Genomic DNA, 102,500 nt, shown 5'->3' on the forward strand with positions numbered 1-102,500 from the left:
AATTTATGGTCAAACTCAGCTTGGCGAACAAGGCATTTCCATCTGAACACAGAGAGATGTTGGGATTGGCTGGGGGGTGGGGGGGGGGAGGCTTTTGGCCCACGTCTTTCACGAACCGGCTATTCAGGCCTGACATTCGACTCAGTAGTTAGGGCAGGGATTTTTTAATTTGTCCACGTGTCAGCGATAACTCACCAACTCTTTGCGAAGAACATCGTGGGATCTTTAACGCCCATTTACTAAAGCCAGCAGACGGGACGCCAAATTTAACGTCCATCCGAGGGACGGCACATGCATTGAAGAACCACTCTACCTGTGAAACACTGGGATGAGAAGTAGAGGAGGAAATTCCTATTTGATTGACCGTTTGGTGCAGAGAAAATAAAGAGGGCATCGTTGGCACCCAGAGTTCCACAGAAAGTGACGTCACTTTCCCCAAGCAGAGTGACTGTGTTTATCTGGTCAAGTCAGGTGTCATCTCATATTTGTGTGCACAATTTGTGATGCAGCTCTTCCATGAGTCTTAGACAATGCAGAAAATACAAGATGACATCTTTTTTTATCTCAACAAAATATCCATCAGCTACGTGACAGGATAAAAACTCGAGCGAAGTCGATGGCGCGCTATTGCAAATCCCCACACTTCCCACCAAAAGCAAGGTTGAAAGATGAAAAAAGTTCCACCAGGAATAACCCAACATCAAATTTTGAGTTTTTTTTATTGTTATTTTCCAATTTTGATCCCTGTGACCCCAAGTGCCCACCCCATTGGGCATGAACAGGTCAACAAATCTAAATAAATAGTGAAGACTGTATTTCATGGGTCCCACAATGTTGATGACATCCATACAGTTTCATTAAAAACTAGAACTACGTTGTTGATGGCACACCATCGCTTATTCCCGTGCGCACTGCTTTGTCCCATTAATGCTAGGTGAAATTTTATCTTGCAAAATGGATTGACTATTTTTTTCTATTTGATGTGCTTTATGACCAAAGACTTACTATGTTTACTAAATCAGAAGTCATTGCAAGCATGTCAACATTTCATGAAACATTAATTTAACACTGTCCAGCAATATAGAACTGTGCATCCATTTAATCATAGGAATGAACAGTGTATAATATTAATTATAACTAGAACTACGTTGTCGATGGCACACCATCGCATATTCCCGCGCGCACTGCTTTGCCCCATTAACACTAGGTGAAATTTTATCTTGCAAAATGGATTGACTATTCTTTTCTATTTGATGTGCTTTATGACCAAAGACTTACTTTGTTTACTAAATCAGAAGTCATTGCAAGCATGTCAACATTTCATGAAACATTAATTTAACACTGTCCAGCAATATAGAACTGTGCATGAATTTAATCAAAGGAATGAACTGTCTATAATATTAATGACTAGCCGAAACCCCGTCACAGACGGATTCTGTTCATTCAACCACCCTCACCAGCTCACCCACACTCGAGGGACATGGACTAGACAGAAAAACGTGACGCGACCGCTAGGAGGAGCACAAAATTGGTCCTTCAGTATTAATACATAGATAATTATTCATAATCAATTAGATAAATAGAGTAAAACCTGTGACTGTTTGTCACTCATGGGGGCCACATAAGCAAGTTCTTTATTGAAGAATTTACCATGTACAATGGTAAATACACTTAAAAAAAAAAAATCAGCCACCATGACCCCTCTGGCCCGGCCGCTAGGGGTCATATCAAAAATCCGACAGTGTTGTGCACTTCCCCATACATATATCTACTATGTCCCAAAGTTTCAAGTTCCTATCTCAAACAGTATAGGAGGAGCTATTTTGACCCCCTATCTGCTCAGCACCCCCTACCCCCCAAGCACCCTCTGATCATCATGTGTTTAAAAAAATATGTTGTTAAATGTATAACGCATGAATATGTTTGATTTAAAAAGATATATGACAATTTTTTTTTTTTTTAAATCGACCCCCATGACCCCAACCCCTGTGGCCCGGCCCCGAGGGGTCATATCAAAAATCCGAAAGTGTTGTGCACTTCCCCATACATATATCTACTATGTCCCAAAGTTTCAAGTTCCTATTTCAAACGGTGTAGGAGGATGTACAGGGTAAGACAGACGGACGTATGGACGTACGAGACAATCACAATATTCCCACACTTTCGAAGAAAAGCTCAGGAATAATAAATAAACAAGCAATCATAGACTGGTACTTTCGAAATCGTCAACTTAACCTCTGACCTTGTCTAATAAAAGCAGTCTCGAGAGAAGGTAGCGACGCAAACCAGAAGTTTCTACGACGATTCTGTACCAAACCATCAAAAATCGTAACATCGACCGAAGCAAAAATCTCCATTTCTCCACGCAATTATTTAATATTATTTTATCAAAGTCACAAAACCCTAATATTCGGCCATCCACCAACAATCTTTACATAATTCGACGGCTTAGCGAGTCAGGCATGCGACGATAACCTTTATTGGGATAAAAAATGACTTTTAAACACCATCTTTATCGAAAACACCATCAGCACGCACACGGAAAACCTTTACGTGACTCAACGACGCCTCTGCTCGAGCGCGCTGCACCACGTGACGAGCCGTGACGCGGCGAGTGAAATATTTTTTATACAATCTTAAAACGTCTCCAAAACATCTGATTTTTACCAGAATTTCGACAACCGAGTGTTAAGCATCCTAAGCGATCGCAAAAACCGAAGACAAAATTAAAATCGAAGTTAAAACAAACTCGTAACGTCGACCGAAGCAAAAATACTCCATTTCTCCACATGAATTTACGGAATTATGTTTGACCTCACTGTGACCTTGACCTTTGACCGATTTTGACCAAAATCTTATCAGCACTAGCCATCACCCTCCTGAATCACGTGGTGTAATTTGACATTGGTAGCTAGTTCCGTTCGAGTTATTGTGCCTACAAACAAACACAGACACACAAACAAACAAACACACAAACAGAGGACGGAAGTCATCAATATACTTACGAAGTCTAAAGATTTTGTCAGTAATAAAAAGTTAAAATGTGCACATCATTGGAAATTTTGGTATTTGACCACACGTGGATGGGGTCCAAAAATTATGCTGCTCTTGCACAAATGCCATGTGATGATCATAACTACCAAGTGTGGTGAATTTCTGCATAACTGTTTAGCAGATAGCGTGACGGACAGACAGACGGATGGATGGAATCGAATAAAATATCGCCTCGTTTTTTTTCAAAAAGCGTGGAGATAATATACATTTCAAATTATTTTAAATCAATGTAAAGTCCAAATCACTGGGGACTTTACTGCTTAACTGGAACTGGAATATTGTGCGTTGACTTGCAAATAAATAAAATAAGCAGTCATGGACTGGTACTTTCTAAATCGTCAACTTGACCTCTGACCTTGTCTAATAAAAGCTGTCTCTAGAGAAGGTAGCGACGCAAACCAGAAGTTTCTACGATGATTCTGTACCAAACCATCAAAAATCGAATGTTTGACCTCACCGTGACCTTTGACCGATTTTGACCAAAATCTTATCAGCACTAGCCATCACCCTCCTGAATCACGTGGTGTAATTTGACATTGGTAGCTTCTTTCATTCTCGAGTTATCGTGCCTACAAACAAACAAACACAAACAAACAAACAAACACACAAACAGATGACGGAAGTCATCAATATACTTACGAAATCTAAAGATTTCGTAAGTAAAAATTATATACAAGTAAACAGTATACATATACTGTATATACTCTTCTAGCAGGGTATGCTTAAACATTGTAAGCCAATAACCATCCATGCTTCCCCATCGTCTTGGGTCGCTCACCTGCATTTGTTTTTTTTTTCATTTAAAAAATATTTTCACTTAAGGATGTTTTTCCACAGCTCTGTGATTTTTCCCGGTGTATCAGCTTCGATGTCTGTCAGCACGCAAATATTTCAGCTTGACAAGTCACCAGGAAGGTACTGAACTTTAATATCAGTCAGTGAGTCAATCAGTCAGTGCGAAGAATGAGCGTTATGTATTAGATATAATTCACATATACGCTGGGTCACCCGATGAAGATCGGGTTGTTGAAATTTCTGTAAACCAGAAAGAAGATTGATGTTTGAAGCTGAAGCATTCAAAAAAAAAAAAAATACCCCAAGAGTGCACCACAGAAACAGTGGGCCAAATGGCCTCGTTTGAGGTCAGTTTCTTGATTTTCAGATGTACGAGCACACAGAGAATTTCCTTGTGGGGGTGGCGGGGGGGGGTATGCCCATGACCTGACAATGCCGAGCAAGTATGGAAAATTTGGATGTGGAATTATAGAGAAATCAAAGAAAAGCAGAAAGACAGAGAGTATGTCCATCTGACAAACATCTATAGACAGAATATCAAACTAGATGGTGTTCAAAGAATACTTACCTTGTGCAGTGTTGAGAAGGACTTGGTGCAAGCCAACATTTCTGGGTTTTTAAATATTTTTTTCTTTGATCCAATACAGTGCCAGACCAGTGACCAATAATGGTAATATATTTCCCATGGGTAGTTGATCAATTCGTTGAAGTTTTGCATTGATCGATTAGCGGTTTCAGCAATTGCACAATATCGTTTTTTCTTACTGACCACATAAAGAGTTGCACTTGTCGAATTCCGTCATCACAATGAAGGCAATGATGACATCATCATTAGCATATCTTATTACATCATCACTGAAGGTGAAGGGGTTATGTTTTCACCCTGCTCTGTTTATTTTTCTGTCTGTGTGCAGGATATCTGAAAAAGTTGATCTGACTACGAGAATATTTGAAGTGATTCTTTACTATTGAAAGGCTCAAAACGATATATAGCACGATATCTCAAAAAAAGTTGTGGACGGATTCGGACGAAACTTGGTGGACAGGTTGGATGTGTGACTATGAAGAATCGATTCGATTTTGGTGAAGATACAAATCTGGACATGAGAATTATTTTATTTTTAATGCTATTCTTCACCATTTAGAGATAGGGCCAAAAACGACATGTAGCATGAGATTTCAAAAATGCATTCGGCCTGATATTATGTTCTCGTGGATGAGGCATTACGTGGCGGAGGTATGCGCTCTACCGAGTGCCCTTCTCGTTACCCATGGAGAGTATTTGACAATGAGCCATGTGTACATATTTTCCATGGAGCGGTTTCAGAGATATCGAGGTGCAAAGTTTTTCGTCCTTTCCAAGATGGCACCTGTACTCCGTGACCCACGACGTCATAATCATCATCATAAATTCCCACTTCCAGGAGGTGAACCTATGGTCAAAAGTTTGTGCCTATTGGATCAACAGTTGCAAAGAAAAAATATTTTCATTACTTATCGAATCAAGTTTTGTGCTTGTCGCATGACATCATAACGAAGAAAGCGATGACATCATCATTAACACATTTTATTCCCCTTGGGGAGTACTCGACAATGAGCAATGTGTACATTTTTTCCATGGAGCAGTTTCGGAGATATAGAGGTGCAAAGTTTTTCGTCTTTTTCAAGATGGCAACTGTACCAGATGACCTCTTAGGTCACGTGGCATAATTATGACGAACAATTCTCTGGAAAATTTGTCCATCAGACTAACGGTTGCTGAGAAAATGAATTTTTAAAATGCAGACACAGACGTACGGCACACGGACGTGACCAATCGCTTAACTCCACTTTTCGCTTCGCAAGCGCAGGGTAACAAACAGCAATACATCCATTACCTTTGTGCATACAACGATGATTGGCAGACCGAGGTTGTACGATAGAGTCGTTTCGCCCAATGGCAACATATCTCCGTCTTCATCTGCAGCCACATCGACAACGCCAGACACTGCACTTGCGGATCCTGAGGCCTTGCTCAAAACGCCGGATCTCGTCCCAGCTTCGCTTGGTTCCAAATAGCTTTGGAAGTCATGCACCACTGACCAAAACAAAAACACGACGTAGCCAATTACCATATCATCACAAACAAAGTACAGCATTTGGTAGAGCGCATACCTCTGCCAGGCTGAACAGTTTAGTTTACATTTAGTATCCCACTGATAGATCGGATCTGGATCCGGATCTCCATCAAAATCAAATCAATTCGTCCTCGTCACACACTCAAACTGTCCAAGTTTCGTCCGAATCCGTCCATAACTTTTTGAGGATACCCCGCTCACAAACAAACAGACAAACAGAGATGAAAACAACATAACCTCCGCCCACCTTCAGTGGCAGAGGTAACAAATGAAAAAGCTTACTGCTTATTTATGACAACACACCAGTGGCTAAACCAAATTCCGTCCACATTAAATTGGTCGTGATGGCGATAGCAAAAAAGAACGGACATCCGAAAAGCAACCTGTGAACCAAGAGAATACACATGTCCATTTGATTTCCATTTGTACAGGAAACCCTTACACACATTTCTGCTCCATGCCATGCAGCTGTTCCGGCGATAACCCAAGATTGTTGACGTGTTCGCGCAAGACACCACTCCAGCGATGCAGAGCCTCCATGGCCTGCCAGGGTCGTGATAGGTCGGCCACCAGCAAGGCAAGGGTATCGGCTGCGTTGTTTGCGGTCAACGCAAAGTTCAGCAGGCCACGGTGGTAGGGATCGCCATCAAGCACCCAAACGTTGCATCGTGCATGGTCTAAGTAACGAGAATTTAAGACTCTCACCGAGCTGCACACCACAAGAACACATCAACACTCTGCTGAACTCATGCAGGCATATGGACGGTCAGCTGGTTAGGCCTGGAGATAGGAGGACTACCGATAGCACGATGTGCTTCAGCGAGATAAAGCCATGAAAACGCATGCATTCTCACCGTCACGGTCTTCGTCGTGAACGTTCAGATAAAGGTACTCGAGTCCGCGGCCCTTCTTGGCATCATCTGCACCCTGCAGTTTGGCGATCAGGGACGTCTTCCCCGAACCATCCTCACCTGTAATCCAAATAAAATACAGTAAAAAAAAAAGGTTTTGCACAGCATCAACATTCCATACTTTCCTTTTTCCTCGTTTGATGCTTTTACGGAAGATGATCCAGAAAAGGCAACAGGCAAATGAACAGCATCCTTATGTCGGATTCGAACCTGGGACGATAAGCTTAGCTGCGTGGCGCTCAGAAAGGAACGCAATAATAAAGGTTGGCCGAGCAAATGTTGCCATGGAGATTCATTCATCGATTTCGTGTGCAGCCCGCGGCTGCTGGTTGCATCATTATTCTGAGCGCAGCTGTGCGCCGATGCAGTGCCCCCATGTCGGTTACGGTAGGAATTATTTGAAAATTTGAGGGACGCACACTCATTGATGAATCGCCATTCGTGTGCAACACTGTGGGGACGACAGTTTATAGCTCGGTGGGGATTCGAACCCAAGCTGGACAGCTTCGAGGCGAGCTCGAGAACCTCGAGGCCATCCTGCCAGGCGTTTCGATTTCGCACACTTTGCTCACACAATCCGGGAGTGACATCTTGACGGGAGCATTTATTACTGAGGGGGGCACGGAATCATCGGCTCGGGGCACGGCACACATCGGGTCAGGCGAAAGCACGGCTTACCAAGGACGAGCACCGTCTTGCCCGATGGAAGTTTCGAGCTGGAGCGAGTGGAAACCTCGCTGAGGATGGACAACCTGCCGACGAAACGGGTCTCGGCGTCAAAACATCAACAAACGGAACAAACAACAAGGGGCGGAAATGAGGGCGATGAGGATGAACAATGACGGCTCAATGAGTATCTGAGGTATCTGAGAGAACGGCGACGGCAGTGCTGTGTATGGACAAGGAATCTGAGGGGAAAAGCGCTCAGGAGATGCAGAGATGTAGAGGGGGGGGAAGAAAATAAAACAAAACGAAGTAATAACACTAAAGCTGAGGTAACGTGATGCGCCATTTGTATCGGAAAAGTAATTATCGGGCAAAAAGCATATCCCCGTCGTCATGAATAATCCATTTTCTTACCAAAGGTTTTGCCCGTCATCTTCGGCCCGAGACTGCTCGTCCACCTTCTCTCCGACCGGCGCCATCTTGCTGCCCCACCCGCTGTCGGCCTTGATGACGTCACTGTGAATGGATCTCCAAGTTACGTCAATCTCGTCTCGTCGTTATTTCTTAACACATAAAAAAATGTCGACTGTAATTACGAACAATGCATAAACCCATTAAAGGACAAACACGAAATAAACGATAAATAAATAAAATTTCCTCAACCGGTCAAACAAAGCCCTCTTCGCCGAAGGCACTGCCGCCGACTACACTCTTGGGATTATAATCACAGATCAATGCGGTGAACGCTTTGCGACATTAATGAAGCCACGATAAACGTAACGGAGACGGGTTTTTTAACTATCAGACGAAACGCACAAGAGCATTAAATTATCCGAGGCAACTGCGACGCAATTCATGTATTAAAGTCAATGAGATGATCGGTGCTGAATTCCCATGGATGCAGCGGCGGTTCGACGTGAGAACACCGTCCTCGTACTTGGTTGATACGGAACGAAGATGTAAATGTAAACACCGATTCGGTTCCGTGACATTTCTCTCCAGTTGTGTTATTTTTTCCCTTCTCGCTCGTCATTGTTGACTCTGACGTCATGATCAGTTATGGACGTTGTCCGTGTGGATCATTCGCGTCATGTTTGTAAAGATATCGGGTTCCGAACCTGTTTTTTTTTTAATCTTGCGCCGGTGATGATATTGTTCAGTCGACTGAACCAGGACAAACGGCATCTGCTGGCTGACCGTTCCACGTGTTGATGATGCTCATGATGCTCATGGAGCGAAGAATGAAGACGAAGGAAAACAGGAAGCTGTATTATTAATATCGGTTTAGTTTAAGATAACAGAAAGAATTTACATAAAAAAAACAAAACAGGAAACCAGCCTTGCTCAATTTTAACAGCACGGTACGTTCTCCACTTCACGTGCACGTACAAACTCTCCCGTGACACAAGAGGTGTGAAGGTTCAGTTTTACCGCCAGAGAAAAAAAATCCACTCGTTATATCAAGGACCACGAGGGTGTGTGTGTGTGTGTGTTTGTTTCTGTGTGTGTGTGTGTGTGTGTGTGTGTGTTTGTTTCTGTGTGTGTGTGTGTGGTTGTGTGTGGTTGTGTGTGTGTGTGTGTGTGTGTGTGTGTGTGTGTGTGTGTGTGTGTGTGTGTTTGTGTTACTTTGTGTGTGTGTGTGTGTGTGTGTGTGTGTGTGTGTGTGTGTGTGTGTTTGTGTTTCTTTGTGTGTGTGTGGTTGTGTGGTTGTGTGTGTGTGTGTGTGTGTGTGTGTGTGTGTGTGTGTGTGTGTGTGTGTGTGTGTGTGTGTGTGTGTGTGTGTGTGTGTGTGTGTTACTTGCAAAATGGAAGTTTTAGTCGATTTTGTTATTCTATCTATCATCTTTATTTGTCTGTCAATCACCTACAGGTCATCTATCTATAATTCTCGCAATCTCTGTGTCTGTCTGTCTGTATGCGACCGCCGTTTCTCAACGACCACCGGTCCGATCTGATTGAAACTTGCCAGGAATATTGCTGGGGACCCGTGGATGTGCCTTTTCGAGGTTTGACATTAAGGTTTGAGAGTGGGGGCGAGAGAGAGGGGCGAGAAAGGAGGGGGGAGAAGGGGGAGTAATAGAGGGGGTGAGAGAGAGGGGGCGTCACATTTCAAGAGAGGGGGAGAGAGGAGGGGGCGAGAGAGGAGGGTGAGAGTGGGGGCGAGAGAGGGGGGTGAGAGTGGGGGCGAGAGAGGAGGAGGAGGAGGAGAGAGGAGGGGCGAGACTAGGGGGGAGCGAGAGAGAGGGGCCGTCACAATTCTTCTTCTTCTTCGTTTGATATGACATCACAATTGACGCTGGGGACCTGAGTTTGTGCCTTTTCAAGGTTTGATATCGTTCTTCATCCGTTTCAGCTGTTTCCCAAGTGTTTCCCAAGGTTTGAAAGCTGTTTTTCCCCAAGGTTTAAATTAATTGTTCAAATTATTAATTAATCCCAAGGTTTGAATTTTCCCAAGGGAAACAGCTGTTTCCCAAAGGTTTGAAAGCTTTTTTTTCCCGAGGTTTGAATTAATTGTTGTGCTTGGTAGACATTTGTGAATACATTTACAGAGAGAGGGGCGAGAGAGGAGGGGAGAGAGGAGGGGGAGAGAGGAGGGGGAGAGAGGGGCGAGAGAGGGGGTGAGAGAGAGGGGTGTCACAATTCAAGAGAGGGGGAGAGCGGAGGGGCGAGAGAGGGGGACAGGAGAGGGGGTGAGAGAGGGGGTGAGAGAGAGGGGCGAGAGAGAGGAGAGAGGGGGGCGAGAGAGAGAGGGGCGTCACAATGCAAGAGAGGAGGGGCGAGACTAGGGGGAGAGAGGGGAGGCAAGAGAGGAGGGAGAGAGAGTCGGGTGAGAGAGGGGGCGAGAGAGAGAGGGGCGTCACAAATCTTCTTTTTCGTTTAATATGACGTCACAATTGATCCTGGGGACCTGAGTATGTTTCCCAGGTGTTTCCCAAGTTATGCCCATTTACGATACGGTTGGTCCGATCTAATTGCAACAATGCCTCAATCCAGTCGTCGTTTACGAGAGCGAAGGAACGAAGCTGCACATACTGGCACGCACCTACGGGCACGCACTAGTAATTTAAAACCGATCTTCACGAGACTTCACCAAGTTGTTGGGGTAGTCTCAACTGAGAAGCTGATTGATTTTGAGGTCAAAGGTGAAAGGTCTTTTTGAGGTCAAATTTATGAAATCATTTGTCATCCGATTGACTTGAAATTTGAACAAGATTAGCATATTGTGTCACTGAATTGGGAAACAAACTATTTTTGAGATCAAAAGGTCAACTCAAGGGCAAACATTTAAGTCTTTGGGTCTTTCACTCTCTCACGGCAGGCAGGTCAATGGTCTTTCTGTCTTCTCGAGTCTCCTCTCCGGCCTCACCCTCTCCTCCTCCGATCTCACAAAACTGAGATCCATCTCAAAGCCAGGCTCATGGTGCTGAGACAGAGATCCATCTCAAAGCCAGGCTCATGGTGCCGAGACTGAGATCTATCTCAATACAGGGCTCATGGTGCCAAGACCAAGATCCATCTCAATACAGGGCTCATGGTGCTGAGACTGTATCTTCAACATGTTATCTCATCCTGAGCACCTCCATGAGGCTTCATTTATCTGTTTTTTTGTTTTTGAATGTTTGGGGGGGGGGGTAAGTGGGGGAACGGTTCAGGCCACGGTGAGAATACACCTTTTCTGATAAGGGTAAGTCTACTTGGTTCATGAGGACGGTGTTCTTAACCGCACTGGAGAACCAAGAAGGGAGCGGACCATTCCCGAGCCTTCTTGCAAAAATGGGGGAAAAAGTTCAATCACCGAAGGGTGGGAGCACGTACACAGTTTTGACAAAAAGGTCGTGACTGTTCACAACTCGATTGAGCACCTGAACTGCTCGCTTTATATCCTGTAAATGCGGACGTCGTTGGAGACACCTCCCTGGGTGTCCCACCGTTTGTGTTTCTTTCTCTCTCTCGACTCTCGTCTTCCCTCCGTTCAGCGTCCCATCGAGCTCATGTGAGTTTCCCTCATCGCGGACTTCTTTGAGCAATCCTCCGAAAGTAAACATTCGAATAGCTTTCCTTTAATCACCTTCAAAAAGCCTCAAAAGATGTTAAAATCACAACTCTAATTAACAGTTTAATACCTCGAAGGTATTCTAACCTCGTTCCTTCCTCTCGATCAAACCACCTCTGGTTACAAATGTTATTCGGTCGTTTTAAATGACGACGCAACTCAAAGTTAAACATTCAAACGTTTATAAGTGACACTAGTTATCGATTTTGACTCATTGATAAACACAACTGAGCTAAGGGGCGTGGCTTAGCGGTTTCCTTGGCAACCCACGCGTCGTGGACCACAAACAGACCCGTGGGAGGGACACAGGGCGTTCCCGGGTTTTCAATCTGTAAGTTACTATCCAATAGTGCAGGCCCGTAGGTGAATGCCCGTAGGCGAGTGCCAGTATGTGCAGCCCTCTCTCGCCCCCCCCACTCTCATCGCCTCCCCTCTCACCCCCCTCTCTCTCCCCCTCTCTTGCCCCCTCTCTCCCCCCTATTCTTGCCGACCCTCTCTCTCACCCCCACTCTCATCCCCCCCCTCCCGCAGATATTGGTCGAGAGATAAATGGCCATAACTTGGGAACCGCTCGTCCGATTAATATCAAACCTCGAAAAGGCACATCCGCGGGTCCCCAGCAATATTCCTGGCAAGTTTCAATCAGATCGGATGGTCAATCGTGCAAAAAATAATAATAATAATAATAATAATAAATAAATAAACAAACAAACATTAATTGTGACGTCATTCGTGATGTCATAGCACCGTGTCTTGTCATTGCTGACAGATAAATGGCCGTAACTTGGGAACCGCTCGTCCGAGTGATATCAAACCTCAAAAGGCAAATCTGCGGGGCCTCAGCAATATTCCTGGCAAGTTTCAATCAGATCGGACCGGTGGTTGTTGAGAAACGGCAGTCGCAGACAAACAGATGGACAGACAGACAGACAGACAGATACACACAGAGATTGCTGGAATTATAGATAGATGACAGTTTTCATCATCGCATCTTTATTTAAACGTGGAAAATGAAATTGTGTTCATTGTAACTGTCACGTCGTCGAGCCCAGGAAACACAGAACGCAGTGTGATTACGGATCACCACTGTGGCTCATGGTGTTCATTTAATCAGCCATCTTGGAACCTCCCCTTCCGGTTATTGTTGTTTTTAGCACCGTGACTGTGCAGTGGAGTTCCATGTATTCAAAAGTATCCAAACACAATACTGTACAAACCATTATCATGACATCCCTCCCCCCATTTGAATAGGAAGACTGTACATGAGTTTACTGTTCCATCATTTAAGATACTCGACCTTCCAAATTTCCCCAAAAACAAATTCACAACATTCAATTCAACATTTCACCTTCTTGCATTCAATCTTAATCGGATTCATTCTTCATCAAATAATTACAATCTGACAAAATCTTTGTATTTCCTTGGCATTCTCTTCTCTCGATGTGGTCTGCCTGGAGCATGAGGTAACAACCATGCATCCTTCTGGTCTTACCTTGTATGTTGATCTGGCGATACCTCTGGATCTCAAAAATTTCTCTGCCACGTCCACCTGTGGAACTCTGATGGGTAGTTGACCTGCCTCATCAGTCGCTGCACCCCTCTGTGCCCCCATTTCCTCGTGTTGCCATCTGTTGCTCGATCGTCAGTTGATCTATCTCTGGAGCACCACTTGTCTCCAGAAGAGTGAGTCGAGCGAGAGGCGAGAGGCAGGAATGAACGCAGGACGCACGGTCTGGCTCGTGACGAGAAACTTGGGCTGTGAGAGCTCTTTGAGGATTTTAGTGCTCCCTCCGAGGGCTGCCTGGTGGAGGGACCATCTGTGTTGAAGAGACTGGCCTATCGGTGCACGTGGCATCATGTATACTGAACAAAAATATAAACGCACCAACCTAAATATCTAAGTCAAGATTGCCATTGTGGGAAAATGGTCAAACCGATGATATGTTTGAGCAATGGTTCCTTTGTTTTGCTCAAGACAGATGTTCCCATTGAAATTGACCACTCTGAGTGTGTGGACTCACACGTTGAGTAATCCTTCCCATGAGCACCATGGGGTTTGACAGAGTGATGGTCAGTGAGCGTGACCAGGACACAAACACTCCCTATAGCTTGCCCTATAAAAGGCCTCCCCAAAATGTGGACTGGTGCCAAATGTCAACATGCCACAGATGTCACAAATCTTGAGGGAGCGCGCCATTGGCATGCTGAATGCTGGGACGTCAGTACGGGCCGTTGCAGCACACTTCGATGTCCACCACTCCACCATTAGCCACCTGAGAACACGCCTCAGAGAGACTGGAAGCACCGTGAACCGCCCACATGCCCGGCGACCACGTGTGGCCACCGCCGGTCAGGATCGTCACATGAGGCTGCAACATCTCTGGGATCGACTCCGACCGGCCACGAGGACTGCCGATGAGACTGTCGGGCTGCATAACAGGCGCATTTCAGCCCAGACGGTGCGTAACCGCTTGAGGGAGGCCAACCTCCGAGCCCGCCGACCACACCGGGGACTCGACCTCACTGCAGTCCGGCATCAGACCCGACTGAACTGGGCCAATGTTCACTTGCGCTGGACCCTCGCACGATGGAGGAGAGTGCTGTTCACCGATGAGTCGCGGTTCCAGCTGTATCGGGCAGATGGCGGACTCCGCGTCTGGCGTCGGGCTGGGGAGCGCTACACTGACGCCAATGTCCTTCGTCGGGTGTCACACGGTGGTGCCAGTGTTATGGTGTGGGCAGGCATATGCCATGGAGAGCGCACTCGGCTTCATTTCATTGAAGGCAACTTGAACGGGCAGCGGTACAGGGACGAGATACTCAGACCCATCGTCGTGCCGTTTGTGCGCCTTCACCATGTGACGTTTCAGCATGACAATGCTCGCCCCCATGTTGCCAGGATCTGCATGGACTTCCTCGGTGAGGAGGACATTGATGTCCTCGACTGGCCTCCATATTCTCCCGACATGTCGCCCATCGAGCACCTTTGGGACGTTCTTGATCGACGCGTACGACAACGTTACGCAGTCCCAGAGAACGTCCGCCAGCTCCGTGTGGCTCTCCAGGAGGAATGGGAAAACATCCCTCAGGCCACCATCGATAATCTGGTGATGTCCATGCGCCGGAGATGCACCGCTCTGCGCGACACCAACGGTGGACACACCCGCTACTGACTGTGTGAACTCTGACAGTGACACCTCGGTTGTGTCGGGGTGCGAAAAGGCAGGGGAAAGGGTGGGGTGGGAGAAGGTGGGGAAGGGGTGGGGCAGGAAAAGTGAAGGGTGGGGTGGGAGTCTGGAGGGATGGGGTGTGGTGAGGTGGGAGGAGGGAGTGGAAGGGGTCGAGGTAGGAGGAGGCAGGGAAAAGGGTGCGGTGGGAGCTTGGAGGGAGGGGAAAGGGTGAGGTTGGAGCCTGGAGGGAAGGGAAAGGGTAAGGTGGTAGGTTGCAAGGGGAAGGGTATGGTGGGATGTTGCAGGGGAAAGGGGTGTGGCTGGAAGAGTGAAGGGTTGGGTGGGAGTCCGGAGGGAGTGGGTGTGGGAGGAGGCAGAGGAAGGAGGGAGGGAGGACCGGCAACGCCGGGTACCCCTGCGATAAGCTATATATTTTACTTGTAATGTGACTTCAGATTTATGTCGCCATTGTTATGTATAGCTTGGAAGTTGTAAAATTCAGAAATATCAACAACAACAAAAAAGCCAAATGATGTATGTCAATTTTATCCCCCGCACTGGAAATTTTACAAATCGCATTGTGCGTGCGTCCGTGCATGCGCGTTTGTGTGTTTAAACTTGGAAACCATTCTCATCTCCCAACTCCATACCCATGTATATAATACCTCTGTGGAAGCATCTTGAACGTTGGAATGTAATGGCCTTTATTACTCTGCTCACGTGACGCAAAAAGTGGGCTTAAGCAATTGCTTCACTTCTATTTGCCAATCTATCTGTCCGTCCATCCACAAACGTCAAGTTATGATTGAAGAATAACTTGATTTCAATTGAATGTTTTATTTTCAACACGAATCGGAAAACAAACCGAGAGTTTAACATACTTTGGCTCTGAATTTGTCCCAATCGCACATGCGCAGAGAGAAGTGAGATAACATTTGCTCGGTCCGCCTGTCTGACAATCAAACAAAATTGAAAATCATTCCAAAATGGAAATTCACTGTTTTTAAGGACGTTACAAATGACATAAACAACGAGCACAAATAACTAACGTAACGTGGTAGATCGGGTGGTGTACTAGCCACTGCGTCAATGGCGGTAAACTTCCGGAATCAATTTTTTTTTTTTAATACGACCTTTACAATGTTTATTTATTTCAATGTAACTATATACCGAACACTGTGGAACACAAATCGCCTTCTTATCGCTTCCAAAAACCTCCAGTTTTTCAGTATTTACATGTTAAATAAGGTGGTGTATAAGACTGCATCAATGGCGTAAACTCCGGGATTTTTTTACACGACCATTAAAATCATTATTTTACTTCAATTTAATTATGTACTTGAACACTGCATGGGATAAGTTCTTTGGGTTCTATGAACTCTCTAATTGCATCTGGAATATACATCTCCATGTCGTGAAGTACACAGAGACATACCGCTTGATGGTGAGAACCCCAACCCCTCCACCCTACCGGGGAGCACTTTAACTTATGTTATGACTTATGAGCTATTGCCAAGGTTCTTAAAACACATTTTCACAAAAATCATCTCAGAGTGCCCCTCCCAACCGCTGACAGGTAGACAGCAGCTGCATCATTCTGTTACCTCCTGAAGCACAGGTTAACATATCAGTTACGTTGTGCACAAATCAGGCAAAACAGGGACAGCTGGGAAATAAGGTTGTCTGTGTATGCAAAATACGGAACTATGTCCATTGGTAGGAAAAAAGATAGTCAGAAATAAGATTTTGTCATAGAGCTAAGATCGAGCTCATCAGAGAAATGAGGCAGAGGTATCAGTCAGCAATATACGTGCTTTGGTTATGGCATTTACCCCATTCAGACACAACCACCAAATTGCATGGATATATATATATATATATATATATATATATATATATATATATATATATATATATTGTTGCGGAAATGGCCCTTAGTGCGTTATTAAATATAGGATTAGCCCAGATCCCCCATTAAATGCATGTTTAGCCAGGTTGTTCGGTAAATGGACGCCACATGTGTGTTGGGAGGAGTAAGAGGAGGTTCATCGTTGGTACATTGGTGGTGGACCGAGAGGTTGTTCTTCTTCCTTCCTCTCTCTGGACAATGGTCCCCGCCCAGCGCTGAGAGGGGGAGTGGTCTAGAGAAGGAAGTGAAACTGAAGGGACGAGCCAGTCGGTTTTGAGGCGAGCGAGTGAAGGAAAAGACTGCAGGAGCGCCGGGGAAGGCGGTGGTGAAACTGAGCGCCGGTGTGGCATGATCGGCTGAATAGAACTGGCTGTGTGTGAGTCAGCAGTCGGCTTTGAGCCGAAGGAGCGCCGAAAAGGAGAAGTGAAACTGCAGTGGACTTTGAGGCGAGCAAGCAAAGGAAAGGCAGGGTGAATCTGCGGGGAGAAAAACTGAACCTGAGCACGCCGAGTCTGCGATCGGCAGTGGTGAAACTGAGCACCGAGGTGGGGTGCGATCGGCTTTCATGAGGAGCACATCGACAGGTTCATCCGGAGTCCAGTGACGGAGCCTCTGACTGTCCCTACTCACCTCACGGCTCGACGATGTCTTGGGATCCTATGGACCCAGCCTGCGGAGCCCAACACCTCGATTTGGCCTGGTCTGGTGAACAGGCCAGGCCTGGACTTGTATGATCGACCTTGTGTGAAACCAGCTGAAACCCACCACCGATCTGATGGCCTTGTGCCGTCGACCTTACGCGGGGTCAGAACGCGCTGAGGCCGCGTGCGTGGGTGGTGCGACAAAAGGAGGACGAGCGCCATCTTGCCACACGGCGTGTTTGAGCTTGGGCACTCGAATCCATGGACATCGGCTTGTCACGAGCCACATTCGTGCTTTGACACTTTCCTCTCGTCCATGAAACATCACCAAGTACTCTGTGTCTTGTCTGCATGCTGTCCATGTCTTGTTTGCATGTTGTTTAAGGTTTATCTCGCTAGAGTTCCCTTTGAAACCCGTAATCCATAGCTCCCGAGTTAAGAACGGGTTATAGATTAATTATAATATTGTCGTGAATGCTTTGCTTGTGTCGTGTTTCCCCGATGTGTCCCCCAATAAATCTGGCCGATTCGTATGAAGTTTCCGCTTTGAAATAATTCGTGCCATGCCGAGGAACGATCCGCTCGATTTGGATATAAAAACCAAAATGGTTACAGACTGGCAGAATTCACTCGGTATCTGACAAAACCAGTCTTTAATCGGGGTCTATTCCCCCAGCTGGCAAGGTACAGGTGTATTTTGGTATCGTGATTCGAGACGCGTAACCCGAGAATTGTGCCAAACCAGCCGGCGTTATAACCCCGGAGACGGCGGTGGTTAAGGTGGCGCCGAATCTGTAACATTTGGCTGTCGAGAGTAGGGTGCGAAAACCCAAACTGGTTACGGACAGCTTTATCTGCCGGGAGCAAAATAACTTGCTTGCTGATAACTACGACAACTCCATGACAGCCTCATAGGTAGCGATGGTGACCCTTGCAATGTTGGACAAAGGGTGGTCCTTCCAGCAATATACACCGATGGGCCGAGGTGGATGCATGAGAAACAGAGTGATGCCATGGCCTATGTGCGTCATGTGGGAAGGCCTGACTTCTTCATCACAATGACCACAAATCCCAAATGGACCCAGGTCCAGGAAAACCTCCTGCCATGACAAGAGCCTCACGATCGCCCAGACATCATTGCTCGTGTCTTTCATCAAAAGAACAAGAAGCTCATGGAGCTACTAAAGAAGGGAGCTATTGGGAAGATGAGAGCCTTCCTGTACACCATTGAGTACCAGAAGCATGGTCTTCCTTATGCCTCCATCCTCCTATGGGTCGCTCCAGAGAACAAGGTCAAGCCCGAAGACATCGACCTGGTCATCAGTGCTGAGATTCTCGACATGGAGCAAGATCCATTGCTGCACAAGATGGTCATGGTACACATGATCCATGGTCCATGCGGAAACCTCAACCAGAACAGCCCTTGCATGAAGGACCACAAGTGCTCAAAGGATTTCCCAAAGCCATTCCTGCAGAGCACTGAGCAAGGAAATGACAGCTACCCCAAGTATTGCCATCTCAAGCCAGAAGATGGTGGTCACACCGGTGAGATAAAGATGCGCCAGCAGGGAAAACGGGTGGTACAGGTAGTCACCAACCAGTGGGTTGTACCCTACAACCCGTTCCTCCTCCGCCAATTCAATTGCCACATCACCATTGAGATCTGCTCCAGCATCAAGTATATCACAAAGTACGTCACCAAGGGGACCGATCAGACGGTGTTTGAAACCAACATGCAACATCAAGCATGGAACAGCATTAGCCAAGGTCATCAAGGATGCTGCTGCCATCATTGTGGATGAAGCCCCAATGACTCACAAGTCAGCCTACAAAGCTGTAGACTGCACACTGCAGGACATCACAGGAGTCCAGCAACCCATGGGAGGCATCCCCACACTGCTCTGCGGAGACTTCCAGCAGATCCTTCCAGTGGTCAAGAGAGGCACCAGATCCAACATTGTCAATGTCAGCCTGAAGACGTCCCACCTGTGGCGCCATGTGACTGTCAAACACCTGACCACCAACATGCGAGCTCACCTGTTTGGCGATGAAGGGGCCACCAACTTCTCCAAGCTGCTCCTGGAAATTGGCAATGGACAGATCCCATTTGCGGCAGAACCAGACACAATCGCATTTCCTCCTGGACCGGGCAAGGTCGTCTCCACACTGGAGGAGCTCAAAGCTGAAGTCGACCCTTGCTTGACCACAAATGGAGTCAGGTCTGGGTGGCTGGCTGAGTGTACAATTCTCTCTCCGCTGAACACCAATGTCAACCAGCTGAACAACTGGCTCATGGGAGAGTTCCCCGGCAATGAGAGTATCTACAAGTCTGTGGACAGTGCCATCTGCGACGAGGAGGCAGTCACTTACGCTGTTGAGCTGCTCAATTCTCTCGAGCTGTCAGGAATGCCACCACACCTCTTCAAGCTGAAACTCGGTGTGCCTATCATGATCCTGTGAAACATGGAGCCACCCAAAACCACCAATGGCACTCGCTGCATCATAACCTGCCTGCATGCCAATGTCATTGTGGCCACCATCTCCTGTGGACCATACAAAGAAGAAGTCGTCCTTTAGCCGAGGATCTCGCTCATTCCATCCGACTCCGAGCTGCCCTTACAGTTTCTCCGACTCCAGTTTCCCTGCAAGCCATGCTTTGCGATGACGATCAACAAGTATATAGGTCAGACGTACAAGGCAATCGGTGTCGACCTCTCTGTCCCGTGCTTCTCCCATGACCAGCTGTATGTGGCTGCCTCTCAGACCGGCAGCGCAGTGAAGCTCAGCATCGTGGCACCCAACAGTCAGACACGCAATGTGGTCTACCCCGAGGCACTGGACCACTGATGACCAATGCTGACAACGACAAAGAAATGTGAAATGTGTCCAAATTAAATGTGACACATATATATATATATATATATATATATATATATATATATATATATATATATATATATATATATATATATATATATATATATATATATATTTAGTACCACAGTTTACCCCTTTCTTAATCTTATTCCTATTTTTGCCCCCAGGCAACGCCTGGTACTCCAGTAAATATATATATATATATATATATATATATATATATATATATATATATATATATATATATATATATATATATATATATATATGTATATATATATATATATATATATATATATATATATATAGACAGTATATTCTGGTTTGGTAACGATTGTCGAGGAGTGGGTGTCTGGGGTTTGTTTGTCCCATCAGCTGGATCCTCCCCAGCATATGGAGCAGCCTCGTATATTTTGTTCTCCTCGTCTCAGGAGCGAGGTGTGCACACGAACTCACCAAATCCCAAAGATTTTATTGACAATATGAAGTGACAAAAAAACCCAAAAATCCCCATCTCCTTCCCACAAATACATTTCTTACAACATCTTATGGAAGAAAAGCAAAATCACCAGCATAATTATTGTACTTTTGTCCAATTCACATTCGGTATGTCAATGAAGACCTGAAGTGAAGCGACTTTGCATTGGGATAGGTAAGTCTCGTGAGAATACTCAGCTTTATTACTGTGCGAATGCAAACGTTGCCATATATATATATATATATATATATATATATATATATATATATATATATATATATATATATATATATATATATATATATATATATATAGTATATGACAGCATATGCCTTACAAACATTGTTCTGGGAGGTGCTTCACAGCTTGAAAATGACAAAAGGCAATTCCTTTGTACATGAATAACCTAAACTGCTTCACAACATCAGCATGTCCTCAAAGCGAATATACCGAAGTCGGAACGAGATTGCACAACCCTCAACAAGGAGCAAGTTCAGAGCCTCAACTGAAGGTAGATTTTTGGGTAGGCCTCAAAAAGTTTTCGGTAGATCAATCAGATACTTTAAAAGGCTTGAAAAATCCAAGAATACTCAAAATATATGTTTCCGAATAAATATCCCTCATTCGTTAAGACGAGAATAGACTTTGTTGCAAAACAAAGCAAAAAGCAAAATATATTCATAGGCTCTGAAATTTCGGTTTGGCCTGACCAGAATTTTGGGTAGGCCTGGGTAGGCCTACCCAGAGTTATGGCCATGAGCTCATGTCCAGTGGATCTTTGTGAAATGAGATTTTTTTTGACGTGTCCATCGATGAGAGTTCATTCTGCCCGCTTGGACTTGTCTTTGATCTCCACTGAGGTCGGCGTGGGCGAACCTTCTGGGCAAACAACCATGAAGAGTTTCTGTCCAAGTTCAGTCATTCTTTCTGTGAAAGAAATTGAGTAATTAGGAGGAGGGTCTGTGTGCTCTGTTTTCAGGAATTTCAGTAATATAATTGTCATACAATTGTCCAAAGTAATCTGAGATCGATATATTGCAACGAAAATGGCCCAGAGGATAAGGGGAGGAATTAGAGAAGTTACTAGTTAGTTATTTCCTCACGTATGAGTGACCTGCTTCTAAAGTTAAGCAAATGGTTCAGGATTTGTATTTGTTGCTGTCGAGTATTGTCCACTCTCTATTTATTTATTTATTTATTTATTTATTTTCTTATTCGTATTGTGTGCTCATCAGACATCGCCGTGTCTTTGCGTGCCTGTTTGATTATTTCATCTTGTGCATCTTCCTTGGTTGGTTAATAGGTCTTCCACGTGTTCAACAGTTCCACTTTTCATTCATTCACTTCTGATTCTAATGTACCATACTCTGTTACAGAGCATCGGGTGCTGCTGAGGCAGTTTCTTGGCAAGGGTTATCTTGAATGGTTTGTCATTGCCTTCCCAGCTGTAGTTAGGTATGAATTTGGAATTTGGCCGTGGTGCCAGTTTTAGTTTGCCTACTTTTCACGAAGGACACTGACATTTTGAACATCCGCCAACTCGTGCCGGCAGACTGGATATCCCGTTGAATGTCAGTCCGAGGGACGGCACACACATTCATGAATCGCCTGCCTGTGAAACACCAGTATGACAGTTTATAGCTAAGCCGAGATTCAAACCCAGGCTGGATAGCTTCAAGGTGGGTGTGCGTACTTGTAGGCCATTTTGTTAGCCCATTCACTCATTAGTAAACTTTTTTCTTTCGTTACTCTTCTTTCATTTAACTCTGATTTTTTTTTCTATTGTCCTCATGTCTATTGTCTCCTCTGGTTCGACAGGTCTGAACAACATCCCAGTGGCAGAGATGCAGTTTATATCAATAACTCCATTTCTCGCCGCCCATGTACTACTTTACCCCTTGAAACCCCAAGAACTAGATTTAGATGTGCCTTCCCCTCCCCTCAAACATTTTGTTTGTCTTTGCGCTGCAATGTCCTCACAGTAATGACTCCATTTAAATCTCTCTCTGTACAAACATCTCTCTTTAGTATCCCAATGCATTGTTTTGGGCCCAGTATTATTCCTGATCTTCATCAACAATGTTTCTGACTCTCTGGGAAATCCTCTTCATTTCCTTGCTGATGACTCCACCCTCTGCTGTGACATCCCTCATCCATCAGATAAGCAGGCATCAGCCCCTTCCCTCTCTATAGACTTGATAGAATCACGGGCTGGTCAAACACTTCAAATATGTCTTTCAATCCTGACAAATCCCACACACTCACTCTGTCTCTCCGAAAAGACCATCTGGTGAACCAGCCCATCTATGGGACATGGCCTGATGAGATGGTGACAGCACATGAGCGACTTTGTTGCCAATGGGGTGTATCTGGGACCCCTGTGAGATGGGGGAAGCCTCACCCCAGGAGATTGGAGGGCTTCGGATATATATATATATATATATATATATATATATATATATATATATATATATATATATATATATATATATATATATATATATATATATATATATATATATATATATATAGGAGCCACACTAGACACAGCAGCAGTGAAGCAATGGAGAGTTGGTGTGGTCATCAGCAGCAGTGAAGAGGTGCGAGATGAGTGTTGTGAGCTGCTGTCTACCAAGCTGCTGTGGTCATTAGTTGCTGTCTGCTTAGCAAAGGACTGAGGAGAGTTTGAGAGTGGAGGATTCAGGGCGAACCAGTGCACAGCTGAACTCAGATGCTGGGTTGAGCAGTGCCTGGAACATCCCGCACTAACGCAGGAGAGCCTGACCAGCACGACCACATAGTGCCTCCTGACATCCCAGCAAAAAGGGAAAACCACTAAAACATCGGCTTTATTCATCCTGTCTATTCTTTTGTTGTCTTGTGTCCCTGAATGAGTCTGGCTGTGATAAGTTTCGTTGAAGGTTTGGGAGAGGAGACCACTACTGTCTAGTTAAGCTCGCAGGTGGCTTTCTATATCATCTTTTTTCATTGTTTTGTTGTTGTGCCCACATCCTCACAATTTACTACCTCCGCCACCAAAGGTGGATGGAGGTTATGTTTTCACACCCCTGTTTGTCTGTCTGTCTGACTCTCTGTGAGCAGGATATCTCAAACAGTTGTGAACAGATTTGGACGAAATTTGGTTGAAAGATTTGGTGTGGGACAAAGACATATTGATTAGATTTGTTGAAGCTTCGGATCCAGATCCAGATACAAGAATTTTTAAAGTGACTCTTCACCATTGAGAGATATGGCCAAAAACGATATGTGGCAGGGTGTATCAAAAAGTTATGGATGGTTTCGTATGAAACTTGTGGACAGGTTGGGTGTCTAAGAGGGACTAATTGATTCGATTTTGTTAAAGATCCAAATCCGGATCAGGATATAAGAATGTTTTTTTTAATTTCTAAAGTGATTTTTCACCATTGTGAGCTAGAATGGGCCAAAAAAAAGACATATAGCATGATATTTCAAAACGTTGTGGATGGATTATGACAAAACTTGGTGGATGGGATGGGTGGGTGACAAGCACAATCAAATCATCTTGTGCTTATGGTCTGTACGCAGATCCAGCCTATCAGTGGGATGCAAAACGTAAACTTCAGGCTGATGGACGTATGTGCTCTACCGAGTGCCGTTCTAGTTAAACCTGTTATATTGAAAGTGTATTTGCTGTGCAACTTGAGCTGCAGAATTGGCCATCGGAGTAACCAAATACCCCTGGGAACTGCTATGTGGCCATCCTAACGACACCACACCTCACTGCACTATGGAGTCTGTGCATGTGCAGAACGCCTTTGCTCGACATCTTCGGAGTTCATATTTGGCAGTCTTGCATTACCTGTTAGGGAGACCGAGTCCATTGCAATATCTTTATTAAATAAGGATTACAATAATTGCAATGTCTAGAACTCACCCATTAAATTTTCAAGGCTTTGGGGCTTGTTCTCCCAGTAAACTCCAATAAAGTAGACAGGAACACCAGTGAACATGATGGCAAGACCAACGCCGCACACGACAGGTTCCGATATGAGGCTGAAGATCACCAGGAAAGCCCAGAAGAGTACAAAAGTGACTGGAAAAACGATGCTAATCTGTAAACATCAGACATTCTCTCTTTGATTTCTATAACCATAAACTTATTCTTGAGGACTCACAGAAAACATACCTTGGAATATCCTCCTAGAAAAGTATTATTATTTTTTTTGTTTCAGGTTGTGAGAAGTTTGAGGGTTTCACACAGGAATTGAAATGAGGATGCCGATGTTGTTGAGCAGTACTTTGCGAAGGGACGTTGTAATTTTTTTTTTCCCATCACATATTTTTAAGTTCCCGAAGCTCCATCAAGGAAAGCGATTTAACCGATGCGTGTCAAACTTATGTGCCGCCTCTAGTGCAAAGTGCAGGATGCCAAACAAGAAATCCACGAACTGCTCGGATGCAAGAACATTTGTAAAAGGTATGAGGAGCAATCAACGGAAACCCACAAAAGCCAATCTGCCATTTGTCTCAACAGGTTTTGGCATGAGTGCAAGAAGTCTCCATCAAATGTTGCGGACCGATCACTATAAAATCCAGCCTGTCCAGTGTAGTGCTTTATCAAGTTTAGTCCTTTGTAAGGTATTTTCAAAACCAAATGTATATGTGAAAACCTCCTACATTTGCAGTTTCAAAATGTCTTTGAACAGAAATGTCTGAAATGTCAAGTACAGAAAGGCTTTGCCGTTCATGGGTTTCCCCTTCATAGATTCGCTCACTCGCGATTAATTGATTGAGGCAAGGTTTGCGGATTGCGGTCAATGCACTCGAATAATCGCGAGTTGGCAAATTATTTTCCACATTTATTAACCAAATTTACATGGGCCGTCAACACGATAAACCCCTCAAACTCTTCAACATCATGTCCATTATCGTCGCCATCATCAACATCGCCATCGCATTACATGACACATATTGCATTACATGACAATCCCAAGGGTACATGCCTCCCTCAGTTGCTGGACTGGTTTCATCTTTTGTTGGTGAGTTTTCAGCGACAGCGTAGACAAACGTGCACCACGGAGGCTCCCAAGCATGCATGCACCATGTGCATTGCCAATAACAAATCACAGGGCCAGAATACATGGTCAATGGTTAATAGCAATGATCTAAACTATTAAACATGCTTTAACTTACAGGGGGCGTTGCATCATCGGCACAGCCAGGTTCCCCTCAGCCAATATTGCTACTCACAACCATGTGATGCATATGAAAATGAAGAAGATAAAGGATGCCCAGTTTAACCCCAATTTAAGGGATGGCACACATTGATGTGGAGTTTCAGATCGATCTGTTCAGCCGTTCTGAAGGAGATTTTAAAAGTTAAAAAAAAATCCAATATGGCTGCCAAAACATGTGACCTATGACATCATATATTTACATTCGGCCTCTAATTGGGTGGGGCATCAAGCTTGTGAAGTTTCATGTTACTCGGATAAGGTGCGTTTTTCTATCCAAGATCGCCGCCAAACCACGTGACTTATGATGTCATCATTTTCATGCTGAATATAGCAATGGTGCTCGGTGATACTTGGAAAGTTTCACTTCGCTTGGATAAGCGGTTCCAGAGAAAACATTATTTAATGTTTTCCTTCCATCCAATGAGGCTGACAAATCATGTGACCTATCAATTATTCGTGAACACCCTGGTATACCCAAGGCTTGGGGAACATGTGTGTAAAGTTTCGCCTCGATCTGTTCAGCCATTTCGGAGAATATTCTTTATTAAAAAATCAAACAAACAACAATATGGCTGCCGAACCACATAACCTGTGTCATCAATTTTTTTTCTGTTCACTAATTTATGCCGAGATGACCTTCAAAATATTTCAGACCGATCAGATCTAGTGTTCTACGTGTTCAATTTTCATCAGGATACCACTTCACCGATGACGTCATAAAAATCAAACTTATTACCCATGTGGAATATTTGCCAGGTGCCAAGTTTCACTTTTTTTTTTCCCCATGGTGTGGTTTCAGAGATAGAGGTCCAAATTTTTCCCATGTTTTCTTTCCAACATGGCTGCCACACCACATGACCTATGACATCATAATTATTATTTAAAAAAAATTCTGCATTAGTAACCACACCCATGGTGAAAGTTTTGTGTAATTCGGTTAAGCGGTTGCAGAGAAAATGAATTTAAAAGGGAATAAATCCTCAAAATCGTGGCTGATGTATAAGAATAATCAGAAGAAAAACAATCGGTTACCCAGCCTGGAAGGCTTGGTACCCGAATAATCTACAAAATAAATACCTTGTTTGCAACCTACAACTGGATTTGTTACAACATCACTACTATGGAGTGCTGTTATATTACGGAATAACACATCTCAATGTTATTTCAATCATGTCCAACAGCTAAACTTTTGAATTGAGCCGGATAATGGAGTAGGAGGAGGAGGAGGAGGAGGAGATTGGGACCATACTCTGTGCAGAGTGCTGGTGCTGCTTAAGCAGTCTCCTTGGCTATTGGGCACAATCCTGGATGGGTCGCCACTCCGACACGGTATACCAGCAAGCTGGCACTCATTTTGCCAACCTCGGAAGGATGACAGGCCGAGTTAACCTCACCTGGTATTAATTCAACAGCTGAGCAGGATTTGAACTTAGGACCCTCGGATCCAAAGCCCACCACCCTAACCATTAAGCCAACACCAGGCAAACAATGGATGCGGTCCTTTTAAAAAGAATATTATAGCTCATGACTGCATATATGATATATAAGTTCCAAATTCAAGGGTAAGATAATACGGTAAAAGACAAAAAGTGGAATTTCGGCTCAAGTTCATCAAACACGACAAGTTACTGCTGCTAATAGAAACGTAAGCAGATTAGTTGTTGAAAAGGGAAAAGCAAATGGCTGCAGTTGACTTGTTGGAAAAAAAAAACGCCCAAAAAAAAACAGTTCAGTACATACACAAGCATTAATTTGTTCATTTTTATGGTATGCATATTGTATCAGGAGCCAATTACAAGTTGGCATGCATGTGTGTACCATAAGAGAATCACTAGCCTGAGAATTCATAAGCCGTGCGACTATTCAATCGCTGGACCAAATCGATCTACTGTGTTACTGTGCGATAAAGGCTGTGTGACTCTGCAACTCCGAAGCAAGATGGCCTCCCACATTACAAATATTAAAGGTCACCAGTCACATCCCTCACCTTCAATTGGCAGAAGCTGTAAATCAACTTTCACGTAATCTATTCCCCCCCCCCCCCCCCGCTGTGACTCGGATCAAACGATTGTTATGAAAATTTCCCGACTAGTCTGAATGAGCTGCCTACAAGCAAGTTTGTTGCCATTTCATCCCTATCCCAAGCTAACAGCAAACAAAAATCCTGCCCGGTGAAACAAACGCAGGAAATTAAGGCTGCGCAACAATTACAACTGCTGGACCGGGTTTAATATTTGGCAGATCATCGACGAGGGCATCTTTAAGATTGGCATGTTAGGCTGGGTTACACATGTCCATGAAAATGACTTCTCTGTCTCTGAACGTGTTCGTCCGTTGCCAGAGAACATAGTCTATGTTATTGTGGTGAGCATGTTTACCCATGGTGAGCATGTTCTGTACGGTCACTCGTGTCAGGTTTCTGTCTGTTCCATGTCCATCCCACAAGGTCCAAGAGCTGTTGAATATATATATTTTTTTATGGACGTGGATGTAGTTCTAACTTGCCAAAGGCTCGCTGCCACTACTTACATGAAAAGATCAAAGGAGAGGAGGTGAATCCTCATTTACCTTGATGGGTCGTGGAATTTCAGGATGCTTCCAGCGCAAGACCATTAGTCCTGCCACTGCCACGCCATAGAAAAGGTAGTTCACAAAACCGACGTAATTGATGAGAGTGTAGATGTCACTGGTCGTCAGCATCAGAAGACTCGTCAGACACTAACGAATGCAACAAGTCAGGTAGGGACAACAAGTTGTATTGTTTGATTCTGACACCAATCTGAAATGTACAAAGAAACTCTGCAATGAAAGAGCATGAGAAACGCATGGTAAGTAAAGGCCTAGTAGGAAAAGAAAGATTTTGTAGTTTTGTTCAACAAACTACTCGTATACGCTGTAATTGGTTGTTCCTCTGGAAAAATACAAGCTCAAATTCGAGTTAAATACCAATAGACCTCTTCCTTCCACCAACAAATCACTCATTTGAACAAATTGTATGAAAATGCAATGATAGACCTGCGGTGATGTGATTGGAAGGAAGAAAACAAATAAAAATTTGAAAATCATGTTTGAGTTTGTTGTTGTTGTTTTTATTTAGATTATAATTCAGCTCTGGGAAAACATACAGTACCTGTTTTTTCCAAAAAACATCTTTCACATTTACTTTTGGAGAGATGTAGAAGAACTCGATGTTTGAGCAGTCTTTTAAACGTGACATCTCGGGTGTGTAATTCACTTAACTCTCACTATCTCTCTCCGAAAGGACCATCCTGGCAACAGCACCGTTCCCCCTTCCATCTACTTTCTCAACAATCCTCTTGAGAAAGTTCAGTCATTCAAACTCCTGGGTCTCACTATCAGCCATGATGTTTTTTCTTTGGCAAACCACATTTAAAAGTTGTCATCGAAAGTCAGCCGCCGACTGGGTATCCTCCATCACACAAAGTCCTTCCTTGGCACACCTGAACTCCTATCCACCTTCAAGGCCTTCATCCATAGCTTTATGGAGTACTGCTCTACCCTCTCCCCTGCCTCACATCTTGCTCAGCTTGATGCCGTGGAAACCACGAGGCCTTCAAGATTATTTGAATCTCCCTCGATAAAGCTGAGTCTCTGTGTCTATCACTTCATCATTGCAGACAGGTCGGTGGTTTCTTTGTCTCTTACTGCCTCCTTTCTGGTCTTACACCCTCTGTTCTTTCCGTGCTTTTCCCTCCCCCCAGGTATCTGCAGGGCACACACGATCCACCATCAATCCCCTTCCTGTGAAACTACCTAAATCCAGGAAAACTGCTCACCTCCACTCATTCGTTCCTCTTTTTTTCCCTGCATGTGGAATCAATTTCCAGATTTTCTTCAATCTCATTCTTCCCTCCAGGTCTTCAAGACAGCTGTTCACCACCACCTTCGATCTCGTCCCCAATCCAAATCCACCATCTTTTCTACCCTCGTTAACCCCCACCGCACCCCAATCCCTCCTCCTTCCAAATTTCCAGTTGTCCATCCTGAGAGTTTCTTTCTGTATCCATCTTGTCTGCCCCATGCATCTTGTCCTTCTCCTCACTCCTCTCTACACCCATTGGTTGTCCAAGTCTCCCTCTATCTTGACCTTCAACTCTGCTGTTGGTGTCCCCCCCCCCCCACCCCTCTCTCTAAACTGTTCCTTTTGAGCTGTTGTGTCCTGATCCATTCAGTGTAATAACATGAGCCTTGACCATGTATACAAATTTATTAATTTTTTAACATAAGTATATTGCCATGGTTTTAAAAACGCACACCAATTTAGTTTAAGCCCCCCGGTGCGTCTGCAAAGGGTGACCCTTCAGCATGGAGATATTGTCACGGGCGGATGTGGAGCAACGAACAATAGGTGAAAAGAGTGAAATAAACTCAGTGAAAGAAGGAAGTGTAAAAGTCTGGATTGAAAGCCGGAAGAGTGCATTTATGGTACTGTAAATAGCAGTGCAGGGATTGGCGTGCGCCGATCAATATGTATCATTGCCACCAGGATAGGCAGGTGTTTTTCCCTTGCTCCAGCAAAGAAGAGTCTGGAATAGCCCAAAAAAATATTTTTCATGTATATCTCTAAGGATTTTAATTAACAGTTTAGTGTTTATAACTGACATTCTTATGAAATGAATATTTACATCTCAACACTTGTGCAAAATGCGAGATTTAAATTGTTATACACAGACACAGGTTGGTTCATAAAATGATAACACATTCACACAGTAAAATTACAATTGGTAAATTTTCATTTGTATAAATGTAAAAACATATGCATCAAGTATGAACAATTGTCTTTGCATATATACATATATATGTCATAAATAATGCTTTATATGACCACCGTTTTGCCTTTGCACAACCTGTAGACAAAGTCTAGGTTCATGGATAATAGTCTGATTCAGGTTTAGCGTAGTCTGATATTTCAGATCAATTGTTCAAATTTGCGGAAAAGCACCAAAATTGGTACACATGTACAATAATGTATTCCGAACAATTCTAGATATGGAGTCACGGCTGACCAAGGCAAAATCTCGAGTGGCTCCATATCCAGAATTGTTCAGAATACTTTAGTCAACATATGTACCAATTTTGGTGCTTTTATGCAAATTTGAACAATTGGTTTGCTATGCTGCAGTACTATAAGTAAGATGACAGAGGGAAGAACAGAACATTCTGACAGTGGGGCTGTGAGACAACAGGCGGATGCAACAAGGAGCTGGAGAAGATGGAGGGAAACATTGCAGTTCCCAAGTAGATGAAGAGAGGTCAGCAAGAGTTAATTCGGACCAAAAAAAAAAACATCAAAGGAAAGGATGTAGGATGACCTGAGATGGTGATGCAATGCCAACTGGAAACCCATGAAGCAAGAGTGGGATTGAACAGCTTCTGGAAAGAGGTTGCCAAAACGAGAGAAGAGACGAACAAAGAAGTGGAGGTGAGTCGTGAGCCTGGATTTTGGAAGTTTTACAAGGAGGTGGTGGCTGAGAAAATTCTAACAATGTGTGTGATGAGATATCAGTGGGCCTGTGTTTCTGCTTCTTTGTGGTGATGCCAAGAATATTGAGAACTTTCGATTCCACAACATCCAGGATAGACAGGTGTGAAGTAAAGGCACCAGCAAAGTGTGAGAGGAAATTAGTACTCAATTTGGAAATGGACAAAGGTATCGTATGTTGTGAGCAATTGGATTTATCAACAAAGAACTTGGTACGACAGAGGATACCCGGAGACCACCTTCCATCGGCTTGAAAGGTAGCTCAAATCACTCTAACTCACAAGAAGAGTGCAAAAACGGATCCACTCAACTCGAGGCTAGCTAACTTCCATTTAGAAGTGAATTAATGGAATCCATCATCACAGCTGATATCGTCTTTCATTTTTCAACAAAGGCCCTGTCTCTGACCATCAGTTTGAATTCTGCATCGGCAACTCTACTTTATGCCTGGTGTTGGCTAAATGGTTAGGGTGGTCGGCTTGGGATCCCAGGATCCTGAGTTCAAATCTCACTCAGCTGTTGAATTAATACCAGGTGGGGTTGACTCTGCCTGTCGTCCTTCCGGGGTCAGCGAAATGAGTGCCAGCTTGCTGGTATACTGTGTCGAAGTGGCGACCTGTCCAGGATTGTACCAAATAGCCAAGGAGACTGCTTAGGCAGCACCAATGCTCTGCACTATCCCAATGGATATGGTCCCAATGGATGGATGGAACTCAACTTTGTAAATGCTGCTGCTTGTTTTTTTCCATAATGGATGGAGGAAGTATTAATTTTATCCCTGAATATCAAGAGTTGGGGCTTTGTCTATGGACGTATTTCTAGCATTCTACAGTCAGGCATGCTGCTCTGTTTGCTAAATGATGGAGTACTGCTCTCCCCTCTGGGCTGGTGCTCCTGCCTCCAACCTTTCTCGGCTTCAGGCTGTGGAAACCAAGGTATTTCGGATCATTGGCATCTCCCGCGATGAGGCGGAGTCTTTGGGCCTCTCACTCTCCCACCGCAGGCTGATCTGTGGTCTTTCTGTCTTCTACCGTCTCCTCTCCAGCCTCGCCCCCCCCTGCTATCTCTGCAATTTGTCCCCACCATATTTCCACAGGGCGCTCAAGGTCCGCCAATGACCCCTTTCTGGTAAAACTACCAAAATCACGAATCACTGCTCATCTTCACTCATTCATGCCTCCCTTTTCCCGCCTTTGGAATAAACTCCCTCACTCTATTCAATCCCATTCTTCCCTCCAGGCCTTCAAAACAGCTGTTCACCACCAGCTCTTATCATCCCCCATCCAAATCCTTGATCTTTTCTACCCCCGATAATCCACCCAAGCCCACCTCCTTCAAATTCCCTGCTTTCCTTCCTGAAAGTCCCTGTAATGTCCATCTTGTTTACCCCGTGTTCCCCGCTCCATTCCTCTCCCTTCCACAGATCTCCTCGTGTCTGTTCCCCACTGTTTTGTCCTTCCCACTCCCTCCCCTCTTGTCTCATGCCCCCCTTGCTGTGCGTTGTGCGTTAGCTCTCATATGAGCCTCGACAAGGTATACAAAAAAAAAATTCTGCCTGTGGAAATAAAAGACAACCATCTTTCTGGACTTACTCACTTCCTTCACTCCAGCTGCCTGTATGACTTTGGAGGCCAGATTTAATCGATGATTTGACCAAGAGAGGTCACAACTGATGGTGAGACCCCAAAGTCTGAGAGACTGAAACATTTTCAGTCGTTGACTTGTGGAAATATGTATATATATATATATATATATATATATATATATATATATATATATATATATATATATATATATATATATATGGGTTCATTTTACAATCCTTCAGTGGAGACAGGGTGTGAATGGGAGATTTGCCTGGATGGAACTGAAGTGTTCCAACAGTTAAACCAGAATCTGATCCTTTCTAAGTTAGCAAAGAGTGAATCAATCCACTGCTGTCAGCATGTTGAGGTGGTATGCATAATGTAGAGCCATCTGCCAAAAAGAGAGGGTTTCCAGAGTATCAGAGAGATAACTGATGGGAATAAAGAACAGGACAGGGCCAAAAATGCTGCCTTGGGAGAATTTGGTCTCATGGATTGAGAAATTAAAGGATTCTGTTGAGACCAACTTACAGACAGCTGTTGCGAAGGAAGTGAGCAAGTTCAGAAAGATGGTTGTCTTTTATTTTCACAGGCAGAATACTTAGCAAACAGAGCAGCATGCCAGACGATGTTGAATGCCAGAAATACATCCACAGATACAGAATTCGAATCGATGGTTAAAGACAGGGCCTTTATTGAGAAATGTAAGATGATATCAGCTGTGATGATGGGTTCCATGAATTCACTTCTAAATGGAAGTAAGTTAGCTAGCCTCTGGTTGAGTGGAACTGTTTTTGCACTCTTCTTGTGAATTAGAGTGATTTCCGCGACCTTTCAAGCAGATGGATGGTGGTTTCCTGGGAAGCACAGACTGAAAAAAAGCAGACACAGGGAAGGTGAGAAAAGAAAAGTAGAAATATTAAGAACACAGGCTATGATGCCATTTGGACAAAGTCAAGGCTGGTCAGAATTTTTTCTACCTTCTCGAGTGAAAAGGTTAGAGTGTCCAGGAGGCAGTGGATATGAGGGTGTAAGATGGGAGAGATAGGGAGGGGTTGGCTACACAAGCTCTGGAAACGAACACTGATGAAGGAACTTATCCTCGTCTCGAGCAGAGTTCTGTTCTGTTATTGCCTATGGCAGCTTGGCTGCTGGGTAGCTATCATTTCTTGGAAGCGTGGCTATGCCTCTGAGGCTGTACCCCTCTGACAGGACACTGGTACTCATTTCGCCCACCTCGGAAGGATGACAGGCTGACTCAGCCCCACCTGGTGTTAAATCAGCAGCCACCAATGGGGCTCAAACTCAGGACCCTAGGATCCTAAGCCAGTCGCACTGGCCACTAAGCCAACAGCAAGCTCAAGCAGAGTGAGCTCTGATGTATTTTAGGGGACCTCCTTGTAGGTGGAGGCATTGAAGCAGAAACAGAATTAACTACAAGGGCACCCGGTAGAGTGCATACCACCGCCATGCAACGCCTGTTCCAGTAGAACATATCGGGCTCAATACATTTTTGAAATATCTATCATTTTTAGCCCCGATTCCTCAATGGTGAACAGTGTTCTTCTTTCGGCTGCTCCCATTAGGGGTCGCCACAGCGGATCATCTGTTATGATCTGCATACTGATTTGGAACAGGTTTTACACCGGATTCCCTTCCTGACGCAACTCTGGTCGCCTCTAATGACACAGGGATAAGGATTGGGTTTCGCCATGATTCCGGGCTGCCATACACCCTCTCATAGCGTGGCCCAGCGCAGAGCACCCGTCCTCAAGCGATCCTCCAACCTAAGCTTCCGAGTAGCCGGATTACAGGCGCACGCCACTACGTCCGGTATCAATGGTGAACAATAACTTTACAAATTTAAAAATTCTCCAATCTGGATCTGGATTCGGAACTTCACCAAAATCGAATCAATTCGTCCGTGTCACACACCCAACCTGTCCACCAAATTTCATCCGAATCCGTCTACAACTTTTTGAGATATCCTGCACTCAAACAAACAGACAAACAAACAAGAAAAAGACGTTCAGAGCACAATACCTGAAAAATACATAAAACAAATTTGCCTTCAAAAGTAATTGGTGGTTGAATTCAATGACCAAACATGCAACTTCTCTTCAAATTTCAAGTCAATCGGATGAAAATTCACAATTTCAGAAACTTGGCCTGCATTGACCTCAAAAATAATTGGTGGTTGAATTCAGTGACCTGAGATGCAAATCCTTTTCAAATTTCAAGTCAATGGGATGAAAATGGAGGATTTTAGAAATCTCACCTAAGTTGTTGACCTTTGGCCTTTGCTGACCTTTTGGTTTATATTGACCTCAAAAATTATTGGCTGGTCCAATTCAGTGACCTGAAATATAAATCCTCTTCAAATTTCAAGTCAATCGGATGAAAATTGATGCTTTTTTTTTAGAAATGCCACCTAAGTTGTTAATCCTTTGGCCTCAAAAACAACAGGCTTCTTGCTTATGACAAACTGTACCATGTGCTGAAGTTTCGTGAAGATCCGTTTAAAATTGTGAAGCAGGAGTGAAGAATGAGAACACAATTAGCTAGAAGACAGCCACAGTCTCGCCGCGTGAGTTGGTGTTCCGGAGACGTGAAAGAACAGTTCGCGGATAACTTTATCGACAAGAACAGTTTGCTTTCCATTTCCAAATGTATTTATCCACATTTCCTGCATAACTGACCTTGAGGAGGTGAAGAGAGAGCCGTTAACTCCTCCAAAAGTAGACAGTGCCACAGAAATCGGCATGAGCCATGCCATGACTCCCAGAACTTTCTCTCCAAACGTCTGTGACAAAGAGAGATATTTGATTGGAAACAAGTCATTCTTAAAGCATCTAAGATTCCTGTTCCACCTGAAACACATCTCAACGTTTTCTTAAGAAGAGTAAATTAATGTCAAAAAAAAAACAAAACAAAAACACAGCAGACTTTGGTAAAGCAAAATGATTATTTTCTCTGGACCATCGCCTTTTACGAATACTTCATTGCACAACAATAATTTATTGTATGAGAACGTGTTGAAAAGTAATGCCTCCTATTCTTTTACTCCAAAGCAGGTGAAGGTGACCGTGCTCTACAGGAGTCGTTGGTGAGGAATGTGCGAGGTTTCGTGTAGCGCGTGACCTTGCCGGTGCCGCGATGGTGCCGCTGCTGAGGCGACCCATGGTAGAGGCAGAATGGGAGGGAAGACGTTGGGAGATGGTAGGACAAGCACGTTTGAATGTGGAGTGCTTGGAGCCTCGGTCGGAAAGGAAGGAGGAAGATGTCAAGTAGAAAATTGACGAGGAGATGAAGAACGGTACCGAAGAGTGGGCAAAGGAGACTGCAGACTGCGGGGGGGGGGGGGGGGAGTTTTGATGTTGATGTTGATGGGACTGCAGCTGACATTTCGGGCGGTAACCATTAGTCGGAGCAAAAGAGCACTTATGTTGGACCCGCTTTTACTGTGCTGTTGGTGTCCCCCATCTCTCTCTACTGTTCCTTTTGCATCCTGTTAAGTCCCGATTCATTCAGTGTACTAGCTCTTCCACAAGTCTCGACTATGCATGCATGCAAAAAATATATATCTAATTGTGCTTGTGGGTGTGTTTGTTTGTTTGTTTGTTTGATTCGTGTGCACTCGTAAACTGCTGGACGGAATGAGTTGAAATTTGGTGGTTGTGGTTGTGGTGTGCTGGGGAAGATTTTCAGTGTTAAAAAATTCAGTCGTAGGGGTTTGGAAGTTCTCGATGTAAATGTGTATCGTGTATCGTGTAGCGCCGCTCTAAGTTGGAGAGTGTATTACAAGTCACAGTGGTTTCCAGTATTGCAATAGTATCTCTTGATGAAAACCTTCTCGAATCAAAAACTACTTGGAAAATTTACATTCGTGCTCTGTATTTTATGCACCCCCAGACTACTGGATGAAAGAAGTTGGAAAGTTGTGGTCGTACTCTGGGCATGCATGGGAACGTTCTACTAAGTTGGGATGGCCACCTCCAACTTAAAGTAAACACCCCTTGCCGCTCCTTTTTATGAGATGTGGGCCAGGTAGTGCTGCTGTTCGCCCACAGGCAAAAGGAAACCACCATGAGGTCAAGAACTCCAGAGCTTTTCAATGTCCAAAACATCCCAAAACTACCCCTGGGAAGAGCTCACCCAGCTGGGCACCCCCCCAACCCCCCACTAAAAAAAAAATGACCGTTTTTACAGCCATTTTTCCCTGCTGTGCAGGGGTTTGGCTTTTTCTTGAGGAAATGTTTTATGGCCGGATGCCCTTCCTGACGCCAACCCTGGTCGCCTCTTACGACACACAGGGATATGGTACACCTATTCTAACCGGGGCATACACCGGGACCAGTACACTGGCACTCATTTCGCCAACCTCGGAAGGATGACAGGCTGAGTCAACCCCCTGGTGTTAATTCAGCAGCCAACGGGGCTTGAACTCAGGACCCTGGGATCCCAAGCCACCATCCTAACCACTAAGCCAACACCAGGCTTCCCCCCACTAGTTATATATAAAAATAAATCCTTCCCTACTCCAAATCTCTTCTGTTATCACTGTGTTTCAGCATAAAATCTTAAATCTTTGAAGGATCTAACTATCCTCTATTTCAGTGGTCTCCAACCTTTTGATCCCACGGGCTGCATTCACTACTCCCAAGGATGTTGGGAGCCAGAAAAAAATTGAAGAAAAAATTGAGAAATCGATACAACGTTTGTGTTGAGAAACCGATACAACGTTTGGGGTTTATTGGAGTATTGTTTTTTTAATTAATAAATTTTATATGTATTCGATCGATCGATTGTTCACGCACTGTAATTCTGAATTACACGCACTGTAATAATCGGCATTAATGAAAATAGAAAAACGGAACAAATTTCCGTTCGGGGTGTAATTAATTTTAAATACTGCCGTAAGATGCCGGAAGGTAAAAACAAATTGATTTGATTCCTCGCGGCGCTAAGCGGCAGTGGCATTGTGTAAGGCTTTTCAGGTCACGGCGCTGGCCGGCAGTGGCATTGTGTAAACCCCTTTAAAATTGCTACATGGAAATGTGTTTTGATTGGAAAGTCCTCGCGGGCCGCAGTATAGGGCTCCGCAGGCCGCATGCGGCCCCCGGGCCGCAGGTTGGGGACCAATGCTCTATATGCTCCCATTACTTGAAGGGTGATATGGAGGTACCCTGATGTGCCCATGCCATTCAGCTGTAACAAATGTTCAAATTATCCTGACACCCATTGAGGACCATTGTCAGTAACCTGCAATTCTTTCGGCAAACCACACTGAGCAAACAAGAACTGCAGAACATCAATGGCCTGATCCGCAGTCATGGTTTTCTTCTGAAACACTTCGGGCCACTTCGTCCCAGCACCAGACATTAAAATAAAGTAACCGCTTCAACCTGATCCTGCAAAATCTAAATGAACTCACTGCCAAGGTCGACTTGGCCACACTCGTGGGTTTAGCATCTCGGGTCTTCTAGCTTCCACTGCACAGTGACCATGGTCTCTTGGGGTTTGCTCAATATCAGTATCTATAGCTGGTCACCATACATACATTCTTGCCAAATACTTCATTCAGACTACATGGGTGGTGTTCATGTAGACCCTCCAGAATTGCTTTTCCATACTGACTGGGAACAACAACAACATGCATGCCCCACAGTAAACAACCCTGTAAACAAAACAACCCTATTCAGAAGTTAACGGTTCCCTCTGGGCATGATTACTGCGTCAATTCAGGTGAGGTGTTGCCCCCGGGCCAACCATTCTGCCTGAAATAAAATCACTTAGGACAACACAGGATCATACGAATCACCTTAGGTAGCAATTCTGCAGAGACTGACAATTCTGCTTGTAACAGTGAGTGTGATGCATATGCAATTGGGTACTCAAAAGCACGAGTTCCGATTATACTATAGATCCTCCGACAATTAATCCCCTTCCGATTATATGATTTGTTGTTTTTTCAAGCATGTGATCATGTTTAAATCAGCAGTGCATGACGACACGGCATTGAAATTATATCGGGTGGCTGCATTGCATGATCACCATGATGACGTCATATTTACAATCGTGTGTAAGCATTCTACGGTGAAAAACCTTTCTCAGAATTTCAGATTAAATTACTGCCCCTCGTCCGAATCGGGATGCGTCAACAGCCAATGAAATGCCCGCAAAATTTGGGTCATATGGAACGAAAACACCCAGCGCCACCAGTTTCCATTTAATTTCCACAAATTCACTCTCGCGTCGCTCATCCCACTTCCATGTGGATGCCTTCTTGAGAAGCTCAGTTAGTGAGTATGTCAATGTATGGATAAAGTTACGATAATATTTCACCATCCCCAGAAAAAACTAACCGCTTTATATTACACTGGACAACAAAGATTTTGCTACTGGGGTGGAAGCATATTGTCGCGGCACTGGCGGTTCAGGTTAATCCCCCCTGACCCAAATTGTGTTGATGGGCGGTTAACACGGCCAGTCAGGATGGTCAGGCAGTCTTTCCTTAATAGGAGGCGGATACAACATTGATCCTCGGAGATTATCACGTGTACGTGCATGGGAAGGGTGGGCCGCAATGGCGGTGCGAAGGACTCATGGGCAATGGATGCACAGGGGGGGTTTCCACTCAAACCCCACGACAAACACATCCACTTAAAATGAACACATTTAATGAAAATAGACAAATATTTACAAGGGGGGGGGGGAAAAAATCAGAATATAACATTACATGAGGTAAATTAAAATCTAAGTCGAGGTGCCTCTAACACAGACTTAAATATAGACAAGGGGAAACAAAATAAAAGAAAATCCCTCCTTTTATTCTTGTACTTAGCTTGGCCCAGAGATGGTCTTTGTGGAACTTGGAATCGAGGCGCTTGTATTTGCATGTGTAGACATGCGCAAAATGGCGCCAAGTCACTTTCCACGGCGGGACAAACGTATGTCAGGCAATTCATGAGCGGTATTCAACACCAAGGCTCAGAGACCCCGTGCAACTGCTTCGTGCATCGATCGTCCTTACCGACCTGCTATTTGACATACATGAGGCTCGTGGTCCGTTCCTCATGACCCAACCAAGAGCCAAAGGCCAGCATCTTGCTTCACCATGCGAGCCAAATCGCCTCAACGCGAATACAAGAATCATGCCGTCTTCTTCATGCGTCGAAGGAAAGCCAGCCGTAAAGCCCTGTTCTTACAGGCCATCTCCTAGCTACGTTCTCTCTCGACCGTGTGGGTCCCTCACTCCGCACTCAACCGTTCCTCCTCTCCCTCTTCACTCTCCGTCTTATTTGATCTGCTGCCTCCCACGCCCTCTTCCTCTTCATGCGTCTTATGTCATGCTCATCAATCCTCTGCCTCTGGGGCATGGCTTGCTCGCACGAAACCTGGGAAAGTGGGGCTTCTGCCAGTTCGGCATGTTTGGTTCGCTTGTAAATGCAAAAACGTAGGAATAGGTTACAGGGGGGCACTCGCATACTGGGGGAACATATTCTGAATCCCTATCTCATTAACACCTCCCCCCCCCCCCCCCGTGTGGTGACACGCTACACTTAAGCTCATAGTTTCCCTACTTAATTACATCAACATGTCTCCTTCATGTCCACGGACCAAACAACTCCATTCAATCCTAACTTTCCTATTAAATTCTTCCATCTACCCCCACAACCGTAACAATATGTTCTAGACTAAGTCGAGTATGCTGATTCTGAATCTCAAGTCAGAATTTTCTCAACATGTCAGGATTTGGAGTTATACATATGGTCCCAATTCCAGTAGCTTGCCCTGGTGGGTGATTTTGAGTGATCATAAATTATTATTTTTTGTATTTTTGGTTTCAATTCTAGCAACGCAACTGTTGCATCATATTATTTCTCATAAAAGGAGCTTTATTATGCACTTGAAATTATTAAAAATGGATGAAAACTCACCAAGCTATGAATTTTTAAGTAAAATTTTCCACACGGCATTACAATTTTGCATGCTGCTTCCGTGCTGAGAGTTAATAACTTGATATTAAAATGTTTAAATGCAATGTATATATTTCAAGAATGTATCAAGTTTGGAATTCATATCATGATAATGGTATCTGCATATTTTCAGGTTATAACCGAATATATTTTTCTGTATATTTTCCGGTTAGGCATACGTTACTCCAGGCATCATGAATCGGCGAGGCTGTGTGAATCACCCTGATAACTTTTGTTATATCTGTGGGAAATACACTCCACGTAGCCAGCGCAAGAACCTTACCAAAAGGGTGAAAGCTGCTTACAAGTATTATTTTGAATGTGCAGTTGGAGACCAAGACAAGAGCTGGGCACCTCCCGTTTACTGCACCGTGTGTAACTCGGGGCTTACGCAGTGGTTGAGTGACAAAAGGAAGGGATTGCCTTTTGCTGTGCCAATGATATGGCGTGAGCCAACGAATCTTCACTCTGACTGCTACTTTTGTTTGACAAATATTGCTGGTTTCTCAACGAAAAACAAGTCAAAAATTGAACATCCAGATTGTAAGTCTGCTCTGAAGCCAGTCTCCCATGACTTGGATTATCGTATGCCAGTTCCACCAGAAGCTGCTGCAGATGAAGGCGATGACAACTATGACGATGCTATGACGTGAAAGTAATGCCTAAGCACTGACATTAGATGTACAATGTGGTGATCTGCAATAATATAGTATCTAATATAGCATGCTTGGGGCATGGATTGGGGCATTGTGTTGATCTATAAATCGATAATACATATCCATACTTTGAAAACCTGACGTGCTGGATAAATTCTGACTACAGATTTGAAATCAGCAGCCCAGATTGAGCCAAGAACACCTGCAATTCCCTTAGTAGCAGACAAAAGTTTTTTTTTTTTGTTGCCCAGTGTTATTTGGTGGGGAGGCCATCAGAATGGCTTCCATATATTGCACTTTGAAAGACTAGTACGTGGCCGTATGTGCAAAAAAAAACAAAAAAAACTTTCAAACCGCATGCCAGAAACAACAACCGCACAGGCCGTTCCTTCGGTCTCGCGTGCCCGCACGTGCATGGCCGTACGTGAAAAAAAAACTTTCAAACAACCACACAGGCCGTTCCTTCGGTCTCATAAATGACGACTGGATTGGGGCATTGTGTTTATCTATAAATGCGCATAAGAAATCGAGAAATTATTAGAATACAGTAAGTCATCACTATCCGGAAGTGGTGCGTGCTCGTACGGAATGTTCACATGCATTCCACGAATTATCGCTTGCATTGAAGTAACAACTGCTGTGATACTTAAACACATAGAGTTAATTAAAATCCAAATGAAAATCAAGTTTGCCTTCCTGTCTTTGCTGGCCCTCTGCTGGTTAGGGCAGGAATTTGTAATTTGTTCAGGGTCCACCAAACAAATGCTGACTGACAGGATGTTCGTTTAACGTCCATCGGAGGGATGAAACACACATTGAGGAATTGGCCTGTCTGTGAGCGACAGTTTAGAGCTGGGCCGGGATTCAAACCCAGGCCAGACAGCTTTTAGGTGAGTGTGCACACCTCTGGGCCATCCTGTCAGCCCACGACAGATGCTCTTACAGGAATGTTGTGCCAAATATCTTGGAGTACGATCCACACTTCTTTAAGCTCAGTTGGTTTCAACTTGTTATGGTTCCCCTGAGAAAGGCATTAAGTGTTTAGTCTTGGTGTCAGTGGTGTCCCGCTTTCTGAAGAATAATTTTACTGTTATTTAAATTTTTAATTATTGTATAATTATTAAATTTTTCATTTTTCAAAGTTTTTTTCCCCCCCCATTTTTAATTAAATTTTCCCTCCATATTTTAATTATTTCATTGTTTTTCTATTTTCTGTTGTTGTTGAATTTTTCAATCAATTTTTCAATGATTGGACACCGCCCATCTCTATTCCATCTCCAGGTGCTGCACAAAGTCCTTGCCGGCCGGACGCCGAAGACCTTCGTACTCAGTTTTCACTCTGTTTATTTGTCTGGGAAATATCTTAGCAATCCATTGAGCTAGGAAGCTGATAGTTGGATATGACGGTGACTCAGTGATTTGGCGAAAAAAGGGTATTTTTGATTTATTAGTTAATTAATTAAATATTTAATTTTTCGATTTATTACTTAATTAATTTTTAAAAAGTTACAGATTTGGATGAAACATTGGTGGTTTCGGTATGGTACTAGTCAATTGATTGAGAAATTAATGACTTTACGATTATTATTTATTTATTTATTTTAATAACGCAACGAATCAATTAATCAGTCAATTATTGTGCACCAATCCCTCCCAATTCCATCTCCAAATGCTGCACGGCGGCATCGCTGGGTGTCAGAGGATATGTTATTTATGTATTTGGCATGGGGGGTGGTATGCTTTGAACTCTACTTGCTTATTTATTTAATTATCATTATTATTATTTTTCCTTTTTTCCAATTTTCAGTTATTTCCTTTTCTTTTCTTTTTTTTCTTCTTTTTTTTCTTCCAATTTTCAATCGTTTAATTTAATCATAATTTAATTTTCCCTTAAATGTTTTTTTAAATTTAATACTATTATGGTTCCCGGAGGTAGACATTAAGTGCTTTTAGTCTTGATGTCCGTGGTATCCTGCTTTTTGGAAGAAAAAAAAAAGGTGTGTTCTTTTAATTTTGAGGCAGAATTTCAAATGTTACCAATTGGCTAATATGACGAGTTGGTTCGACTGGGAATCATCAGTGATCTCCGATCCCAGCCCTCTTGTTCCTCTCTGTTTCCAGGTAATCCCATTTAGCCTCAGTGGGATTCCTATCCAGACTCTGAGGTGGTCCTTCTCACAGTTGGAGCATACCAGCTGTAACCTTGTTCTCCAAATACCATTTTACTACATTGGAAGTGAGTTTTGGATAATCATTTTGTTGGAAAATGAGTCGCTTTCAGATTAAACGTTTTCCACGATTTCCGATTATACGATAAATCCTCCGAAAAAGAATCCCCTTCCGATTAAATGATTTTTTTGTTCAGGACAAAAATCAGCAGTGCATGACGACACTGCATTGAAATTAGATCGGGTGGCTGCATTGTATGATCACCATGATGACGTCATATTTACAATCGTGTGTAAGCATTCTCTGTTTAAATAAGCTCGACTGAGCTAAGATCCTCGTCCTCTTAATGATGACGTCATAAAAACGAATATGACGTCATTGTGATGTATCAGGTTTGCGATGAATTATCTGTGCTAATGCCCGGCTTGATTCCCACAAACAAAATTCAAACAGCTTGCCTAGTTTCGGAGATAATGGTATAGGCGATTTCCATTAGCGGCGATATTATGACGTCAACTTTTTTTCTAGGAAGAATTTCCAAAATCGGAGATGGTTGCTGCCTGTGTGTGGGCTTTCTGCATATACAAGGCAAGTTTCACGAAGATCCAATGAAAACTTCTGGGTTGTGAAACAAAAAATGTCAAAAAATAGGAATGACGTCATAAAAATTGATATGACGTCATAGTGATGTATCATATGTGCGGTAATTCATCTCTGCTAATGCCCTGTTCGATTCCCGCAAACATAATTCAAAAAGCTTGCCTAGTTTAAGATAATTTTTTAGGCAATTTCCATGAGCGGAGATATTTTGACGTCATAACTTTTTTGTAGGAGGAATTTTCAAAATCGGAGATGGTTACTGTCTGCGCAGGGTATTTATATATATATATATATATATATATATATATATATATATATATATATATATATATATATATATATATATATATATATATATATATATTTATATATATATACATATATATATATATATATATATATATATATATATATATATATATATATATATATATATATATATATATGCCAAGTTTCAGGAAGTTTCGATGAAAACTGTAGACTGTGAAACAAATAAAACAAAAAGTCAAAAAAATAGGAATGACGTCAGAGAAATTGATATGACGTCATAGTGATGTATCATATGTACGCTAATTAATCTCTGCTGATGCCCTGTTCGATTCCCGCAAACATAATTCAAAAAGCTTGCCTCGTTTCGGAGATAATTCTTTGGGCGATTTCCATTCGCGGAGATATTTTGACGTCATAACTTTTTTTTTCTAGGAGGAATTTTCAAAATCGGAGATGGTTACTGTCTGCGCAGGGTATTTTTACATATATCTATCTATAATTCCAGCAATCTGTGTGTGTGTGTGTGTCTGTCTGTCTGTCTGTCTGTATGTGTGTCTGTCTGCCTGTATGTGTGTCTGTCTGTCTGTCTGTCTGTATGTGTGTCTGTCTGTCTGTCTGTATGCGACCGCAGTTTCTCGACGACCGCCGGTCCGATCGGATTGAAACTTGCCAGGAATATTGCTGGGGACCCGTGGATGTGCCTTTTCAAGGTTTGATATCAATCGGACGAGCGGTTCCCAAGTTACGGCCATTTATCTGTTGACCAATGACAAGACACGGTGCTATGATGTCACAAACGACGTCACAATTAATGATTATTTATTATTATTATTATTATCATTTTTTGCATGATTGACGGTCCAATCTGATTGAAACTTGCCAGTAATATTGCTGGGGACCCGCAGATGTGCCTTTTCAATGTTTGATATCAATCGGACGAGCGGTTCCCAAGTTACGGCCATTTATCTGTCGACCAATGACAAGACACGGTGCTATAACATCACGAACGACATCAGAATTAATGTTTATTTATTTATTTTTAAATTTTTTTTTGCACGATTGATGGTCTGATCTGATTGAAACTTGCCAGGAACATTGCTGTGGACCCACAGATTTGCATTTTCAAGGTTTGATATTAATCGGATAAGCGGTTCCCAAGTTATGGCCATTTATCTGTCAACCAATGACAAGACACGGTGCTATGACATCACGAATGACGTCACAATTAATGTTTGTTTATTTATTTATTTATTTATTTATTAATTATCATTATTTTTTTGCACGATTGACGGTCTGATCTGATTGAAACTTGCCAGGAATATTGCTGTGGACCCGTGGATGTGCATTTTCAAGGTTTGATATGAATCGGATAAGCGGTTCCCAAGTTACGGCCATTTATCTGTCAACCAATGACAAGACACGGTGCTATGACATCACGAATGACGTCACAATTAATGTTTATTTGTTATTATTATTTTTTTTGCAGGATTGACGTCACAATTCTTCTTCTTCGTTTGGTATGACGTCACAATCGACGCTGGGGACCTGAGTATGTGCCTTTTCAAGGTTTGATGTCGTTATTCATCCGTTTCAGCTGTTTCCCAAGTGTTTCCCAAGGTTTGAAAGCTGTTTTTTCCCAAGGTTTAAATTAATTGTTCAAATTATTAATTAATCCCAAGGTTTGAATTTTCCCAAGGGAAACAGCTGTTTCCCAAGGTTTGAATTAATTGTTGTGCTTGGTAGACATTTGTGAATACATTTACAGAGAGAGGGGCGAGAGAGGGGGGGAGAGTGGGGCGAGAGAGGGGCGAGAGAGAGGGGGCGAGAGAGAGAGGGCGAGAGAGAGGGGGCATCACAATTCAAGAGAGGGGGAAAGAGGAGGGGGTGAGAGTGGGGGCGAGAGAGAGGGGCAAGACAGGAGGGGGGGAGAGAGGAGGGGCGAGACTAGGGGAGAGAGAGGGGGGGTGGGCGAGAGAGAGGAGGCGTCACAATTCTTCTTCTTCTTCGTTTGATATGACGTCACAATTGACGCTGGGGACCTGAGTATGTTTCCCAGGTGTTTCCCAAGTTATGGCCATTTATGATACGGTTGGTCCGATCTAATTGAAAAAATGCCCCAATCCAGTCGTCGTTTACGAGAGCGAAGGAACGAAGCTGCACATACTGGCACGCACCTACGGGCACGCACTTGTATACCAAGTTTCAGGAAGTTTTGATGAAAACTGTGGGCTGTGAAACAAAAAAGTCCACAAGAACAACAACGTGAGTGAGACTTAGAGATCATCCACGAGGATCTAAAAACACTCAGAATTTGAGAAATGCTGAAATTTTCGAGCAAGATGAAAATCAGAAACACTTTCTTTGTTATTAAGTCAGGAGTTTGGGATTCAAACCCATGGCATCACACCATTACGTCTTACTGCACACAAACTTCAACACTAACCGACTGGAGTTGATTTTCAATCACCCCATCCATAAATATATTTCTTCCATAAAGTTTTGTAAAATCCTGTTTTTGATATCTGTTGTTTTGGCTACAAATAAGAGCAAATTTTGAATATATAGACATGATGAAGTTCAGGAATAGTAAGATTTCCTCATCAAAGGATATTAAAATTTGTCAATGACCCATGTTAGTACTAAATGTGTGAAGCCATGTTCACACAGACAGTCGGTAGTAGCTAGTCTGCAATAATCCTCCCCAAAATTGATCCATAGTAAAGTTTTGGCAAGCGCATGAAAACATTTAATATTGGTCAGGCGGAAGGTAGCGTACAAGATCACGTCATAGGATGATGTGGCTGCCAATTAGGGGACTACTGGTGCAGAAAGCATCCTCAGATGAGTGAGCCACCAGTCCCTGGAATGGTGATTCATCCCATCAGACAGCTTGTTACCACCTAACCAAATGCTTGTGCCTTTCTCACACACACTTACTCCATATTGTACCAATCCATGGCCGCAGACGGATGAACTCGTCTGAAGGTTCAGTGGAGCATTCCGTTCCTAACTACCTCATTTTCCCAAATTCTAATTTGGCTCACAACCATTTGTGTGTGAACATACCTTTGTACTGTGAAACATGTGTGCAGCGGTGAAGTGCCTACCACAGCAACTGCATTGGACTCCAGGAGCTCCTGGGGCGACATGGCGGTGATGTATGCGATGTTGGCAAATGTGTACAAGAATGTCACAAGTGGGATGGAGATGTATATGGCACGGGGAAGATTCCTGAAGACAGTGAATGCAGGTAAAGGAGGTGATGCATCTTACATTGGCATCATATTTATATAAAGAATGCAACTTTGTTTTCCACATGGGGCTTCCTTCCTACAGAGGGAGTCGGCTTTACACGTGTCCAAACGTAGCATGCTCGCCATTGAGCTCTCTTGTTTGGGTTTTATCTCTGACATTGTTGCACTAAACCATAACTCCTGCGTTGATGCAGCACCAGGAGGGGGGGGGGGTCACCGTAATTCGGAGCATGCTGCCTTTTTCATAACAGAAGTCTAGGTAGATGGAGAGGCTAAACGCTAGAGGGCAGCAGGTTCACAGATTAACAGGATCAAATGAGAAGAGGAAGACTTTTAGTCGAGATTATGAAGGTGACTGTCCATCAGTACTTAGGTTGTGCATTTTTAATATCCCACGCTGTCTTTCTCAAGATGGAAACCAGTAAGATGGGTCAAATATCCTTTACTTGTAATTGAGGGTGACTGATGAACAAAGATCACAATTCCCCAGGCCAAAATGCGACAGTTAGAAATATAGTATGTGAGAGTTGTACTCTCATATACTACAGTAGTTTGCAGAGAATTACTACAGGAAAGGAATGCTATCAATTTTTGCCTGGGCTGATAAATTTGACATTGTATCAATTCTCACCCGTGAACATTTTTCAATCGGTTTCTTTATCCAACAGGTGCATTGCGCGATGACATCATATTTACAATTGTGATAAACTTTTACATCATCATAAACATCATATTTACAAACTTGATAGATCATTATCCACCAGATGTTAGCAGGGAAACACACCTGAATGGATCTTTCAGCTCCTCTGTGACATAGTTGAGAAAATTCCAGCCAGAATAGGCGAAGGAGCCCTGAAGGAATGCGAGAGCGATGAGTTTTATGTCTGGATATCTCTGGTTGCTAAACGCGTTCTGGACCTCCAGCCAATAGTATTCACCTACAGAAGGATGTCCAGACACACAAGGAGATGACATTAAACTGGTGGACATTTCCTCTGTCTCTTACAAATGTAGACATGCTCCTAAATGCTACACCACCTTCTTCACAGTGTAACTTTGTTGTGGAAACATTAAAATCATTTGCACGAGTCAAAGGTGTCCACGCCTAAACCATCCCTTGTGTCTAACCCTAACATTAATCCCATAGCTTGGGGTCGCCTGGGCACAATATGGTGATGTTATAAAACTCGGAGAATTGCGTGCAGTGTATATGTTACCTTTGCATATCTGTACAATACCCATGATGATGATGACGGCGAGGGCGAGCAGCTTTCCCATGGTAAACAAGTCCTGAACACGAGTCGCCCACCTGACGCTGGCGCAGTTAATGAAGGTCAGGATTACTGCACACAGTCAGCAAAGACTTTTGACAAAGTTTATCAGTAACAGAGAGGGGGCATGTAAGGTAAACTGTGTAAGCATGGATGGTGTCCTTGGATGAAATAATAGCCCTTTCACATGCATGGTCCATCAGGCAACTTAAATGCAACAGAAGGTCACTGCAGAAAATTGTGACGTATCCTTGCAATAGGTTGATCACATAGTAATTTGACGTACATTATTTTATTTCATCAAGTAAAATTGCCAGGAGTGGTAGTGGTGGTCATGCCTACACTCTTGACCAAACATCGTTGTACTCAAGACATTTTGCGGATATTTTTTACAGCTAGAAATAGGTCCCCACTCCATTGCAAGGAACAGCAAAGCACTGAGCATCCTTGGGAAACGAATGCACCCAAGTGAGGGCTTTATCCACCACACCACCAACTTTCTCGCATTGCTAGATGTTAACAGTATTGATCTACATGACTACATGTAACAAATTTTACCCTGCACGTGCAGCACAAAGTGGGGTTTCCTCAATTGGTTCAACTTCCGGTTCCGGTTTTTGAGGCGACGGTTGGTTCTCTCAGGGGTCTGTGCCGACTTCCTCAAAGATAGGTTTCTGCTCATTGTTTGTTGTGTTTATTTTGTTTCCTCCACGTTAACTGTGTGTTCCTAGTTCGGTTTCGTTTCAAAATTTGTGCTTTTTGGTGACTTGTTGTCGGTCTTGTTATGTCGGGTTTCCCTGAGGCCTACCCGTCTTCCCGTCGATGTGCACGATCGTGTTTATTTGTATTTGCTCCTTATTACCATCGGTTCTTATTTTCTCCACTTTTCCCTCCACCCACCTTCTATCCTGCCCAACTATACCCACTGCTTCATGTCTTATAATATAAAAAAATACAACAAAAAACACCTTTTCCCTCCTCACCTAACCACCTAATACCCACGTAACCACGTGACTTCCTGCACCACTCTTCCTCCTCCTTCCTCTTCCGCCGATCTACCATCTTTCCTTATACTTAAGCCAACCCACAATGACATTCACCATACACCTTCACTATTTTTTCTTCTTCAACCTTTCCTTTACCTAATCATTATCAAAAATAAAAAGAGGTCTCTTAAAATGTTTCAACTTCCTCTTTTGGACATGTGGTTCTCCGAATTGCATCATAATTCACTACTCTTCTTCGTCTTCTTCAAAAGACTTTTCAATTGAACATTTCCTTCATCCCATGTCTAAAAAGTCAAACTGTTAAGTTTCTTTTCTCCATTCTTTTAATTCACCTTTACTGCATCCCTCACGTAATGTCTTTCATCGCATCTCTTTAAAAAAAAAAAAAATTAAATCCCAGTTTGTTCGTGTTCATATTCCATCACTTGTCCTTTTTTTGCTTCCAACTTCAGTGCCAATTCACCCCAACTTCTTAAAACTACCTCTTCCTAACTCCTCATCAGTTATCACCTCTCCTTACACCTGCCATCTTGTCCCTCATCCTACATCTGCTCTTAGCACCTCTTCACTACTGTCTTCTGCTTTAGGAACTGCTCCTCCTCTGGTGTCCCAAACTGTGTGATGTTCTAACATCTGTGGGCTCCATTCTAACCGAACAGATACTGTATCTCACTCTCTCAATTAGTACACTCAACATCTCAAACATGCTCCTTCCTTCCTCTCATCACACCACCTCCTCTTCCCACTCCCTCAAATCTTGTACCTCTCCTTGCCCGCTCCCTTCTTCGCCATACCACTAACAAGTCTCATTCTGGCCCTCTCCACACCTCTCCCATCACCCTCCTGCCCCTTTGCCATGCCTGCTCTCATCATCTCTCCTCCCTCTCAAAGCTTCCCTCTCACCTTTCTCAAAAAACTCCCCCTCACCCTTCTCCCTCTATTCTTCCCCCCCCTCACCCTTCTCCCCCCAATCTCTCCCCCCCCTTCCCCTTCTCAAAGCTGCCCCCCCCTCAAATCCACAAAACTTCCTCCTTCCCCTGCCCTCTCTCTTCCATCTCATCCCTCCACCTCCTCCAATCTTCAACTTCCCTCTGCCCCGTCTCTTATTACTCCCCACCACCATCGAGCCTTTTCTCCTCCTCATCCGGCCCTCTCGCGCAGCTCATTTGGAATCCCCCACACTTTGTCAACACTCCATACCTTCCCTCCTCCTCCCTATTTCTCCCCTCCTTCTCCCCTCCCCTGCATCCAAAGCCTCATCCCTCCCTCTTCCTTAACATGTGTAGCACAAAGTGGGGTTTCCTCAATTGGTTCAACTTCTGGTTCCGGTTTTTGAGACAATAGCTGGTTCTCTCAGGGGTCTCTGCCTCCTCAATATCTTGAGGAGGAGAAGGGAAGGTAGTATATGTTCTGTTTTCTACCGTCTCCTCTCCGGCCTGCCCCCCCCCCCACTGCTCTCTCTGAGATATGTCCCCCCTATATTTCCGCATGGCACTGAAGTTCCACCAGCCACCCATTCTGGTAAAACTACCAAATTTAAGAATCACTGCTCACCTTCACTCCTAACATCTTCCTCAACATAACATCCATCCACTTCAAACATCCAGGGCCTTCACTCAAACTTGACAGATCTTTCCATACAGGTTGCCACTGAAAAACCGGACATAATCTGCCGAACAGAAACTTTCCTCCCCCAAGACGTGTTTGACTCCCAAGTATCTCTCCCTGGTTACTCCATCCTCCGGTATGACAGACCTGAGCCTTGTCCTGGTAGAGGAGTTGCTCTCTTCATCAAAGACTCTATTCCTCACTCTCCATGCACTGCCCTCACTCCCTCACACTCACAGGAATACCTCTGGCTACAGCTTCCCCTCAACTCCAACCTCATGTTTATATGTGTGTTGTGCTGTCTACCAAACAGTAATGACTCAATTTACACCCCACTCACCAAAAACATGGACCAACTTCTATCCTCTCATCCCAACTCTCTCTTTGTCATATGTGGTGACTTCAATTGCCATCATGCCAGTTGGCTGGGTGTGGGTACCTCTCTCACCTGCCATGGCACTTCAGCAAAAGACTTGGGACAATCTGTCAACTTCCCGACCTGAATCTCAACCAATGGTACTCAATGTCTTCTGATCTGATTTTGACCAATTTCCCTGAAAATATCTGTTCTTTCTTCACTCCAATCAGTTCTTCTGACCACGTCCTTGTCAAAGTCGACATCTCTCTGGCTGTTATCAGAGAACCACCTCAGCACCGTCGAGTCTGGCATTTCACTCAGGGCGACTGGCAGGGTCTCCAAGCAGCCATCAGACTTCTCGACTGGTCTCCCATCACTACTTTCTCCGACATCAACTCATCCTGGGAATTCTTTCAAAGAAATTTGCTCTCTCTCATAAACAGATTGATCCCATATTGTCTTCAGTTGTCCTACGCTTCCTCCCACACATGGTACACTGAAGCTTGTGGTGAGACAGTTGTCCTGAAACAAATTGCCCTTGCCTCATGGAATGAAAATCCAACTGAGGCAATCTCAGTTCCTTCCACAAAGCTTAGAACAAGTGTGTGTCCACCCTCAACAGAGCCAGGAAACAACATCTTTCTCATCTCAATTCTGAACTCTCAAACCGCAATTCCTCCTCCAAATGCTGGTGGCATCTACTTTAGTCTGTTTCTGGTGTATGTCCCCCCTCCACCCCCTCCCTTACCTCAAATGGTCGCACTGCTGATACCACACGTGAAAAGGCTGAATGCCTAAACTCAGTGTTTGCATCGAAATCTTGTGTCCCAAACCCATCGCTTTCTGTACCCACCTTACCCAGTCGCACCCAACTGTCCCTGGACTTTGTGTCCTTTTCTCCTGACAAGGTGGAGAGCTTGCTCTCAAATCTCGTCTCAGACTCTGCAACCGGTCCAGATGGCATCAGCCCACGTGTCCTAAAAACCTGCTCTTCTGCTCTTGCTCACCCTCTCTCTGTTCTATTCACCCTCTCATTTGCCCAAAGTCATCTGCCATCTGCTTGGAAATCAGCAAACATCACTGCCCTACACAAAAAGGTGCAAAAACAGATCCCTGCAACTGCAGACCAATCAGCCTTCTCCCAATCATCAGCAAGGTTATGGAATCCATCATCGCTTCAGACATTAAATCCTTCCTCTTCTCCGATGTCTTGAGTTCCGATCATCAATTTGGTTTCAGATCAGGTCACTCTACCCTGGATATGCAGCTTCTGCTCTCCCAACAATGGATGGAGGTCCTCAATGACAGACAGGAAATCAGAGCCGTATCCCGAGACATATCGTATGCCTTTGATATGGTCTGGCACCCTGCTGACCAAGCTCTTCCTGTGGTATCCAAGGCAATCTATGGTAATCAAACACTTTCACCGTGTCTCTTTTAAAGGACGATCTGGAAAACCCTGCCATCTACTTTCTCAACAATCTTCTTGAAGAAGTCCTTTCATTCAAGCTTTTGAGCCTCACTATCTGCCGTGATCTTTCCTGGGAAAGCGACATCTCCAAGCTCGCCTCCAAAGCCAGTTGCCGACTGGGCATCCTCCATCATGCCGAGTCCTTCCTATTTTTTTTTTCTTTTTTTTTGTATACCTTGGTCGAGGCTTGTATGAGAGCTAACACACAACTCACAGCAAGGAGGCATGAGACAGGAGGGGCGGGAGTGGAAGGGACAAAACAGTGGGGAACAGACACATTAGGTGAACTGTGGAAGGGAGAGGGATGCGGATGGGACGGGGAACATGACGAAGAGAAGATGGACATTTCAGGGACTTTCAGGAAGGAAAGCAGGGGAATTGAAGGAAGTGGGCTTGGGTGGATTATCGGGGGCAGAAAAGATCGAGGATTTGGATAGGGGAAGATAAGAGGTGGTGGTGAACAGCTGTTTTGAAAGCCTGGAGGGAATAATGGGAAAGAATAGAGTGAGGAAGTTTATTCCAAAGGCAGGGAAAAAGAGGAATGAAAGAGTGAAGATGAGCAGTGATTCGGGATTTTGGTAGTTTTACCAGAAGGGGGTTGTTGGCGGACCTTGAGCGCCCTGTGGAAATGTGGTGGGGACAAATCGCAGAGAGAGCAGGGGGGGGCAAGGCTGGAGAGGAGTCGGTAGAAGACAGAAAGACCACCGACCAACCTGCGGTGATTGAGTGAGAGGCCCAAAGACTCAGCTTCATTGTGGGAGATGCCGATGATCTTAAATGCCCTGGTTTCGACAGCGTGAAGCCGAGAAAGGTGGGAGGCAGGAGCACCAGCCCAGAGGGGAGAGCAGTACTCCATCAGGCTACGGACAAAAGCTTTGTAAGTGGTCAGGAGCTCAAGAGGGCCGAGGAAGGACTTTGCACGACGGAGGATTCCCAGTCGGCGACTGGCTTTTGAGGCGAGGTTGGAAATGTGACTTTCCCAGGAAAGGTCATGGCAGATAGTGAGACCCAGAAGCTTGAAAGAAAAGACTTCTTCCAGAGGATTGTTGAGAAAGTGGATGGGGGGTTTTCTAAACGGTCCTTTCGAAGAGACATAGTGAGAGTGTGAGATTTGTCTGGATTGAAAGACATGTTCCACGTGTTGGACCAGTTTGTGATTTTATCCAGATCTGCAGTGAGTGAAGAAGCTGCTGCTTGCCGGTCTGAGGGATGACAGATGGTACGGCAGAGGGTGGAGTCATTGGCAAAGAGAAATAGAGGATTTTCCAGAGAGTCCGAGAGATCATTGATGAAAACCAGAAAAAGAACAGGGCCCAGAACGCTACCTTGAGGAACTCCAGCCTGCACAGGAAGAGGGGATGAAAGAACTCCATTTAGGGCCACACGTTGACTGTGACAGGAGAGGAAGTCTGCGAGCCATGAGTGGAGATGGCCTTGAATACCATGGGAAGAGAGTTTGGTGAGTAGTGCAGGGTGCCAGACTGTGTCAAAAGCACGCGATATGTCCAGGGATACGGCTCGGATTTCCTGTCTGGCATTGAGGACCTCCATCCATTGATGGGAGAGCAGAAGCAGCATATCCAGGGTAGAGTGACCCTGTCTGAAACCAAATTGATGATTGGAAATCAAGCCATTGGAGGAGATGAAGGATTTCATGTCTGAAGCTATGATGGATTCCATAACCTTGCTGATGATTGGGAGAAGGCTGATTGGTCTGTAGTTATAGAGATCTGTTTTTGCACCTTTTTTATGCAGTGCAGTGATGTTAGCAGATTTCCAAGCAGATGGTAGATGACCTTGGGCAAATGAGAGGGTGAATAGAACAGAGAGAGGGTGAGCAAGAGCAGAAGAGCAGGCTTTGAGGACACGTGGGCTGATGCCGTCTGGACCGGTTGCAGAATCTGACTCGAGGTTTGAAAGCAAGCTCTCCACCTTGTCAGGAGAAAAGGATACAGAGTCCAGGGACAGTTGGGTGCGACTGGGTAAAGTGGGTAGAGATAGTGATGGGTTTAGGACACAAGATTTAGCTGCAAACACCGAGTTTAGACATTCAGCTTTATCACGTGTGGAATCAGCAGTGCGGCCATTTGAGGTAAGGGAGGGGATGGAGGGGGAACATACACCAGAAACAGATTTGATTAAACGCCACCAGGATTTTGAGGAGGGAGAGAGGTTTGAGAGTTCAGACTTGAGATGAGAAAGATGTTGTTTTCTGGCTCTCCTGAGGGTAGATACACACTTGTTCTGAGCTTTATGGAAGGAACTGAGATTGCCCTCAGTTGGGTTTGTTTTCCATGAGGCAAAGGCAAGTTGTTTCAGGACAACTGCCTCGCCACAAGCTTCAGTAAACCAAGGGCGGGAGGAAGGGTAGGACAACTGAACACGAGAGGGGATAAATCTGTGCATGAGGGAGAGCAAGTTTCTTTGAAAGAATTCCCAGGATGAGTTGATGTTTGAGAAAGTAGTGATAGGAGACCAGTCTGTAAGTTTGATGGCTGCTCGGAGACCCTGCCAGTCGGCTTGAGTGAAATGCCAGACTCGACGGCGGTGAGGTGGTTCTCTGATAACAGCCAGAGAGATGTCCACTTTGACAAGGACGTGGTCAGAAGAACCAATTGGAGCGAAGGAAGAGCAGCAGATATTGTCAGGGAAATTTGTCAAAATCAGATCCAGAAGAGATGGAGTACCATTGGTTGAGATCCGGGTCGGGAAGTTGACCGATTGAGTCAGTCCCAATGAGTCACAGAAAGCTTTTGCTGAGGTGCCATGGCAGGTGAGAGAGGTACCCACACCTAGCCAACTGGCGTGATGACAATTGAAGTCACCACATAAGAGGAAGAGAGAGTTTGGATGAGAAGATAGAAGATGGTCCATGTTTTCGGATAGTGAGGTGTAGATGGAGTCATCACTGTTAGGTGGACGGTACAGTACACATATAAACATGAGGTGGGAGTGGAGGGGAAGCCGAAGCCAGAGGTATTCCTGGGGGTGTGGGGGAGTGAGAGCAGTGCATGGAGAGTGAGGAATAGAGTCTTTGATGAAGAGAGCAACACCTCCACCAGGATGAGGCTCAGGTCTGTCACACCGTAAGAGGGAGTAACCGAGGAGAGATACTTGGGAGTCAGACACGTCTTGGGGGAGGAAAGTTTGTTAGGCAGATAATGTCTGGTTTGTCAGTGGCAACCTGCATGGAAAGATCTGAAAGGTTTGAGCGAAGGCCCCGGATATTTGAGGTCCACACTTTTAATGAAGAGGTAGGGGAGGAGGCTTTGGGTGCAGGAGGTGGAGGGGGAGGGTAGGACAAGGGACGAGGGGGGAGGTAAGGAGGGTTGTTGAAATAGTGTGGGGTATTGCAGAATAGCGAGGGGAGGGGACCGAATGAGGAGGAGAAAAGGCTCTGTGGTGCTGGGGGAGAGAGGGGACAAGAGACAAGGAAGAAGGCAGTTGAGGATTTGAGGAGGTGGAGAGAAGAGATGGGGGTGAGAGGGCAGTGGAGGGAGGCAGCTTGGTGGATGAGAGGGGGGGGGCACCTTTGAGAAGGATGAGTGAGGGGGATGAAAGGTGGGAGAAAGGTGAGGGGGGAATTTTTTTTGAGAGTTGAGAGGGAGGCTTGCAAGGAGAAGAGTGGGATGGTTGCTTTGAGAGTGAGAGTGAGCGGTGAGGGGGGTGAGTTGGCACTGAAGTTGGAAAAAAGAATGGTTTTTGAAAGCGAACATCCATGGCAAACTGTGGTTTTTAAAAGTTTTAGGTCAGAGATGCGATTTAACACAATTCTTGATGGATGCAATGAAGGCGAATTCAGAGAATGGAGAGAAGAAGCGCTGTAATAGTTGGATTTTTTAGGCAAGGAATGAAGGAGAGGTCGAAATGAGAGCAGTCTGTTAAAATAGCAGAAGAGTAGTGCATTGTGAAACAGTAAAGAGTACCACATGTGTGAGAGAGGAAGATGAAGCATTATAAGATCGTTTTTGTTGTTAATATTAATGTTTGAGAGAGTTCAACAGATAAGGTCATGGAAGTGTAGAAAAAAAATCAAGGAAGAAGACGAGGAGGAAGTTAAGAGGAAGAAGAAGAAGCAGAATCGGGAGAAGGTGAGCGTGTTGTTGTTGTTGTTGGGTATATATTTATAGGTTGGGAGAAGGTTGGGTATATTTGTTGGGTATATATTTATTATTCCTTGGCACACCTGAGCTCCTGACCACATTCAAAGCTTTCATCTGGAGCCTGATGGAGTTCTGCTCTCCCCTCTGGGCTGGTGCTTCAATCTCTTACCTTTCTTGACTTCACACTGTGGAAACCAAGGCATTTATGATCATCGGTATCTCCCGCGATGAGGCTGAGTCTTTGGGTCTCTCACTCAATAACCGCAAGCAGGTCAGTTGACTTTGTCTTCTCCCGTCTCCTCTCTGGCTTCCCCCCCCCCCCCCCCGTTCTCTCTGAGATATGTCCCCCCTATATTTCCGCATGGCACTGAAGTTCCGCCAGCAACCCCATTCTGGTAAAACTACCAAAATCAAGAATCACTGCTCACCTTCACCCTTACATTTCTCTTGTTTCCCCACCTCAAGAACAAACTCCCACACTCTCTTCAATCCAACTTTTCCTTCCAGGTCTTCAAAACAGCTGTTTATCACCATCTCTTTTCTTCCCCCATCTAAAACCAAGATCTTTTCTACTCCCGTCCCGTTAATCCACCCCAAAACCACCTCCTTCAAATTCCCTGCTTTCCTTCCTGAAAGTCCCTGTTGTGTAAGGACCTGAAAGTCCCTGTCGTGTCCATCTTGTTTACCCCGTGTATCCCGCCCCATCCCTTCCACGGATCTCCTCAAGTCTCTGTTCCCCACTATTTTGTGCTTCCCTCTCCTTCCCCTCTTATCTCCCGCTCTCCTTGTTATACAGTACGCGTGTCAGCTCTCATACGAGCCTCGACATTGCATCCAAAAAAAATTGGTTCACTCCGTCTATCAGTCTATTTGTATGATTGAGGATCTACTTAATTTCAATTGAGTCATATATTTACAAGCCTGTAGAACATGAATCAGAACACAAACCTGCAGTTCAGCAGGACTGTACTCTGGCTCTGAATTTGTCAAATTGTATGTTGTCTCATCTCAAGCATGCACGCGCACTCTCGATGAAGCGAATGCTACAGTCTATCGGTCCAACAGTGAAACAAAATTGAAAATCATTCCAAACAGGAAACTTATTGCTTCTATGTCCACCATAAAGGACGCAAACAAGCAGGGAATAACCAATTTAATGTGTTACTTATTGGACAGAATTGAATCCAAAGTAACCAGACATTTAAAAAAGCTCTCCCAATCTGACCTCAAAACTCGACCTGCTCGAATTATGCCACAAAGTTGGCTCTCTTTCTCTTTTCTCTCTATTGATTCGGTTTCTGCTCTCGAGAACTTGCTGCTTGTGTACCTCCGCCATTAGTGAGGCCACAAAATACTCGACAAACCGCTACGTCACATGATCATTGTATAGCCATTGGCAACTCAAGGGTGGGCCATTATGACATTTGTTTCTTCCCTTCCACTGCCAAACTATTTACCTTCTCAGTCTTTCGAAACAGTTATGACCTTCCCCTTTTCAAAAAGCAGATTTTTTTTTTTACTTCCTCAAAAATTCTTTGCCTATTCTCTCTTTCTTCACTTTTCTATCTATGCAGTTATTCTATTTAAGGCCTGACCTCCATGAGGACTCACAGTCCATGACTAGAGACTTGAACGTAAAAAAATAAAATAAAAAAATAAGGTGGTGTGAACAGTGTGACCACTCCTTGGCTTTTTTTCACAAGATCTTGGCTATTCGTTATTCACCTTGGCGTCTTGGCTTTCTGTAGGTTTTCTTGGCGTATAGGTTTTCTATTATCATCGCTTTTCCGAAACCTTGTGAATTCTTGGCTTTTTTTCATTCGCTCACCTTGGCATTTATGAAAATGAGGAGCAGGGTTATGGAATCCATCATCGCTACAGACATTAAATCCTTCCTCTTCTCCAATGGCTTGATTTCCAATCATCAATTTGGTTTCAGACCAGGTCACTCTACCCTGGATATGCAGCTTCTGCTCTCCCAACAATGGATGGAGGTCCTCAATGCCAGACAGGAAATCAGAGCCATATCCCCAGAGATATCGTATGGTAAATTTCTGATTCTTTGTTGTTTTTTTTTTCTACAGCCGATATAACTTATTATTTAATTTCAAATTAATTATATATTTGAATACCATAGAACACAAATCGCCTTGTTTACACTTCCAAAACCCTTCGGTTTAGGAATACTTTAGCAAAATTTTACGCCGTCTCAACCAATCAAATTCGCCGAGCGCTCCGAGGGCGGAGTAATGGCAAGATTCAGACAAAATGGTGGCGTCTAGCGATGCAACGCCACAACAGAACTAACTTCATTCAAAATATTTGTTTGTTTTGCGCATCATTTCCTTAAACATCGTTCCGAAATCGTCCGTTTCTCCGAGAAGAGTTGGCAGAAGGTTTAGTTTTGGGCTGTTCCGTTTGACCCATTCGTACAGTTACTATCATGTGCCTGTTGTTCAAAATGTATGTACAAAGCCAATATAGATCGGACTCGGAGACGCAAAGCAAGATATTGTAAAGACCCTTCCCAGATCCTTTTTATCAAGACTGCATGGGGCAAGGTGTCCGATTAACTCGTTAGTTTACTGTGTAGTAGACTGATCACACAATGACAGACATACAGTACAACAACTAGTACAGGTGGGATGGAATGAGGAAAGTTCAAAGGTGTGCAGGTGCAGGACCTCACGGTTTGTAGAGAAACCTTTTTGACTTGCTGTCGTATCTGGATAATTCTATGGCATTGTGGTCGTCCACACGGAGTACAAACAAACAAAACCGACACCTTAATGCACTTTACAGATAGCAACCAAAATCGCTGCACCTTTACAACTACAATTGTATATTATTTGTTTTATTCCGACTGAAATCCCAGCAGAGACAAGACTTGGGCAGACATCGAGTGCTTTGAATTTGCTTTTCCACGTTGATCTTTGGCTCGTGGAGGTGCTTGTGCATCTATCACATGCAGAATAAGAGTCAGAATTGCTTCGCAATACATGTCCCCGACCGATGTGATGTTTTCTAAGTCGAAAAAAGGGTATAACTCTGAAAAATTGACGAAATGTCCTGAAACTCGAACTTGTTCTGTAACTTATCATAATAAAACCACGTACCAAGTTTTAGTTGAATACGTTGAAGGGTGTGGGGGAAAAAAATCTGGAAAACCACAGGTGGAATGGACGGACGACGGAGAGCAAACCTATCATCCTCTTTGATGGAAACCGGGAAGGGACCAGTAAAGAACTAAGGAGAGATCAGTAGATTTTTAATTATTATTTTTTTAATGAAAAAAAAAACATACTTATAAAAGTCAGAATTTATTGGACTATTACCTGGAACATTTGGTTCTGAGGACTTTCTGAATACCTCATGTAGTACCCTCAACAGAGGTCTGGTTCATTGTGACTATTTTTAACCGAGTGTGTATACAGCTGAGTATATGTAACCGCAAGAGCTCGCCAACAGATTTTAATCAGGACCGCAGCAGATAAGCATTTGCATTTCTGCAAACGAAGTACAGGGTTTCCAAAGCATCTGCACGCCACGGTCGGATTGGGAAATGGCACAGGAATTTTAGGGTCTGTGAAAGAGAGGAACCATCCAAGCACCGCAGACTGGCTGTTTCGATCCAATGCCAGGCATATCTGAATTTAAACGGCATTTACCACTGCCACTCACAAGAGGAACCTTGGCGCAGAAGGAGGTCATTCAACACATCATGCCTGCGCTACACCAACCCCAGTATCCATCACCAATCGGCACATAAGATATCTACAAGTATCCGCATGCCCCCTCCATCTCCATTGCATCCAGGTACAGTACCTATCCAATTAAAATGTACACCTGTCCACCAGATCCACTGCCATTACCTTTCCCTTTCCAGGGAGGTCATTCAATGCATGAACCGCTCTCCGACTGAAAGACCCCTGCCTTAATACTGTCCTGACTCTCATCTTCTTCACCCTCAAGCTAACCACCTCGCTCATCTCATACAACATTCAGTGTACTTTGTTGGTGGACAGCACCCTAGCATTACACCATTATGAAGTACATCGGATAAACTCGGGCTAACTCCTCAAAACAACCAATTATAATTATCGGCTTACAAAACGACGGGTGATAGAAATGTGTTTACATTCTCCGCTGAAGCTGTCTCTTGTTTGGTTTTGCAATGCAGCAGTGCACTTGAGGTTGCGTTGTTAGACTGGGATTGCTTAAGCAACCAAATGAGAAACCAGAACTTGATATTTCAGGAACACAGCCTTCTCTAAAACACGATACCATCAGCTGCACTTTACTATTCTTGCACAGAAAATACTCTTTCCACGAAACCAGCCCCACTAACCATGGTCTGCGTTATTTCCATCAACGTATATGTTGAAATCCGAGGTCAAATCCTGTATTAAAGGGTTCATTTGTCGATTACCTGCTTATGCCCTTGTACTAAATGTGATGAAAGTACAATGATATACCCTGTCTGTCCTGTGTGTGTATGTATGGATTAGTGTATATACAGGGCGTCCACATTTAAATCAAACACCTATGAAGCCTTGTAAATTTTCATTGAATAATGCAAACAGGACAATGTTCATATGGCTCAGAGTCAGTATGCTTGAGTTTCATTTGGTATATGGTTAGATATCATTCGGGCACATTAGAGTAAACATTCAACATGTGCACCATTCGTAGCATGGACTAAGTCACAGCGGTACTCATTTTCTAACATCTCAGGGGTTACGGACGTCACTGCCACTGTGATGTGCTCTTTCAGCTGAACAATGTCCTGCACCTTTGTGTAGTACACTTTGCATTTCACATCTAAAATTTCTACATAAAAAGTTAAGAGGCTTCAAAGTTGTTGCATTTCAATGTGGACTCCCTGTATATATATAACTAAAGGACGAGTAGGGATCCAATGTTTCAGGGGATACCCCCCACACCTCCAGGATACCGCATGATCCGAATTCCAAAAATCTAAGCCTCAGTGATTGTGTGGATTACTGTCTTGTATTCATGTCAAGTTTCAGAATATTCCACCAGGTTACAAAGGAGGAGTATCAAAATTAGGGATCCGAAATTTCAGGAGGTAACTCCCCATGGGAGCCCCATTGATCCGAAATTAAAAATCAAATCCTGCGTGATTGTGGGGCCTAATGTCTTGTATTGATGTGTCAAGTTTCAGAACATTCCGCCAGGTGATAAGGAAGGAGTATCAAAAAATAGCACAGACAGACAGACAGACATCCGGACATCACGACTCATTTAACAAGTTCATCTCTTCGAGAATCGAGATGAGATGACCTATCAATGTGGTGTATAAGGGTGATGTATAAGACTGCTAAAAATCATGCTCACCTCCAGAATTTAAAAAAAGATATTTAAAATCATTACTTTATTACCTCCGCCACGGAAGGTAAAGGAGGTTATGTTTACACCTCTTTCTGTTTGTTTGGCTGTTTGTTTGTGTACAGGATATCTCAAAAAGTTGCGGACGGATTCAGACGAAACTTGGTGGACAGGTTGGGTGTGTGGCCACGACGAATTTATTCGATTTTGGTGAAGATACGGATCTCGATATGAGAATTGTTTAATTTTTTAAAGTGATTCTTCACCATTGAGAGATAGGGCCAAAAATGATATAATACTGTATACAATGATGTTTCAAAAACGTATTTGGTCCGATATGTTCTCGTGGATCAGGCATTACATGGCGGAGATATGCGCTCTACCGAGTACCCTTCTCGTTTCAATTGTAAGGTGTTTATTTTTGGTTGCCGCACACCTTCCTCTATATTTCTACACACTCCTCCCATGCTCTTCTCGCCGAAGAAGTCTACATAAAGCAAACAAGAAAAGCCACACAAGGTAAGCCTTTTGCCATTTCAAACTCTACCTGAGTTTATCTACAGCTGTAGACATTCACAAGTAACACATACACGAGAATCCCAATGTCATCTGCCTCTGGATGGATGAAATTGGACGGGTTGATTGGTTAATAACAATACAAGTTTTCAAAATTTTTGATGGCAGTAGAAAATGGCTGCCACAGCCACCAGCGGCTGAATTTGAGATGGCCCAATATCCAAATCTGTTCATAATATGTTCGGCTACTCATGTGCCAAATTTGGTGCTTTCCTCACAAAATGCACAATTGTTATGCAAAGTTGCCCCACCATTGTGACAGGTTTGCAAAGCCTTGTATTCGTGACTTTTATTTATTTATATTCCCCCAAAATTGCATTACTTCCCAAATGTTTGAAACACAGTTGGTTCCCAGACAGGCAGACATATTATTTATATCCTCATCTTCCCTGTAGGCCTACAACCTACTACGGCAGACAGCAATGATCCACTAAACAGGAGCAGGAATGAACAGCAAATTCCCCAAAGTGGAATTTCAACCATTATTGCCAATAACATTATATTTTACTACTGTCTATGTTTTTATAACTCATTTGTTACCAATATGTTGTGATTAAGAGGTGTCCTCAATCCTTCATTCAGGATGTCCAATGGTGTCCTTCATTAATGATTCTGGTTTATCTCAATGTTTCATGAAATAAGTTATATTGGTCATTGTGGTCCAATCGGATGATGCAGAGGTAGCACACTTACTTTTAGCTGTCTCATCTGGATTCAGTCGTTGGTAGGATGGCCAAAAGGTATGCCCACTAGCTTTTAAGCCTTCTAGCCTGGGTTTGAATCTCGTCCCAGCTGTAAAGTTTTGCAAGCAGGGCGAGTCATCAATCGATGTGAAACTGAATGTCACATCTGCTGGCATGAGATGGTGCATGTTAAAGATCCCACGGTATCCTTCATTAAGAGTAGGTCATCACTGGCACCCAGAACAAGGTACAAATTCCTGCCTGGATTGTATGTAGCAAGTGGTCTGGTCTTCTTGGAGGTTCATTAACACCAGGTTTTACTGCTCACTATCTCTCAGAGTGGGATGCTGTCCAGGCAGCAGCTTGTGCACTGTAAACAAATTGACCAGATGGTTCGCATGTTTAATGTGGATGGCCTTCTTCAGACATGAATGGCAACCAATGCACGCACGCACGCACACATACACGCACATGCACACGCACGACCAGCTGAGCATGTGAAATGCTCAACAGACTATTGGATTCCATTTGTAAACAAACATGAACATAACAAACCGAAAAAAAACTATCCCTAACTCACCTTGCAAGGAATTTCCAACAACAGGTGTGAATAGAACACACCGTGCAGAAAAATGAAACCGCAACAAATACAGCCCCAACGATTGCAAAAAAGACAAAATAAAAATATAAAAATAAATATCAACAAATGTACACCAACAACTGGGAGAACGAGAAAAGAGCAGGAAATAAATAAGAAATAATTGTACTGAGTTGTGATCGACAATGAAGGCTTATTGGAATGGCTAAGACGAGGTCACAGCTCAACCGGGATGGAGAACGAAAATAAATGGCTAAGATCAAGGACACTACACCAATGGATTTAAAAAGATGGTGAGGCTGAGCGAGACGGACAAGTGTAGATTCTGCAAGACATAAACAGAAAGGACGAGTCACCTGCTTTTGGGATATAAAGAACTATTATCAGAACAACTTTCCACACAATGGCACAACAAAGTAGGCAAAGTGATTCATTGCTCATATCTACAAAAACGTCAACATCTCAGATCTAGAAAATTCATGGAAACATGAACAAAGGGAAATCATTGAAAATAAGGACGTCATGCTCATGTACGACCTGATGATCCCATCGATCGTGAACATAGAAAACAAAGCCTTGCGACCAGACATCGTTCTCAGGAACAAAAACGAAAAGACAGCATTGCTGATTGAGATGTCATTACCCAGCGATTTTGGTTTAAATAATCAGAAATCAAGAAAATGGCCAAATACCAGAACCTCAAAAATGAGATCAAGAGATCTTGGAAGATGAAGAGAGTCAAAATTGCACCACCAGTGATAATTGGAGCAACAGGAATAATAAAGAACCTCACTGAGATTAAAAAAAAAAAAACCATCCCCGGGAATATTACCACAAATGAACCACAATTGGAGGTAGTCCGGGGTTCGGTGACGATCCTGAAAAGAGCCCTCAGAACAAAACTGAAAACAACAAAGTTCAACAACTTTGTCCATGAACTGTGATCCCTTAACAAAGCGGAGGTGGATACTTTGAGTCCTGGGAGGACTTTGTTCCATCTCCTCAACCCCACAAATGGACATCACAACCAACCAAAACACACACACACACACACACACACACACACACACACACACACACACACACACACACACACACACACACACACACACACACACACACACACACACACACACACACACACACACACACACACACTTGTAGGGGATTATTAAGATTTGTTTTCACATGAACAAGAGTTATGATCCCTCTATCTGCTGTTGGTCCAATAACAGCTGTTCATTTGACAAATATAATTGGAAATGCAGTTTATGTTGTTGATAGATCTGAAAACATGAACAAGGCTTCTTACCCACACCTACCATTAGCTGTCTATCAAAAGGAGTATTCGTTTTCGACAAGATATAATGTGGATATTATTTGGTATCTCCGGCATCACAATTCATCACACATCTGTGAACTTTATCACACACAACAAGATATTTCCTTTTACTAAATGTGCATTTTGCAACCTGTTCATTCCATAATGCCATACTTGCTTGCTATGGGGTAAATAGCTTAAATGATCTCTCATCAAAATGAGTTTTTGTTGAATAGATCTCACCGCATACCATTTCTCACAAAACAATCACAACCAAAATGTGTAAACTGGGCTTAAAGTATGTAATTCATATATATGGAATTAAAGTATCTAATTTCGGTAAATATTTTATATTTTCACTGCACTTGTGCTGATCTTACACCTCGCAACCCCAAGGAGTACCTTGAGCTGTGACTTCCCCTCTACTCCCACCTCTTGTTCATCTGTGTGCTGTTGCATCCTCCCAACAGTGACGACTCCATCTACATCACATCTCTGTGTCCCCATTTGTCCGTCCCTCTCTCTCATGAATAAACCTTACATGTTTACCCACTCATCCCAACTCTCTCTTGCTCATACATGGTGATTTCAATTGTCACCATGCAACTCGGTTGGGTGTTGGTACCTCTCTCTCTCCAGCAATGGCACTTCAGCAAATAACTTCTGTAACTCCATGGACTGACTCAATCTGTAAACTTTCCAACCTGGATTTCTCCAAATGGCAAATCCTCCGTTTTGGATTTAGTGATGACAAACTTCCCTGCAAATGTGTCCTGCTCTTCCTTTGCTCCAATTGGTTCAACTGATCATGTGTTTGTGAAAGGCAACATCTCTCTGGGTATTCTCAGAGAGCTGCCTCAATGCCAGAAAGTCTGGTGGTTCACTCAAGCAGATTGGCAGGGAATGCAAGCAGCCATCTCTCTTCAGGACTGGTATCCCATATCTACTGCCCCTGATGTTAACTCAGCCTGGGAATTCTTCCATAGAAACCTCTTCTCTCTTCTCTTCTCTCTCTCTCTCTCTCTCTCTCTCTCTCTCTCTCTCTCTCTCTCTCTCTCTCTCTCTCTCTCTCTCTCTCTCTCTCTCTCTCTCACAAATTAATCCCATCTCGTCGTTAATTGTTCTACCCTTATTCCCACCCATGGCGCACTGAATCCTGTGATGAGGCAGTTGCTCTGAAACAACTTGCCTTTTCTTTCTGGAAAGCTAATCCAACCGAAGGCAATCTTACTGCTTTCCAAAAAAGTCCACAACAAGTGTGTGTCCACTCTCAGGAGCCAGAAAACAAAAACAACATCTGTTCAACCTCAAGAATACACTTTCAAACTTGTCTCCCTCCTCTAAAACCTGGTGGCACCTTGTTAAGTCTGTATATGGTGTATGCTCCCCTTCCATCCCTTCCCTTACTTCAAGTGGCACCACAGCCGACTCCGCTCGTTCGAAGGCCGAATGCCTCGATTCTGTGTTTTCTTCCTAATCTTGTCCCCAACCCCTCACCTCTTGGTTCTCATCCTTCCCCATCATACTCAACTGCTCCTGGACTCTGGACTCTTTTATTATATTTTCCCTGGATTATTTTGTGGGTCTTTTGGTTTTTTATGCCTGGTGTTGGCTTAATGATGAGGGTGGCGGGCTTTGGATCCGAGGGTCCTGAGTTCAAATCCTGCTCAGCTGTTGAATTAATGCCAGGTGGGGTTAACTCGACCTGTCATCCTTCCGAGGTCGGCAAAATGAGTGCCAGCTTGCTGGTATACCGTGTCGGAGTGGCGACCCGTCCAGGATTGTACCCAATAGCCAAGGAGACTGCTTAAGCAGCACCGACGCTCTGCACAGAGCGTGGCCGCACTCTCCGCCTCCTTTTGTTTTTTTGCAATACACACTGCAAGAAGATATCAACTTTGTGGATGAGTTGATCAGGAAGTTCTCCAAATGTTTCCATTGTGCAGAGGCACATCAATTTCTCGCAGGTACGTTTTACAAGTACTTTCGGCTTCTTTTAAAAATTTTAGTCGTCTCATTCTGCAATCCTTATGTCAGCGGCATGGAATACGTCCAAGGTCACCCCGATTTACTTCGTCACTTGGGTTTTCCACGTAAGCGCGCTAAGCAACCTGGGGGCAGATTACATCATTTTGAAAGTGCCCTATTGCATTGTACCCCGATTGCAACTCCTTTACATCCATTTCAGATCATTTGGCTTGTTTTATGTTCCCATTAGCTGACGATGCCATGGATCACAGGTTTGAAATCCCACTTACTGCGCTAATTTGCCCAGCGTCCATTACATTAACTACCCTTACTTCCCACATACTCCTTTCTTTTCCACTCCTCGTTTGATTTTGTCTTCGACAGGAGGATGAAATGGTGCAACCTGGATCAAACTAAAGTGGTACGATGCTAGCTGGGGGAATTGCATTGTGGAGCATGCCATCTTTCAGAGCCATAGTTCATCTCTTTGCCAATATATATATATATATATATATATATATATATATATATATATATATATATATATATATATATATATATGTTCATATTTACAGGTTTTGATTTCAAGAGTCAATTCATGATGAACCCCTCTCTTCTTGCGCTATGACTTTACTGGTCTGTCGGTGATACTCTGACGAGAGAACTGCAATGACAAATCGAACAAGATATGTTAGGTACAACAATAAGAAGGGTACTCCAACTTTACAAAGAGATTATGAACACTTGATGGTAGAAGTCCCATGATTTCAGCTGTCCTCTGCAAACAACGTATAGCTAACATCTTTTCCCAGCTTCCACAATCTCTGATCTGTGTCTTCTGCACCGTCAAAAAACCTTACAGTTGTCTGTATAAGTACTGTAAGGATACCACAAATCGCCACATAAGCAAGTACAGAAAAGTGGTTGCTGAGCAAAGCAAAGAAGCGTTTGCCCTTTGTTGCTGATCAGGCATCTCCCATAACCATTGTTACATTACTGGTGAGAGGGTAAGACCCCAGAAAAGCAAACACAAAATATCCTTCTTCCTCCGTGCATGTTACTCGTGACAAGCATCCAGCCAGCGTGCTCGCACGAAGCCTGCCTGGGTGTGAAACATGCAATGTACACTTAAAATGTAAAACCCCAGGATTTCCTGCTGTCCACTTTTTGTTGTTGTTGTTGTTGTTGTTGTTGTTGTTTTGAGAAAATAAATGAATAAACAAATTTTGGACGGTGTTAAGGGAATGACCTTTCCATTGAAATTCCAATTCTACATTGTAGGAGTTGTTCAAAAATATGATTTTCCTTGCTGGTCGAGGCCACAAGTACGGCACCTGTCCCTGGACCCACTGAGCAACCTCATCAATGATCAAGTACAGGGATAACACCCTAACATCCAATAAAAGAGCATCCAAAGAAACAGGAAACAAGACATCTTGAATGATGAAAAAATTGGCAGAAGTACTACAATTAGTGAAAGAGTACTCTGACGACATTCAAATGGAATTTGGCCTAGATAAGTGCGCCAAGTGCACATTCGTACAAGGTTAAACTAACAAAAAACGGACAACATACAAATGGAGCTAAATACGATGATGCAGGAACGAGACAACAAAGCATTATTTGCCAAAGAATACTGGCACAGAACGAGGCCGATTCTGAAAACACACCTCTCTCCAAGAAATAAAATCGAAGCCACAAACCAACTCGCAGTACCAGTGTTCTAATACAGGCAGCTACGGAAAAAGAAACTGGGCACAATCGGAAATCAACAGACGAGATATCAGAACAAGGAAACTCCTCGCTATCCACAAAATGTTATACAAAAATCAATGTATCCCGAGAATGTACCTGCCGACACGAGAGGGTGGTAGCAGCCTGATGGAGCGTAACCAAGTGCAAAGAATGACAACTGTAGAATTGGCTGAATACATGAAAAGTCCAACAGACTCCAGAATCCAATTTGTACACAAACATGGACAGCACTCCAGAAAAGGTGTTCCTAACCCACCCAGCACAAAAATTTCCAAAGACAGGTGTGAAATGGAAGATGTCACACATGAAACCAAAAGAGCAATGAATACAACAAATACAGCAATGAATACAGCCTCAAAGATTGCAAAAAAGACAAAATGATAACAAGAAGGGCTCCCGGTAGAGCGCATACCTCCACCACGTAATTCCTGATCCACGAGAACATATCGGGCCCAATACATTTTTGAAATGTCATGTTATACAGAACTATATCGTTTTTAGCCCCGTCTCTCAATGGTGAAGAATCACTTTAGAAATTAAATATTTCTGGTATCCAGATCCTGATTCAGATCTTCACCAAAATCGAATTAATTTGTCCTTGTCACACACCCAGCCTGTCCAAGTTTTCAACGAATCCGTCCACAACTTTTTGACATATCGAGCTGTATATCCGTTTAGCAATAGCTCTTAATTGTGAATAATCACTCAAAAATTGTCAGATCTGGATTCGGATCTTCACCAAAATTGAATCAATTCTTCCTTGTCACACACCTGGAGACAGGTATATGTGAAAGTAGATGGGAGAAAACAGAGACCATCGACCTGCTTGTGATGGTAGAGCAAAAGACCTTGCGCTTCATCTTCATCATTTGTCCATTGATCAATGGAGTCCTCCATTGACTAATGAACAAAGGCGATACAAGTTGAGAGTAGTTCTGATTACCCATTGAAGGACTTTTCTTTGCGAAGGAAGCTGTGGAATTTTAAATGTCCACTATCTTATGCCGGCAGACAGGACACTCAGTTTTAATGTAGATCCGAGGGACGGCACACACACACACATTGATGAATCAAATCTCGTGCATGGGAGTTAACGCTAGTTTTAATTTGCATGACACGATTTTGACTCACATTGTCCTGAAAAAGAATCTCCCCAATATCACTTTAAAAAAAAAAAAAAGGAAGAACCCCAATCGTTAGAATAGGACCTCACTTTTCAAATCCAATCACAATGAATACTGGAACTCCTCAAGGATGTGGACTCAGCTCTTTATTGTATCCTCTTTTTGCTTACGATTGCGTTCCACCTCTTGAAAATTGTCTGATTGTAAAGACATCAGATGATGCAACTGTTGTCGAACTCATTCACAGCGGCGAGGAAGGTAATTATTGCCAGCAGGTTGAAATTCTCGTGCGTTGGTGCTCAGTCAGCCAACAACAACGAAATAAATTATTGTTCATTTTTCAAAAAGAACAAGTCAAAAATTAATCCCCTTTTTTAATTAACGGTGCCGAGGTTGAAATATTGTAGATTCCATTAAATTCCTTGATGCCCATATTTCTGATGATCTCGGCTGGGAGGTGAATATCGAAAGCCGAGCAGCGGTTGTACTTCCTGAGCAGACTTAAAAAGTTTTCATGTTAGCACGAAATTTTAATTGGGCAGCGATCGAGAGTGTATCCACCGTCTGGTTTGGTCACAGCACAGAATCTGGAAGGAAAAAAATTCGCCGTGTTGTTAAAACGGCGTCGGTAATTATTGGAGTGTACCTGAAAACAGGTGTGTAAATAGAGGCAAGGCAATTATCCACAATGCCTTCCATCCTGCACATAATCTTTGTCAGGTACTGTCATCGAGGAAAAGATGCAGAGCTATAAGGACGAAGTCGGAGTGTTCAAAAAGATCATTTTATCCGACTGCTGTTGGCTTTATTAATTAATTATAAATTATTGTGACGTATTTTTAACAAGGACATTTCATGACAAATTTATGATGCATATAGCAATAAACTATATTATATTATATTATATTATATTCGCACGGCCTCGGCTGAAGAAACTGAGGGGGGCAATGAAAAATCATTCACAGAAAAAGGAAATCAACCTGACGGTGACAAGTTTATTCTGAAACACAAATGCTTGGCTATCCCTAAACTTGGATAAATATGGGTTAAATCGCTTTATTTTTTTTTGAATTGTAAATGAACAGGAAACAAACATGATAAGTATATGCGTGAAACTACACACCCAGACTGGGAATCAAACCCAGGTCCTCTGGTCAACTGTACCAGTGCTCTGCGATCTGGCTGACTCACTAGCTGGGCAATGCAATTCCTCCACAAATAGAAATGCCACTCTCTTTCCCCCGTCGCTTCCGGGACACTCACTGCCAACCATAGGAGCAGCGATGACCTGTCCACGAGGGGATTTCTTTTTTTTTTTTAAGTTTGTTATCAATTTATCATCTTATGCGTTTAAACTCGGAATAGGCCAACATGACTCGGCTTTGTATGCTGCACTCTATTTCACTGAGGAAGTTGTTCTCACTGGTAGAAAGAAGTTCCAGATACAAAACTTATTTTGCCATAATTCATCACCTCATCATGGCCCTCATATGGCACGTGCCAACAAACTCTTACTTGACTCTTACTTCAAGGTCATTGTTGACTGCTAAATATTTAATTATGAAGAAATATAAGCCGAGGTTCATGAAGTGGCTCCAAAATATCCGGCAGGTTTGGCTGCAGAGATCTTCCCTGGCAAAATGACTCGATTCACAAGGCACTAGGTTGTGATTGGTCATTCTCTTAAGGATCAGTGATGCACAATCAAACACTTGAAAAGACATTTTTGAATGTCTCGATCACGCGTTGCATCTTTGCATCACCAATGGTGACCAACGGGTCAGGAAAATGTTTATTTAGCAAGATAGGCCTCATAAAAAAAAAAAACTGCCAACAACCGTACGATAGGAGTATCTGACAACAAAAGATGTTTAAGGTCTTGTAAGCTGCAAACTCCACCAAGTAAGCTTTTGAGAAGATCATTGATGAGTTAGTGGCTGCAATATCACACAAATGTAATTTCCCTTCAGTTTTATTTGTGTTATTTTTATGTCAGACGAGCAGACAGAAGACCCACCCTCGATCTGGGTGGGTCAAGTTTGCGCATCACTTGCTGAAAAAACAGTAGAGTTTATGTTTTGCAAGAAGACTACAGATGTTTGTATGGTGTGCACTTAAAAGGTTCGAGATGGTGTACAGGTATAAAGGTCTGTTCTTTATTGCACGGCCCACAAGCCACTGCCGGCCCCTGGTGGCCGAAAGTGCGGCCCCTGACGTGTGGCCGATAATACGCAAATGTAAAAACACTCCATCATAAATCCACCGTAAATGTTATGAAATTGACACAATGGTTTCAAATGAGTGTTCCAACGCAGAGCATAAAAGTAACATTAATTACATGAGGATATGGTTGCAGTATATAAACAATGATGCTTGCAGCCCAGTTGACCAAAACGCAGAAGAGTATGTGGAGGCGGGGCCCAATAGCAGCCATTATGGAGTCCTGCAGGTAGTGTGGCGGCTCTCACATTGATGTCATGTCGGAAAAAGTGGCCCCCCTCTAAAACAAGAGTGAATATTGCTGGTCTAAAGGGTAAGTTTCAATAGTAGTTAGTGTCCAAGTGGTCAAAAGGTCTAATCTCTTAAGCATCTAAAAAGGGTTGAAAAAGGTCCAAGTGGTCTAAAGCTTTAAATTGTCAAGCATCCAAGTTGTCTAATCTGTTTGTAAGGGGTCTAAATGGTGTTGAGGTTGAAGCGGTCGAAAGGGACTCAAGGGGTGAAAGGTGTCAAAGTTCTATGGGTCTAAAGGGTATAAAACGTCGAAAGGTTGAAGGGATCCAAAGGTGTCAAAAGTGTCACAAGGGTCTTAAAGGTAAAAGGTAAAAGGGGTCTTAAAGGATCTTGGGCATCTTTAGGGTTTCAGGGGTTTTAAGGGTCTTGTGAGTCTGAAGGGTCTTAAAGGGTCTTCAAAGGTATAAGGGGTCTCAGCAGTCTAAAGGGTGGAAAGGTACATTCCGATAGTATGTAATTAATAGATATATGTGTGTGTAGTCAGGGTACAACTGACATTCAAACAGTGCATAATTAATAGGCATGTTGTCACACTCCCGTATCTTTCTTTTATATGCAGTATATACTGCATGCATATACAGTATATCTATATATATATATATATATATATATATATATATATATATATATATATATATATATATATATATATATATATATATATATATATATATATATATATATATATATATATATATATATATAGAAATATATCTTCTTCTTACGGCTGTTCCCGTTAGGGGTCGCCACAGCGGATCATCCGTATGATCCGCATAGTGATTTGGCACATGTTTTACGCCGGATGCCCTTCCTGACGCAACCCTGGTCACCTCTTACGACACAGGGATATGATACACCTATTGCAACCGGGGTATACACCGGCCCAGTACACTGGTACTCACTTCGCCAACCTCGGAAGGATGTCAGGCTGAGTCAACCCCCTGGTGTATTAATTCAGTGGCCCAACGGGGCTTGAACTCAGGACCTTTTGGATCCCAAGCCGCTGCCCTAACCACTGTGCCAACACCAGGCATATATATATATATATATATATATATATATATATATATATATATATATATATATATATATATATATATATATATATATATATATAGATATAGATATATATATATATATATATATATATATATATATATATATATATATATATATATATATATATAAATATAAATATATTACATATGATTGAGACAATTTGTATATCTTCTCCAAAGAAACGGTGTGTTGCTTTTTTATAACACTTGGTGTTGCACATGTATGGTCCCTCTTCCCCTCAACCCAATACTTTGAGTGCTTTGGACCTCCTTGATCCATTTTGTGAGATTAATTATTTCAATGTGTGTGTATGTTTATATAAATATTTAATTATTAAACCAACCATCCCAATTATGCATATATTTTTGGAACAATAATTAAGCATATTATTATTATTTTTAATTATTTGAAATAATGTCCAACAAGTATGATGTGACCAGTCATCCATGGTCACACAACAAAATGTAGTTTTGACGTCGCAAGAAAACACTTCATGTGGGATGGTTGGATAACTTGGAGGTATTACGTGCATTCACCCTCAAGCTGTCTAGCCTGGGTTCGAACCTTGATCCAGCTATAAAACTATCACCCTCGTGATTTCGCATGCAGGGTGAGGCATCATGCGTGTGCCGCCCATTGGAAGTATCTTACGACAGGGCACCTGTCTGTCAGTACTGGCTGTTGATGGATGTTCAAGATCCCCATGATGTCTTTCTTGAAAAGGAGGTGATTTTTCACCAGGATCCTGAACCCATCGGAATGCTGTGATGGCATCTGGCATTGCGAATGCTTCAACGAAAGTCTAGGTTTGACTGAACCAAGTGCAATAAAAGTTGGAAGTCCATTTTTTTTCAGCAATCGGATGAATTGAAAGACATTGATAATTATACCTAGGTTTTGTGATGCTGCGAAGCAGTGAGATATCTATGTGCTTTCACACCAATGCCTATATAAAACTACAACTGTTGCTTGTTACAAGTCTTTTTTTACCCCGCGGGGTCAAAGCGCCGCTCGCGTTCTCTCTTTTGTTGTGTACAGTTCATTTGAACGTCTATTTCTCCATTATTCGTGAACAGAATTCGATGAACATTGGCAGTCATATACTAGACACATATATATGTGCAGTAAATAACTGAGCCCAAAGTGCGATTGCGGCTCTTTGCGCTGAGGAATGGCCCATTTTGGCCCATTTTCTTAAAATTGCTATTTCTCGGTTATTAGTGGACGGAACCGAACCAAACTTGACAGGTATATTCTAGAGACCATTCCCCAGGCAATAACTGAGCCAAAAGTGCGATTGCGGCTCTTTGGGCCAAGAAACAGCCCTTTCAGCCCATTTTCTTAAAATTGTTATTAAAAAGCAATAAATTAAATGCTCAGCGCAAAATTAAGTCGCAACTGATGATATGAAACTAGCCTCACTCTTGTGAGGCGTTCTGGTTTCTTTTTCTGATGCAATGAAAATCTTACCAAATTTCAAAACTATCTGTCGTCCGTGCTATCGCTCACCCGAGAGTTGTAGGAATGAACTCCCATGGGGTATGTTCGCAATTCGAACTTGTTGTAAAGATATCTTTCACAAGCTTTGCTGTTTTCTCAGAGGAACTTGACTTTCTTTTGCTTCTTCAAACATAAAATATGCTCGTGGTAATCGACATAAAAAAGAACAAATTTCTGTGATAAAATTGTGCCATTGATGATGGGTTAAACATAAGATATTCCGCACGAGGTGAATGAAAGAATAACAAAATGTTTTCAACTCCCTCGGAATGTGGCACCAGGACCCTTCTGTGAAATGGCGAACAGATGTAGTAAAAACCCCAATACGTGAGATAAAATAGGGAAATATTTACATTCTTAGTTCCTGAACTTGATTTATGTTAAATAATTACCCCACACACACAGGAAGCAAAAAATGGGGTTAAGCAATTGCTTCACTTCTGTCTGTCCATCTGTCTGTCCACAAATGCCAGTTTATAATCGACGAACAACTTGATTGAAATTGAACGTTATGTTGTGAATACAAATCAGAACATGAATCGAAAAAGAACCTGTCGTTTAACAGCATTTTGGCTCTGAATTTGTCCCGATTACACGCGCACAGAGAGAAAGGAGCGAGATAATATTTTTTACTCTGTCTGCATGTCTGGCAGCGAAACAAAATTGAAAATCATTCCAAACAGGAAACGTACTGCTTTTAAGGATGTTATAAAGGACACAAACAACAGCAATGAATAACTAATATAATGGAATATGTTAAATAAGGTGGTGTTTAAGATGCTGCATCAATGGCGGTAAACTTCCCAATTTTTTTTTTTTTAAACAACCTTTTAAATGTTTATTTTATTTCAATTGAATTATATACTTGAACACTGCAGAAAACAAGTTACCTTTTTGGCACTCTCAAAACCCTTCAGTTTCGAAGTACTTATACAAAATATTACAACATTTTATGTCATTACGACTCATCAAACTTTCCACTCTTCGACCCCACCCCCGTCTTTGTTCCTCAAGACAGTGCAAAGTAAGGTGTTCTACGAACTCGATAGTTAGAAATGTACTTGCGAGGAGATATTCTTTGCCAACAAATGCGTTCCTTCTCACTTCGATTCGCCCTCCCACACCCCCACCAAACTACAAATTCCTCATGATATTCTCTTCCAGGATTTGCCTCCGACACCCTCTCAGCATAGACATAAATAAAAAAAAAAAAAAAAACTTGGTCGTTCCCCAAAAAGTGGAGAAAGTACCTTTTAATTTGCCTTGAATGTGTCCTGATTTGATCTAGTACTTGTAAAAACAACGTTGCAGTCTTGAATTTTGATGTTGCGTTGAGGATGCAATGTGGGCCAAATGAGAATTGCCTCTACCTTTAGCTGGATGTTTTTGTGTAACGCTACAAATTCCACACATAAACACGTCTGCCTTTTCAAACAGGCAGGCCGACCCATTTTAAAGAAGATGCATTTAATAATATATCAACTTTACGATACGTACAAGAATAGAGGCCTGACTTACATAGACAAAGGGCTGCGAGTATCCGAATGGCAATATCAGGTGGTAGGTCAGGAGAAAAGAATGGATGCAGGACGTAGTTAGCAAAGGTGAGGGCGATGACAGCCTGAGTGGTTGGGTAGATGACAAGCACAGCTATCCACAAACGCAGGAACCTAGATGCAAGCGACACAGACAAGCAAACATTGTGTTAACTCATACAATGAGTATTTAACTTGGCAAACCTTGGATTATTTCGAGCAAAATTAGAATGCATTTGTAAAATTTATCATCATTCATTTACAAAACAGTTTGAAAACAAAAACTAATTAGAAGGGCACTCGGTAGAGCGCATACCTCCGCCACGTAATGCCTGGTCCACAGGACCATATCGGGCCCAATAGCTTTTTGAAATATCATGCGATACATCGTTTTTGGCCCTATCTCTCAATGGTGAAGAATCACTGTAAGGATCAAATCATTCTCGTATCCGGAGTGGGATTCGGATCTTCACCAAAATCGAATCAGCTCATCCTTGTCACACACTCAACCTGTCCACCAAGATTCGTCCGAATCCATCTACAACTTTTTGAGATATCCTGCACACAAACAGACAAACAGGGGTGAAAACGTAACCTCCTTCCACCTTCGGTAAACATATTATTGGCTGTGATACAGGTAGGAGCGAATTACGAGTACATCGGGAAAGTTTACTCGCAAGATTTGAAAAGTAGGTGCAGGATATTGGGTAGCGGCGGTAGCCGACTGAAAGCAAGAGGTTGTAAGTTATTGTTTTCGTGATATTTTTCTGGGAATAAAATCAATGACTACAGTTACAGATGTCCAATTGTATGGATGAAAAAAAAGTCGTGTTTACAGCAACTCTGCATTTACAAAGCAATGGGAAATATTTCCAGAATGATTGACCGTAGGTGAAACAGAAAGGGACGGCAAGGTTTGTAATGGGAATTGAGGAGGGAATTAGGGCTTATTCAGGCATCCAGTCGGATGGGGAGGCTATAAAGGGAGAAACTGCAACCGGTAACATGATCATTGGTGAAGGTACGTCGGAAAATAATAATGACAGGAAGGGAAATGTTAATATTTGGTCGAGAAATTGAAGGACGAACCGAGACCGCTGCAAGATGTACAGGTGTGATGGGAAAGATAAATAGGAGGTGTAGCATTTTGGGTCAAAGAAAATGTTGTATCAAGAGAAAGTGGTGATATTAATGTTGAGGATTTGATGTGGATCGAGAGTCATGATTATAGATTGTGGAAATAGTAAGATACTTGTATGCTTTCATCTTGTGAGTCAACTTGTAACCGATCCGATTTTGAAGCACTGGTCTTAAGAGTTGACTTTTGAGAGTCAAAATTTCACTGGAAATTCTCAAAGAGCTGCTTCAGTGCCACCAAGACTAGCAGTTCACTCAAGCAGATTGGCAGCGACTGCAAGCAGCTGTCTGTCTTCAGGACTGGTCACCAATATATACCGCCCCCGAGGTTAACTCAGCCTGGGAATTCTTCCACAAAAACCTGCTCTCTCTTATGCACAGATGGTACCACAGCCGACTCCACTCATGAGAAGGCCGAATGCTCAATTCTTTGTTTGCTTCCAAATCTTGTGTCCCTAACATATCTCTATCTCTCTCTCTCTCTCTCTCTCTCTCTCTCTCTCTCTCTCTCTCTCTCTCTCTCTCTCTCTCTCTCTCTCTCTCTCTCTCTCTCTCTCTCTCTCTCTCTCTGTGCACCCTTTACAGTCATAAGTGACTGCTCCCAGATTGCGTCATTTGCACCTGATAATGTGGAGATGTTTCTGTCAAATCTCGACTCTGATTCTGCTAATGGACCAACGACATCAGCTCACATGTCCTAAAAACCTGCTCTGCTGCTCTTGCACTTCTTCTCACTGTGCTTTTCACCATATCATTTACCCTGGGTCATCTCCCATCTGCTTGTAAATCCAACAACATAACTGTATTACATAAAAATGTGCAAAAATTGATCCTTCATTTTCTCAAAGAACCTCGTATCAGATCACCAATTTTGTTTCAGACCAGGTCACGACCATGGACATGCTGCTTCTACTCATTTAATAATGGATGGAGGACCTCAATGTCAGACATCAGATCAAGGCCATCAGGTCAGGTAGGTCAGGTATAGGAGCATGTGCCGGAGCAGCATGTCACTGCATTCACTTTCCATCGGTACTCCAGGGCCTCCGTCTGGCCATCCCCGAAGCAGATGCCTGGCCCATCCCCATCTCCTTGAGATGCTGATCAACCTGCTGCAACCATGAGGAATGTGGTCGGTCCATTGGCCTCCACCACTCATGAGGTTCCCTCGCTGAGAGAATCTGGTGAGCAGGATCAGTATCAGGAAAACGAGCCACATGTCTATACAGCTGCAGCTGATGCTCACGGACTATGCAGGTAACAAATCTCATTTGAGTCTTTCTCAGCAACTGCTCATTGGGCAAAAAGTCCGACCAGTGATAGCCAAGGATTCTCCGAAGAGACCTGGTACCAAAGGAATTAAGTCGCTCTCTCAGATCCCTGGTCAGAGTCCAAGTCTCACATCCATAGAGCAAGACTGGAAACACCAAGGACCAAAGACTCATATTTTGTCCTCTTGCACAGGTTGCAGCACCACACCCCATGATCCAGTGAATCAATGACTCCCCAGGCCCAACCGAGACGTCTGTTGACCTCTGGCTCACAGCCAGGGGAGACATGAATATCACTGCCGAGGTAAGTGAATCTCTCCATGACCTCAATATCCTCGCCAAAACAGGTACAGACAATGTAGCAGCATCCAAGATGTCATTGAAAGCCTGGATCTTAGTTTTGACCCAGGAAACCTGTAATCCCAACAGCCCCAACTCCTAATTCAGCACATGCAGGGCCCCCAAAAGGATATCTAGACTCCCCACAAAGATGACTGCATCATCTGCGAAATCAAGGTCATAGGTCTTGACATTTCCAAATGATGCACCGCAGTTTGATCTCTCCGACATCCTCCCCAGAATCCAGTCCATACAACCGCTGAAAAGTGTGGGGGCCAGTACACACCCCTGTCAAACTCCAATAACAACTGGAAATAAATCAGAGATGGTACCACCCCACCGCATCTCACAGCACTCTCAGCACCAAAGTATAGTTTAGACATTAGATTGATCAGTTTCGGTGGTACCCCACAAAGACCAAGAATCCTCCAGAGGGCATCCTGATTCACTGAATCGAATGCTTTGGCCAGAAAAAAAACATAGGCTGTATAGGACATTCCAGGCACCCACCCGAAGGGACCGCCATTTGGTGGATGACACCTCAGCACCACCCTGACACACATGACTGAAATCTGACTTGGGAAGGTTACCCCGTGGTTTTCCTCCTATGGTTAAAGAGTGGGGTCCTGAAGGCCTTGCCCAATCCCATAATCCTGTGAGCTGCCCTGCGGAAGGCAGCTGCACAGAAGATACTTCCGTGGAGTGGGATTCCAGATTTCTTTGTAGTACGTTTTGTGGAATGAAGGGTTTTACGGTGGCCGGAGTGCAAATCCTGCCACCAACCTCCTAAAAAATAGTAACCCAACTGCAGGAGGATGTCCGCAGACATGGTTGGGCAATAGATATGGATGGCTGCTGGCTCACAAGGAGCTCCTTTGTCGTGTTTTGTTTTTAATCCTGCTGGGTGTCCATATTATAAACGCTCCTCACCCAGAAATTTGGTGGGGGAGAAGGTTTAGTTGCCGACAACCCAACCATGAAACAGGCTAGTATAGGCTTACATGGTACCTGGAGCAAGTCACAGATCTAATCTGGCCTGAGCTGACAATGGGCCATCTCTCTGGACATATCTTGAGGTTTCGATACAGTCTGGCCTTCCGTTTTGCTCTCCAAACACTCTGCTTATGGCATCCAACACCAACTCCACACATGGCTTGTCGACTTCCTCGACTCTCATCGCCAACGTGTGGTTCTCAATGGAATCCTTTCATCTCCTCTCCCTTTCAAGGCTGGAGTGTCCCCAAGACAGTGTTCCGTTTCCAGTCCTATTCCTGATCTTCATCAAATATCTTTGTGTCCGCCGTCTGCTGTGCCGTCCCTCTTCTTTCAGATAAGCAGGCTTCAGCATTTTCTCTCTCTTCAGATATTGACAAAATCACAAGCTGGTCAAACACTTATTCATTTGTTTTTTTTAACCTTTACCCTGCCTCCCACAGCCAAAGAAAACTGTAGATTACTCACCCGGCAAGGCCTCCAAAGACAACTTTGACGTAGGCGTAATCTCCCCCTGACTTAGGGATGGTCACACCAAGTTCAGCGTAGCACAATGCCCCGACCATAGTGATAAGGCCTGTGGACAACCAAACAAGTAGTGCCACACCGACAGATCCACTTGCCTCCAGAACACCTTTTGGTGAAACAAATATTCCAGATCCGATGATATTTCCTGTGGAGGTGGGTAATGGGAGCACAATATTTAATTAATGCCAATAAAAGACATCGAACAATGTATTCAAGATGTTACCAAGGGCCGACAGGATGGCTTAAACGTTTCACCTGTCATCCTGATGTTTCACAGGTAGGACGATTCATCAATGTGTGTGCCCCGTCCCTCGGACGGACGTTTAACGAGCACCCAGTCTGCCAACATTGAAAGATCTCACGGTGTCCTTCGCAAAGAGGAGGCGAGCCATCGCCGACACCCTGAACAAATTACAAATTCCTGCCCAAACCAGCAAGGGGGCATTGCATCAGCGGCACAGCCACGCCCTCGGTCAATGATGCTACCCCGCAGCATTGTGCTGCGTATGAACGAAAAAGAAGAATATGTTACCAGACATGCTTTTGCATATGCGTGGTTAGTTTTTTCTTCAAACAGCCCCCCGTTTAACACAAAGCCAAGAGACATTGAACAATCCATCAGAAGACTCCTGGAAGTGTGGAGGAAGCATGTCGGGATGCGTCCACGCTCAGGATGTAATGAACTGAAAAAATGGTATTGTTTTTATTGTTCTCAAAGGGAATGGAAACCTTTGCTTTCCATACATATTAGGAGGTTTTTTTTTGAGGCTTTATATAATAATGCTTGTTATCGATTTATTTTGTCTATTTTGTTGATTGTTTATCAAGAAAAATCAAATGCTATCGGAATATTCTTTTTCATCAATTATGTTCTGATTATTATCTGGCTTATTTAAGGACACGACATGTGTATATTCTTTAAATATAAATGACTCCTTCCAAGGCTTTCTTTTTTATATACGGGGTCAAGGCTTGTGGAAGAGCGAGCAAACAGAAGGGATCAGGATGCAACAGAACAAAAGGGACAGTAGAAAGAGAGAACAGGGGAAATGCCAACAGCAGAGCCAAGGGACAAAATACAGTGTATGGAGATGGTCAACAAGGCATGTGGGTATGGATTGTGGTGGTGGAGAATGCAGGGGGGGGGGATAAAGATGGAAACAGAAGCAAACTCTAAATAAGGTAAAACTGGAAATTTGTGGGGGATGGGGGGAGCATGGGGGGGGGAGGGGTCAACGGGTGTAGAAAATATCATGATTATGGGTGGGGGATGATCTGAGATGGTGGTGAACAGCCGTTATAAAGACCTGGAGGGAAGAATGAGATTGAAGAGAATGTGGAAGTTGATTCCACAGGCAGGAAAAAAGAACAAATGAGTGGAGATGACATTGCTTGCTGGTGGACCACGCGCACCCTGCAGAAACCTGGGAGAGGGTGGGACACAGCACAGAGAGGGCAAAGGGTACAAGACCAGAAAGGAGGTGGAAAAAGACAGAGAGATCACTGACCTGTCTGTGATGGCAAAGTGGTATGCCCGTAAACTTAGCTTCATTGCGGGCAGATTCCAATGATCTTCAAGGCTTGACTTCCACGATGTTAAGCTGAGCAAAGTGTGAGCCGCAGATGAAGGCACTAGCCCAGTGGGGAGAGCAGTATTCCATCAAGCTTCATTGGAGGTGGATCGGAGTTGAGATGTGCCAAGGAAGGACTTTGTACGATGGAGGATGCCCAGTCAGTGGCTGGTTTTGGAAGCCAACTTTGAAATGTGGTTTACCCAAGAAAGATCATGGCTAAGAGTAAAACCCAGGAGTTTGATCGATGTGTTGTCCTGAAGAACCCCGCAAAGGGCGAAACTAGTCGGTAGCTTCACTTTTTATCTCCATCCTCTGCCATGACATCCCTCATCCTTCAGACAGGCAGGCTGCAGCCTCTTCACTCTCTCTTCAGACGTTGATAAAATCACAAGCTGGTCAAACATTTACACTATGTCTTTCAATACTGATAAATGTCACACAATCAATCCCTCTCTCTCTCCCCAAAAGGACCATATGGCAAACCCTCCCATTTACTCTCTCACCATTTCTCTCAAATAAATACATCAGTGACTTTGAAGACTTACGGCGTTGTACTGCTTTATGAAACACCGCTAACTGTGTTTGATGACGATACTAGATCGAGTCCCATTACAGCTGTTGCTGCATGATCTGGGACCACCAATTGTCATCTGCCAACCGGACACATTGTCTTCCACCCCACCAATTATAAACCAGGAGGCATCACCATTATCTGCTTGGTGACAGCATTTGATCTTAGCATCTTTGCACTGTAAGAAGCTCTTCTAAGATGCCAGGAGTTTGCAAAAAGGCACGTGAAAGACTTTGAGAGCATGAGGCAAAATATTCTGTCGTCTGGTGAGATGAAAATTGAACTCTTTGGCCTGAATACAAAGCGCTACGTCTGTCAGAAATCGAGCACAACTCATCACCCAATCTAACACCATCCTTACCGTGGAACATGATGGTGGCAGCATCATGCTATGGGGATGCTTTTCAGTGGCAGGGACTAGGAGACTTGTCAGGAGCCAGAGAACAATGAATGGAGCCAAATACAGGCAAATCCTTGAAAAGAACCTGCTTCAGAGTGCAAAAGACCTTTGACTGTGGCAAGGATTTACGTTCCAAATGGACAAAGACCCCCAAGCATACAGCCAAAGCAACACTGGAATGGCTATAGAACAAGAACGTGAAAGTATTTGAGTGGCCCAGCCAAAGCCCAGACTTGAATCCCATTGATAATTATCTGTGGAAAGACTTTGCAGATTGCTGTTCACCGACGCTCTCTATCCAACTTGACAGAGCTTGAGCAAATATGCAAGGAACAATGGGAGGAAATCCCCAAATCCAGATGTGCAAAGCTGATGCAGACATACACAAGATGACTCGAAGCTCTAATTGCTGTCAAAGGTGCTTATACAAAGTATTTACACATAGGGGGTTGAATACTTGAGTAAATTAGATGTTTCTGTATTTCATTTTCAATGACTTTGTAAAAACTTTCTAAAAACACGTTTTCTCTGACATTATGGGATATTTTGTGTCGATCGGTGACAACATTTTTCAATTTAATCGATTTTAAATTCAGCCTGTAACACAAAAAAATGTGAAAAAGTCAAAGGGTGTGAATACTTTCTGAAGGTACTGTATGTAATGTACTCACAGTGGCGGCATTAGGGACGTGTAACCCATGCAATTGCATGGAGCCCCGAGGCAACAAGTACCTGTGGCAGCAACGTGCTGCCACAGGATCCAACAAGGACAACAACAAGGCAACAAGAACCAACAAGGATCAGAGAAGATTTTTGAAAGTTTTTATTTTATTTAAAAAAGAGACAATATAGCTGCCGAATCACGTGACCCGATGATGTCATCAAAAACTATTTTTGTGGACCATTTTATCCCTAGATGTCCCTCAAAAATTTTCATATTGATCACATGCAGCATTCTACATATGCAATTATGACATCATAACAAAGGCACCTATGACATCATAAAAACCACTCATTCCCGATGAGTACCATGTTCCAAGTTTCAGTTATTTTCTTGATGCGGTTGCAGAGATACAGAGGTCCAAAGTTTTCCCGTTTTTCCAACAAGGCTGCCACACCACTTGGCCTATGACCTCATAATTATCATTAAAACTACTTGAGTAGTCGCACCAAGGGTGAAAATTTTGTCTCAATCCGACAAGCGGTTGCAGAGAAAAGCACGAAAGTTCTGTGCGGACAGACAGACAGACAGACAGACAGACAAACAAACAAACGGACACAAATGCAATGCCTTCTCCTTCAGTGAGGATAATTGGAGGGTGAGGTTAGTGGAGCAGAATAATAACAAATTGAAGCAAGTTAAGTGTAAGCGTATAGCTTGCTACCATGTGCAGCCTGTGGCTGCAGGTTGCATCATTTTCTAGGGGTGCAGCTGTGCTGTTGATGCAGTGCCCTCTATTACCAGTACACTGGTACTCATTTCACCGACTTTGAAAGGATAACAGGTGAGTAAACCCCACCTGGTGTTAATTCCACAGCGAACAGAGGCTCAAACTCAAGACTCTTAAGATCTTAAGCCAGCCACCTTTACTGCTAAGCGAACACCAGGCTCAACGTTGCAGTTTTTTTTTAATTCTATTTATTTTAAATCAGAAGTGTGTTTGAGCAGCGAAAGACGAAACGAAATTACCCAAACGGTGCTGAAAAGCGAAAGATACCGTCGCTCAACGGAAGGTGAAAATCATTGAAAAATCACTCAAAAGTAACTTCATTTCAGTTACACATCAAGCTGGAGAGAATTTGCGTCGACACCTTTTTCCGAACAATGGGGGTGAGGGGGGAGAAGGGGGGCGGTGAGAGGGAGAAAACAAAGTAGTTACAACCTTTATCTTAACACATTAGTCTCCCTGGCAAGTTTGGTTGAGATTGGATCATTAACTCCTGGCAAGCATCGGCCACAGACATGCAGAGACAGACAAACACCAAAGTGTATATGTTTGTATGATGACAGGTATCCCCACCGGGTCACTCATGTGTTTTGAAGGCTCCAAATGACTAACGCCACCACTGATTGTACCGTATGTGAGGCATGTATGTACTATATATGTACTGTATGTAGTCTGAATTATTTACTATATTTTGAAGCTGAACCCTCCAAGTTGAGCAATATTTCAAGGAAAATCTTAAAAAAACAATCAAAAGAAAAATCACATCAAATTGTGACCTTCCAAGAAATATCTAAATGAAGGTGAAGGGAATACGCCGTGAAATAAACATGAAACAGCTTGGTTGGAAAAGAAAAACAAAGCGTGTGGAGCACGTCACCGGGCAACATGGAACTTGCTGAGTGATGTAACAATAACCCAGGAACAGCGAGCACACGCTCTCTTCCTGAGTCTGGGAATGCGTGCGCTCATCACACACTCAATGGCGTACCCACGATGATCCCGCAGGCGCTCACAAGGCCGATCTCCTGCTTGAGGCAGACTCCTCCTTTGGATTCTTCATTTTGTGTGACCACTTTCCCCAGTTGATGGGGATGGGACGCAATGGCACCGTGCTGCTCCGTCCCTCCCTTGTGTTGTCCCAGCACCATGATCTTTGGAACTCGCAGGCAATCCAAAGTTTTAGCCACAATGATCTATTTGTTCCCAATGTTGTTCCTCTCCGTTAGTCCCACACTTTCTGACTCTTTCCCAGACGAATCTTATTTTTTGCAGCGAAACTTGCAAATTCTCATGATGCTCTCGCTTGGATGGTCGAGGTCCACCCACCAGAAAGAAATATACGAGTGTACGGCCAGAGAATTAGAGTGGCGGTGACTGGGATTGGAGGGGAAAGGGGAGTGGGCAGAGTGGAGTGTAAGAGGAGGAGAGTCGAGAAAAACTTGGGAGGAGATGCAATAATAACAATACGAGTCCCAATGCAAGGAACTTCGATGCAGGAGGAGACCTTTTGGGGATTCGAGTGGATTTCATCGAGATGTTTAAGTTAATGAACGGTGTGGACAAGATGTATGTGCAGTGGAGTTTTTCAGCAGAGTGGACAGTGTTAGGAACTGGAGGTATAGCTCGAGTATAAAGAGGATGGCAGGACAATTTTCATGCAGGGGTCTTTCAATGGGAGAGTGGTGAGAGCATCTAATGATCTCCCCGGAAAAGTAGTGGCAGTGGAGGTGCTGAATAAGTTCGAATTTTAATTACATGTGTATATGGATGCATTAGGGGGTAGAAGGATGTGGGGGGGGGGAGGGGGTATTCGTAGGACTTGTCAGTAGCTTAGGTGGATGGGTGACAACTGATGATGCTGGGCAGCACAGGTATGATGGGCCGAATGGCCTCCTCCTATGTCAAAGTTCCTCATATATTCCTTGTCTATTTGGCCCATCAAAGCCCACACTATTGTTACCAACCCATGATTGTTTGTCCATGCTCTATCCTTTTTTAAATGCTGAGCAACAAGCAAGGAAGCATCACGTCCCATTTTTAAAGTCTTTGGTTTGACTCAGCCAGGGTTAGAACCAGTGTGACCACTCCTCATTTTCATAAATGCCAAGGTGAGCCAATGAAAAAAGCCAAGAATTCACAAGGTTTCGGAAAAGCGATGATAATACAAAACCTATACGCCAAGAAAACCTATAGAAAACCAAGACGCCAAGGTGAACAACGAATAACCAAGATCTTGTGAAAAAAGCCAAGGAGTGGTCACACTGGTTAGAACCACCGAAGAGACTCAGAGCAGACACACGACCCATGACCACCAAGGCTGGTTGAGAGACGAGTGGCAGGAAATTTAGATTTGAGAAAGGGAGGACTCGAGATGGACGAGACAGATTGGTGATGTTGGAGCAGTTGCGCGGTTTACAGAATTGAGTGGAGGGAATGTTTTGGGGGTTGTTGACTTTGCGGTGTGTGCTTGAAGGCGGGTGTGGGAGGAGGGGGAAGTGTTACACGATTTTGGAAGGGTTCATTCTCCAGCCTGTTTACGTGTTTTGTTATTTCCCCCACACAGTTTGTTTTTGGACAAAGCAGCTTTCGCTGACAGTTCAGCATATCAAGTTACAGCAGAATATCATGATGGTTCGCTTGTTCGTTGTTTACGGGCAGGAGCATCTGCATTACAAGGAGTACAAGGAGCATCACATGGGGTGCAAGTTTGCCAGCAGATGTTTTTAATGGGGCGGTCTCCTCGATGCACACATCGCCAATTTCCACATCGCAGGCGAATATTTTTTGCGCCATCAGCGGAAAAAGAAAACAAAGCTGCAGCGTTATTGTTAGAGAAGGTTAAAAAGGTTGCAATTAGGCATTAACCCACCCAAACAAGCGATGGATAATTGATTTTGAAATTGTAAACCAGTCTTGGTGGGGATTTGAACCCCGGGCGAGTCGTAACTAACACTTAATTAACAATGGATGGAGATCCTCAATGTCAGGCATGAGATCAGGGACATCTCTCTGGACATCTCTCGTGCTTTTCATATAGTCTACCATCCTGACTTCCTCTGCTCTCGTAAGTAGCTAACGTGCCTGACGCTCAGAATTTAAAAAGGATAGAGCATGGACAAAACAACCACAAGGTGGTAAAAAGAATGCAGGCATTGATGGGCCTAATAATGGCCACCTCCTGCATCTAAGTTCCTTGTAAGGGAAGTCTTATTACTGTACCTCTGCCACCAAAGGTGGGCGGAGGTTATGTTTTCACCTGTCGGTCTGTGAGCAGGATGTCTCAAAAAGTTATGGACGGATTTGGACAAAAAATTGGTGGACACATTGGGTGTGTGACAAGGACAAATTTATGAGATTTTGGGAAAGTTCTGGATCCGGATACTAGAATTAAAAAGAAATTGTTGAATTGATTCTTCACAATGGAGAGAAAGGGCCAAAACAATATATTGCATTATATTGTGGATAGAGTATGCCAAAAATTATGATTTCGATCCAGATCCAGCTAATTAATGGGATACAAAACATAAACTGTTCAGCCTGGCAGATGTATACGCTCTACTGAGTGCCATTCCAGTTATGTGTATGTATTGAGGTTAATACGTCAACTCTTCCCATCTTGAGCTCACCTGGAACGTAGTTCCAGGGAGGTTATGGGATGGCACATCGTCCATCCGTCCGTCCGCAAACACTTGCAATTTCTTCTCTGAAACTACACACACAATTTCGATGAAATTTGACCACAATCTTCATCACCCAGTAAGTACCGAAGTTTGTTCATGGCATGAAAAAAAATATCTGGCCCAAAGGGGGTCAACGGGGGGTTGCTCCCCACAATAGGTGTTGCTTTCTTATCAGAAACTACACAAGCAATTCCGATGAAACATGACCACAACCTTTATCACCGTGATGTGACAAAGTTTGTTCAGGGCAAAAAAAAAATCAAACAAACAAAGGAAAAAAATATCGGGGTTGAAGGGGGTCTACGGCGGTAGTTTATGGAGGGGTTGCCCCCAGCAATAGGTATTTGCTTTCTTCTCAGAAACTACACACACAATTCTGATGAAACTTGACTACAACCTTCATCACTAGTGATGTACCAAAGACTTCACACCATTAAAAAAGAATCATGGACTAAGGGGGTCTATGGAGGAAGTTTATGGATGGGTTACCCCCCCCCCCTAAAACAGCTATTTGTTTTCTTCTCAGAAACTACACAGATAATTCTGATGAAACTTGACCACAACCTTCATCACTCGTGATGTACCAAAGTTTGTTCATGACATTAAAAAAAAAATCCATAGTTATTTAAATTCTTCTCCGTTACATATTTTGTGGGTCATCCACGCCTACCAGTTATTCCCTGGTTCTCTTATCCAGGCACTACCAGGTGAGTGCCCAGGGGTATGGCCCCTATTTTTATTTATTTATTATCCACATCCCAGTGTAAAGGAAGTTTCTCCAGTCCAAAGCTCGAGGTGATATCTTGCACTGTCTCTGAAGAGTCTCTTGCTGATATAAATTGATGTATTATAATACAGAGGGGCAATGCTGTCCTTTTACGTTCTGCCTCATCTCATCTTCTGGTTCGGCAACAACAAAATGATTGATTTGTGATCAAAAGTTGAATCGACGTCGCAAGCTTAATGAAACCAAAATTCTCTGACTATGTTTGTTGATATTGACATGTATTCGTAAACAGCGAAATAAGTTGTCGCAGCGGAAGACTGGAGTACGTGTGGTGGATCCTACCTGTTTACATTATCTTGTTTTAGGATTAAAGGTGTACTGAGGAAGACCTTGCGACAGTATTCTGTATTTTCCTCGCAACATAAGTTGGAGGGCATTCTTGGTACATTTTGTGCCGCTTTGACAGCACTTGCTGATCATGTCCTGATGGCACAGATGGGCTTTGTAGACAATGTGTAAAACAGTCGTTAAAGTGGAAATCTGGGATTTGTTGGGCCAGTGCCGAACCGTCTAGGTTCTAGGCCAGTGGTCCCCAACCCTTTGATCCCACGGGCCGCATTCACTACTCCCAAGGATGTTGGGAGCCAGAAAAAAAATGATGCATTTTATTGATAAACTTGATGCTGAGAAACATTTTCAGTCAATGAGAAACTTGATGCATTTTTTATTTTAATTTTTTAATTAAATGTAATTAATTTTAAATTCTGCCGCAAGATGCCGGAAGGTAAAATCAAATTGATTTGATTCCTCCCGGTGGTAAGCGGCAGTGGCTGGCAGCGGCATTGTGTAAGGCTTTTCAGGTCATGGCGCCGGCCGGCAGTGGCATTGTGTAAACCCATTTAAAATTGCTACATGGAAATGTGTTTTGATTGGAAAGTCCTCAGGGGCCGCAGTATAGGGTTGTGGCCCGCGGGCCGCAGGTTGGGGACCAATGTTCTCGGCCATTCCTCTTAGAAAACTCATATTCTGTACAACATCTTATTGGGTATATTAGAAAAGAAATGTGTACCAAACTGTCAATGAAATATCAATGAAACACAAACCTTGCACTGAGATGCTCAGCCATGTCAGGAATCTTGACAAACGAATCTCAAATGTGCACAAAAGGACCTTGTGGTGATGTCTCCTCTTTGTGCTTCTTGAACAAGCAAGCAGGTGCAGGTGCGACTTCAAATGCACTTGAGGATTCCAATGCTGCGGAGGTGGCCCATTGTTGGACATCAATATCAGTGGACTCAACTGTTCGACTGTCAGTTGTAATCTCAAAGTTGTAATATATTTACTCAAAACAAACTTTGAATGATCAAAAAAATATTTCAGCTCCTTTTGCTCGCTTTTTAAAGTCAGAGTCGGATCACCCATTATAAATAATTCTTTTCACCCACAAAGAAAGAAGGTTGGAGGGGGAGAGGGGGCGGGGGCTCTTGTGCTGTGGTTATGGCATGATGCGCGAGATCCAATCCACTTTCTCGGGGAACGCTTTACCACCGCCCATGGCATTAATATTATTGCAAGTGGCACCTTGTTAAGTCTGTCTTTGGTGTATGCTCCCTTTCCATCCCTTCCCTCTCTTCAGATGGCACTGCAGCCGACTCCGCTCATAAGAAGGCTGAATGCCTTAATTCTGTGTTTGCTTCCAAATCTTGTGTCCCCAACCCCTCATTCTCAGGACCAATCATTTCCTGTTGTACCCCTGAGAAAGTGGGGAAGGTTGTTTCATCCGACTCTAACTCTGTTGGAATAAACGGCATCTGCTCACACATCCTGAAAACATACTCTGCTGCTCTTGAACAATCCTCTCTCTGCCCTTTTCACCCTATCATCTGGGCTCGGTCATCTTCCATTTGCTTGGAAATCTGCCAACATCACAGCATTGCCTAAAAAGGAAGAATAAACGACTGATCCCCTTAACTACAGACCTACCAGCTAACTTCCCATCATCAGTAAGGTCATGGAATCAAGCATCGCAGCTGATATGAAATCGTTTTTTTTTTGTTTGTATACCTTGTCGAAGCTTGTATGAGAGCTAACACACAACGCACAGGGAGGAAGGTGGGGGGAGGCATGAGACAAGAGGGGTGGGAGTGGGAAGGACAAAACAGTGGGGGAACAGAGACATCAGGAGATATGTGGAAGGGAGAGGGTGTTGCGGGGAACTCTGGGTAAGCAAGATGGATATTACAGGGACTTTCAGGAAGGAAAGCAGGGAATTTGAAGTAGGTGGGTTTGGGGTGGATTAATGGGGGTAGAAAAGATCAAGGATTTGGACAGGGGATGATAACAGGTGGTGGTGAACAGCTGCTTTGAAGGCCTGGAGGGAAGAATGGGATTGAACAGAGTGAGGGAGTTTATTCCAAAGGTGGGAAAAAAAAGAGAGGAATGAAAGAGTGAAGGTGAGCACTGATTCTTGATTTTGGTAGTTTTACCAGATGGGGGTTATTGGCAAGCCTTGAGCGCCCTAGGGAAATATAGTGGGGACAAATTGCAGACATAGCAGGGAGGGGGGGGGCGAGACCGGAGAGGAGATGGTAGAAGACAGAAAGACCACCGACCCACCTGCGGTGAGAGAGTGAGAGGCCCAAAGACTCAGCCTCATCGCAGGAGATGCCAATGATCCTAAAGGCCTTGGTTTCCACAGCATGAAGCTGAGAAAGGTGGGAGGCAGGAGCACCAGCCCAGAGGGGAGAACAGTACTCCATCAGGCTTTGGACGAACGCTTTGTATGTGGTCAGGAGCTCAGGAGGGCCGAGGGAGGACTTTGCACGATGGACGATTCCCAGTCGGTGACTGGCTTTGGAGGCGAGGTTTGAAATGTGGCTTTCCCAGGAAAGGTCATGGCAGATAGTGAGACCCAGAAGCTTGAAAGAAAGGACTTCTTCCAGAGGATTGTTGAGAAAGTAGATTGGGGGGGGGGGGGGGTCCAAACGGTCCTTTTGGAGAGACAAAGACATGTTCTTTCAGAGATATTTTCCACATGTTGGATTAGTTTGTGATTTTATCCAGATCAGTAGTGAGCGAAGAAGCTGCTGCATGCCGGTCTGATGGATGACAGATGGTACGGCAGAGGGTGGAGTTATCAACAAAGGGATAAAGAGGATTTTCTAGAGTCAGAGATCATTGATGAAAACCAGAAAAAGAACAGGGCCCAGAACGCTGCCTTGAGGAACTCCAGCCTGGACAGGAAGAGGGGATGAAAGAACTCCATTTAGGGCCACACGTTGACAACGACAGGAGAGGAAGTCTGCGAGCCATGAGTGGAGATGGCCTTGGATACCATGGGAAGAGAGTTTGGTGAGTAGTGCAGGGTGCCAGACCGTGTCAAAAGCACGTGATATGTCAAGGGATACGGCTCTGATTTCATGTCTGGCACTGAGGACCTCCATCCATTGTTGGGAGAGCAGAAGCAGCATATCCAGGGTAGAGTGACCTGGTCTGAAACCAAATTGATGATCGGAAATCAAGGCATTGGAGAAGAGGAAGGATTTAATGTCTGAAGTGATGATTGATTCCATAATCTTGCTAATGATTGGGAAAAGGCTGATTGGTCTGTAGTTGCAGGGACATGTTTTTGCACTTTTCTTATGCAGGGCGGTAACGTTTGCTGATTTTCAAGGAGATGGCAGATGATCTTGAGCAAATGAGAGGGTGAATAGAGCAGAGAGAGGGTGAGCAAGAGCAGAGAAGCAGGTTTTTACGACACGTGGGCTGATGCCGTCTGGACCGGTTGCAGAATCTGACTCGAGGTTTGACAGCAAACTCTCCACTTTGTCAGACGAAAACAACACAGAGTTCACGGACAGTTGGGTGCGACTGGGTAAGGTAGGTACAGAAAGCGATGGGTTTCGGACACAAGATTTAGCTGCAAACACCGAGTTTAGGCCATAACCTTCAGCCATTCAGAATATGGGCATTCAGCCTTTTCACGTGCGGTATCAGCAGTGCGGCCATTTGAGGTAAGGGAGGGGAGGAGGGGGAACATACACCAGAAACAGATTTGATTAGATGCCACCAGGATTTGGAGGAGGGAGAGAGGTTTGAGAGTTCAGACTTGAGCTGAGAAAGATGGTTTTTTTTGGCTCTCCTGAGGGTAGATACACACTTGTTCCAAGCTTTATGGAAGGAACTGAGATTACCCTCAGTTGGATTTGCTTTCGATGAGGCAAAGGTGAGTTGTTTCAGGATAACTGCCTCGCCACAAACTTCAGTGAACCAAGGGCGGTAGGAAGTGTAGGACAACTGAAGACGAGAGGGGATAAATCTGTGCATGAGAGAGAGCAAGTTTTTTTGAAAGAATTCCCAGGATGAGTTGATGTTGGAGAAAGTAGCGATGGGAGGCCAGTCTATAAGTTTGATGGCTGCTTGGAGACCCTGTCAGTCGGCTTGAGTGAAATGCCAGACTCGACGGCGGTGAGGTGGTTCTCTGATAACAGCCAGAGAGATGTCCACTTTGACAAGCACGTGGTCAGAAGAACCAATTGGAGAACCGATCCTTCCCTTTCTCCAACCTCATCTCAGATCATCAATTCGGATTCACACAAGGTCACTCCACCTTGAACATGCTGCTTCTACTCACCCAACAATGGATGGAGGCCCTCGATATCAGACATGGGATCAGGGCCATCTCTCTGGACATACCTCATGCTTTTGATACAGTCTGTCATCCTGCCTTGCTCTCCAAACTCTCTGCCTGTGGCATCCAAGGCCATTTCCACACATGGCTTCCTGTTTTCTTCTGTTCTCGTCGTCAACGTAAGGCCTGGTGTTGGCTTAATGGTTAAGGTGGCTTGGTTAAGATCTTTGGGTCCCTCTTTCTACTGTTCTTTTCATTCTGTCATGTCCTGGCCCATTCTGTGTTCTAGCTCCTCCACCATCCTCAACCCTGCTTCCAAAAAGGTTAAAAAAAAATCTTTTAAAATGGTCCAACGATTGGAAAGTGTTCTGTTAAAATAGCTGATGAACACCACGAGATATTGCTCGCCTGCTGGTGACTTGTCTAGATGGCAGAACCTTAATTTGTAATGAGATACACCATCAACAGATATTTTGCACAGCTATGTGTTCACCTGTGTCTTCAATTTTGGCTCATCTTTAAGGAGGGAATTGAACAAAGGAAATTCGAGTCCAAGGAGAACCGTCTCCCACCCCGGTAATGGAACAGATACAGGGTGATTTTATTTTATTTTTTAATCTGAGAATCCTAAATAATTCCCATGCACTAACAACTATATTGGTGAGGAACCCAATATTTTGCGTCAATGTAACCTAATGTTACAGGAAGACATGATATGATCCTGAGAGTTATCAGGTGTAAAGCAATTTATCACGTGATCAGGAAGAATGCGCGTTTCTTGTCAAACATCACATAAAGAATGCATCCTTTCAGGAATGCCAAATTGCAATTAAAAGTTGCTTTGGTGGTCGTACGTAACCTTCACAATCAGTGGTTATGGAAACTGGTGAAGCAGTTTGGAGAAACAGGCTGCGTGAAAGTGAAAAAGCACATGCGCCAGCCAAGTGTTGTTATACCGGAAAAAGTGGACGAAGTGCAGGAAAGAATGGAAGCAAGCCCGAAGAAATATCTGAGACTTTTAGCACAACAAGCTCACTGTTCATATTTCAGTGCAAGGAAGGCGGTCAAGACACTCAAACTCTATCCCTACTAAATTCATGGAGTGCATCAGTTGCTAGAGCCAGATAAAGACAAACGTATCACCGATTGTGAGTGGTTCCAGAGGATGGTAAGAGAACAAAACAATGGCTTTGATGTTATCTTTTTTTTTAGATGAAGCATGGTTTCATTGTTCTCGAATATTAACAACAACAACAACAACAAAAAAAAATCACCCTGTATATTGATGACATTTTCACCATTGTGCATTGGGATATGATCGGTCTATGCATCTTGAGCATATGCTTGGTGTTGGCTTAATGGTTTGGGTGGTGGGCTTGGCATCCTTGGGTCCTGAGTTCAAATCCCGCTTCGCTGTTGAATTAATACCAGGTAGGGTTGACTCAGCCTGTCATCCTTCCGAGGTTGGCAAAAATGAGTGTCAGCTTGCTGGTATCCTGTGTCGGAGTGGCGACCCGTCCAGGATTGTGCCCAATAGTCAAGGAGACTGCTTAGGCAGCACCAACGCTCTGCACAGAGTATGGTCCCAACGGATGGATGGATCTTCTTGAGCAACTAAGCTGTCTTTCACAGCATCAGTTTCACAAAAGAGATTAAAAAGAGAGAAAATTTGCGATTTTGGATGTTGTGGTTTTACTGAGAACCAAAATGCTTTACTAAAGCCATCGGTGTGTAGAAAACAACCCACACCAACACATTAAATGACTGCATTGTAATTCATGTAACATTCTCCTTCTTCTTGCGTATGGCAGCTTAGCTGCCGGGGTAGTTATCATTTTTTTGGAAGCGAGACTGTGTCGCGACAGTGCCCCTCTACCAGAACACACTGGTACTCATTTCGCAGACCTCGGAAAGATGACAGGCTGAGTCAACCCCAGTGTATTAATTCAGCGGCCAACGGGGCTTGAACTCAGGAGCCTAGGATCCCAAGCCGCCACCCTAACCACGAACCCAACACCAGGCTTATTCATGTAACCAATCAGCCACAACAGTGTTGCACAGATCCTCACAACTCAGGCATGGGCTGTGTCACCTTCCAACAATGATTCAATTGAAAAAAGAAGATTAGTAAGGGGTTGCTGCTAAAAAAAACAAAACAAGAAAAAATGACATAATAAAGGGCTGCCTTGCAGAGTAATGAAGCCTGCCTGGTGTTGGATTAACAGTTGAGGTGGTTGGCTTAAGATCTGAGGGTCTTGAGTTCAAGCCCCTTTCCACCGTTAAATTAACACCAGGTGGGTTGACTCAGCCTGTCATCCTTCTGAAGTCAGCGAAATGAGTACCAGGTAATAAAGGGCAGCACAGCTGTGCCCCCAGACAGTGATGCAACCAGCAGCATCATGCACAAGATAGCTAACTAGCCAAGAATAATAAAACCAAGAATGGCAGTGTGGAAGGAATTATAAAAGATTAGAGATTGTGTGCTGACATACTATCCAGGACTTTCAGGAAGAAAAAAAAAATATATATATATATATTGGTAAATAGTCTGCAAGACAGACCCGTGTAACTCCGATTGTGTCATTTCGCCAAACCTTTGCGTACAATTTGCAAATGTCATCAACAAAGTAATAGACAGGATTCCAACTGGTGACAAATCAGTTATTGTGGATTGCCCCACATAAAAAGACTGAAAAATTCTCTATATGTGTAAAATTGGAGGGAAACAAAGGTTTGATGAACATGACAGAGACCTCAGTCCATGAAGAAGACACAGTTGGCTGTAGCGCATCATCACCTGTAGTCAGGCCCCAAATTTGACCAAGGAGGGACCCTCGTTCTGGACACCATGGCAAACAAACGTCGATGATTGGTCCTGGAGGAATGGCATACCAAAATACAAGACAGTGGTTTAACTGTGGAGACCCTGGACAGACCAACATTGTACACACCCAAATAAGAATGACAAGAAGCAGATGGTGAATAGTAAGCTGGGAGATACGAGGAACCAACAATAACCAATGCTCAACAACATCACAGCCACCCACACACAAATCATACTGGCGATTCCAAAAATTAGGCAACCAGCACATAACCTCATTACACACAGATGCACGGCAGCCAAGACCGTGTGCCAGAAGGGAATTAACTAAAAACTGCCCACACAATGACTCACTCTCACATGTAGAACACCAGGTCACGAAAAAGGAAAAACAGCACACCACACTGTTGATGATGGTAATGGAGTTTTTGCTTAAGGTTGGTAAAACACTCCCTAATTCACTCCTCACAACAGCATATGCTGGCACATCGGGTGCTTTATTGGCTTGAGTAAGTCCATCGAATAGCGGATGAATATTTTCCAGAAAATAAATTTGCTGTTGCCTGTCTGGTATAAATTTGAGAAGGCGATCTTGATTACAGTGTGATATTTAGTTGCATTTGCACGTCCTTCTTTTGAATATATATATATATATATATATATATATATATATATATATACATATATATATATATTTTGTAGTCCTGCAAAACCGCATGCCTTGAAGGCAGTGGCACCCAACATACAGCGATCCCCAGGCAGTTATTTGATAGTCTTCATGCAGTGAGACCTTCCCCTCATGTCTAATGGGTTGATGGGACAAAGTGCATTGCGTGGGTGTAATAGCTAGGTCCAATAATTATATCTCTATCTTCTTTTCAATCCTGATTTCCATTCAACCCTTTCCTTTTATCAATGTTAAGGCCCTGTCACACCTTGACGTTTTAGCCAGCATATGGCAACATATCAAAATGTATGTAAAACGCTGGCGTACGCTAAACTATTGATGTTTTAAAAATTTTTTTGGCGTATTCATAACGAGTTGGACGTATGCATAACGTATTAGTAATGTACACAGAACGTTTCAATAACTTAAAGATAACTTATACCAAAGAATGCTTAGCGTGTTGTCGGCGTTCACAACGTATGCCCAACAATAGTCTAACGTATGCATAGCGCGCGGCAGCGTATCGCCGACGATCACGTGGCGTAGCCTCTTAAAAGGCTGCCGCTCGTCGATTCAAATCATAACCGCACTAGACATCGAAGTGTCAAGGCCCTGTCACACCTTGACGATTTAGCCAGTGTATGCCGACGTTTGAAAAATTTGCCGAATACGCTGGCACACGTCAAATATGTTATGGGTAAGTTTTGTATACGTTAAGAGCACACTGAAGCACGTTGGTATATGTCACAGTACGCCGAGCACGTCGACAAATTTTAAGCATGCTCAAAAATTTTCGATGTATGCCAGCGTACGACTCACACGTTCCGCATACGCTGGCCATAAGTTGTAGGGACGTTATGCGATCGTTGACACACGTTACTGGTAAGTTACTCATAAGTCGAAACACGTCGAGGTAATGTTTAGCGTACCTGAAACATATTTCTAACCTATGAGTAACGTGCTTTGAACCTATGTGTAACGTATCTCCAATGCACATTGACTTATGTAGACGTATTTGACGTCTTCCGGACGACCACAGAACTTACTGAACTTGTTTCTAACTTACAGCTACCGTATAGTGGCGTATTGGCAGCGTTTAGGGGAATTGGTATATAAATATGGGCTTCACAGGAGGAACCCGTCAATGTTCCAGACTCCATGTGTTTTTTTTTAATTGTTTTTTTTCTTCGGCATGACGGTGATGTTGACACTTGGATTTCTAGTGCGGTTATGATTTAAATCGTTGAGCGGCAGCTTATTAATTATATTATATTATAACCGCACCAGAAATTAAAGTGTCAACATCACCGTCATGCCGAAGAAAAAAAAAACAAAAACAAAAAAAAATAAAAACACATGGAGTCTGGAACACTGATGGGTTCCTCCTGCGAACCCCATTTTTATATACCAATTCCCCTAAATGCTGCCAATACGCCATTATACGGTAGCTGTAAGTGAGAAACACGTTCAGTAAGATCTGTGGTCGTCCGGAAGACGTCAAATACATCTCCATACGTCAATATGCGTTGGAGATACTTTACACATAGGTTCAAAGCACGTTACACATAGGTTCAAAGCACGTTACTCATAGGTTCAAAGCACGTTACTCATAGGTTAGAAATAAGTTTCGGGTAAGCTAAACATTACCTCGACGTGTTTCGACTTATGAGTAACTTACCAGTAACGTGTGTCGACGTGTGTCAACGATCGCGTAACGTGCCTACAACTTATGGCCAGCATATGCAGAACGTGTGAGACATACGCTGGCATACGTCGAAAAATTTTGAGCATGTTAAAATTTGTTGACAAGCTCGGCGTACTACGACGAATGCCAGCGTGCTTCAGCATGCTCTTAACGTATACAAAACTTACCCATAACGTATTCGATGTGTGCCAGCGTTTTAGACAAATTTTTCATACGTCGGCATACGCCGGCTACATCGTCAAGGTGTGACAGAGCCTTTACTATAATTCAGCGTCTGTCCATCTGTCTGTTCCCAGGTACCGCAAAAACGGCTGAACCGATCGCAACCATTTTTTGGGTGTGTAATCCTGGGACTCCTTGGAGTAAAATTGGCATAAATATAATAACATGACCCCCTTGACGGCTCCTGTGGGGAGCGGGTGCTTCGAGTGATTCTTGTGATATCGGAGCAGGCACCACACCCAGGCAGCCACCCTATGAGACTCTCCACCGACACTGTACATGATGCGCATGGCACGCCCTTTCATTCGAATCTACATGCTGATTTACAACAGCGTCTCATCTTGCTCCACTTTCGCTCACCAGAAGCTCACCACCTCCACCACCAACATCTCCCGCACACAGGAAAAATCACCCCACGCCTCGACGCACCTCCACATTGAGGAAATTTGCCACCAAACTGGCGTGCTGCATGGCCCAGGCCACTTGGATCTCGTGGCATGGGGACAGGCCAAGCACGGTAAACAACACCAACCGCAGCTCGCCGGGAGTGCCCCGAACGGGCATGCGGGACTGACACGACCATCGTCCAGTCGCCAGAACACGTCCTAGGAGTTTGGTGCTTGGCTCCGGGCCATGTCGCGCCAGATGTGTGAATAAGGCCGCTTCTGGCCCCAGGAACCTGGCAGGGCGGGGCTGGGATCCAATGGAAGGGCACGATTCGGATAACCGTGCGTCGCCTCACCCTTCGCCTGGGGCTTATAAAAGGTGGATCGCGAAGCCATCCGCCCTCTCTCTCCCTGCACTTCCTCGCCTGCCTGCCTCACACTCATCTCTGCCTGTTTACCGCGCCCACTTCTCCGCCTCTGTACTCCGCCCTCTCTTCACTGCACCTCGTTGTCTGCCTGTCACTGCATCTGCACTCGGGGTTGGTGTGCGACAGACGTTCTACTGGACCAGTGCGGAGCAAATGTTTTCACGAGCTCCGGCAAAGTGATTAAGCAGGAGATAATGCGCCGACTTTTAAGGTGGGATCACTCAAGCGGAGCGTTCCCTCAAAGCGCACTGGGTTGCGTTGGTCGGCTGACCGTGCCAGATATTGAGAGGCTGTTAGTTCTCATGTGCCCTCCTTCCTTCTCGCTAACTAATCTTCATCGTGTGTGTGTGTGTGTGTGTGTGTGTGTGTGTGTGTGTGTGTGTGTGTGTGTGTATGATGGCGCCTGTCGTAGCATAAGTTAAGATTGTAGAAGATATAATGGGATAAGTCTGCTCTGTCTGCTTTTGTAAATTGCTTGCCTTTTGTCGCACCCCACAAATTTCTTGCTATCCCTGCTGTACAAAATAATAACCCCCATTTACTGTGCCACATACCTTTCCTCGCTTGATTGTAAATAAATGCTTTGTGTAGAAATGTTCGCAGCTCGTTTTCGTATTTCCCTTCATTGGTTCAGCATGGTCCGTATGCTAGCCTAGCCAGGACGTTACCCTCCCCCCCCCAACGATCTGTTGTCCGAGCCGGTTCGTCCTTGGCAGTTACGCTCGGCTGCATCTGATCCGGTAAGGTGATCTGGTTTGAACAAGGCGTACTGAGGGCGTGTCCCACGGTAATTAGATCACGTGACCATTTTAGGTAACCGGTTTCTATTAGACGGAGGACTCCAAGTCATGGAGGAGAAAAAGCAAAAGAGGGATAGGTGAGGGGTGGAGGTGGCGTTAGCAAAGAGAGTGATAAGTTACGCTTAATGACAAAAAATAAATAAAAACAAATCTCATGTCAGAACAGCTGTACACACAACGACACAACAGAGTTTGTAATGTTAACCACTGGCACATCTGCAAAAACTTTGATATTCCAGTTCCAGAAAATTTGTCTCACAGGAACATTAACCAAAAGCATGGACTGAAAACATGGAGGTACCCCTCACATACGACCTAATGATCCCATCAAGTGTGAACATCTAAAATAAAGCAATGCAACCCAACATCATACTCAGGTACAAAAAAAAGATAAAAGAAGGCATTGCTGATTGAGGGGTTAATACCAGTGATTTTGGACTAAACAATGCAGAAATCAAGAAAATGACC

The 102,500-nt window shown here is 43.8% G+C and overlaps 2 protein-coding genes across 9 annotated transcripts in view; both read right to left on the reverse strand.

The window, feature by feature from the left end:
* The window catches only part of DYNC1LI1 (dynein cytoplasmic 1 light intermediate chain 1), a 58,353-nt gene extending 50,294 nt beyond the window's left edge, over positions 1-8,059 (reverse strand). For 2 of the 3 annotated variants that reach the window (XM_085845207.1, XM_085845206.1), the window contains exons 1-5: positions 7,958-8,059; positions 7,556-7,629; positions 6,821-6,937; positions 6,413-6,643; positions 5,727-5,926 (exon numbers count right to left, since the gene is read on the reverse strand). In XM_085845207.1, the coding sequence (XP_085701333.1) occupies positions 5,727-5,926; positions 6,413-6,643; positions 6,821-6,937; positions 7,556-7,629; positions 7,958-8,022 (687 nt within the window). In that variant the 5' untranslated portion in view covers positions 8,023-8,059. The remainder of the gene's footprint in view (positions 1-5,726; positions 5,927-6,412; positions 6,644-6,820; positions 6,938-7,555; positions 7,630-7,957) is intronic. The other variant, XM_085845208.1, reaches the window with a different exon arrangement.
* A 13,017-nt stretch (positions 8,060-21,076) lies between these two features.
* Positions 21,077-91,746, reverse strand: LOC147016500 (large neutral amino acids transporter small subunit 2-like). Of its 6 annotated transcripts, none has more exons than XM_085845210.1 (11): positions 91,477-91,729; positions 81,914-82,118; positions 77,689-77,840; positions 49,126-49,251; positions 48,693-48,846; positions 47,762-47,885; positions 35,680-35,783; positions 30,342-30,438; positions 28,460-28,609; positions 24,589-24,766; positions 21,077-21,599 (listed from the first exon to the last, which is right to left on the reverse strand). In XM_085845210.1, the coding sequence occupies exons 1-11, from the start codon at positions 91,652-91,654 to the stop codon at positions 21,493-21,495; spliced, it is 1,575 nt and encodes a 524-aa protein (XP_085701336.1). In that variant the 5' UTR covers positions 91,655-91,729; the 3' UTR covers positions 21,077-21,492. The 6 variants fall into 6 exon arrangements, with proteins under 6 accessions (XP_085701336.1, XP_085701338.1, XP_085701341.1 ...); XM_085845212.1 differs by lacking the exon at positions 91,477-91,729 and adding an exon at positions 86,955-87,337; XM_085845215.1 differs by lacking the exon at positions 91,477-91,729 and adding an exon at positions 86,844-86,868.
* Between the last annotated feature and the right edge of the window lie 10,754 nt (positions 91,747-102,500).

Source organism: Eptatretus burgeri, chromosome 11 (genome assembly GCF_056783735.1).
Source record: "Eptatretus burgeri isolate ZD-2024b chromosome 11, Ebu_testis_v1, whole genome shotgun sequence".
Classification (NCBI taxonomy): Eukaryota; Metazoa; Chordata; class Myxini; order Myxiniformes; family Myxinidae; genus Eptatretus; species Eptatretus burgeri.

Coding starts and splice junctions, on each gene's coding strand:
- LOC147016500 (XM_085845210.1), bottom strand. CDS start 91,654: ATGTCCAACAATGGGCCACCTCCGCAGCATTGGAATCCTCAAGTGCAT. Junction 47,886..48,692: donor GAGCTGAAAGATCCATTCAG/GTGTGTTTCCCT, acceptor CACTGTCTTCAG/GAATCTTCCCCGTGCCATAT. Junction 28,610..30,341: donor TCCCTGCACTGCTATTTACA/GTACCATAAATG, acceptor TGCATTCGTTAG/TGTCTGACGAGTCTTCTGAT.